This window comes from Cydia amplana, chromosome 20, assembly GCF_948474715.1.
Source record: "Cydia amplana chromosome 20, ilCydAmpl1.1, whole genome shotgun sequence".
Taxonomy (NCBI): domain Eukaryota; kingdom Metazoa; phylum Arthropoda; class Insecta; order Lepidoptera; family Tortricidae; genus Cydia; species Cydia amplana.
Window position 1 is genome coordinate 2,271,694 of NC_086088.1, and position 138,195 is coordinate 2,409,888.

A 138,195-nucleotide genomic window follows, 5' to 3' on the forward strand; every position below is an offset into this window, starting at 1 on the left:
AGTTTCAATACTTTGTGTCATTTGATCGTTCGGCTGAATTGACGTAACCTCAATGGTCCGCAATGTAACTAAAATCGTATACGAGTTCGCGCGCCGTCTATATGAGCCATGTGTCGTTTTTTAAGGTCAATGTAGCTAATTCCGTCATAGGGATTATTCCGTCCACGAGCATAAGCATTTCTTTGATTTTCAATCGTTGGAAAAAACAATCGCTGCTTTGTCGATGAAATTATCAATTTTATTCGTTGTTCGAGAAAACGCTACGGAATAGTCCCTATGACGGAATTATCCACATTTACCTTATTTCATTTTTACGAGCTTTAACTAGCGCCATAGACCCTGGCACTTATAATATGACCTTTAACCTTTAAGCCAATTTTAATATTTTCCAAAAACGAATCATTCTGTACTGTATCCCCTGAGTCCCCCTTGTCATTATTGCAGTTTTGAATTTGGAACCTTCTTGTATTCCATTTTAATTCATAATTCGATTTGAATTAATTCCTTTATAAAGGATTCCCTGAAGAAGGAAGTCCCTGAGACTCAGGAGGGTATAGATCATCACCACCCATCTATTACTGTATAGATCATCACCATCCTATGCAGATGAAGTCGCTGGCAGAAGCTAATAGTCTAGTCTTTTGTTTGTACCTTAATTGTACCTTAATTTATAATTGAAATTACGTTACTGGTAATGTTGTGCATGGTTATTTTATACATACGAGTATTACCTATATTAGGATAAGTATAAGTATGTACATATATTTAAAATTTTAAAACACATGACACGATTTATTTTTCTTATAAGACCTAGGTCACATGTACACTGGCTAGTTTTAGACGATAAACTCAGTAAAATAGGAATATCAGCCATGAAAATCCAGTCTAGACACATTCGTTGCGTTTAAAAGACCTACGAAGCATAAGGTCATTTAAACCTAGACAATTTGTTACATTTTCCTATGAAAACGAACCTTCTTGCCGATGGCGCTTACGTCGCATTTGTAATTTTGTACTATGATTATCAAGTACAAATGCGATAAGATAGTGAAAGAATAATGGCGTAAGCGACATTTACAATACGGTCCATTTCAGAGATAACGGCACTTATACGTTTTACTGCTTTTAAAACTTTATAAGACAGCGGTTTCTGTGAATATATGGTAAAACTTATACAAGTGGATTGGATGTGCTTAGTCTTGCTTCTAGTTTACTAGGTGCATTACTGGTACTGGACCTTTGTAGTGGAAATAAGTGGTTTAAAGTAGGAAGTAATGGAAAAATATGGGAAAGGATTTAGAAGATACAACTTTTTATCTCAGCCTATTTGTGTGTCCCACTGCTGGGCAAAGGCCTCTCCCCTAGTTCTCCACGACTCCCGATTCAGAATAGAAGATACAACTATTTTATAAAAATAAATGAAAATAGTTTATTTGCCAGAAGAAATACAAATGGTTTACTTAACCTATGACCGCCACACTAGGCTAGGCCTGCCTGTCTCGTGGAGTCAGTTTACACAATTCCAATTTTCAATATTTTAAATATCATCCTACGCCAGGCGTGTCTTACTCCGCAATTTCGTCGCTTTGCTACAGGTAGCTAAAAGTACATCCGTTCGGCCCCAATTTTGGGGAAAGCCATAAGCCGCGCGTGGCGCTGTCGCCACCTAGCGGCCATATCTGTGCTGATCGTAACAGACGCGTTTTGTTAGAGAGTGAGTCTTCTGTGCTTAGTACTATTATCGAACGAGCGAGCGAAGCGAAGCGAAGTTCTTATCGAACGAGCGAGCGAAGCGAAGCGAAGTTCTTACATTCGACTTTGAACACGCGGCTGGCTAGCGGCACGTCTCGGCATTTCGATGTTTTTAAGCTGAACTGTCAGAAGATAGTTTGATACTCAATAACTTAAGTAAATTTGTTCTAATTTTAATGAAATTGGGTAAACGTGTAGTCGAGGGCATTATATTTTAGTCATTAAATTATGAGCAGGCCCGATCAAGAGGTTATTGAGCTAGAAGAGCTTAGAAGGCCAAAAAGCTGTTTGTGAGAGGTCTTGCTATTCCGGTCATTTTTTTGCAAGAAACATGGTCGAGTTTAGTATCAAATGAAAGTGCTCGACTTACACTTTTATAATATCGTTTTTAAATTTACCATTTTGAAATAATTAGCAACATAAAAATAAAATAGAATAAACATAATATATGTATTTGACATTTGACAGGAAATATTTCGGCTTAGCACAGATACAGTTTATTTTAATCTCTATGGTGGTGACTTAAATCCAGGGGAGGGGCAGCCGTATACGAAGCCCTCTATTCGAAAAAATAGCGCCATCTATATTACTTAACGCTAAACTTGTAAATGGCGCTTCAAAATTGATCCAAAAAAGCAAATCTTGTCAGTAGAAAAAGGCGCGAAACTCATATTTTCTATGAGAGCATATCCCTTCGCGCCTACATTTTTTCTACTGACAAGATCTGCTTGGCCAACTATATTATACATACTACTCTTTGCTTAAATCAATCAGTTAAAGGCTCCACAGACCTTGCAATAAATCCATCTTTGATCTATTGCCGCCTATAGAGCGACATAAAATAGTAGAAATTAAATAAAATAGAACTCAAAAATGTCCATACTAAATTGTTGCCATGTGTAATAGGGTGGGGCGTCGTTGTATGGGAAAAAAATAAAAAATTGATTATCAATGTGGAACCGGTACGAAAAGTTGCAGTTTGTGATGTAGATTATAGTGATTATATCAAGTTTCAAAATAAACACTACTTTTAGCCCTCTATCCAGCCGCTAAAGAAATTAATAAAGGTACATTTTCATCAATTATTTAAATATACTAATTTCACTAATATGTGTACATTTTATTGAAATTATATAATACTTAATAAGCGTATAATAAGTGATTACCAAAATGTTTGTGCCTTTTTCAATATTTATGAAATAATAAAATTTCAAACTTTCATATTAAACAGCAATTTCATGCAAAACAAGGAAAATGCTACAGTGTAAAAAATATATATGAGTTATTTTTTTTAGACGTTCTTGTGGCAAAGTAACGGTGTTATTGATTACGAAAAGTATCATTTTACTGCAAAAATGGGTTATTTATATGTTTAAATGAGCGTTAAATTTTGCCCTTCGGCGTCGCTTACGCCCTTTTTGGGTCATGTTCACACGTATGTTAGGCATATATTTACTTTTACTAGTAGTATTTTTATTATCTTATCACGTTCAAAATAGTTTTCACGGTTCTGTAATTAGTTGTAAACTTCAATTTGTGCACAGTATCCGGGTTAAAGGGCCTTTTCCATAAAACCTCGATTTACGTGGTTTTACCGTGTCATAAAAATATACGTTATAAACAAAAATAAGTATAGGAATCGAGTATATCTGTAACAAAAAGATGTTATTTAATGAATGATATTGTTATAAAAAAAATAAGCATAAATTAAATTAATTAAAAATATGCATATATTGCTATACATATATAATCGAATAGTAGAGGGCTAAAAGTATATACCAATATTTTTTTTATTTTTTTTCCCTTAAATAATAAAAAATTAGACATCCTTTTAGAGGGGTTCCATTGCTATATTCAAGAATTTTGGATTTCGCTCCACCCTAATGTGTAAGCATTTTACGTCACAAATGTGACAGTCACGTAGAAAATGGCGCCCTCATTTATTTTCTATTATTTTATGTCGCACTATACGAGTACCTAAGTAGGTGCAACAAAGTCAATAGCTATATAATTTTTGGTTAACCGCGAGTTCTCAGTTCGGGGCGAACTACTAGTTTATTCTGTGCCTACGCTGAAGTTATAGTTAAATATCGCCTCGAGTGTGTAATGACCAATGTAGCACACTACTTGTATAACGATGTATTATTGTAGTAACTTTTATAGAACTATAGTTCGTTTTTTTTTAGCATTAGAAAAAAGGTAAACAATCTTGATGTGTCTTTTAATTGAAAAACATGTTTTAAAAATAAGTCACGGCAAATATGTAACAATTATGAATCTAATACGATCATTTATATTCTTCTGCTTTCATAAGTATAAGTTACTGATTTTTAAAAAGCGTTTTTCAATTAAAAGACATGTCAAGATCGCTTATCTTCTTTCTAATGCTAAAAAAAACGAACTATAGCGAACGAATTATAAACCGATTCTGACATTAATTGACATTTGACCTTCAATATTAGTAAAAAGAAAGCTTTATACCAACTTTCACAGAATTGTCTAAACGATTGTATACCTTATTGCGACGATATATGCCCTAAGGATAGTTAGTTGTGTTGTTCATTTTACTTAACGTTCTTAAGAGTCACACTAACCTGCAAAAAAGCCGCTCCAATCGAAGTTTAAAATGATTTAATTAACAGTGATCGTTAATATTCCAGCAATTTTGGTGCAGCATAGTAAAAATAAAGGATTATCTTAATTTTTTTTTCTAGGGAGAGGATTGGTTAAGGTTAATATTTACTGTTATTAACCCTAATTATCTATTCCACCTAGAGTAGGGCATACAGATGCTTTTAACCAAAAATGCTGCACCAAAATTGCTGGAAAATTAACGATCACTGTTAATTAAACATGAAACTTGACATGAAGATTTACGTAACATATATCCATGTTTGGTATTATTAGTTTTCATTGCTGGAAACACTGATACAAATAAATTATTACACAGAAGTTTCATGTTAATGTGTTCAAAATTAACACTTAACTTTTTTAGGGTTCCGAACCCAAAGGGTAAAAACGGGACCCTATTACTAAGACTCCGCTGTCCGTCTGTCCGTCCGTCCGTCCGTTTGTCTGTCCCCAGGCACTCATAAACCGCGATAGCTAGACAATTGAAATTTTCACAAATGATATATTTCTGTTGCCGCTATAACAGCAAAATACTAAAAACGTGATTTTTTTGCCGTTTTTTGCGTACTGGTACGGAACCCTTCGTGCGCGAGTCCGACTCGCACTTGGCCGGTTTTATTTATTAAAACATTGAAGTTTGCTCATTAGAGCATACTAACTGCTCTTAAAATATGCGGTGATATCAAAAATAGGTAATACGACGCTTTATGACGGCGGCTACGTTTAAGTGACACTTAATAATTCATGGTACCTATTTGAATGTAACCTTGACCCTGAGTACTCTATTGAGTATGGGACATTTATACGCAATTAGTCAGTCAAGGACGGCCTTGGGGTAAAAATAACCCACTGATTACTTATTAATGAACATCGTTGTAAGGAATATTTTTGTAATGCGTAATTTTCAATAATGGGTTATGATAAGACAAGCAAGGCGAAGGGGGAGGGGGGAAAGGGGGTATTTCATGATAATAAATACGCTTCAAAAAATAAAAATATATGGTCCAATATTTGTATTTAGAGTACCTCATACCTCAAAAGGAAAAACGGAACCCTTATAGGACTACTCGTGCGTCTGTCTGTTACCTCTTCACGCTTAAAGTAAACCGCTGAACCGATTTAGTTCAAATTTGGTATGGAGATAGTTTGAGGCCCGGGGATCCTTCCCCTAGCTAGTATGTAATAAAATTGCAACGCAGGCTTCGTCCGGTGGCTACAAATGCAAATCCGCAACAATGCAAAATGTTTCAAAAACATTAATCTACTAGGTTTTGCCCGCGTCTTCGTCTGCGTGAAGTTAGTAATTTGGGTAGCTTATTTTTACCCAATCTGCTTTTCTACTTCCACCCCCCTTTCCACCCCCTTAAAGGGTGATTTCTGGGATAAAAACTACCCTATGTCCTTCCCCGGGACTCAAACTATCTCCATACCAAATTACAACTAAATCGGTTCAGCGGTCTAAGCGTTAAGAGGTAACAGACAGACAGACAGACAGACACACTTTCGCATTTATAATATTAATTAGTATGGATTTAAAACGAGCTACTTCAAAAAGGCAAAGATTGTTCCAGTTCAGTTTCTTTTATCGTGACTTTATCTTTACCTCATTTTATTCCAACTAGCATCACATAAGACCATAATTTATTATCTAAACCTCTTCTAAACTTTCACGTAAAAACTTTCGCCCTCGCCATTATCCCCGAAATTTCTTATCCAGCAGAAAACGCGCAGAATGCATCCCGTTGAGTGCGTGAAACAATTTCTAGATAACACCACCTGGGTTGCGACATATATAGTTTGAGTGGTCCAAGTCAGTAGGAAAAGACGAGGAAGTACTGTTCAAAATACGACGACATTTTACTGATTGGGTAAGACTTAATACCCCATGGGTACGTTGCTCTATCATGGCTCCTCTACACGATGGGCCAGCGCCGGCCACTCCAAGGGACGCATTTATGCGTTAGAGGGAGCAAGTGATATTGCTATCTCATTCTGCCGTATGGCTGCGTCCCTTGGAGTGGCCGGCGCTGGCCCACTAAGATGGGCCAGTATGTAGATGTAGTAGTGTAGGTAGTGGGGTTGGAGCCATCCAAAGCCATAAGCCATTATGGCGCGGCGGGAAGATGATGGGATGGCCGCGGTGTCGGTTTTTCGTCCGCACATCAAAGGTAGTGGGCCAGCGATGGCGCGTACGCATCTACACGTGGTTCATTCCATAGTATGTGCTCTCAACCATCGCATGGCCATCTCGCTGGTCCAGCGCTGGGCCATCGTGTAAAGAAGCCATCAGACATAAAGGCAGACATTTCCGCTACCTCCTCTCTCTTAATACGACCTAAACGTTACACAACACAGGTGACTGCCGCAAATAATTTATGTGGCCAATATCCGACAGCTATCCCTTTCTCGCTGATGGCTATGCAAGAATATCCGACAGCTATCTCTTTCTCGCTGAAGGTCGCGCCAAAAAGCGTAGTTTATTTAGGAAAGGCTTTATTTACGACATTTTTTGGGTAACTATAGGGGTATGGGTAACTACTGTAGCGAGCCAAATCACTATGGGTACAGTCCACTATGGATTGGGTCAAAATATATTTACCCTTAAATATTAAGGATGACTCACGCTAGACCGGGCCGGAGCTTCCGGCGCCTCGTTTTCTATACACCGTGTTTTTATTGAATTCCGTTAACTTCGGGGTATGGTTAAGTACGTTTAAGATAACTATAGGTGAACCAGGATCTATTGAGGGTGCGCCATGTTGCGGAATTTCACTGGAACTAATTTTTTCATACTACACTGAATTGTCACCCTATACATGAGAATAACAGCGCCCTCTTGACAATTATCATATATTACTGGTCAGGCTATAAATGACATAGTTAATTTTCAAAAAAATATTTTTTTTTTCTTTTTTTACAAAAAAAAATTAAATTTAAAAACTAATTAAATGTAGCATATAGCGTTGTTGTAACACGGGCATTACATTTAACTCAACCAAACAATTGAAATCTGTGACATATCAATGTCATTTCGAACATCGATCGACCGAGATTGTACCTAAGTTTAGTAGCAAATGTATGAACTCATTCTAAACACTAATGAATATGTAAACCTGCCCTAAGGCAAGTGTACACGCTTGTAGAGGCCTTATAGGAAAAAAATAAATTATTGATTATCTCCGAAATGGAGTTAATTACAATATCGGTGTCTTTGAGAAAGCTACTTGATTTAAGCTCAGGAATGCACCCTTGAAATTCACGGAAATAAAAAAAAACACGGTGTATAGAAAGCACCGATCACCGATCAGCCGTCATAGAAAATGACATGTCGGACGCCTCGGTCCGGTCCCGGCCCGGTCTAGCGTGAGGACCTAAATCTACGTATGACCCTTAAACACACATTTTACCTTAAACCTGGGCATGACAGCAGTAAACAAGGACTATCGCACACAGCATAATCGCCGTAATATATACCCACCAGATTAAGTATATCCCGTTTACTAAAATACACACAAGCTGAAACCTAAAACAGGACAGTAAACAAACGGTGGATAAGCCCTTTTTAGGGTTCCGTAGCCAAATGGCAAAAAACGGAACCCTTATAGATTCGTCATGTCTGTCTGTTTGTCTGTCTGTCCGTCTGTCCGTCTGTCTGTCCGTCCGTATGTCACAGCCACTTTTCTCCGAAACTATAAGAACTATACTGTTGAAACTTGGTAAGTAGATGTATTCTGTGAACCGCATTAAGATTTTCACACAAAAATAGAAAAAAAAACAATAAATTTTTGGGATTCCCCATACTTCGAACTGAAACTCAAATTTTTTTTTTCATCAAACCCATACGTGTGGGGTATCTATGGATAGGTCTTCAAAAATGATATTGAGGTATCTAATATCATTTTTTTCTAAACTGAATAGTTTGCGCGAGAGACACTTCCAAAGTGGTAAAATGTGTGTCCCCCCCCCCCCTGTAACTTCTAAAATAAGAGAATGATAAAACTAAAAAAATATATGATGTACATTACCATGTAAACTTCCACCGAAAATTGGTTTGAACGAGATCTAGCAAGTAGTTTTTTTTTTATACGTCATAAATCGCCTAAATACGGAACCCTTCATGGGCGAGTCCGACTCGCACTTGGCCGCTTTTAGAGTTTTTCGAAACAATTGGCAATGATTAATGATACATACGCCACTTGATGGTCGGCCCGGGCCTACATATACATAGGGTAGGTAGGTTAGGTCGTGCAAGGCATAAGCAACCAGCGATTATAGTTTGTCGATTTCTAACAGGCCCCGAACGGCTTATCCTTTGTCTATTGTTAAGTTAAACCGCACGTGCTTCTACCTGCCTAAAAAAAGCGGCCAAGTGCGAGTCGGACTCGCCCATGAAGGGTTCCGTATTTAGGCGATTTATGACGTATAAAAAAAAACTACTTACTAGATCTCGTTCAAACCAATTTTCGGTGGAAGTTTACATGGTAATGTACATCATATATTTTTTTTTGTTTTATCATTCTCTTATTTTAGAAGTTACGGGGGGGGGGACACACATTTTACCACTTTGGAAGTGTCTCTCGCGCAAACTATTCAGTTTAGAAAAAAATGATATTAGAAACCTCAATATCATTTTTGAAGACCTATCCATAGATACCCCACACGTATGGGTTTGATGAAAAAAAATTTTGAGTTTCAGTTCGAAGTATGGGGAACCCCAAAAATTTATTGTTTTTTTTCTATTTTTGTGTGAAAATCTTAATGCGGTTCACAGAATACATCTACTTACCAAGTTTCAACAGTATAGTTCTTATAGTTTCGGAGAAAAGTGGCTGTGACATACGGACGGACAGACAGACGGACAGACAGACAGACATGACGAATCTATAAGGGTTCCGTTTTTTGCCATTTGGCTACGGAACCCTAAAAATGGTTGGGCCGTTTTTACCGGTTATTGAATTACCACTCTATGGAGATTGCAATAAGGTTCAAAATGAACTAATGGAAAAATATTTTTCTAGGCTGTGTGTGGTCCATTTGACTCGCCGCAGTAACTGTAGTACTGAGTGCCGGCGAATCTAACGTTACAGAACCAGTCTAAAATGTGTCATCGAGATGCGTAACAAAGGCACGTTATCGGAGAGCGCACCTACACTGTTTATTGAGCGTTGGACTAGCCCGCGCTCAGGCGTCAATTAGAATAAATAAGACCCTTTTTTGCAGGTAAGTAGCACGTGCGGTTTACCTTAACAATAGACAAAGGATTCGCCGTCGGGGCTTGTTAGAAATCGACAAACTATACTTATTGTCTAAACTCTTCTGTAGTCTAACTCGGGATTAAACACGAATGGGTGGGTATTGGTCTGAAGCACAGAACAAGTTAGAATATGGCGATGCGGGCAGGGTACGTGTCGCCGCCGGTTTTGAGCAAACGCTCGCATGCTACTCGCCCGCGCTGACCGAAAAACGAAGTAAACATGCATTTTGCGCCACAATAACCTTCAGATTAGGAAGCCAGACATCAAATATGTCTAAAGTAGGCGTATCCATTCACCACGCACACAAGTTTTTACTACCGTTGCGCGAGTGTTAGTAAATGTGGAGAGGAACGAGCGGTGACACCGGTTCCGATACTAACTGCGCGCGACAGCCATTCTAACCTCTTTAATAATATGTTCTGTGGTCTGAAGGTTGTGGCAAGCATACATACATATTCCATAGGAGAGCAATACTTACTTGGCGGAGCACTTCACGTATGTATAATTTTATTCTTAGACCGCAATGAGGCAGAAATATGAGCAGAGATACTATAGAAGTCATTTAAATACTTATGAAGAACCTATGATGGTATAATAACTACATTATGATTCATAATTACGGCTCATTTAGACGGTGCGGTGCGAGAATTCACACGCGAGTTTCATTACATTGCGACATTTGATCGGTCGGCTGAATCGATGTAACCTCAATGGTCCGCAATGTAACTAAAATCGTATACGAATTCACGCGCCTTCTAAATGAGCCCTTAATCATTGGTTTGCACCACCGCCTGATGCTCCCAGGCCGCCATTCCCAATTTGCATCTAATCCTTCCAATAGTTTCGGCCGTAGTCCTATTACAAACTATTATTATTTAGTAGGTACCTATAACATTATAAATTACGTACAGCCGCCATCATATATGTCGGAGCGGCCAAGGTGCTCAAAAATATCTGAACACACACTCTAATGTCTTTTGATAATAGAAGCGTGTTCAGATATTTGTGAACATCTTGGCCACTCCGATATATCTGATGGTGACTGTGCCGAAAGGCCATCCGATAGTCCAAAAGCTCCCAGCTATGGTCCATTAATCGTGAATGTTATTTAAAAAAAAACGTTTGAAATAAAAGAGGGGTTGTATAAATATTTCCTATTCACCTATATCTGCGTAATTTTTTGTAGGGTTTCTGCATAATTATATATTATCTGTAAATATCTTACCAGAACTAGTTATATTTAAAAAGTCAGATTATTATAACGTAATGTTTTCCGCAACCGTATCTTTATTGGGCTGTTATTCATTTGATTAGTTTATTATTTATATAGGCCCTTTAGCCATGGCTCGTGATAGGAATTATCCCTAAAAGGAATCGCCTTCCGGACAATCCGCAATAATAGGAAAATAAATACTTAATGTAAAATGTAACGACCCGGGATAAGTTGCCCATCAATATTAGATATCTAAATTGCGTCCACTATCCCAAAACCGATGAGTTATTATTAATAGAAGAGATATGAAAACTCAGAAAAATTCCTCGATTCTCGCAACTGTAGATGTGGCTATAATGCCGCGTGACAGTGGTAAATCAGGCCCCGTAGACAACATGCCAATAGCTAATTAACGCTACACAGCGAACGAAACGCAACTGTCACTGTCGCACTAATATGGAAGAGTGATAGATAGAGTTAGACCAAGAAAAGTCTGCAGCGATTTTGATAGCCCACGCAGTGCAAGTGTTATTTACACGTCATAAATTCATAGAAGTTTGACGTTTAAAATGACACTTGCACTGCGTGGGCTATCAAAATCGCTGCAGACTTTTCTCGGTCTGACTCTAGACACAAAGGGATTCAATGGCGAAGCGCAACCGACCGTCACCTTGGCTAGTCCGGCGGGTCAGGCGGCCTAGCCAAGGTGACAATCGCTATCGCTTCGCCATCGAATCGCTTTGTGTCTCTCTATCACTCTTCCATGTTAGTGTGACAGTTGCGTATTCGTTCGCTACGGAGCGTTAGCGATTGGCATGTTGTCTACGGGGCCTGAAGTATTTATCTAGTGATCGACTGAAGTTTCGTTTGGCAAAAAAACGGTTTTGGTCGGACACTATATAGTCAAAAGTTGATGTCTGAAAATTCAATTATAGTACGATGTAAATTGCAAATAATAAAACAATGCAATTAACAATTAAATTCATTACTTCGTCATCTCGCACTTTTATAAGGACCACCATGATTTATACAACAGCAACTATAATAATTTATGTAATTATCATTATTAAATGCATTATTTTTAGTCTTTCCACGGACCACCATGATTTATACAACAGCAACTATAATCATTTATATAACTATCATTATTAAATGCATTATTCTTAGTCTTTCTGTTATAATATTATTTTTTTACCTCAATACTAACACTTTATTAGTATAGGAACCAACACTAGGCATATTTCTTTCATAATAATACAATTTTTCATTTTTCGTTTTATATTGTTTACGTGGTTTTCTGTCTTCTTTATCATTATCTTCTTTACTTAGTTTCCTTTCTTTTCCTGGCTGGATTATGCTTTCTTCTTTTCTTACATTTTCTTTTATTTCTGCAATCGTGTCTGTAGTTTCTGACGTCGTAGTTACTTCCTGATATTTATGATAAAAGTCATTAATATTGTTATTCGATGATATAATTGATTTGACCACGTTGCTTTCATAAAGTATGTTGTTTGAGTAAGTTTTGAATATATTTGATTGCTGCAATGGTTTCATTTTGTACAAATTTATCAATACGTTGAATCTATCCTGGACTGCTCTTTTACTTCTCACTTCATTGTTTTCTACCTGAAATATAATAATATGTTTTATATAAATTAAGTGAAAACAGTAGACAGTAGATAATTTTTTTATGATAATTTGATAAACAATTACAATAGGTACCAGTTTACCTTACAAACTGTTATGTCTAATTATATTTTTTATTTTCCCTCATAAGTAATTTCTGTATCTCAGTTTCTACAAATTATACTTTAACTAAGTATATTATTGTCTACAATAAAGTGATTATTATTACAACTACTACTTACTATTACCTCAACATTATTTTACTTTAAACTACCTACTACCTGATCCTATTAAAGTCATTGCAAGACACAACTCTTAGCCTTTGGCCAGCTATTTGGTATAGAACTATTTATTGATTGTACCGATCAACTTTTATTATGTGACCAAAGTTTGGTCACATAATAAAAGTTGACCCGAGAGTTGGTCACCAAACCCTAAATAGCAAAAAAAATATTGGCTCTCCTATAAAAGCAGCATTTTTTGTGATTTCGGGGTTGATGCTATTGTTAAAAACACCTTATACAGGATGTTGCCTGTAACACGAACAAATATTTGTAACATATACTATACTCCTCAAACTATAAAACTTTTGTTAAACAACTTTTAAAAATTATGAATCCTTTAGACTTCCTCTTTTTCATACAAAATAAATATTGCCTTCAATGTACGCTGATATCAGTGTAATTGACGTTGCTTGTCACGCTTTAAACATAACAAAATTTGCAATACATTGCGTCTTACAATAAACTTTAAAGTGTAATAAAAATCAAAACATAAGTTATTTTTAAAAGTTACTGAACAAATGTTGGTCAGTTTGAGGTGTACAGCCCACAGTTTAATTTATTGCTCCTGTTACAGGAAACACCCTGTATACCATCACTCTATTTATAACAATGACTTTCATAGCGAAGCAAACGAGAAACGAGCGCCTGTAATTGACATAATTGTACTCGTTGAACAAAACTTTCAGCAATGTCGTGAACTGCATTTTCGTTTAGAAACTTGCAAACTTTGCACCAGCTGTTTCTCAACTCGGATCGTTTCGAGTTTTCTACGAAGCGTACGCTGCGTACGTAACTGTTGTTTTATGAAACTGTTTTGGAAAATGGTTTCAAAACAAGCCGTATTAACTGATTTGGCAAGCTACAGAGTGAGTACCAAATTCCCACGTAAATATGACGTTTTAGTGACACTTTTAAACTTTGTCACTGGAAAGTTGGCACAAATATAGCTTAGACGGGCTCTAATCCTAGATTAAGAGCTTTTTTAAATGCCTAATAGCCAATAGGTTTAAACCCGCATATTTAAACAAAAGTTGTTACGTACTCCTGTAGACAATAGTTATATTATTAGTTAATAGAAAAGTACTTAAAATACGTTTATTCAGGTGAACGTTCAATCGGAAAATTATTAGGCTTCATAGTCCGTAACTTTGGATATTCCAACCCACTTACCTAAATCTACCTAATGTGTTTTTGGAGGAATAGAAAATTACGAAATAATTCTTGATTTCAATAGTTCTACTGGTACAGGTAGAACCAAGAATTTAATATCGTTCTAGAAGTAGAACATTAAATTGGAAATTTATTATATTTCAAATAAACATAAAATGACAATTACATTAAATAAATAACTACTTATAAAATAAAACTAATTATACAACTAAACATAACTCAGAACTTTTGTCTTTTGAGAATAAATGTACTATAGTGTATAAAAGTCACTAAAACATGCAGAATTGCGCTTCCAGCTCTAGATAATAAAATAAATGGCTTTGCAGTTAACACCACATTACTCTCAGCATGTTTAGTACAGTCAGCATCAATAGTAGCGGTTAGGATACAATAGAGTAAGGTAAACGTACTTGTGCTCGACGCGGTCCCAGAACATGTCATCTTGAAACTTAAGTCATTTGTCAATAGAGGTGACAGCAGGGTGTCATCTATTAGGCAATAGCATGTCGAGCACTAGTATGTACCTTATATAAAGTTGAACTAAATTTACGATTTAACTCACGTATTTTCGTTAAACATATCGCGTGGGTTACTAAAAAAGTTTCAGAGGATTAAGATTTTAATTTCTTGTTGTGAAACTGTGGCACTCAATAACATAAATATCAATAACACAAATATTATAAAGTTAGCAGCAGACAGTCAATTTCTGTTCCAGAAATATCACTGTTGACAGCTGACAGATCATATTCATATCAAGACATTAAAATCTGAATCAGGCTCTCTTGGATAAAAAAAGAGAATGGTTGAGTTGGACCTAGCTCTCAACTCGGTACAAATAAAGACATAGCAGTGACAGAGCATGAAACATTTTACCATAAACTAACTTCATATTTCTATAGTGGCACTACCACATTTTATCGTTGCAATTTTTGTCGGTGCAAAGTTACGATTTTTATGATTTACCTATATTTAATTTTACATTGTTCACTTATAATTGTTACATTTAATTTAATTACCTATTACTTCCATGCAGTTTAAGTAAAACTCATTATTTCTATGCCTATTCAGGCAGAATGTGCTGAACAAAATTGTTTTATTTTACATATGACGGTCAGCAAAATATAATCAGTGCGTGTGGATAACCAACCCAGTTCCTCTAAATTACATGTACCACATTCAAAGAAATAAATGATTCATTGATTGATTGAGTAGACGGAAGCTTGATACTTTTGCCGTGTCCGTGTAGTCTCATCCGCTAATATTATTGCTGACTGTACCTGTACACTCACCTGGCTGATTCCAGCGAGGAATAAGAGCAAAGCCCAGCTCCGCTGAAGCATGGCGGCAAAGAGAGCAAAACTCGCTGTAATCTATGTTTACTGTTCGTTTGTGGGAAACAAACAAACCAGTTTTAGAGTTCCATTTCGAGTTGGTTTACATTTTTAGGGTTCCGTACCTCAAAAGGAAAAAACGGAACTCGTATAGGACGGCTGTATGTTGTATGTCTGTCAGTTCCCCCCCCCCCCCTTTATCTCCTAAACTACTGGGTCTAAAAAAAATACACAAAATAGTTCTTTACATATAGACGACAGGAAAACCTATAGTTGGAGGACTGTCTCATTTCAAACATAGCCACAGAGAATCATGCTATCTGTGTACCGAATTGTGTTTGGGGTTTTTAGAATTGCCTCCATGAGTATTAGTTGTCTGTGGAAAGAAAAGTAAAGCAAGTACAGGCAGCGATAAAAGCTTGTACCAAAAATGAAATTTTTGCCAAAAAAATATTTCATAAACGTTCTATTACATCACACTGAAATTTAAATCGAAAAGTTAGGAAACCGGGAGTCAGTCATCCGAGTCACCAAAACACACATGAACGATTGCAAACTGCTATTGTAAGCATACTTTAAATAACAAACAAAAATTCATTGGCTACCTACTGCTACAGTTTGTTCCTCTAATATTTGGAAAGTTTCGTTGTTTATACATTGAAATTTTGTCTGCATGGATAAAACTAGAGCGGATTTCGGAATCAAAATTCTGATGCCGTTAATGTCAGGTGAGAATACGTTTATGATACGACGATATACGCCTTACCATGATGTCCTTATTGCGATTCTGTTTAGGACCTAAACTGAATCGCTAAAGGACGGAGCCATACGTAATATATAGCTCCGTCCTTTAGCGATTCATGAGAGCGAAAAAAGCAAAAAACATTTTTTTAAAGACATTTAGGAATTATTGGACTTATTTATCATTACACAAAATCCTTGCAGACTTATCTTGATCTAATTTTTTTAAATTTTCAGCTTCATTTGACTCTAAAATCTGGCAAATCACTGAAATCAGCGTCATCGCCCTACTTAATGCTGTTTAATGCTATTTTATGTCAATTCTCTTTTACGGAGAACACATTAGACTAAAATGGCGTCGGTTAGGTAATCTGTTTGAAATCTCTGCGCATTGTCTTCGCAAACCAAATAACAGACATTTCAACTTTACGGCTAAGCTAAACACAGTAACTACAATGACCAGTGCTTTAACATTTTTAAATCCCTACACCTTATAAAACAAAGTCCCCCGCCGCGTCCGTCTGTTTGTGTTTGTATGTTCGAGATAAACTCAAATACTACTGAACGGATTTTCATGCGGTTTTCACTTATCAATGGAGTGATTCGCACGGGTAACCCTTAACAAAAGGTGTATAATTTGTTAAGGGTTACCCGTGCGAAGCCGGAGCGAGTCGCTAGTATATATACTGTAAGCATCACAATACCTAGTTAATGTCCTGTATGTGGCTTTACACTGATAATCATGTAGTAGGCACCCGGCTTTATACTTTTTGTTTATTGTATCTATGGTAATTTGCTAGAGAGAGAGAGAGAGAACTGTCAGATATGGCGGCGCGCGTTGCCCGAGGTTATGTTCGATTTGATATTATTGTAATCTTAAACTAATCCTGTATATCAATGTAATAAAAGAAATGTTGCTGAAAGCAGTGGTTTGAGTGCTGAACCCCTTTTGCCGAGCATTAAATCTGTGAATGATTACATCTCAGAAAGCGGGATTGTGAATTCAAATGCCCACATAGAAATTGGATGATTGTTTTCACCTGTATGGAGGTGCTATATTGAACCATCGCACTGGGAGACTTCGGCACAAGATCGGCCGAAGTGAAGGCATACAATGAATACAAAAGTGCAAGCCTTTGAAGAGCAGAGGCGAGTGGAACTACGCGAAGCGTGATGAGTTAAAGGCCCGACCACCTGCGGTCATCAACTACAATTTTGTCGGAGGGCTGCTGACCTGCGGTGAATGTGGACGTACATTCACTGCAAAGATAGGTTACGTTAGCCACCTGAGAGCTCACGATCGTCGCTCTCACTGATGACGAGAGGTACGTAGAAATGTAAGTTGCTTGGTCTTTTAAGAGTTCATTTCATAATGAAAGCAATAGAAAGTATATATATGATACAAGATAGATTTCATATTTTGTACGCTAAACAAAATGATTGACAATTGGTTTTGTTTGCTTACCATAAAAAGTGTTTTAAATTTGCAATGCACTGGATGTTTGCTATATATTGATCTAGTTATTAACCCGTGTTTTTGTCATTGTTTGTTTTTGGACTGTGAGATGACATGTTGGAATACAATGAGAATAGATCTCGACGAGAACGCAAGCAAAACAACCATCAGCTTCGTCACGGTGAGATTGGTGAGACACAGAGCTATCATTAAGAGCCAACAAGGTTACGAAGGAAGTCAAAAGGGTAAGGATGGCATTATGCAGTATTCAGGTACAATGCAGGTGCTCAGTGAAGTTAGTTATTAACACTGAGTTGTATAATGATGTTAGTTGAATATTTATTAGATATTATTACTATTCTTTTTTTTGGATAGTCTAATGACACTAAAAGGTATATTGTTTCTAATGATGCATGAGTATATAATGCCTATATATGGTAAGAGATAACAAAACAATGTTATGGATCAGTATCGCAGAGGTTATCGCCATGATAAAATGATGGGATAGCGAAAATGAGAGGAAGAAAATGATAGCGGGCTAGAATTGTAGGAGATTGGCCCATGACGGTTGTCAATGGAAAGCGTTAGAAGAGGCCTTTAGCAGGCACCACACTTATTTAGATATATATCTATCTCTATACTCCGGTCTCTAATTCAGAATAAAATAATATAATAGGTAAATGTGCATATAAATTATTTTGGACAAAAGACAGAAAAAAGTTTTTGATTTGACAACAAAAAAATAATTATTTATGAACATTTGTGTATGAAAAAGGGATTAAAAAAAATGATAATTGAAGATATTTAATGGTATATTCTACATAGGTAGGTACATGCATGTAGTTGCATATCATTGTTATACTGAAAATTATCAATCTGGATACTTAGAGAGGAGCATATAGAAACAATAATGATTGAATGGAATTACACACAGTATGAATTCTAAATTTGAAATGATGCTGGTAGTTTCACATCTATTTCATGCTATTGTTTCAAATGTCATGCATCTCAATAACCCAATTCATTAGTTCATGTAATTCATTCTTAAGCCTGAATTTTGTATATGAGCAAGGTTTATATAATTTAAAGATGAAAAACAGATGAGCAGAATTTTTCGAAATTTTAAATGTTATCGGTTACAGATTTGTCATACATTCTTTTATTATTATTATTTTCGATTGATTGGATGTATGGAAATTTTGCATATTGGACTATAGGGATAGTCCAGGCTTAATCCTCACACCTCACATACAAATCAAGGAAGTTTAAATTAATGATATTAACATTTCAGAATGTAAAAGAGACTTGCACCATTAATGGTGTCACAATTATTCTACATCAGTTTACAAAAGAAATAAGTTTGAAAATATAAGCAACAATTTCAAAGCATCATTATTAGCAACATGATGTCTGGTCGCATTGTAGATACTTTTACTGACATTGCATATGAAAACGAAAAAGAAAGTTTATTTTCTGTTAACGAGTACAGGTTCATTTACAATGGTTAAGATCTCCTAGTAGGTATTTAAAAAAAGAAAGTGAATAATTTCACTCTATTTGGAATTCTTGAATACCTACTTCATACCTTTGAATTGATGACAAGCGGTATTTATATTTAAACCTTATTGCACAAAATATACACCAATGTACAAATTTGTCTCTCTAAATTTATAAATTTAGTGCAAGTCCTGTCTGGTAAAAGAATTTGTTAAACGGGATTGGCTAAACAAGAACAGATTACTTTTTCCGTGCTGTTGACTCAATATTTGTCTAATAATATTGCATAGTATTCAGTTATATTTTTTAAAATTTTACTAGGTATTCAAAATTGAAATAAGTAATGCAGTTATACATGCGTAATGTGTGTGTGTGTGTGTAATGGATTGCGACTAATAAATGATTATGATTATGATTGCAATCCAGTAATAAACCAAAAATGAAACTATGAATTGTTGCTATGAAATACAATTTATTTGTGACTTTACGATTTCATTTGCTTATAGGGTGAATTAAGGTATTGGAATAACTTTTAATATAGGTGGTATAATAATAGGTGGGGTAATGACGATAGTATTTGCTACGGTATACTCCGTGTAGTATACAGTAGTACTTATTTGGAGTGTTTTCTTTGCGGGTGCATGTCACCCCAAGGTTTATTGCTGCGTTTTTGCCGATTCCTGTGGCTGAATCCCTATTACTTTACTATTGTGAAATATTGGACGAAGTTTAGGACGAAACATCAGGACCATCAGGTCATTGAATAATCTGTTTATATAAATAAATAAAAAAAAAACATATTTTAGATGTTATTTCTGAGTTGATGAATTGATGGAATATTTGTTATTTTAATTAATTAATGTTGATGATTTTTGATGAAGATAATGATTGATATCCATGACGACATTGACGTCTGATTACGATCTTAGTAACGATGAGTAGGTATCTAAGGAAAATCTAAGGTAATAGAGGTCCGATAACGATGATGATGTATATGACTGAACATGTCTACTACAGTGTCGATGTCGGCGACGATGTTTGCCCCATGACAGGGTCAATAACTGACCATATCGATGATGAAAACGGAGCTGGACGATTTAGATGACAATGTCGGCGATAATGCTTGACCGACCACTTTGATGACGTTATATGGATGATGTATATAGTAAGATTAATTGATGATGATAGTGATTGACTGAGTCGATGTGCATGATCAATGAATTAATTATTGACGAGGACTGAGACTAAAATGATCGTTGCTACTGCCAATAATTATAACATTTTTATTTTTTTATGTTTCAACGCTGGTAACCTGGCTGAACGGATGAAGTTGATGATAAGCGAGGGCTTCGCAGCAAGAGCTGACTGAAGCAAAGGAGGTTAAACTGTTAAGATGGTGCTGCCAGCAGTGGGCAGGGCCCAAGCTGCCGATGGTCAGGGCCACAGAGTGAGGAACCGACGTACATACGCGCCGTGTCCAAGATTACCACCTTCTGCATCTGAACCTTGATCCAGCGACCCAGCAAGAGTATCTCTAGGTGTTGTTCGAGACTCTTCGCTGACATGATTGCTAGTTATCATATTAATATTATGAATCTAGAATATAACTGTTGAGTTTTGGCAGACTGTCTAGTGCAGGCCGTAATGGCAGACTGTCTAGAGCAGGCCATGACTGTTTATTATGTTAGTTTATGTTTTGGCAAAGTTAGGTTATTGTAGGTATTGTATTGTAGGTATTGTTAGGCTTTGTTGTTCGATCCAAATTAAAATATATATATTAGTTTATACTTTGGCAAACTGACCAGCGCAGGCCTTGAAGGCAGACTGTCTGGGGTAGGCCGCGATTGTTTATGATGTTGATGATTTAAACTTTGGCTGACTGTCTAGAACAGGCTTTGATAGCAGCCTGTCTTCTAGAGCAGGCCGTGATGGCAGACTGTCTAGACTGGTCCAGTCTAGAGCAGGCCATACCAAATCAAATTATTAGATTGACTAGGTTGGATCTTGGCAGACTGTCTAGAACAGGCTTTGATAGCAGCCTGTCTTCTAGAGCAGGCCGTGATGGCAGACTGTCTAGACTGGTCCAGTCTAGAGCAGGCCATACCAAATCAAATTATTAGATTGTCTAGGTTGAATTTGGCAGACTGTCTAGAACAGGCTTTGATAGCAGCCTGTCTTCTAGAGCAGGCCGTAGTGGCAGACTGTCTAGACTAGTCAAGTCTAGAGCAGGCCATAACAATTTATACTTTGGGATTATGTCTAGAGCAGGCCTTAAGGGCAGACTGTGGTTGTTTATGATATATTATGCTTTGCCAAACTAATAGAGCAGGCCTTAAGGGCAGACTGTGGTTGTTTATGATGTATTATGCTTTGCCAAACTATTAGAGCAGGCCTTATGGGCAGACTGTGATTGTTTATGATGTATTATGCTTTGCCAAACTATTATAGCAGGCCTTATGGGCAGACTGTGTTTGTTTATGATGAATTATGCTTTGTAAACTATTTAGAGCAGGCCTTAATGGCAGACTGTGATTGTTTATGATGAATCATGCTTTGTAAACTATTTAGAGCAGGCCTAAATGCCAGACTGTGTTTGTTTATGATGAATTATGCTTTGTAAACTATTTAGAGCAGGCCTTAATGGCAGACTGTGATTGTTTATGATGAATTATGCTTTGTAACCTATTTAGAGCAGGCCTTGATGGCAGACTGTGATTGTTTATGATGAATTATGCTTTGTAACCTATTTAGAGCAGGCCTTAATGGCAGACTGTGATTGTTTATGATGAATTATGCTTTGTAACCTATTTAGAGCAGGCCTTAATGGCAGACTGTGATTGTTTATGATGAATTATGTTTTGCAAACTATATAAAGCAGGCCTTAATACTGTGATTGTTTATGATGAATTATGTTTTGCTAAACTATTTAGAGCAGAACTTAAGGGGAGACTGTCATTATTTATGACGTGTTATACTTTGCCATACTGTTTAGAGCAGGCCTTGAGGGCAGACTGTGATTGTTGATGTTGGTTTATACTTTGGCAGACTGTCTAGAGCAGACCATGACTGTAAATTAGTTTATATAAGTATATTGAAAGATTATCGAAAGAAGGTTGTTAATGCTACCAGGTGCTGGTCGTATTAAATTATTGTTTACATGATGTCAGGTTAAAGCATGTGAAGTGAGAAGATTGATTTCTCAATAAGGTTAGCTGGTTGTATTAAATTATTGTTTACATGATCTCAGGTTAAAGCATGTGAAATGAGAAGATTGATTTCTCAATAAGGTTAGCTGGTTATATTAAGTTATTGTTTACATGATCTCAGGTTAAAGCATGTGAAGTGAGAAGATTGATTTCTCAATAAGGTTAATATATGCAAATAGTCATTGGCTGTGATTGACTAATAAAGGTCTATAGTCAGACGTTTACAAAAACTATTCTTATGAATGTTTGTTTGATATCGATAAAATTGTTATGATATATTACTGCTGTTACAATTGTTTTTAGTGAGAGGACTCACTTTAAATAAAAGGACGGCCGAAGCTGTAAGCATCACAATACCTAGTTAATGTCCTGTATGTGGCTTTACACTGATAATCATGTAGTAGGCACCCGGCTTTATACTTTTTGTTTATTGTATCTATGGTAATTTGCTAGAGAGAGAGAGAGAGAGAACTGTCAGATATGGCGGCGCGCGTTGCCCGAGGTTATGTTCGATTTGATATTATTGTAATCTTAAACTAATCCTGTATATCAATTAGATATGAGCGCCGCGCCGGCGCGCCGCCGCCGCCGACAAAATTTTCGCGCCGCCGCCGCCGACGCTGCGCTATCGGCGTGGCATCGGCGTGACCTTGGTAGTTACTACTGCTTTCAGAATCAGATAATATATTTTTAATCCAGTTTAGATCATTAACGGCGCCACTTCGAATAGTTTATAGGCATTCAAAGGGTATTTTAGGCCCATATAATTCAAAAATATCGAAGGCAAATGCAAACTTATCTGTCTAGTAACCGCGCTACTAGTCTTGGGGAAACGAAATTATTTAATATCAATTTTAACATCAATATGCTTGTAACCCCCAATTTAGACTCTCGCGCGAGCCACGAGACGAGCCGCGAGCCGCGCCACGAGACGCGAGTCCACCGCTTACACTCGCGTTCGGCTTGTCATTCAGTTATAAACCTTATGCCGTGCCGTTAGTGTTTAAATTATATTAGCTCGACGAGCTTGCGAGCCACGAGACGAGCCGCGAGCCCACCGCTTACACTCGCGTCTCGTGGCGCGGCTCGCGGCTCGTCTCGTGGCTCGCGCGAGAGTCTAATCCGCCTAGAATAAACATACTGATTTCCTTCCATTTTTATTGTGGAACGTTCCACATTACAATTTATAGATTGTATATATACACTAGACATGTCAATCACAATGAAAAAATTTACTGTGATCAACTCTAGCTAACGTGAGACTCGAACCCACATCTTTGGATTACCGATCCAATGCATAACAAATTTTGCCAGCTAACCATCCGTCATTTACCGCGAATTTAACCATTGCAAGCATGGTTAAACGTTTTTAAAAGGTATAAAATGGGGTTAATTTTGAGATATTAAGCGTTTCCACGTCCAAATGTCCGGCCGTTGGCTTCGCATGGAAGGGCGTCGGAATCGGGTCGCAATTAAACTTGGCCACTGTTGAAATTTCAAGCTTTGCTCTCTCGCAGCTCAATCTTTGGCCTTGCACCGCTCGCATGGAATTAAGCCGCTATCTGAACCTGCAAGTTTTTGGCCCTGTTTGGAGCTCAACTTTCGGCCTGTTTTAAAACGCTTGAGCATTGGTCCTTATCCGATCTTAGCTCCATTTCAGCTCGGCCTTTGGCGTCGCACGAATGCGCCCGCAGGAAAGCTCCAGATCTTTAACACTATGGCTTCAGTCTTTATCGGCTTGCACCCTCGCTCTGCTCTCTTGCAGCTCGGCCTCGCACAGAAGCGCGCCGCAATCGGCGCTCCAGGCGTTCAGCCGTCAAAGCTTAGACTTGGCGTTCGATTCTTAGCTGTATGCTTACCTGCAGCTCATCCTCTGGCCTCGCATTGGGAGGCGTCGAAATCAAGTCTTCGGTGTTACATGGAGCTCGGCGTTGGGCCTCACTTTTTGACATAAATCGGTTTTGTTGGGTCGATATTGGTTAATGACGGAGCTCGTTTTTAGGGTTCCGTAGCCAAATGGCAAAAAACGGAACCCTTATAGATTCGTCATGTCTGTCTGTCTGTCCGTCTGTCTGTCCATCTGTCTGTCCGTCCGTATGTCACAGCCACTTTTCTCCGAAACTATAAGAACTATACTGTTGAAACTTGGTAAGTAGATGTATTCTGTGAACCGCATTAAGATTTTCACACAAAAATAGAAAAAAAAACAATTAATTTTTGGGGTTTCCCATACTTCGAACTGAAACTCAAAATTTTTTTTTTCATCAAACCCATACGTGTGGGGTATCTATGGATAGGTCTTCAAAAATGATATTGAGGTTCCTAATATCATTTTTTTCTAAACTGAATAGTTTGCGCGAGAGACACTTCCAAAGTGGTAAAATGTGTGTCCCCCCCCCCCCCCTAACTTCTAAAATAAGAGAATGATAAAACTAAAAAAAATATATGATGTACATTACCATGTAAACTTCCACCGAAAATTGGTTTGAAAGAGATCTAGCAAGTAGTTTTTTTTTAATACGTCATAAATCGCCTAAATACGGAACCCTTCATGGGCGAGTCCGACTCGCACTTGGCCGCTTTTTTTTTTGGACTGTCGACAAGACTTTTCCCTGATACAGTCAATCCGCAATTTATACCTTAGCACAAAAGATAAGGGCCTCGCTAAGATCTTCCTGCCAAAGCCTCGCCATGATTAAGACCGCCTCTGATGCCGCGCGATACCGCTTATCCACAGTTTATACGATATCAATTTTTTTCGTACCATTATTCAATAAATTATCCTTGAAAATAAAAAATGCATTTATTTCATAACTTCCTTAGAGCAAAAACATGTTTTTTCGGAAAAATTTTGGTTAAAATTCTTTTTTCATTAATCGAAGGTGTTTCAAGGCCACGCCGCCGATTCGCCGCCGCCGCCGACCAATTTTGACCGGCGCGCCGCCGCCGGCTATATGCCTATCGGCGCTCATATCTAATATCAATGTAATAAAAGAAATGTTGCGGAAAGCAGTGGTTTGAGTGCTGAACCCCTTTTGCCGAGCATTAAATCTGTGAATGATTACATCACATACAAAAGCTTGTACCTACATATAAAAGCTTGTATCAAAAATTAAATTTTTGACAATAATATATTTATCAATATACTAAGTTTATTATTTTATTCTTCCAGCGATAATAAATACCTAATTATTCTAGCATGTCTGTTAAAAAGACGTAGGTAATTAATACCGTTGTTATTATAACAATGCTACATAGAATTATATTTTCTGTTAAAAAAAAACCAGTACCTATCATATCATATCATAGTGAGCACTTCTTTGGCCGTACTTTTAAAGTCAAAATACTGATAAATCTTTTACTGTTACTAAAACGTTCTCTGCGACAAATTTCCATATCCATAGATTACTTTACCAAACTCGTAAGTCCCTGCACACATTCTTTAAACTCGACCTTATTCCTTCCATTTTAGGTGTAAATTCCATTAACATATAAAAACGACGTACGAGTTTATTCGAATTATACCTTCGTGAATTTAATCCAGTCCACACAAATTGTGTTGTGGCATTTTTCCCTTGAAACTGAAATGGTCCTGATTATCATACATAAGCTTGTCGCTTACGCGATTTTTTCTAGAAAAAAAGCGGCCAAGTGCGAGTCGGACTCGCCCATGAAGGGTTCCGTATTTAGGCGATTTATGACGTATTAAAAAAAACTACTTACTAGATCTCGTTCAAACCAATTTTCGGTGGAAGTTTACATGGTAATGTACATCGTATATTTTTTTTAGTTTTATCATTCTCTTATTTTAGAAGTTACAGGGGGGGGACACACATTTTACCACTTTGGAAGTGTCTCTCGCGCAAACTATTCAGTTTAGAAAAAAATTATATTAGAAACCTCAATATCATTTTTGAAGACCTATCCATAGATACCCCACACGTATGGGTTTGATGAAAAAAAAAATTTTGAGTTTCAATTCGAAGTATGGGGAACCCCAAAAAAATATTGTTTTTTTTCTATTTTTGTGTGAAAATCTTAATGCGGTTCACAGAATACATCTACTTACCAAGTTTCAACAGTATAGTTCTTATAGTTTCGGAGAAAAGTGGCTGTGACATACGGACGGACAGACAGACGGACAGACAGATAGACATGACGAATCTATAAGGGTTCCGGTTTTTGCCATTTGGCTACGGAACCCTAAAAAGGTCGCTTCAAATGAAGTGATGAAATTGTTTGACGGAAGATTTGCCTAACGAACCGCAGTTGGTATACTGCCACGCATCAGCCATATAAGCTATCTGAAATATTGAAAAAAATCATTAAATTTTACACCGTATTCTAGGGTAACAAATTCCAAATTCAAATGGTTTTTCAATGGCTGTTACGACTGTTGTCCATAACGGGAGTCTGTGTAAGGTACAGGGAGGCAATTTAGACTGCGGGGTAATTTAAACTAATCGAAATATCTTCCACGTTTTACATTATTAACTAGAGTCACGCACAACACAATTTTTTCGCTATCTGTAGGGCTAAGATGGCCGGCTCTTTATCATTTGTCACCATGGCTGTCACGTTCTAACAAATATGTAAGTGCGAAAGTGACGCATAGCATGACAAGTGATAAAAATGCGACCATGATACGCCGCCTGGACATATAGTTTGTCAAAGGACTGTCTCATTTCAAACATAGATAAAGAGAATCATACTATCTTTGTCTTACACTAGTACTAGCACCCAAAAGAAAAGGATGAGTCGTTTTTGTTCTTATTTACTGACAATTTGGTTTGACCAACTATATATGACACTCAAGTTTATAATGTAAAACATGGAAGATATTTCGATTAGTTTAAATTATCCTGCAGTCTAAATTGCCCCCTTGCAGGTGCAGGGGGGGCAATTTAGACTGCAGGATAATTTAAACTTACAACGCAACTTACGCAGTACAATAACTCGCATAAACTCCATAACATAGTAAGGTTACTATGTTATGGAGTTTATGCTAGTTATCGTACTGCGTTATCGAATTTATTTGCTTCAATAATATTGCTAAACAGGGAATATGAACGAATGAGGTTGCAACTGCACTGCAAAATTGGAATTTCTAGAATTCCACGCTTTGCTTGCATTTCTATGTGGTTGTGTGGTAACATGTTAAAGTGTAAATTGTTTTGCCATGTGGATATAGTGAGTGAATGATTTATTTGCTTCAACATGGTACATTACGTTGATATTATCACATTATCAGTAGGTATAAACAGTACGGCTACCATCAGTTTGGCACTGACATAAACGCCGTCGAGAACGTAATTAACTTTCTATACATCTCGCTCGTATTCGCATATTAGTGCGAACGAGATGTATAGAAAGTAAATTACGTTCTCGATGGCGTTTATGTCAGTTTTGACACTGTCAGTGACTCAGTGACAGTACGGACTCTGGCAGTATTACATGTAATGCAACGGAGAATTAAGTGTTCGCGGTAGGCTCTCAGCTATTTTCAGATGCGAGAAAGTGTGTGTGTCAGCTACAATTGCAAACCTCGTAACTTCATTTCAAGGACACTAGGGATTTCCAACTTTAGCCAGCAATACTTAAAGCTGCAAACTTCTAGACTCCTTTGGAGGAGATACGAGATTTCTGAATTAATCAGACGCGTTGTGTAGCTCATGTATCTTATGTGTGGGGGGTAAAGTTCAAAGTCGCTTAGCCTTAAAGACATTTTTTATTATGGAGTGTAATTTCTGGAATCGGCATAGGGATTAGGTTTTTACGTGTTTTACGTTTACTGCGTATGGTTTACGTGCTCTTGGAAAGTAGGGTTCTTCGGCATAAAGATAAGATGTAAGAACTTCCTTTGGGCAAAATTCTGATGCTTCGTTTATAGACACGCAATAATATATCGTCGCTATACTTACTCAACCTCATATCTGCAACAATTATTTGATGGAAATGTGGGTTTTCTTTCATTCGAAATACGGGTGTTTTTGTCATCAAATGAGTGTTGCAGAATACGAGGTTGAGTAAGTATAGCTGCGATATGTAATACAAAGTACATTGAAAATATTTTTTTTTACATATCAATTGTACACAAAAGTCACTTTACTTTAGAAGTGTAGAGTTAACCAAAGAGTTAACTTATTAAATACATGATGTACAGTCAGCAGCAGAAGTTGCTAAGCGGGCGAGTTCACAATTACCTTGACAGTTGACACACTCTTATTCTCTTTACTATAAAGTCGCGTCAAGATCATTCTGAACACCTCGCCCGATTCTGCTGCTACTGTAGAAGAGATATATAATAATAAATAATAATAATTCAGCCTATATACGTCCCACTGCTGGGCACAGGCCTCCTCTCATGCGCGAGAGGGCTCGGGCTATAGTCCCCACGCTAGCCCAATGCGGATTGGGGACTTCACATACACCTTTGAATTTCTTCGCAGATGTATGCAGGTTTCCTCACGATGTTTTCCTTCACCGAAAAGCGACTGGTAAATATCAAATGATATTTCGTACATAAGTTCCGAAAAACTCATTGGTACGAGCCAGGATTTGAACCCGCGACCTCCGGATTGAAAGTCGGACGTCATATCCACTCGGCCACCACCGCTTGAGTGAAGAAAGAAGAGATATAGTCTCAGAAAAAAAATCTGATTGACAGCTGAAGTAGATGTCGCTGTACGTCTCGTATAGGTAGGTACCTACTTTGTGTTTTTTAAAGGAAGTGAAATATCCCTTAATACTGAAAACGACAATGTGTCGTGAATTATCGTATGTAAAATGTCATAAGAGAACATTAAGATTGGAATTTACTAAGTAAGTAAATAAAACGAACATTTTGTAACAGTTCTATATTTTAAATAAATATCAAAAGCATTACAAAAAAATAAAAAGCTAATTATCAAACGATTCAGTACCAAATACCAAAGTGTATGTAAAAAAAAACCACATCTTTCAAATTTCGTCATATTAGGATCGAAACTTCACAAAAACTATCAATTTTCTTATATTTAGTCAAACTGCCAAACCACGCGTTGATACTGAAATAATAAAACTTGTTATACTGAAATAGTTATTTACGATATACAAGTGCGAATAATAGGAAATTCGCAACGAATTGAGAATTTTAAAATACGACCGAAGGGAGGACATTTAACAAATTGACACATATCAGTGAAAGAATAAGGATCAAAGTCAAATGGCGTTCTAACAGTTTTAATCTTCTGTCGAAAGATGGCAGTAAATGTGCAGTGGTAACATAATTTATCATGACAGTAACTATCTATACCTACACTTTATTCTCTTTGGTAATAACGACAATAACTAACCTCAAGTATATTGCAAGGCCAAAGCAGTAGCGTGTGCTATGACGGCCTCAGCAGCTTGCTTGATCTCGAGATGGGTCTTAGCGTCCTTGTAACACGTATCAGCGGCGACGCGAGAGGCGCCCTCTAGCGACGACGCAGAGTAAAGAGGCTCTTGTACTCCAACACATGAAAATAATGACAATAACTAACCTCAAGTATATTGCAAGGCCAACGCAGTAGCGTGTGCTATGACGGCCTCAGCAGCTTGCTTGATCTCGAGATGGGTCTTAGCGTCCTTGTACCACGGGTCAGCGGCGACGCGAGAGGCGCCCTCTAGCGACTCGACGCAAGGAGACTCTTGGAGTACATTAATTAGTAAAGAGGTTAATAATGACAATAACTAACCTCAAGTATATTGCAAGGCCAAGGCAGTAGCGTGTGCTATGACCGCCTCAGCAGCTTGCTTGATCTCGAGATGGGTCTTAGCGTCCTTGTACCACGTATCAGCGGCGACGCGAGAGGCGCCCTCTAGCGACTCGACGTAGCGAAGCGCTGGGGCTAGGTTTCCTTGCTCTATCCAATACCTGAGTAACAATAAAAATTTGTCACGTTTAATGGTGCACTGCTAATTTTTATAAGTTTTTAGGAAATGCAACATACTAACCTAATAATAAAAATACGGTTTGAGGGTCTCAGAATGTAGGTAAACTCTTAAATGCGTACGAGCCATCAAGGCAGCAATCATAATATGATTATGTATAACCTACCTGGCATAATTTAATCGGTCGAATGTATCCAACTCCTCAAGTTCTTTCTTGCATTTCATCGGATTGTCAATGTCCTTTTGCGGAATGCCAGATAGCTGGAAAAAATACATTATAAGTAATTAAAATACATCAGAATCTAACTAATATGTCATGTATATCTAATACAAAAAAGTTGGAACCAAAGTTTAAATTCGTTGCGTTTGAAATGATACAAAGAGAAGCCTCTTCTTTCTTCTCTGAGGAAAAACCACATAGTAATGTATTGGTTCCCTTATATTCCACCCCTTTTTTTCGCCCGGACCCCAATATGGCGTCGTTCTAGAGTGCAGTGGTCCTTCTATTCTTAGTTGTAAACATGGATTGAAGCCAAGAGGCGATGTAGACCGGCATCGGTCTTCTGTTCTTAGCTGGTCATCTTTGCTGGCAGCTATTCTCTTCTTAGTTGTAAGTAGCTAGCTAATGATATTATGGTTACCCTCATAAAGAGAAGCATAGATTGAATCCAGGAGACGATGTAGACCGGCATCGGGCTGCCTTCTAACTCCACCAGGGCCACATGTTTGGCCGTTTTCTCCATCTGAACACACGTAAAACTTGACTGGTGTTAGTTATTAGCCCCACACGTACAGTAAGCTGCAGAGATAATTGACCCCCTGCATAGACATTTGTTCGCAGGCGGGTTCAGTTATCTCTGCAGCTTATTGTACAGCGAAGAGTTGCGTATACGACCCACATGGGACAGAATAAGATTTTTTTTTACGATAAATAGGTAGCGAAACCCTTTAAAATAGTCAACCCTACGGCTGGTATAATATATATCACTTTTTTATTTTATGGTATTTGTTCCGTTTCCACCAAAACTAGTGATGTTTTGGTGGAAACGGAACAAAAACCACAACACGCGTCAAAAAACTAATAGGTACCTATCAGAGATGTATAAGCATTAAGGACCCTATTCTGATGGAAAGTCACATATTATGTTACATTAAGTAATGTTCATGCCACATAACAAGTAATTTCATCATGTCGATTGTATCCTCCTAAGGCCCAGCCATACAAACAAAACACCCAAAATTTGCCACTGAAATTTGAACCTAACTGGAACGAAATAGAGTTGGTTTTGAGTTGTTTGAAAATTGAACGAAACAAAACAAAAGCGACTCTGTTTTGAGCATGGTTTAAATTACATAGAACTGAATAGGTACTATAGGTAGGACCTTGGGCCTTAGGAGGATATGGCGGTTTGGAGATGGCTATTTCCTTTCCTGCTTGTCACAGTGACAAGAAGGAAATAAATATTAGGAGACATCTTACACAGATCAACCTAGCCCCAAACTAAGCAAAGCTTGTACTATGGGTACTAGGCGGCGATATACATACTTATATAGATAAATACATACTTATATACCTACATAGAAAACACCCATGACTCAGGAACAAATATTTGTGTTCATCACACCAATAAATGCCCTTACCGGGATTCAAACCTAGGACCATCGGCTTCACAGGCAGGGTCACTACCCACTAGGCCAGACCGGTCGCCAATTCAATGTTGATGAAAACAAACAGATATTTACCAGGTGGTATCGTTCCCGCAGTACACTCTCCGGCACCAGTCCTTCCTTGCGCACTTGCTCTGGTATGGATTTTAGTACAGTCAACACGAGTTTGTCGCCATCACCTGCAGGTAATACACCATACGGCTAAAGCTTTTAACCTTTTCGACGCCGTGTCAAACACAAAAACTGTCACGCTGACGCCACGTCACCGAAGTGTCAAAACTGAAATTGAACTTTATGCATGTGCACGTAGGTCTATGTTGCTCTGTGGTCTGTGACCGATTAATAGGTCTTTGGCGTTGAACCTACGGTGCGGATATATCGGTCATTGGCGTCCAAAAGGTTAAGTAAATGCGGAAGATACGGCTGAAATAACTAATATGGGTATTAGGCAATAATCTCATTGATATTTGACTAGCCCAAAACGGGTAGAAAATTGGGGAAATGGAAAGCCAAGCCAAGTCTCCCAGATAATGACCATTATACGCTGTTTACATACCAACAGCCGCTTCGATAGCTTTAATCTCCCTGGCCACACAAACGTGCGGGTCTCCTTTCTTAGTCTTAGCGAGTAAGGAAGCCCCGGCAGACCACAGCTGTTGAGAGCGCTTCGCTTCTCGCTCGGCTTTTAGACGCGCTGTAAGGTAATGAATGATTTTAGGTTCAACTACAGGAACAAATCAAAGGCGCTTAGCCTTTCAAATAACATACACCAGGGAATTTGGGACGGGTACCGCCGTGGCCGGGTGGTCTAGTGGTCAGGACGTTAGCCGCTTAAGCTGAAGCCTTGGCCACCGGTGGACTTAACGGATTACTATACTTGTTAACTACCGTATATAAAACCTCCCAACTATAGTCCAATAAGTACTGCACCTACATACGGTCCACAGTTAATTTTGGACTATTTTGGGAGTTTTGGACTATAGTTGGAAGGTTTTACGGTACCTATAGAAACGGATTTTTCATACGCCCTTGTTTAATTTTACAAACGAATCTGTTTATTAAGTTAGGTAGTATAATTATTTTGGTCCGTTCACTACATCAACGTCAAAATAAAAGACACCTTCTAGTTTATTCTCTGTAGCCTGAACTTTCAGTGACAAGTCTCTAAGCTCTCGAGCAAACTTAGCCTTCTGCGCTTCCACCGCTTCGTCCACCATTTTATTCAACTTTTTTGTAGCCTGGAATAAAATTACACTTTGCACAATGTTCAGTTAGCAGTTGGTCAGCAATGCTAACCGGCGGTGTGTTTAAAATGGTTTGCACACAACCTCGTTATAACACTAAACTCTCGCGTTTTGTACACATATTTAATTACACAAACGGGTCTACCGCGATATAGTTTCGTTGTTTAACGGGTAGCTGCAATTTCTTTGTCTACCCCGAACATTTTTATATACTAATTTCGGGTCATTTGACGTTTGCTGGGACGTCAGTCTTTCCGTGACCACAGCTAGTGCAACTCAGCTGAAACGTCGGAATTTAAGGTAAAAACAATGAAACTATATCGCGGCACAACCTCATTGTTAAGAGAATTAGCCCGTTTCCATGTCATTTTGAACACATCTAGCACTAAAAAATTCCTGTATATTTCTTTGTCGAGAAGTAGCGGTGGTTCCTAGTTTCAATGTATCCTTTTTGGACCAGCTATGTGTTCCCATCTGACCTTCCTACGCAAAGGAAACCAGGCCTTATTGGGATTTGGTTTGGTTCTTTAGAATGTGATTCAGAAACTCATTGGTAACGGTACGTTCTGCGGAAACTCGCACGAATTACTTTCAACAGCCTCCTATAGCCTAGTCGATGCAGAAAGGTCCAGGGTTCAAATCCTGGTAAAGGGCATTTATCTGTGTGGACTGTGTGTTCATCACAAACATTCGTTCCTAGATTACGGATGTTTTCTGTGTATTTAAATAATTATCTTTATCTATCTTACAAGCCTTATTGAGCTTACTGTGGGGACAGATCGATTTGCCTTTATAAGGTTGTTCCATAATATTTATTTAACACCCCAATGTTGTCTACATTGATCCCCATATATTTCATGGGAATAAAATAGAATTTAAAAATTTAATTGTACAGTCGACATCAGATATATCGGAGCGGCCAAGGTGTTCACAATATCTGAACACGCACTCTAACGCCCTGACAACAGAGGCGTGTTCAGATATTTGTGAGAGCCTTAGCCGCTCCGATATATCTGATGGCGACTGTATAGCAATGTGTACCTCCTCTTCCTTTTGTTTCAGATTGATAACCATTTGACGCTCGTGTCGTTCTTTTGATTCAGCCACCGCTTTTTTCAAAGCTTTGTCCACTTCACCTTTCTGCCAGTCTAGCTGTAATTAGAAATTAAATTATTTACGTTAGATACTTTATTGACAGAACGCGCGCGAACGCAAGCAAACAGTCTCTGTTTCAGCTTTGTTGCCGGTCCCATATTGGGATACCCTCCTCCAATTTAGGGGGATTTAAATCTTCTCGAGGCAGAAGTGTAGGGTTGGAGCCGGTGTAGCTTATTAGACGTTCATAAGCGCAAATGCGCCTACTTGAATAAACTATCTTTTATCTTTATCGGCTGGGGCAAAAATGCTTTTGTAACATTAATGCCAAAGATTACAAAATTAAAGATAGGCCCGTTCATAAAATGCCGAGCGAAAATTTGTACACAAACGCGATTTGCACAAATTGCACACCAACAAACTGGTCCGTAGTATATGTAGTTTGTAGCTTTCTAATAGACCCCGACGGCTAATCCTATTGTCTATTGTTAGTAAAACCGCTCGTGCCACGTGCCACAACCACCTGCATAAAAAATCGCTCGTTCACTTTACCCAGGTAATTGAATTACAACTCCTATGGAAACTGCAATAAGATTCAAAATGAACTATTGGATAAGTATTTTGTACCGATGTGTGTGGTCAGTACTTCGGTTACTGAGTGCCGGCGAGTCGAACGCTACAGAACCAGTCTAAAATGTGTCATTGAGATGCGTAACAAAGGCGCGTTATCGGAGAGCGCACCTACACTGGTTTTTTGAGCGTTGGACTAGCCTGCGCTCAGGTGCAAATTAGAATAAAAAAGACCCTTTTTTGCAGGTAAGTAGCAAGTGCGGTTTTACTGAACAATAGACAATAGGATAAGCCTTCGGGCTCTACTAGAAAGCTACAAACTATAACATAATAAATATAAGTAGTCAATGATGTATGCTCGAATTTTCTCTTCTATCTCATTCCTCAACCAATTCTCGTGAAATTTTGTGAGCAGGTTCGATAATTATAAAAAAATGACCGAAATGACGGTATCATCTTGGGTCGTCCCATTCGTTTTTCGTCAAGTTCTTAAATTTCGTCACTCATTCTACATTCGTCACAATCGTCGGTGGCTTTCAATGTAGAATGAGTGACGAAAGCAGAATAGGACTAATTTAAGAACTTGGCGAAAAACGAATGGGACGACCCAAGACGATACCGAAATGACGAAGCCGTGAGTGTTCGCAGACTCACAGAGTATAAATATTCAAGTATATATATTGTGTTCCTTATATGAATAAACATGTGATGCGGAGGGATGAAAGTCATGTGACGAGAAAGGTATTACGAATTAATGTGGAGGGATGTACGAGGAAAGGAGAACCGATGAAAAGGTGGATGGACTGTGCGAGAGATAATATGAAACGAACGCGAGTGAATGATGAGATGACGGGCGACAGAGAGGTATGGAAGAGAAAGACATGATGCGCCGACCCCAAGTGAATGAGACAAGGGAAAAAGAATGATGATATAAATAAACTGTTTTCTATTGTATTCCAAATACCTTCATTTTATACCATTGATCCAATTCCCCCTGTTTTTTCCTATACGCATTTAGTATGAGCGCTTCACGAGCTTTCACAGCATTTGCATCTTGTGGCAACGCTGAAAATTGACAATTTTAATTAAATCTCTGGGCCTATCTGTTTTATGTTTTCACGCTAAATCTGTTAGATATATATTAATAAAGGAATAATTAAAAATTCACCACTCCGCAGAATTCGAACTAGTAACCTTTCGGAACACCAGTCTGAGGGGCTACCGCGAAAACCGAACTAGTCAAATATATAACTCACTTGCCACGCCTCGTCCCGCTCTTTCGGAGGCAGCTTGGGAATCCGCTTTCAACACAGCTTCTAACATATTTTTCTGAAATGCACTCCAATGTAGTTAAAGTTAGAATGTACAAGAATACGAAAAGTACCTACAGTTACTTTTTTAACAATAAAAAGCGGCCAAGTGCGAGTCGGACTCGCCCATGAAGGGTTCCGTATTTAGGGGATCTATGACGTATTAAAAAAAAACTACTTACTAGATCTCGTTCAAACCAATTTTCGGTGGAAGTTTGCATGGTAATGTACATCATATATTTTTTTTAGTTTTATCATTCTCTTCGACTCGTATGGGTTTGATGAAAAAAACAATTTGAGTTTCAGTTCTAAGTATGGGGAACCCCCAAAATTTATTGTTTTTTTTTTCTATTACCCTAGGTTAAGAACCCGCCAAGAAGTGCAGTGTTCGCAAGTTTGACGCACTGTAGATGACAGCAAAGAAGTTTGTTTATAGAGCTGAAGAAAGTTTGAATATCAAATGCAATTTTTTGATTTACACCACAAGACTCGAACGCGCAAGGAAGCGTGCTTGGAGCAAAGCAGTTCCGTGCTTAAAGGGGCCCACTGATTTGTCCGCCGGACGATATCAGCCTGTCAGTTGTTCGGAACCACTGACAATCCAACCTCTAGACTGAGCTTAGGCCAATTCTTTCATGAAACCGATGCTGCCAAAAATACGGGGGTGCGGGGGGACGAGGTGAGCGAATCCCGTGCCGTGATTGGTCGGTTCAAAGACACGGACCAATCACGGCACGGGATTGACTCGAAGATGGAGTAACGCTACCGTATGTGTGGCAGAGGGGGTAGCGCGACTATGCTATGTCTAGAGGTTGGATTGTCTGTGTTCGGAACTGTCAACTTTTTGTTCTAACTGACAGGCTGATGTCGTCCGGCGCGGCGGTCTGATAATCAGTGGGCCCTTAACGACGTGAAGACTAAGTTTAGTGTCAATGTCAAGTTTAAGTTTCCGAATTAGACTACAAGGTGGCAGACGTTCCTATTTCCATTCTATGGCGTGTCCACTCTGTGTCTCAGACATACCTACAGTGGCGTAGGGCCTTCACCCCCGGCCTCACATTTAGGGGGGCCTCGCAAACCCTTTTTATTACCTTGGAAAACACACTGAAAAGGGCCTCGCAGATGTGGTTTTAGTTTTAGATTGGTTCTCGCTACGCCACGGAGATTAATAGAGTTATTCATAAACGGCTGCTAACTTAATCAGTTGATGATCGTCGTTTGTCCCTATCTGTCGTTATGCCACAGAGAGGGACAAACGACGATCATCAGCTGATTAACGTAGCAGACGATTATGAACAACGCCGTAAGGTTCAACAAAGAAGATAACATACATATTTGAGTGTATGTATCAACAGGAGGTCAGTGCCGCCAACGATGTTGGGTTTTTCGCTGTCGTAGGCTGTCCCTGGGAACATTACTTCGTTTTCTTTGATGTATTGATCCAACAGTTTTTCGACCTGAAACAAGCAAAATGTTTTAAAAACTTTAACCTCTCTATATATTTATTGGTATAGATAGAGTTATAGGCCATAGATGGTAGGATCCTAATAGATGTGGTATACGCGTGCATCCGTGAGGGACAAAACATAGGCAATGCGATTGGTCGAATTTACTTGTTGCCCACCATAATCCATACTAATAATTAATGGTGAAGAATAAATAAAAATGTGAGACTGTGACAAAGGACAAACAATAATAGCGTTTTCGCTGCTACTCCTACTGACTATTACATAAGACTATCCCGTTCGGTCATTTCACCCCCACCCCTCATGCCTGATCCAGTTAAAATACTAGATTCATGGTATAGACCCTTTCTGTTAGGAAATCTGTTAAAAATGTAGCCGAATCAAGTAAACAATTTTTTCTATCGAAGTTTGTTGATGTACGATTGTCATCTTGGCTAAACTCCCTGTTACACTGTAAAATGACGCAGTACATACATATTGCCACTTGGCGTCGGCGGCGAGCGCGCGGTCCTGCTCCCACACGTACTCGGTCTGCATCGCCTTCACCTGCGCCATGAACTGCTCCAGCATGGCGTTGGTGTTGTCCACGGCGTCCTTCGGCGCGCTCACGCCGCACTCCATTATGTACGATTGTCATCTTGGCTAAACTCCCTGTTACACTGTAAAATGACGCAGTACATACATATTGCCACTTGGCGTCGGCGGCGAGCGCGCGGTCCTGCTCCCACACGTACTCGGTCTGCATCGCCTTCACCTGCGCCATGAACTGCTTCAGCATGGCGTTGGTGTTGTCCACGGCGTCCTTCGGCGCGCTCACGCCGCACTCCATTATGTACGATTGTCATCTTGGCTAAACTCCCTGTTACACTGTAAAATGACGCAGTACATACATATTGCCACTTGGCGTCGGCGGCGAGCGCGCGGTCCTGCTCCCACACGTACTCGGTCTGCATCGCCTTCACCTGCGCCATGAACTGCTTCAGCATGGCGTTGGTGTTGTCCACGGCGTCCTTCGGCGCGCTCACGCCGCACTCCATTATGCGGCCCAGTTCCTCTGAAACATTGTTAAGTTAATAATAAATGTGCGGTAAAATTCGGATGTAGAGAACGTACCATGATCATGCGACCAGAATAGGGTATTTGACTGTATTTAAAATAAACTATTTAACACCATGCATGTAATAATGCACAAGAAGGTTAATAGACACAATTTCTATTTTAAAACCCGTTTAGAAGTATAGAATCAGAATCAGAATCATTTTTTCAGATAAATAGTAGGTACTTAATTTGGATTGTGACGTCACATGCTTGGGTTTTATATAAATTCCATAGTGTAGCAACAGCGTTATGACAGTTCGAAACAAGAAACTGATTTGACTAATTAAAAAGTAGCAAGATTGTAGACTCGTCCCGTTCAAATCAATCTAAGAACACGGGGACGACACTACAATGTTGCCACAAAATATGTGACACGCTCTTATGGCTCTACAAATAAGATCGTGTCACATATTTTGAGGCCCTCGAAGAGTAACATATATCGCAGATCGTCTATTATGAATTTATGACGGCTGAGTTTGATGGAATTTTAATATCGCATCGTTTTAGCTGTGCCGTTCATTGATTATCTTTAAGAGCCAACAGGAGCTAAGATTTAAATATTTTAGGTAAATATACCCGTCTCGCTAACGGAAGCGGCTCCTAAAACTAGTGCGATAAGGACAAGGCGAAAAATCCTGCGTAAAAATATCAAAAATCGAGGTTTCGTACTCGACTGTTTCCTCCTCCAAAACTTAACCAATCGTAACCAAATTTGGAAATCTAAATGATTATGACATTATCTGTGTCGGACCGTTTTGTTTTTTTGACTAATTGATGTCAGTTTTGAATAGCACGCCTCTCATTGCGGCATACTCAATTAGGCCACTTTGGCCATTTTTGAAGGGCTCTAGCGCCTTAAAAAACAAAAATATCAAAAAAAGCAAAACGGTCCGACACAGATATTGACAATATTAATCTGTGTTGAAAAAATCATTGCTCTAGCTTCAAAACCCACGGAGGAAACAGTCGAGTACGTTTGTATGGAGAAATGACCACTCCTGTTGGCTCTTAATTTACGTTATCCTTTATCTTTTCTCGTTATCAGAAGTGGGAATTACAGGTGACTACACCAAAATGCAATTCTGAATACTGCAGGTGAATGTACCAATACTCACCTAAAGTGTGCAGATGTTTTGTAGCAGCACACGCGTGTTCGTTCAGCAACCTGAACCGTTCCAGCATCGCCGGTCGAAGGGCCTTCAGCCGGTCCAACGTGAAGTTCGTCAGGTGGTCTTCTACCAACTAGAAAACACGCCAAAACATGCGTTTTTAAAGTAACATGTCATTTACACTATAAATATAGTGTGTCAAAGGACTGTTCCATTTCAAACATAGACAGAGAGATTCATACTATCTTTTTCTACTCCAGCACTTAAATGTGTCAATTAAATGACTGACAGTGATATCTAAAGCAATGTCATTTGAATGCTTTGTCTATAGGCTCATAAGATGACTGCTAGCAGTCATCTTATGAGTATAATACAACTGCTTTATTTTTTTTAAAGATACAAGTTCCGATCATCTTGATTGAAAGAGGTATGTTTTCATTTACAATAATAACTCTTTTTTTTTAAATAATAACTCAATTTTTTTTAAATAATAACTCTTTTTTTTTAATAATAACTCTTTTTTTTTAATAATAACTCTTTTTTTTTAATAATAACTCTTTTTTTTTTTTTTTTGCTGCAGCTGTCATAGAAAAAGTAATGTATGCAACAGCTCATAATTGGTTCTTAAAATTCTCGGGTCTTTTTTTACAAAACTCGACTACGTCTCGTTTTGTAACTTCGACCCTTGAATTTTAAGAACCCTTATTATATCACTGTTGCATAAACTACTATTGTCTTACACTAGTACTAGCACCCAAAAGAAAAGGATGAGTACAGTTTTTTTGGTTCCTATTTACTGACAAGATTTGGTTGACCATCTATATGTATGTACTATTGAATACTAAATATCGAGAACTAATTATAAAAAAAACCGGACAAGTGCGAGTCAGATTCGCCCACTGAGGGTTCCGTACTTTTTAACATTTTTATTTATTTATTTATTGTTCAGAATACATACAGTCATAAATGAAAATATAGATAAAACGACAAAAATTGGTTATATAAAAAAAGACCTGGAGGTTCATATATAATGTTCAACATGTAAACATCAAATGATACAAAAGCGTTGTTGCGAAAAGAAACTAAGTAAAACATAGATAATAATACTAACTAATATACTAGGTACTACTTAAACTGATAATTTATGTTATCAACAGTTTGGATCTCGTATGTTCTTTTAAAACAGGAAGAGAGTGCATAAATGCATAAATGTGTGCTGTTATAGCGGCAACAGAAATACATCATCTGTGAAATTTTCAACTGTCTAGCTATCACGGTTCATGAGATACAGCCTGGTGACAGACAGACAGACGGACAGAGGAGTCTTAGTAATAGGGTCCCGTTTTTACCCTTTGGGTACGGAACCCTAAAAACTGACGTTTATCAAACAACTCACTTCATTGTACACTCTGCAGGCCTCTTTCGCCGTCCAGTAGTTATTGAGGCACTCTTCCCCAGTGCTGAGCAGGCACTTCTCAATGTCGCATATGGTCTTCAGGGACGCAGGCTTCATTGCTACGGGACATTTCTTGGGATCCAGTGGTCCTGAAAATTTGTTTTACAGTATTTACATTATGACACCAGGGCCCGTTTCTCAAAAGCTTGTAACTTGTAATACAAGTGGAAGTCCCTTTCTAACAAAGGCTGTCAAAAAGTAACATCCGTTTGTGTTACAAGTTACAAGCGTTTGAGAAACGGGCCCCAGGTGCGAAAATAAGCACATTAACTACGTAACTACGTTGAAAATTCCCTAAGTTAAAATGTATAGCCTAAACATTTGAAGGTAGGACCTTAATATTTGAATAATAGTTATTTTGGGATCCAATGGTTCTGTAATAGTAGTTTATGTGACTATGCTACATAATGAAAGGCATTAAAATACTAATAGAACGAAGTAGGCGAAAAATAAGAAATTCGCAACGAATGGTGAATGTGAAAACACGACCAATATGTGTTTTAAATCGACACGGGTTGCGAATTACCTATTCGCACGCGTATCGTACAACGTTTTACAGTACACATGGCACTTTACGTAGTTACATGTGTTTATTATAGCACCGGGTGTCGTAATGTAGCACAAGATGTACTGTAAATAGGAAAAAAATGAAAAAATATATCTCTAAATATTTATTAGGGAATTACAAAAAAAAATTAAAATCGACACCCCTAGTGGTATTTTTAACGAGCATGTCTACAATTTTTCAATTTTTTTTTTCAATATTTTTTTTTTCCTCGAGTAGTCAGGTCCATCTTCTGGTGCCAGCTTATCGTTGAATTTTGTGACACGTTGTAGGTATATAAATAAATAAATATACAAGAATTGCTCGTTTAAAGGTATTAGATATATAGGTATAGTGTGTCAAAGGTCTGTTTGATTTCAAACATAGACAGAGAGAATCATACTATCTTTGTCTAACACTAGTACTAGCACTCAAAAGAAAAGGATGAGTACTTATAGTTTTTTTTTGTTCCTATTTACTGAGAAGATTTGGTTGACCCAGTATAGATAGATAGATATAAAATGCAGTTACCTTCATCCTCTGGTTTTTTAGGGCACACTATATCTATGGCTTCTTTCTTCTTTTCTTTTGGCGCTGTAATAGAAACCAAGATAATGTTATAAAATGTCATTGAATGGAATCGTTAAGAGGGCATCAACGTGCACACTAGCGCCACTGCTAAATAATCGTGATTATTTAAATTTAAAGATTAAAGATTAAAGATAACGAAATATATTTAGAAAAGGGGGCCGCTACGTATCTTGTATTGAAGTACCTTTTGAATACATCAAAACTAGTTTCTATGTTGCTGGATTCGTCATGCAATCTATGCGTCCAAAGTTAAAACGGACGTTTTTGTTTTGAGTTTATAGATTGACGAATCCAGCAACATAGAAACTAGTTTGATGTATTGCGGCCAAGTGCGAGTCATACTGGCGTTCCAAGGGTTCCGTATATTAAGTCCGACTCAAGCTTAACTGCACATTTTTAATAGGTTTTCCTGTCATCTGTAGGTAAAGAACTACTTTGATTAACATAGCCGAGTTTCTGACTTATTCGTACTCCTTCGCAAAATCATTGGCATATTCTACGTATGTCTTGTTCTCCTCGTACGCCATGACTATCCTAACCCCCTAAAAAGCCAAGAAGTGTTCTAAGTTACTCACGTTGTATGATAGGCTTCCCCGCCGAATCACATAGGCGAGGAGGCTCTGGCCTATTCATATACTCCTGGATAGCCTTCACGAAGTCTTTGGCACGTTCCCCTTAAGTCTTGTTCTCCTGGTACGCCATGACTATCCTAACCCCCTAAAAAGCCAAGTGTTCTAAGTTACTCACGTTGTTTGATAGGCTTCCCCGCCGAATCACATAGTCGAGGAGGCTCTGACCTATTCATATACTCCTGTATAGCCTTCACGAAGTCTTTGGCATGTTCCCCGTAAGTCTTGTTCTCCTGGTACGCCATGACTATTCATACCCCCTAAAAATCCAAGTGTTGTTTTAAGTTACGCACGTTGCTTGATAGGTTTCCCCGCCGAATCACATAGTCGCGGAGGCTCTGGCCTATTCATATACTCCTGGATAGCCTTCACGAAGTCTTTGGCATGTTCCCCGTAAGTCTTGTTCTCCTGGTAGGCGATGGCGATGAGGTCGTCGAACCATGCCGCGTTTATGCTGAGCCAGTCGCGGGCTTCTGGCGTGTGCCTATGCAGAATAAAAGAAGATCCAATATGTCTAATATCTGGGAGACCGAGCAAAGCTTGGAAAATATATAAAAACTCGAAAATGCGCGTTTTTTACAGATAAGACCAAGCTAGATCGATTTTTCGCCCCCGAAAACCCCCATATAGCAAAAATGGAAATCTGTAGAACCGATTCCGAGATCCCCGAAATAAATAAATATACAAGAATTACTCGTTTAAAGGTATAAGATAAGATACACATGCGAAAACTATTTTTGTGTCAGAAGTACCAGACTTTTAATAGTAGGTACGAGTATATTACATTTACATACCTACCTAGACCTACTACAAGTTTAGTGTTTATACCTACTTGTAGTTTTTTCAAAGAACCCCCTCGCTTTATGCGTCTACCCCCGTAATCCTATATTAGACGCACTTGTAGAAATTCGTCCCACATGACCCACAAAGCCTAAAAAGTTTGGTCTAAAAGCTTTATTAGCCGGAGGCCTATACTTTCTTCGTGAGTACTCAGAAGAGGCAATGACTATATTGTCAATTTCGTTTATATCCTTCCTAGCATTGTAAGAGAAAAACACTATGTACAAAAAATATAACTCAGAAGAAATGTTCTTGCTTTTTCCCAGCACATAAAACCTTATAAGCTTTGAAATAGAGTCGAAAATTGACAAACCCCTGGTTTCCTCCATGATAACAGCTAGGGATAATAAAGACTGATAGCACACTCAAGTAGAACTCATAATAATAACCATAGGTCGGAGTTTTTGGGGTAAGTTAGTATATGACGTGAAAAGGCCAGTGGCCACATTATTTTACACGTGACTGAGTGTACGGGGCCCTTGAAATATAAAAAGCGGGCATGAAGACATTTATAGCCATCACATCTTTGAAAAGAGCTTTTACGATACCTACTTAGAGATTTCTGCTATTTTATAAACTGAAATAGATATCATACAGTCATACATCAAAGAAAAACCGGCCAAGTGCGAGTCGGAGTCGCGCACGGAGGGTTCCGCACCAAAAACAAAAAATAGGGCAAAACAAGCAAAAATAACAAGCAAAAAAACGGTCACCCATCCAAGTACTGACCCCGCCCGACGTTGCTTAACTCGGTCAAAAATCACGTTTGTTGTATGGGAGCCCCACTTAAATCTTTATTTTAAGTATTCTGTTTTTAGTATTTGTTGTTATAGCGGCAACAGAAATACATCATCTGTGAAAATTTCAACTGTTTCAAATTCTGTGGTGTATGCATCTTATAGAAAGGTTAGTCGCCTTTGACCAACTCTAAGGGCAAGCAGTGTGTGCTTGCACCTCCACGGAACTCGTATGCAAAGTTATGCTATATGCGTTCAAAAACTTACTTGCAATATACACCGAAGCAGCCCATGGTAAAGAGGATGGCCATAGCGCCCCAAAAAGCCCGGTCGTCCTTTGGCGGTGGCGGGCAGGGGTCAGGTTGCTTACAGGGGTCCCTTACTTGAACCTACGTGTTAGAATAATGGGTTACAAATGTACCTCTACCTACCAACTATGACATTAACACCGAGGTCGACTTAGGGTCGGTTGCACCAAACTGTCTGTCATCGTTAAAGAGTTCGCTAAACTTTATTGTTATGGAAAGTTTCATAGTAAACCGCCGGGGCGCGCCGGGTAACGTTGATCAGTCTGTCAATTGTTAATGGTGCAACTGGCATGTAGTGTGTCCTGAGGGGCTACCGCGAAAACCGAATTTCGCAAATTGCGGGGATCTTTCTCTTTTACTCCAATGAAGATAGTAGATCTAGGTACCTAATTAGAGTGACGGAGAAAAATGCCCGCAATTTGTGAAATTCGGTTTTCGCGGTAGCCCCTCTGATGGTATATTCCAGTAACAGATTTTCATGACTAATAAGGTCCACTGGGTGCCAAGCCAAGATGACAATCGCTAGTGCTGCGATAACGAAACACTGTGTCTTTCTATCACTCTTGGATATTAGTGCGACAGCGACAGTTGCGTTTCGTTCGCTACAGATTGGCAATTGGCTACGCGCCGGAAAAAATAGTTCGACGAATTGTCGACATCGGATACATTTTATTTGCAGAAAAGTGCATTTCTACCTATTCGTAAAAAAATCAAATAATAAGTGTACGGTGTCGTATTTTAAAATACCTGTTGGATTACCGAGATTAGGTGGTCAGATTTTAGGCATTCGAACTGTCATTTAACTAGCATAGGTTTTAACTTTAACAGAGCTAGGTACTGACGAAAATGGAACCCTAAACCTTTGCCTCACCTGCGAATAAGTAGTTTTCTGTGGCCGAGTGTTGTTCTGGTAAAAGTAGGCCACGCGGTTGACGCGCGGGTCTACATGCTTACACATGTGCTGAAAGGTATTGAAACATTCAATAAAAAAATAGAAAAAAGACGCGGCCTGCGAGCCTGCATATTTCGCCCGCAAAAATGCCGAATTTCATATAACCCGGCTCGTGAAAAGTAAGCGGAGGCCTGACAGCGGCCTTCGGATATAAAATTTGGTGACCTACCCTAGGGGCACGTTCTGCACGACATATCATACCATCTTTAAGGGTTCTTGCGGTGTCTGCAAGGCTGAAGGTACAATATTACTACTGTTGTAACCATTACAATGTGTAATGTGAAAACATTCGGTTTCAAAACAACAGGTTCTTAATTCCAAAATAGACCCAGGCAAAATGCAGAGTTGTTGGAACTCTGAAGCATATGAGACCATTGAGGCGCCCCTACTGACTTGTAAGAATGTATTTCCCTGGACCTAAAGAAACGTTTACTTACCAATTTAACTATATACGGTATGGCCTTAAACATATCGGGCTGAAATATTATTTTTGTATTACAGAAACATTGATATAATAAAGACGTGACACATATTTGAAATATTCTGTGACGTAAGTGGCATACCTACTTACTGTCAAAACGCTAACAGAAAATTACACGCCAGCTATTACGGGAATGAAACAGAGGAATAGACGAGGAATATAGAACTCTATGCTTTACGCAGTGCAAGTGTTATTTTAAACGTCAAACTTCTATGAAATATTGACGTATAAATAACACTTGCACTGCGTGTGCTATCATATCATATATACAACTCTTTGGTGCTATCACAATCGTTGCAGACTTATCTCGGTATAACTCTACAACTCTTTTGTTATCAGTTTATCACTTATCACTGCGATTCCACACTTGTTCCACAAGTTCCACACCGTCTGCGTCTTTTTACACGACTGCCCCAAAAAAAGAGTGTATTGTTTTTTACACGACTGCCCCAAAAAAAGAGTGTATTGTTTTCAGGGTTCATGTTTGTATGTGGGTATGTAAGTTTCTTTGTTACACCGTAACAGCTAAGTGCCTGAACCGATTTAGGTGTTTGAGATATCATTGGAATCCTTACGTCATCCCGAGTAACATAGGCTATGTGACGTCATCACAAAACCAATAGGTATGGCGGATTATGCACTGCAAATTGTGCAACCGAAACAAAAATAAAACTTATAAACCTATCGAGTTGGGTATTAAAATAAAGGATTTTGAAAGACGATTCTAAAACTGTACACAAAATATGGTTTAAACTATTCATTTGGTAGGACAGGATTTTACAAAATATAAGTGTACCTGTGAATGGGAAAAATTCAATATATCAAGGTCCCCGACTGCAATCGAAATAAAATATACAGGTACAGTCACGATCCTAAATGAGCCTAAACTTTTCCGTTTGCTGTCTACGACCCTGACCACTTATATATTATATTTTACATTCATTAAGTTGAGTACCTAACATAACTAAAAATTATTTTTACCTTTTCAGTTCGCTTTTAAACTGCAGTCGTGTTTTTTAATTTTTAATTAATTTATTTTATTAGCAGCGGTGTGGCCGAACCTTTATTTGACTTACCTATTTCCCTTTGAATAGGAGTATCCATAATTTCAAAATGTATCGAATTTTCAAAATGAGCGTTTTTTTTTATACCACATCGGTGGCAAACAAGCATACGGGCCGCCTGATGGTAAGCAGTCACCATAGCCTATGGACGCCTGCAACTCCAGAGGTGTTACATGCGCGTTGCCGACCTTTTATCCGAGCCTTGGTTATTGTGGTGGAAGAGTCGGACCAAGGTAACTCTGCATTGCATTTGCAAAGATTCCCATGCATTTTCCATGAAAATATGACGTTTATAACTTGGAGGATATAACCAAACGGAGACGCCTTGTCTGTAATTTTCTGTACAAAACACAAAACAGTCTTGCGGGGGGAGGGCCATGTCAAATATAGTGTGTCAAAGGTCTGTTTGATTTCAAACATAGACAGAGAGAATCATACTATCTTTGTCTAACAATAGTACTATAGCACCCAAAAGAAAAGGATGAGTATGGTTTTTTTTTGTTCCTATTTACTGACAAGATTTGGTTGACCCAGTATATGTATATACGACGTACTCGTAACGAAAAAATAGTCATGTCAGATAAACGTCAGTCGATACATTGTGTATGACAGGTGTATGACGTGTATGACCATTTGCCACCTATTTTCGACAGAGGGGAACGCCTGTTAATAGCTACTCCATTTGGTTATATCCTCTAAGGTTTATAATGACACCCTCTCACTTTGTTCTATTCAAGTAGGTGCAACGCAGGGTTATTTCCGCGATTCGCCGGATTCGGATTGTGACGCCATGTCACGTCCTAAAGTAAATGCGGCGAATCGGCCACTAACCAACTTCGGATTTTTTGAGTTTGTATGAAAAAATAGTTAATAAATAAAACAAAGAAAGGAAATAAAAATCATTGTTTAATTTAAATTTAACAATATCTTCATATTTACATAAATTACTAATTTTAACTCCGTTCTACGACTGTACGGTGCGATATAGTTAAGTGCCATTTGACTAAAGAGTCCATTGCTCCAGACATAAGCATCTGTCTCTTTCTAACAGACGTTTGAACGGCAGATGCTTGGCAGTCGCTATAAATGCAAATTATACTATTGAAAAAAATTGGCAGCTTACTGAAAATTCTCAAAATGTCATGTCAACCAAGAAACAGTTTTGCAAAGTGGAATCTTTAAAACGAGCGTGAACCTTATTTTCTGAGCAACAGAGTCGGTTTCAGATTGTTATGAGAAATTTGTTCGAGCTATTTTTGCTGCCGACTTTATCGCCTTTCGTATTCAGATGCGGGTTTCATTACATTGCGGATTTTGATCGGTCGGATGAATTGGACGTAACCAATAGTCCGCAATGTAACTGAAATCGCATGCGAGTTCGCGCGCCGTCTAAATCAGCCCTTATGCAATGAACTGTATTAACCTTTTAACCGCCAGCAATTTTTGATCGAGCGTGTTCGTGTCGCCACCGACAGTAATTGTACCACGCAGAGTAAGGTTGGCATTAGTTACGGGAGTTATAAATGTGCTGTAAAAACCAAATCAGATATTTGTCTTATTTATCAGACTGTGGCGAAATGAGCTGGATATGTAATGTCTTATATATCAGACTCTGGCGGTTAAAGGGTTAAACATGGTACAATTTTCTGATTGTTTGTCCTACATTTTATTCTCATGACAAATTATCTATTTCACAGTTAGTAGCCATAATTTAAATTTAGGACAAAACAGTTTTGGACTCAGGAACTAGTTTATTAGTTATTAGTGTTATTACAATACAAAATAAATAAATTCATACCCTTCGATCTTTATTTCAACCAAGATTCCACATAATTTCTTACATTTTTATTGTTTACTTGTAGGTACAGTCACCACACGAGACTATTACGCCATTTAGGGTCCTAGCTAAATTGGTTCTTCCATACTTACGCTATGGAATGTCCAATTTAGCTAGAGCCCAAAATGGCGTAACAATCACGGAGCGTGACTGTACATTTGCCATATCGGCACTACTTTGAAAAAACTCGTATCTCACACTGATACTCAAAGTTTGAAAGGCAGTAACTCTGTATATGTATCCCATACATAGATACCACATATCTTTCTTAATTATTTTAATTGACAGAACAAGATACGAGTTTTCTTTTCAAAGTGCCGATATTTCACAAATATGTATATGCCTAAAGAGTGCATTTTTAGATATTTTTGAGCACCCTTATAAATTCCGTACACGGCGGGAATAAGTATAACTCGCGGGAAAAATGGAAGAAATTTGAACCTTATGCAATTTAATTTTAAGTTCAAATTTCTTCAATAGCTCGAGTTATCAACTTTTTCCCGCCGTGTACCGTAAAATATTTTTGACTGCGACAATACATGAAAAATAACAGACTCGACAACAGTGTGACCTACAATGTTTTTCACAAAGCTTGGTTACTATGACAGCTGTCATTTCAATTTTGCGTTTTAAGGTTATAAATAAAGTTATGACAGCTGTGTGACAGTATGTGTGTAGCCAAGCTATGTGGAAAATATTATAACGATATTTACTGCTGTCCATCGCTTAAAAGTAAATTGTAAGACTTTTTAATATATTTTCTGTCAAAAACTGTTACTTTCTAACATGAAACAGGTCTCCATTTACTTCTAAGCGAAAACAGCATAAGGATGCAAAAAAAATACATAAGTACACGTTTAACAAACAGAAACACCAAAGTACAATGTTTTATAAGTAAAAAATATTTGAATTCACAAAACATAAAATATTACCGTTTTTTTGTACTACTCTCGTCATCGCCTGTGTTGATTTTTAGACGTATTTTATAGAAATAAAGTTTACAATAAAATAATGCCTACATCGGTCTTAGACAATGGGTGTCATTAATTCCCTAACAACGTTTGTCCTAAAGTCACTTGCCCTAACTGGTTTGTCCTAATGGGCACATGCCCTAACGATCAATTGTCATAACGATTATTTTCTATAATGTAAGGTTTTGAAAAATGGTTAGGTTTTAGAACTTGCTGCCACAAAAGTGGGTTAGGTTAGGGTTAGAACTGCGACCCTCGCTAAAAAGAAAATATGCTTAATAACATTAGGATAAGTAATTAATAATTAGGAAAACCAAAATTAGGGTTTTCAGTGTTAGGACAACTGATCATTATGACAAACAATATTAGGGAATGCAAAGATAGGAGAAAAAACTTTAGGGATTCAGATATAGACAATAATATGCTTCAGTACGCAAATAACATTCAATTCATATATAATTCAATCGTAATTCTTAACAATGCAAATTGATATTTATTGCTATTACATTAGAGTCGATGTCTGTATGCGTATTTAAAAAGGTTTACTATGGTTTGAATTTGTATATACCAGAATCAGTGTAATGTTACCAAGTTTACCATTTTCCTCTTTTTATGGAACGTCCATGTTGTACGTCGATCCTGCTAGGTTGAGATCCAAGCCGTATAGTCTGTAATAAACAAACATTTGCTATTAACTTGGTGATATTAAACATTGTGACTTAATTGGGTCAAAGCAAGTCTTTTTAATGGTTGAACTTTTTTCTGTGAAAATTAGAACGTTGCTTCTGTAAAATATTTCTATTTCTTGCGCCATTTTTGAGAAAAGCCCTATATATGACTCGGCTGGAAGGCTACTTGCTGGCTTCGGATTCAATTAAACGGACTCCCAAGGTCGTCCGTTTAAAACGAATCCTCAGCCAGCAAGTAGCTACTTCCGAGCCTCGACAATAATGTAATATTAGTAAATATATTAAAAAACGGGTCACTCACGTATTTTAAGTCGAAAAACGCTCGACATGTGACCCGATGTGTGAGTGACCCGTTTTTAATATATTTACTATGTCTTTGTCTCACGGAAGTTTTGTTATTAAAATGTAATATTACCTAGTCACGCTGTAATGGTCCCTACAAGTAGAGCAGGCCGGATACGGATGCGTGCGCCATGACGGCCTCAGCGGCCTGCTTGATCTCCAGGTGCGCGCGCGCAGCCTCCAGCCACGGGATGGCCGCGGCGCGAGGCGCGCCCTGTAGTAGGTTAATATAACTTCCGAGCCTCGACAATAATGTAATATTACCTAGTCACGCTGTAATGGTCCCTACAAGTAGAGCAGGCCGGATACGGATGCGTGCGCCATGACAGCCTCAGCGGCCTGCTTGATCTCCAGGTGCGCGCGCGCAGACTCCAGCCACGGGATGGCCGCGGCGCGAGGCGCGCCCTGTAGTAGGTTAATATAACGCAAGGCAGCGGACAGGTTCCCGTGGTCCATGTAGTACCTGAGAATAAATAAATAAATAAATATTATAGGACATTATTACACAAATTGACTAAGCCCCACGGTAAGCTCAAGAAAGCTTGTGTTGTGGGTACTCAGACAACGATATATATAATATACAAATACTTAAATACATAGAAAACAACCATGACTCAGGAACAAATATCTGTGCTCATCACACAAATAAATGCCCTTACTGGGATTCGAACCCAGGACCGCGGCTTCACAGGCAGGGTCACTACCCACTAGGCCAGACCGGTCGTCAATATTCCATTACTATTATAACTAGTGTTGAGTCGCTCACTCGTGAGGCACCTCATTTGTACCACTCATTTTGTTAATTTGTCGCAGTACTTCGTACCGCAAAAATGTCTTGCTTCACTCCTCTATTCATTTTACTTGATTCTAAAATTATCTTTCTCCTAAAAGTTCTATTCTTAACCTCCAGTATTGCACTCCAATTAAATGTTACTATTTATTTATTTATAAAGGAAGTGATGAATACATAAATATGTATATACATTAAATATTTTTGTCGCCGTTGGAATTAATGGAATAGTCGACGCTGAAAATATGCTAGTACCTCAGCTCATTTGAAGTAAGACATTGTAACACCTCATTTTAGTAAATGAGGTACTCGTACAAACTCATTTTAGATTGATGTCCTACCCATCACTAATTATAACTAGTGGCTCAGTGAGCTGTAGACCTCGCGAGCAGAGCTTAAAACTGAATAAATGTATGGCAAAAATATTTATTAAAATATAGGTATAGTACATGTAATATAAACAAAAAATTTAAAACTACATAAGGATACTAACAAAAATTAAACGAATACGCTTAACCCGCGCTTGATAAATAAAAAATACGAAATTTTTCATTTTTTCAAAATAAAAAAATGAAATAAAAAAACAACTATACGAATATAAGTATAAAAAAAATACAAAAAGTTATGTAGCAGTATACAATTACTGGGGATGGAACCAGGGACCTGCCGATCCAACCAAAAAAAGCGAACGTTTGCAAAATACGCCAATATAGTTCTTACTAAAGCTGACGAAATTTAGCTACTCATTCTCAAGTAAAAACTAAATATCTAAATACCGCCAAAACCAGCGATACAAATTATTTGAATTTTTGGCCATTTAATCTATAAACATATCTCAAAAAGAAAAAACTCTTATGATACCGATACGACTATTTGTTTAGGCGGGAGCTATCACGACTCCGCCATTTTGAAAATTTTCCAAAAACCGGATCGACAAAAAAAAATTTAGTCATAGAATTCGGTCACAAAATTTCACGAAAATCGGTTAAGAATTGCGACCTGTAGAGGAGAACATCCGGACATACAAAAGCAAAATGCCCGAGTCAAAACGTAGACCTTCGCTACGCTTCGGTCAATAAAATTATCAACATGTTGGGAAAAATTGGGTATAAACTGAAAAGTTTATGTAACACAGTGAAACTACGAAAATATACGATCCACAGAAAAAAAAATGCTAGTAACAAAAGTCGAAACCTCATTAACAACAACTATTAAATTTATAAACTTGAAAACCACTCATGCCTACGTCATTTTGGAAAAGAGTTGATGAGTATCAACTCTTTTCCAAAATGACTGGATCAATTTTTATCAAACATAGCTAAGAACCACCGCAAAGAAACTCGCTATCACATAAAAAAAACGCAACGTAATCGGTCCGTACGTTTGTTAGCTACAATGCCTCAGACATATATTGGCGTCAAACTTATAACACCCTCTTTTTACGCCGGGAGTTAAAAATAAGGAAAATTTGTGTAATTCAACTTTAAGGGTTTCAAAATTTAAAGAGCATTAAGAGAGAGATTTTAACATTATTGAAAAACTCGGTGATGTAACTTTACCTTGCCCTCTGGATGATGTCAAACGTGTCTAACTGCGTAAAATCTGTAGGTAGGTTGTCTAGCTCGTCTTGCGGTATTTCAGCTAGCTGCAATAAATAAATTATACCTATACAATAAATATTATAGATACCTATTTAGGAGACAATCTTACACGGATGGACCTAGGCCCAAACCAAAGAGAATAGAGTGAATAGAGAGTTAGCCACCATACATTTACTGCCATCTTTCGACAGAAGATTAAAACTGTTAGAACGCCATTTGACTTTGACACTTATTCTTTCACTGACACAATTTATGAATATTGAAATTAACGCCATCTACTCGACAGTAGGCCAAACGTTATGGCGCCATCGCTCGAAAAGATTGCACCATACGTTCCTAGTCTAGAGTGGCGTTAATTTTAATATTCAAACATTCACATGTCACTCAATGTCAGTGAAAGAATAAGGATCAAAGTTAAATGGCGTTCGGTCATCCGGTTAAAGTGACCGAATCTTTATAAAATTAATATCTATAATAGGGATGTTGACAATTTTTTGAAACTGGTTTCATTTTGTAGATAGACACGTAATAATTACAGAAAAAAATATTAAAAAGCTATATTCATTAATTTTGAATAAAAAAACATGTATAATAAGTTTCGTGTTTAAATTTCGCGCCTAAACGCTCCAAACTGTCACGTGACCTTGATGACGTAACGGCGTTTTAAACAAACTGCTGTCAGTCATTTTTTTAAATTCTTTATATGGCAACTGACAAATTTTTTTTAAAGCCTTAACACACTACCGCATCGGACAGCGACCTTCTTTCTCGCTCTAACTTATTGCTGCGTCCTTAACGCACCACCTTACACACTATCGATTCGTGCGCCGCACCGCACCAAGACCGCGTTTCGGTACGATAATCTGTAGACACTTAGGCAGGTTTTATAACTTGTCTTTGGTGATTCCACTGTGATTACGTCACGCGCTCCGATTGGCGTTTGCAGTCACGTGATACTGGGGATTATTTTAAATACTTTTGATTATTTTTAATTAATTTATTACGCATATTTAAACTTGCTAAATATGATTTTCCGCGTTCTAATATTCCCTGCTATGGTAAAAACATAACATGTTATATATTCGCGATTCATGTCAACATCCCTATTATCTATTATCTTTATAATATTTTTTTTTCTTATCTTTATATTTATCTTTATCTTTATTTGTTTTTTATCTTTTCAGGTAAGTAGCACGTGCGGTGTTACTTGTAACAGACAATGAGTTAGCCTTAACCTTTTCCACGCCGTGTCAAACACAAAAGCTGTCACTCAAACGCCACATCACTGAAGTGTCAAAACTAAAGTTGAACTTTATGTATATGCACGTAGGTCGATGTTGTTCTGTGATCTGTGACCGATTAATCGGTCTTTGGCGTTGAACCTACGGTGCGGATATATCGGTCATTGGCGTTGAAAACTAAAGACTATACCTTAGGGAAGAGTAGTTTCGACTGCAGCCACGAGAGAAAGTAGATAGGTAGCGAAGCGCCATTTCTACCGACGAGCGCCACTTTCACTGCGTTCTGCTCCATCTATATAAACACACATCAATTTTGTATATTAATTAAAAAGAAAAAAAAAACATAATAACAAGCTTGAGGTAACAAAAACTTTCATAGTACATCAGTATCGAGGCCGGGAAAATAAGGGTTTGCAGGCCAAGTAGATATAGGGTTTTTTTATGGTTGAATGTCAAGACGTTGTACAGTCAGCAGCAGAAGTTGCTAAGCGGGTGAGGTGTTCTAAATTACCTTGACACACTGTTATTCTAACATAATAACACATAATAAACAATAACAAACTTCAGGTAACAAAAACTTTCATAGTACATCACTACCGAGGCCGGGAAAATAAGGGTTGCAGGCCAAGTAGATATAGGGTTTTTTTATGGTTGAATGTCAAGACGTTGTACAGTCAGCAGCAGAAGTTGCTAAGCGGGTGAGGTGTTCTAAATTACCTTGACACACTGTTATTCTAACATAATAACACATAATAAACAATAACAAACTTCAGGTAACAAAAACTTTCATAGTACATCACTACCGAGGCCGGGAAAATAAGGGTTGCAGGCCAAGTAGATATAGGGTTTTTTTATGGTTGAATGTCAAGACGTTGTACAGTCAGCAGCAGAAGTTGCTAAGCGGGTGAGGTGTTCTAAATTACCTTGACACACTGTTATTCTAACATAATAACACATAATAAACATAATAACAAACTTCAGGTAACAAAAACTTTCATAGTACATCACTATCGAGGCCGGGAAAATAAGGGTTGCAGGCCAAGTAGATATAGGGTTTTTTTATGGTTGAATGTCAAGACGTTGTACAGTCAGCAGCAGAAGTTGCTAAGCGGGTGAGGTGTTCTAAATTACCTTGACACACTGTTATTCTCTTAACAAAAAAGTCGCGTCAAGATCATTTAGAACACCTGACCCGCTTAGCAATTTCTGCTGCTGACTGTATTACAATATTCAAAATTTGACGTTTAAAAACAAAAGAAGTAGGTATGTAAGGCTGTATGAAATTCCTTTATATAATTATCATCTTCACTCATCGCACCGGATACGTATTGTATCCGGAGATAATTTGAAGTCACCTCAACATTTAGTAGTAGTAGTAGTAAACTCTTTATTGTACAAAAAGACATTAAAAATAACATACAATTAGTAAGAAGTACAAAGGCGAACTTATCCCTTTGAGGGATCTCTTCCATTTCATTGCAAGTTTGAGAAAAAAAATCTACAGATCGCATTTCTCCACCGATTCACGTGAAATTTGGTGAGCAGGTTCAATATATGTACGATCAGCAGCAGAAGTTGCTAAGCGGGCGAGGTGCTCAAAATTACCTTGACACGCTCTTATTCTCTTAACAATAAAGTCGCGTCAAGATGATTTTGAACACCTCGCCCGCTTAGCAACTTCTGCTGCACTGTATGTGAATATTTTGTCAATTTTGTTAGGAAAACCTATTAGAAATGTGCAGTCAAGCGTGAGTCGGACTTTATTAGGTACTTAGTTTTTGATCCGACCCCTACGGGTCTTTTAACCTTTTAACCGCCAGCAATTTTTGATCGAGCGTGGTCGTGTCGCCACCGACAGTAATTGTACCACGCAAAGTAAGGTTGGCATAGTTACGGGAGTTATAAATGTGCTGTAAAAACCAAATCAGATCTTTGTCTTATTTATCAGACTGTGGCGAAATGAGCTGGATATGTAATGTCTTATATATCACTCTGGCGGTTAAAGGGTTAAAGACATTTTATTCACGTTCCACATAAAAAAATACATTATAAAAATTGGGTAATGTACGGCACCCTTGGAACGCGAGTCCGACTCGCACTTGACCCGATTTTTATTTCAAAATGGTTGCCTCACCATGTCAAACCTGTCCCGCAGCGTTTTCTCTGTGACAATACCCTTGTTGCGCGCGTCCTTCGGGATGCCTTTCAAGACGGTCTCGACCAGCTTATCATTTTTACCTGGGAAAATTTATTATTAATTATTAATTAAGGACTATTCTAGCTTGACAGGCGTGAAGGGGAGAGGAGATACAAGTTAACCCTGATAAAATATCTTGACCGATTTTATTTAAATAAATGGGTTATATGAATAAATAAAGCTCAGATATGCGTAAGTATGTGAATATAATATAACAATATATGTATATTATTATTATTTTTTACTGTGTTTGATTCCTATTAAAAATACAATTAAGCGTTTTTATTTGCATTTACATTCACTCACTCATTTCATTCATTCACTTTTTCTGCAATCAGTACTTCATGTATTCTAGCTTGACAGGCGTGAAGGGGAGAGGAGATACAAGTTAACCCTTTACCAGGTCGAGGGAGATATATTTCCCGCGTACGGCACTTCAAACTTGTGGACATTCCATTGTCATTTTTGGTCAGCCTGATAAAGGGTTAACGAATTGTTCAAGTCGCGGGCAGCGTAAGTAGTTGAATTTTACACTCGGCGAGACCAATCCGCCGACGTGCACGCAGGTTTTTAATTGCAAATAAATAAAGGCCAAAAGTAAGGCTGTAATTTCGAGACATTTATAGTACATTACTGCAGACGCCGGGAAACAAGGGCTTGCCGGGTGAGTAGGTATAGACGGCCGACCGTAGGGAGGCCGGAGAGTGATACGAAGTCGGCAAGACCTTTTCACGGCCAGGCATGTATAGTGCTTTTGTCAAACATATGCAATGAAATAAAAAAAATCACCACTCAAAAAAACAAATTATAAATATCAACCACCAATAGCTACACGATTTTTACGGAAGTCGTCCGTATTTCGCGTGTGTAGTATTCGAATAGACCCTATTAGGGCCATTATACACAACCTGATAATAAGAATCTCAATTTCAATAAATAAAATAAATGCAGTGGATTTGAAATATTGTCTATGGTCTCTGGTGACTTACGTATAGACAAGATTTTAAATTTATTCATCAACACATTGAATCATACAGATTCGTATTCTTAATATCAGTACGTTCGTGTATAACAGGCGTTAACACGGATATTTTGATCCGATAACCATTCATTCACTAAAAATATTAAAAAAAAAATATAATTCGGCTGTTTAGCCTGTTCATGGACACAGACCCCATGTTTACATTAGAATTAAAAAAAAATTACTTCCCGGCCTAGGCCTTCAATTTCGTATGAAATTCCTTTACAGTTCTCTGGAGTTGCTCCGCCCTAAACGTGATACTTCGAAGCCTGATATAACGCCCGGAGCGACGACATTTCATTGCATGTTGGAGAAAATAAAATTTACTTACCAGCCTTCTCTAGCGCCTGCAGCTCCTTGTCCACAGTGACTTGTATGGCGGCGCGGCGCGTGGCGGCGAGCAGCGCCTCGGCGGCCGCCCATAGGGATCGGAGTTCATAGCCAGTCACGGTCGAGAGAGAGAGAGAGGAACAGTATACTGTAGCTCACCAGCCTTCTCTAGCGCCTGCAGCTCCTTGTCCACAGTGACTTGTATGGCGGCGCGGCGCGTGGCGGCGAGCAGCGCCTCGGCGGCCGCCCATAGGGATCGGAGTTCATAGCCAGTCACGGTCGAGAGAGAGAGAGAGGAACAGTATACTGTAGCTCACCAGCCTTCTCTAGCGCCTGCAGCTCCTTGTCCACAGTGACTTGTATGGCGGCGCGGCGCGTGGCGGCGAGCAGCGCCTCGGCGGCCGCCCATAGGGATCGGAGTTCATAGCCAGTCACGGTCGAGAGAGAGAGAGAGGAACAGTATACTGTAGCTCACCAGCCTTCTCTAGCGCCTGCAGCTCCTTGTCCACAGTGACTTGTATGGCGGCGCGGCGCGTGGCGGCGAGCAGCGCCTCGGCGGCCGCCCATAGGGATCGGAGTTCATAGCCAGTCACGGTCGAGAGAGAGAGAGAGGAACAGTATACTGTAGCTCACCAGCCTTCTCTAGCGCCTGCAGCTCCTTGTCCACAGTGACTTGTATGGCGGCGCGGCGCGTGGCGGCGAGCAGCGCCTCGGCGGCCGCCCATAGGGATCGGAGTTCATAGCCAGTCACGGTCGAGAGAGAGAGAGAGGAACAGTATACTGTAGCTCACCAGCCTTCTCTAGCGCCTGCAGCTCCTTGTCCACAGTGACTTGTATGGCGGCGCGGCGCGTGGCGGCGAGCAGCGCCTCGGCGGCCGCCCATAGGGATCGGAGTTCATAGCCAGTCACGGTCGAGAGAGAGAGAGAGGAACAGTATACTGTAGCTCACCAGCCTTCTCTAGCGCCTGCAGCTCCTTGTCCACAGTGACTTGTATGGCGGCGCGGCGCGTGGCGGCGAGCAGCGCCTCGGCGGCCGCCCATAGGGATCGGAGTTCATAGCCAGTCACGGTCGAGAGAGAGAGAGAGGAACAGTATACTGTAGCTCACCAGCCTTCTCTAGCGCCTGCAGCTCCTTGTCCACAGTGACTTGTATGGCGGCGCGGCGCGTGGCGGCGAGCAGCGCCTCGGCGGCCGCCCATAGGGATCGGAGTTCATAGCCAGTCACGGTCGAGAGAGAGAGAGAGAGGAACAGTATACTGTAGCTCACCAGCCTTCTCTAGCGCCTGCAGCTCCTTGTCCACAGTGACTTGTATGGCGGCGCGGCGCGTGGCGGCGAGCAGCGCCTCGGCGGCCGCCCATAGGGATCGGAGTTCATAGCCAGTCACGGTCGAGAGAGAGAGAGAGGAACAGTATACTGTAGCTCACCAGCCTTCTCTAGCGCCTGCAGCTCCTTGTCCACAGTGACTTGTATGGCGGCGCGGCGCGTGGCGGCGAGCAGCGCCTCGGCGGCCGCCCATAGGGATCGGAGTTCATAGCCAGTCACGGTCGAGAGAGAGAGAGAGGAACAGTATACTGTAGCTCACCAGCCTTCTCTAGCGCCTGCAGCTCCTTGTCCACAGTGACTTGTATGGCGGCGCGGCGCGTGGCGGCGAGCAGCGCCTCGGCGGCCGCCCATAGGGATCGGAGTTCATAGCCAGTCACGGTCGAGAGAGAGAGAGAGGAACAGTATACTGTAGCTCACCAGCCTTCTCTAGCGCCTGCAGCTCCTTGTCCACAGTGACTTGTATGGCGGCGCGGCGCGTGGCGGCGAGCAGCGCCTCGGCGGCCGCCCATAGGGATCGGAGTTCATAGCCAGTCACGGTCGAGAGAGAGAGAGAGGAACAGTATACTGTAGCTCACCAGCCTTCTCTAGCGCCTGCAGCTCCTTGTCCACAGTGACTTGTATGGCGGCGCGGCGCGTGGCGGCGAGCAGCGCCTCGGCGGCCGCCCATAGGGATCGGAGTTCATAGCCAGTCACGGTCGAGAGAGAGAGAGAGGAACAGTATACTGTAGCTCACCAGCCTTCTCTAGCGCCTGCAGCTCCTTGTCCACAGTGACTTGTATGGCGGCGCGGCGCGTGGCGGCGAGCAGCGCCTCGGCGGCCGCCCATAGGGATCGGAGTTCATAGCCAGTCACGGTCGAGAGAGAGAGAGAGGAACAGTATACTGTAGCTCACCAGCCTTCTCTAGCGCCTGCAGCTCCTTGTCCACAGTGACTTGTATGGCGGCGCGGCGCGTGGCGGCGAGCAGCGCCTCGGCGGCCGCCCATAGGGATCGGAGTTCATAGCCAGTCACGGTCGAGAGAGAGAGAGAGGAACAGTATACTGTAGCTCACCAGCCTTCTCTAGCGCCTGCAGCTCCTTGTCCACAGTGACTTGTATGGCGGCGCGGCGCGTGGCGGCGAGCAGCGCCTCGGCGGCCGCCCATAGGGATCGGAGTTCATAGCCAGTCACGGTCGAGAGAGAGAGAGAGGAACAGTATACTGTAGCTCACCAGCCTTCTCTAGCGCCTGCAGCTCCTTGTCCACAGTGACTTGTATGGCGGCGCGGCGCGTGGCGGCGAGCAGCGCCTCGGCGGCCGCCCATAGGGATCGGAGTTCATAGCCAGTCACGGTCGAGAGAGAGAGAGAGGAACAGTATACTGTAGCTCACCAGCCTTCTCTAGCGCCTGCAGCTCCTTGTCCACAGTGACTTGTATGGCGGCGCGGCGCGTGGCGGCGAGCAGCGCCTCGGCGGCCGCCCATAGGGATCGGAGTTCATAGCCAGTCACGGTCGAGAGAGAGAGAGAGGAACAGTATACTGTAGCTCACCAGCCTTCTCTAGCGCCTGCAGCTCCTTGTCCACAGTGACTTGTATGGCGGCGCGGCGCGTGGCGGCGAGCAGCGCCTCGGCGGCCGCCCATAGGGATCGGAGTTCATAGCCAGTCACGGTCGAGAGAGAGAGAGAGGAACAGTATACTGTAGCTCACCAGCCTTCTCTAGCGCCTGCAGCTCCTTGTCCACAGTGACTTGTATGGCGGCGCGGCGCGTGGCGGCGAGCAGCGCCTCGGCGGCCGCCCATAGGGATCGGAGTTCATAGCCAGTCACGGTCGAGAGAGAGAGAGAGGAACAGTATACTGTAGCTCACCAGCCTTCTCTAGCGCCTGCAGCTCCTTGTCCACAGTGACTTGTATGGCGGCGCGGCGCGTGGCGGCGAGCAGCGCCTCGGCGGCCGCCCATAGGGATCGGAGTTCATAGCCAGTCACGGTCGAGAGAGAGAGAGAGGAACAGTATACTGTAGCTCACCAGCCTTCTCTAGCGCCTGCAGCTCCTTGTCCACAGTGACTTGTATGGCGGCGCGGCGCGTGGCGGCGAGCAGCGCCTCGGCGGCCGCCCATAGGGATCGGAGTTCATAGCCAGTCACGGTCGAGAGAGAGAGAGAGGAACAGTATACTGTAGCTCACCAGCCTTCTCTAGCGCCTGCAGCTCCTTGTCCACAGTGACTTGTATGGCGGCGCGGCGCGTGGCGGCGAGCAGCGCCTCGGCGGCCGCCCATAGGGATCGGAGTTCATAGCCAGTCACGGTCGAGAGAGAGAGAGAGGAACAGTATACTGTAGCTCACCAGCCTTCTCTAGCGCCTGCAGCTCCTTGTCCACAGTGACTTGTATGGCGGCGCGGCGCGTGGCGGCGAGCAGCGCCTCGGCGGCCGCCCATAGGGATCGGAGTTCATAGCCAGTCACGGTCGAGAGAGAGAGAGAGGAACAGTATACTGTAGCTCACCAGCCTTCTCTAGCGCCTGCAGCTCCTTGTCCACAGTGACTTGTATGGCGGCGCGGCGCGTGGCGGCGAGCAGCGCCTCGGCGGCCGCCCATAGGGATCGGAGTTCATAGCCAGTCACGGTCGAGAGAGAGAGAGAGGAACAGTATACTGTAGCTCACCAGCCTTCTCTAGCGCCTGCAGCTCCTTGTCCACAGTGACTTGTATGGCGGCGCGGCGCGTGGCGGCGAGCAGCGCCTCGGCGGCCGCCCATAGGGATCGGAGTTCATAGCCAGTCACGGTCGAGAGAGAGAGAGAGGAACAGTATACTGTAGCTCACCAGCCTTCTCTAGCGCCTGCAGCTCCTTGTCCACAGTGACTTGTATGGCGGCGCGGCGCGTGGCGGCGAGCAGCGCCTCGGCGGCCGCCCATAGGGATCGGAGTTCATAGCCAGTCACGGTCGAGAGAGAGAGAGAGGAACAGTATACTGTAGCTCACCAGCCTTCTCTAGCGCCTGCAGCTCCTTGTCCACAGTGACTTGTATGGCGGCGCGGCGCGTGGCGGCGAGCAGCGCCTCGGCGGCCGCCCATAGGGATCGGAGTTCATAGCCAGTCACGGTCGAGAGAGAGAGAGAGGAACAGTATACTGTAGCTCACCAGCCTTCTCTAGCGCCTGCAGCTCCTTGTCCACAGTGACTTGTATGGCGGCGCGGCGCGTGGCGGCGAGCAGCGCCTCGGCGGCCGCCCATAGGGATCGGAGTTCATAGCCAGTCACGGTCGAGAGAGAGAGAGAGGAACAGTATACTGTAGCTCACCAGCCTTCTCTAGCGCCTGCAGCTCCTTGTCCACAGTGACTTGTATGGCGGCGCGGCGCGTGGCGGCGAGCAGCGCCTCGGCGGCCGCCCATAGGGATCGGAGTTCATAGCCAGTCACGGTCGAGAGAGAGAGAGAGGAACAGTATACTGTAGCTCACCAGCCTTCTCTAGCGCCTGCAGCTCCTTGTCCACAGTGACTTGTATGGCGGCGCGGCGCGTGGCGGCGAGCAGCGCCTCGGCGGCCGCCCATAGGGATCGGAGTTCATAGCCAGTCACGGTCGAGAGAGAGAGAGAGGAACAGTATACTGTAGCTCACCAGCCTTCTCTAGCGCCTGCAGCTCCTTGTCCACAGTGACTTGTATGGCGGCGCGGCGCGTGGCGGCGAGCAGCGCCTCGGCGGCCGCCCATAGGGATCGGAGTTCATAGCCAGTCACGGTCGAGAGAGAGAGAGAGGAACAGTATACTGTAGCTCACCAGCCTTCTCTAGCGCCTGCAGCTCCTTGTCCACAGTGACTTGTATGGCGGCGCGGCGCGTGGCGGCGAGCAGCGCCTCGGCGGCCGCCCATAGGGATCGGAGTTCATAGCCAGTCACGGTCGAGAGAGAGAGAGAGGAACAGTATACTGTAGCTCACCAGCCTTCTCTAGCGCCTGCAGCTCCTTGTCCACAGTGACTTGTATGGCGGCGCGGCGCGTGGCGGCGAGCAGCGCCTCGGCGGCCGCCCATAGGGATCGGAGTTCATAGCCAGTCACGGTCGAGAGAGAGAGAGAGGAACAGTATACTGTAGCTCACCAGCCTTCTCTAGCGCCTGCAGCTCCTTGTCCACAGTGACTTGTATGGCGGCGCGGCGCGTGGCGGCGAGCAGCGCCTCGGCGGCCGCCCATAGGGATCGGAGTTCATAGCCAGTCACGGTCGAGAGAGAGAGAGAGGAACAGTATACTGTAGCTCACCAGCCTTCTCTAGCGCCTGCAGCTCCTTGTCCACAGTGACTTGTATGGCGGCGCGGCGCGTGGCGGCGAGCAGCGCCTCGGCGGCCGCCCATAGGGATCGGAGTTCATAGCCAGTCACGGTCGAGAGAGAGAGAGAGGAACAGTATACTGTAGCTCACCAGCCTTCTCTAGCGCCTGCAGCTCCTTGTCCACAGTGACTTGTATGGCGGCGCGGCGCGTGGCGGCGAGCAGCGCCTCGGCGGCCGCCCATAGGGATCGGAGTTCATAGCCAGTCACGGTCGAGAGAGAGAGAGAGGAACAGTATACTGTAGCTCACCAGCCTTCTCTAGCGCCTGCAGCTCCTTGTCCACAGTGACTTGTATGGCGGCGCGGCGCGTGGCGGCGAGCAGCGCCTCGGCGGCCGCCCATAGGGATCGGAGTTCATAGCCAGTCACGGTCGAGAGAGAGAGAGAGGAACAGTATACTGTAGCTCACCAGCCTTCTCTAGCGCCTGCAGCTCCTTGTCCACAGTGACTTGTATGGCGGCGCGGCGCGTGGCGGCGAGCAGCGCCTCGGCGGCCGCCCATAGGGATCGGAGTTCATAGCCAGTCACGGTCGAGAGAGAGAGAGAGGAACAGTATACTGTAGCTCACCAGCCTTCTCTAGCGCCTGCAGCTCCTTGTCCACAGTGACTTGTATGGCGGCGCGGCGCGTGGCGGCGAGCAGCGCCTCGGCGGCCGCCCATAGGGATCGGAGTTCATAGCCAGTCACGGTCGAGAGAGAGAGAGAGGAACAGTATACTGTAGCTCACCAGCCTTCTCTAGCGCCTGCAGCTCCTTGTCCACAGTGACTTGTATGGCGGCGCGGCGCGTGGCGGCGAGCAGCGCCTCGGCGGCCGCCCATAGGGATCGGAGTTCATAGCCAGTCACGGTCGAGAGAGAGAGAGAGGAACAGTATACTGTAGCTCACCAGCCTTCTCTAGCGCCTGCAGCTCCTTGTCCACAGTGACTTGTATGGCGGCGCGGCGCGTGGCGGCGAGCAGCGCCTCGGCGGCCGCCCATAGGGATCGGAGTTCATAGCCAGTCACGGTCGAGAGAGAGAGAGAGGAACAGTATACTGTAGCTCACCAGCCTTCTCTAGCGCCTGCAGCTCCTTGTCCACAGTGACTTGTATGGCGGCGCGGCGCGTGGCGGCGAGCAGCGCCTCGGCGGCCGCCCATAGGGATCGGAGTTCATAGCCAGTCACGGTCGAGAGAGAGAGAGAGGAACAGTATACTGTAGCTCACCAGCCTTCTCTAGCGCCTGCAGCTCCTTGTCCACAGTGACTTGTATGGCGGCGCGGCGCGTGGCGGCGAGCAGCGCCTCGGCGGCCGCCCATAGCGACTGCGAGCGCCGCGCCTCTTCCTCGGCCTTCGCGCGCTCTGTGGAACAAAAAAAAACAAATATATACATAGTAGGGATGTACCGGGGTGGATCAACTATTTCTTGTTGTTATTCTGTCCGGTCAGCCAAGAGACAATAGTAGCATAGTTTGTAAGAAGACATTGTACACCACCTTCTTCTGACACGCTTGGTAGACGACCCTCAATGGAAAGGGTTTATAAGTATCACAAAAAAGCGTGTTTGGTGAATTTAAATGCCTAAAAATCAGGTTTAAAAGAGTGACCCAGGAGAACGTAACCATGGCAACCAGTGACAAGAAAAAGTTGATTCACCCACCGACTAGTCGGGAAAGCAGACTATCCGGCCACATTTGTAGTCGGCGACTAGTCGTCAAAAAAAGCTGATTGGTCGGCCTATTATTAATTACAGAAAGTAGGACGTAAATAAAATAAAAAGCCAATATTAATCAAATGTTACATACCCATTCTACTCAATTACGTATTTAGGGTACAAAATGTGCTTGTGTTCATATTAAATTCATGTAAAGGTAAATATGTAGGTGTATCGCCGCAGTAGCACGGAACATCTTTCAGTTGATATTGAAATCGCGACGACGCAATCGCAAACAAAATTTTTCTCTAATGCATCCGAACTTGAATAAAGCTACTACAATTGCCATACGAATGTAATCTTTATTGGGAAGTAACCATTATGAGCTTAAAGCAACACGGAAGGGTATTCGCACTATTTCCCCTCTGCCGAGGTACAAGATCAAGTGATCTAGCGCGGGTAATAAAACTAGTTGCACTTGGATTTTAAACTAGACCGAATCCAGTCGCGCGAGTGAACACTGCTACACAAAAATGCCTATTTGCTCGGTTTTTTTTGTAAAAATAGGTCGAATACATCAAATTTACAAAAAGATGGTGTTACATTTCACATGTAATATTTTTTTTTACATATCATACGTTTAATTACATTTAAACACAATTATTACATTTTGGTTTCATGTAATTGTTGGATTTATCGATTTTTCTCGCCCAGTACAAATTGCGGATCGGTCGAGCGACAAATCCGACTTCTGATCTCTTGACGAAAATGTGTTAGTGTGCGTGTTGTGACACTTGTGACTCCTCCGTACACAAAAACAGATCGAGGTGTGCAAGATTTGTCTGTGTAGGGTGTCATTTTCTATGTATTTGTGTCGTCATTACAGATTGGATTTTGTACGTAAGTGTGTGAGAAGTGGCGAAAGCCCCCGCGAAAAATGGCAGAATGATTTGTACGGTAAGATATCGCTTGGGCCTATCCCTTCCGACGTGTCGGAAGCCCGTGTTGATCGAAGATTATGAGCTTGGCCAACTAGCCGACTAGTCGGCCGACTAATCGGCAATCCGAGCGCCGATTAGTTGGCTAGTCGGCCAAAACTATAGTCGGTACATCACTAATACATAGTCCTCCTCATCGTTTTCGATGACAGCGACCCCAAATAAATATTATCGATCTAATCTAGCGTGAGCCCTAATGTCGCTAGCCGGGCTGAACTCGGTCTTAAAAAAACAAATGCATAGTGTGTCAAGCTATTTTAATGTTGAATCCAAAAAAAACGAAATGTTTGAAATTCTCTTTGGTTAATGGTTCTAATCAAAATTTAGTTTCTAACATCAAACTTAATGGTCAGTCTGTTGACTTTGTAGAATCAACGATGTTTTTAGGAATAACACTTGACTCAAAACTGCAGTGGGGAGCCCATGTAACTACACTAGCCAGTAGGTTGAGTTCAGCTGCTTTTGCAGTCAGAAAAATGAGACAGATAACTAATGTAGAGACGGCACGATTGGTTTACTTCGCCTACTTTAATAGCCTAATGTCATACGGTATTGTACTGTGGGGTTCTGCTGCCGATATAGAAACAATATTTGTACTGCAAAAACGAGCAATAAGAGCAATATATAACTTAAGGGCGCGGGAGTCACTGAGAGATTTTTTTAAGAAAATTGACATTTTAACGCTGCCGTCCCTATATATCTTTGAGGTAATAATGTATGTCAGAAGAAATTTGTACAATTTTCCAACAAACGCTGATAAACCAAAGGTTACCAGAAATTCGGGTAAGCTTAAAGTTTCTTCCTATAGACTTGTAAAAACAAAAAAGACCTTCTTGGGAAATTGTACAAAGTTCTACAACAAAATACCTTTAGAAATTTGTGAGCTCACGGATGCAAAATTTAAAACCGTTGTAAAACGAGCACTCATTGCTAGGGCATATTATAAAGTTACGGACTACATCACAGATCGAGATGTATGGAAAATGTACTTAAGTGACAAATCAAGTAAGGGTTAAATAATTGGCTTTTTTAATGGCTATGTACTTAATGTATGTTGTTGTTAAATAATTGAAATTGATTTTATTTATAATTATTTATTTTGTAAGTACAATGTATACCAATAACGTTATGTGTTCCTAATGGCTATGTATTTAATGTATGTTGTGATTTTTTGTAATGTTTAAATTGAATTCTGTACAACTGTACTTTTTTGACATTCATAAGTGCATTATATTAATGCCTAAATTGAAAAATAAAGAATTGAAATTGAAATTGAAATTTTCGTCAGTAGAAAAAAGTGACAAGCATTTTGGTATCGTTGGGGTGTGTGGTGCTTATAAGATTTTATCGGTATCTGCCGATATATTATCGCTCCGTCTCTGTCGGGCTTTATTGGCTACGTTCGTAAAGCGTAGCTCACGCTGGTACTGAATGTGTTAACGATTCTAACGCGAAATTTATTCAATTACCTTTATATACCGACGTTTCGACACAGGTTTCACTGGTCATGGTCGCGGCCAACTAAAGTCTCAGCAAAATGTCAAAACAGAGATTTGTGCAACTACCCGACGAAAAGTGTATGAAAAAGTTTGGGGTAGACATCACATTTTCAAACCACCCACTACAGATAATGTTAATTATTGTCAATAGTCCGACACGCAACACTCACAATATCCACGCACACGTCCGAAGATAGATCCTAGAGGCTTTAACTTCTGTATCACTGGTTCCCAAGTTGGCGATAAGTTGAATCCATCCTCCCTATTAAAATTCCTGGGGTGTTTCTTGATTTCAATTGCTTCTCGCACAACTCGAGGATAATAATGGCGTTCATTGTGAGTGTTGCGTGTCGGACTATTGACAATAATTAACATTATGTGTGGTGGTTTGAAAATGTGATGTCTACCCCAAACTTTTTCATACACTTTTCGTCGGGTAGTTGCACAAATCTCTGTTTTGACATTTTGCTGAGACTTTAGTTGGCCGCGACCATGACCAGTGAAACCTGTGTCGAAACGTCGGTATATAAAGGTAATTGAATAAATTTCGCGTTAGACCCGTCTATAAATGTGAGTTAATATGTGTTCAAAACGCGAAGGTTTTAAATATTATATTGTGTTAACGATTGTCAATTAACACAACTGGTACTTACGTTTGAGGGTCTGCTCGATGGCCTGCAGTTTACCAGCCATGGCGGCTAACTCACGCTTGAAAATTACACGCTGTTTTTCCACTTGTTCTGATACTTGGCGGCTGAATTTGGACATCACCTAAAACAATTATTCAATTTGGACATTTTGGCTTTACTGCTATCTAAGAATTATGTTCTGACAAAGTTATCATTATCACACACTATATAATATATCGTCGTCAAAAGTCTATTTTTTAATTCGGTAGACTGAAATGACAGTTGATAGTATGAACATAAAATGTCATTTCATACTATGAAATGTCATTTTAGTCTACCGAATTAAAAAATAGACTTTAGTACCCACAACGCAAGCCTTATTGAGCTTAGGTACTGTGGGACTAGGTCGATCTGTGTCAAATAGTACTATAATATTTATTTATAACATATTTATAAATCCAAAGTGTTAAACATTGTTTTCTTGGATCATCAATTGATTGAAAAGAACCCTTTAGCGAATTGCCGTTGTTTGGAAGAGAACGTGCAAAAACCCACCACTTTGAAACCAGTCCAAAATCATTGGGTAAACCCCTATACCCTCTGCGTCACAAAGTGTTGATAATAATTGAATAGAATAGAATAGTTTTTTATTCGTAAACACACAGACGATACACATAATTACACAAAAAGAACATAACTAGTGAAAATAAAGTGTCACAAAATGGCCCCATCTCAGCATGTTGCTGGCGATTTCCAGCGCTGATCTTCCGATGAGACCATCAAGTGAGAAATAATCACGGACGGTAACAGACAAAAATAAAGAAAAAAACCGGCCAAGTGCGAGTCGGACTCGCGCACGGAGGGTTCCGCGCCATCAACAAAAAATAGAGCAAAACAAGCAAAAAAACGGTCACCCATCCAAGTACTGACCCCGCCCGACGTTGCTTAACTTCGGTCAAAAATCACGTTTGTTGTATGGGAGCCCCACTTAAGTCTTTATTTTATTCTGTTTTTAGTATTTGTTGTTATAGCGGCAACAGAAATACATCACCTGTGAAAATTTCAACTGTCTAGCTATCACGGTTCGTGAGATACAGCCTGGTGACAGACGGACGGACGGACGGACGGACGGACGGACGGACGGACGGACGGACGGACGGACGGACGGACGGACGGACGGACGGACGGACGGACGGACGGACGGACGGATGGACGGACGGACGGACGGACAGACGGATGGACGGACGGACGGACGGACGGACGGACGGACGGACGGATGGACGGACGGACGGACAGACGGACGGATGGACGGACGGATGGACGGACGGACGGACGGACGGACGGATGGACGGGCGGACGGACGGACGGACGGACGGATGGACGGACGGACGGACGGACGGACGGACGGATGGACGGACGGACGGACGGACGGACGGACGGACGGACGGACGGACAGCGGAGTCTTAGTAATAGGGTCCCGTTTTTACCCTTTGGGCACGGAACCCTAAAAATTGAGTGTACCTCTTGTTCCTTTCTCGCTAGCGCGGCCTGCATGACCTCCTGTTGGACTTCCATCTGTTTCTTGAGCTGTTCCTTCATCTGCCGCGCAGCCTCCGCATGCACCTCCAGGATCTGACGTCACAAGTTACATTAGAACAGAGTCACAGACAATCCAACCTCTAGACATAGCATAGTCGCGCTACCCCCTCTGCCACACATACGGTAGCGTTACTCCATCTTCGAGTCAATCCCGTGCCGTGATTGGTCCGTGTATTTGAACGGACCAATCACGGCACGGGATTCGCTCACCTCGTCCCCCCGCACCCCCGTATTTTTGGCAGCATCGGTTTCATTAAAGAATTGGCCTAAGCTCAGTCTAGAGGTTGGATTGTCAGTGAACAGAGTGAAGCGATGTATTACCAGAATATTGCTTCAGGATTTTGATATTAAGAATTATTCCATTTTCAACAGATAGGTTTAACCAACTCGGTTTGGTGGTAACTACTGGGAAAATATTCCCAGTAGCACAGAATAAGTAATAGTATTTTCGGGTTGTCTAATATGTTCTCACTGCTGAGGTGAAAAGTTTTGTGAACTACACGAGATCAAAGTTATTTACATCTCGTGCGCTTTTGAGTCCCTTACTACGCTCAAGATTCTAAATTAGATTCACTCGCTACGCTCGTGAATCTATTATTCGCTAGGTGCACGACTGGTGCTGCCCTCATTTTGGCAGACTTTCTACGTTAAATCTTATGGAGTAAAATTAGTTCAAGCGGCTGCCGCTAGTACTAATGGCGGACATTCCATAAGATTACCTGTGTTTGTGACGATCAGCGCCACTTCCCCCTCCACCGACTTCGCACCTTGCCAATAGAATCTTTCGCTTGCACGGGACTCAAAATAAGCACTCGAAGAAATATCAAACTTTGATCTCTTGTTGTACAAATAACTATATCATACAGAACGGACACGCACCGCCCCGCCCCGACTCGAATTACCTCGCCCGCGACAGGCCGCGACATGAATGTGTGCGTAAGTCGCTCTACTGAGATTCCGTCAGGATTCCGTCAGAAACTCAATGACGCGTGTACAGACGTGCCGCGCACACATATAAACGCAAATCATTTTTGATGTATGGCGTGTCCGCCCTGTGCCAGTAGTTACAAGTGGTAAAAAGTGGGAAAAAATACCCAGTAGTTATCAGTGGTAACAGCTTGGTGGTAACTAGTGGGAATAACCAGAGTTGTTTTAGAGAAGTCCATCTGATAAAGGAATAAGCAAGACTGTAACAATAGTAAAAATAAATTCAAAAGTGGATAAATTACTGTCTTGCGTGAATAGCATCGTTGGCAGAGGTTTCTGCTTGTAAATTAATGTAATAATAGTGTTGAATGGTGTGGACATATGAGTAAAATGTTATTATTTTCTCAATATTATTGACAGACTGCCACCCAACAGTGTGAATTAGAATAATATATAGCAAACATTTTAAAGGTGACAAACGGTTTGGTCCGACCGAAACCGACCCTTAATTTTGTATATTCCCTTATACTCTTATACATTAACCTTTTATCGGGCTGGGGGAGATATATTTCCAACATACGGCACTTCAAACTTGTGTTCTATTTCCAATGAGTAAGACTGACATTCAATTGTCATTTTTGAACTGTCAGCCTGATAAACGGTTAATGGAGACCTGCAACCTCATACAATAGACGATAAACTAGGTCCGAGCATGTTTGTGTTAATAAGTAATACCTTTTTATTGAATTCCTTGTCTTTCTCTAATTGTTCCTTTTTAATCATGTCCTCCACTTTAGCTTCGATTAACTTTTTCTCGTCGTGACCTGTTCAAAAGAAAAAAAACACATTAATAATAAATCATTTTTGGTACCTCCTAAGGCCCAGCCATACAAATGAAAAATCCAAAATTCGCCACTGAAATTTGAACCTAAAGTGTAAGAAATAGAGTTGATTTTGCGTTGTTGGAAATTTTAACGAAACAAAGCAAAAGCGACTCTGTTCCAATTGAATAGGATTTCATCGAACTGAAGCGGTACTATAGGTAGGACCTTGGGCCTTAGGAGGTTATAGACACATTATTAAACGATTTTTAGCGTAAGTTTTTGAGAACCGCTATTAAAAAAGCGGCCAAGTGCGAGTCGGACTCGCCCATGAAGGGTTCCGTAGCAGCAAGTAACATAATATAAAAGTTTAGGATTTATCACGTATTAAAAAAAACTACTTATCTCGTTCAATCAAACCAATTTTCGGTGGAAGTTTACATGGTAATGTAAATCATATATTTTGTTTAGTTTTATCATTCTCTTATTTTAGAACTTACAGGGGGGGGGACACATTTTAACACTTTGGAAGTGTCTCTCGCGCAAACTATTCAGTTTAGAAAAAAATGATATTAGAAACCTCAATATCATTTTTGAAGACCTATCCATAATGCGGTTTACAGAATACATCTACTCTACTTACCAAGTTTCAACAGTATAGTTCTTATAGTTTCGGAAAAAAGTGGCTGTGACATACGGACGGACGGACGGACAGACAGACAGACAGACATGACAAATCCATAAGGGTTCCGTTTTTTTCCATTTGGCTACGGAACCCTAAAAATACTGTCTACATCTGTACATGTATGTAGTGCATAATTGTTTTCCATCGTATTTTCTCGTCTTGCTACTTCAGTCAACCTCAGTACTTTGTGTACCGAGACTGACTGAAACAGCAAGATACGTTCGTACGTTTTCGTGAAAATACGATGGAAAATAATTCATGCACTACATCTGTAGTATACTTACATTCGATAGCTCGGTTCATTTTGAGTTCCCTGACTGTCTGCAGTTCGGCGATTTCATTTTGAAGATACGCCACCTGAAAAGAAGCTTCGATTTTGAACTCTAATTCAATACAGTTAAGGCGAAAGTGGAGGACCCGCGCGAAATCGACTTATCATTCAAACATAGTCCTCATTATTCTCTCTAGATATTAACATCAGGGATGTTACGGAGCTCCGTTTCCGTTAAGTCGGAACTTCCGTTTGGTATTACACATCCGTTTCTGTTCCGGTTCCGTTACTTTTGAAACGGAAGTTATATCGGATGACGACCGGTCTGGCCTAGTGGGTAGTGACCCTGCCTATGAAGCCGATGGTCCCGGGTTCGAATCCTGGTAAGGGCATTTATTTGTATGATGATACAGATATTTGTTCCTGAGTCATGGTTGTTTTCTATGTATATAAGTATTTATATATATTATATATATCGTTGTCTGAGTACCCACAATACAAGCCTTCTTGAGCTTACCGTGGGGCTTAGTCAATTTGTGTAAGAATGTCCCTATAATATTTATTTATTTATTTATTTATTTATGTCAATGCTTAGCGCGGCAGCGGGACATGAGCGGTGTACATCAAAAACAAACAGGTTTATACCAGTCATTCGCTCATAGCCCCGCTTGCCACGTGCTGCAGTAATTAGATGTTCTGGTATATCCGTGTTTTTGAATTTAAAGTACCTATTCGTATGTGTTGTGTTGTGTAATGTATACCTACTGATAGTACTGACTCAGGCTCCGGTTCTGGTTCCGATTCCGTTTTCGGTTCCGATTCCGTTTCTGGTTCCGATAAACTAAATTTAAAACATCCGGTTCCGCTTTCGGTTCCGATAAAACCACATCCGTTACATCCCTGATTAACATTATTGAAAATATTTTGACACAATTGGTTGTTATGAACCATAGCTATGCCCCTACGTTTTGATTTATTAGAATTTTAATTATTATAAGAGTAAGGAGAAATTAAAAAATCTAATCTATAGGAGCGAATCGCTAAAATCGAAAGTCCAACGCAGCTAGGGGCATAGCTATAGTAAATGTACATCAAATTATGTATTTAAAAATATTTTCTATACCTAATGTCAATATCCAAACTTCGGGTTTGTAGGATGTGTCATTTCTGTACGGTAGTACTATTATTTTTATTTTCTTCTGTGGTTTTGACAGCCCTAAATAGCCGAAAGGGATAGTGCCATACATTAGCAAGGGACAACATAATTCGTCCCTGAATCGCTGTCAAACTTTGGTTTTGTAGGAAGTATATTTCTTCTGTTTGTATACTCGTACCATGAACCGAGTATTTTAACTGGACCAGGCATAAGGGGTGGGGAAATGACCGAACGGGATAGTCTTATGTATATTTCAGTAGGTGTAACAGCGAAAGCGCTATTATTGTTTGTCCTTGTCACAGTCTCACATATTTTTTATTCCCCACCATAAATTAGTATGGATTATGGTGGGCAACAAATAAATTCGACCAATCATAGCGTCGCATTGCGTATGTTTTGTCCCTCACGGAGGCACGCGTATACCACTTCTATAGGATCCTACCCCATAGACTAGGAATCCTCTAGACTGAGTTTAGAGCAATTATTTCATGAAACCGATGCTGCCAAAAATACGGGGGTGCGGGGGGACGAGGCGAGCGAGTCCCGTGCCGTGATTGGTCCGTTCAAAGACACGGACCAATCACGGCACGGGATTGACTTGAAGATGGAGTAAAACTACCGTATAAGTGGCAGAGGGGGTAGCGTTACTATGCTCAGTCTAGAGGATTCCTAGTCTATGTCCTACCCTCTATGACTCGTACTGACCTGTCGCAGCGTGTACAAGAGCAGCAGATCAGTGTCTCCGCGTACGTCCAACTTGCGCGCGCTCAGGTCCAAAGACACGGACCAATCACGGCACGGGATTGACTCGAAGATGGAGTAAAACTACCGTATAAGTGGCAGTAGCGTTACTATGCTCAGTCTAGAGGATTCCTAGTCTATGTCCTAACCTCTATGACTCGTACTGACCTGTCGCAGCGTGTACAAGAGCAGCAGATCGGTGTCACCGCGTACGTCCAACTTGCGCGCGCTCAGGTCCAAGCCGGGGAACAACGCTTGTAGCTCACGCTTGTACGTCTGCCGCGCGTGTTCTACCTGTAACCAGAATAACACCTTTAATATCATCCTATAATTACAAACAGCAACACTTAACTGTTCATCGGTGGACCTTATGCCTTTTGTAATAAGGTTTACGAACTGTCAGTGTCAGTGTAGACGATGGTACAATAGGGATGATGACAGTGTACCATGACACATGTTGAATTTTATAACAAAATCTAGTAAAATAGCAAACGAGCAATTTATCACAATAATGTGGATATTAAAATAAAGTATTGAAAAATTACATAAATACAGGACCTGACAGTTTCAAAATTTAAGTTTTTTTAACTTTCTTTTAACAAAAACGATAAAAGTAAGGGTACCATTCGATTCCTTACATTTCATCCAAAAAAATATTGTACAGCAACTATATACATAAACGCAATATTTCACCGACAAAAACGCAATTTTCTTGTTTTGTCCATACTACAAGATGGGCTCCCAGAGACCTTGACGTCACGTTCCCTTGCCGTTTTGTATAGGGCGTTTCGCGAGTGAAGTGCGACTGCCGGCCTTTAACTACAATTTCTAACTTTTGTGTTACTTTAATGCAATGGGTCCCATATAGACATTTGATCCCAAAAACAAACCCGATCGATTGATACCATAAATGAAATTTAGTCATGTAGCCTATTCACGCTGTCGAAAAAATGGTCCAAATCATTCAAAACTGTTATGTTAGCCATTATGATAACCGCTGTATGGTGGTACCTTTTCCCAGTACTTGTCGCTGAGTACCGCCTTCTCTTTCTCCTCGTTAAAATTGGCCTCGACGCGGGACAGATCTTCGCGGAACTGCTTCAGGTACCGCTTGGTGGACGCTATGGATTCCGGAGGCGCTTTCACCCCGGCTTTCAGCATACGGTCTATGGTCTCTGGAAATTTGGAACATCAATAATTCATAATTCTTTATTGCAACCATGGTACAGTACAGGGATGTTGCGAACATCCGCATCCGCAACCGCGGAACATCCGCATTATTTTCAACATCCGCATCCGCATCCGCATAAAATCGATGCGGAGCTTATGCGGATGCGGATGTTGAACAAGTCGGTACAGGAACGTCTTAGCGGCGGCGTAAGTGCTAGGTAATTTCGTCATTACCTATAACGAAATCGTCTAGATCCAGAAAAGTCGGCGAAGTTACTGTTTATTAAATATAACGCACCTATATTCTTGCTCAAATACTAAACGTTTGGTTTTTATAATAAAAAAATACTAAAAATGTAATATTTGACGTTTTCTAAGTACCTAATCTTGACATCCGCATCCGCATCCGCATCCGCGGATGTGAGTCTTTAAAAATCCGCATCCGCATCCGCATCCGCGGATGTCAAAAAATCTGCATCCGCAACAACCCTGGTACAGTATAGATGTCAGAATAAATGTACAATGTCTCACATGGACCCTGTAAGGGCACAGCATCATAGCTTACTTCTAACTAATGACATATTATTATAGTATTTTTTGTATTGTATGTAGCAAAATTATTACATTGTATCTAAAAAACAAGTTATGAAACAGTTCTTGTAATTATACACGAGATCACTAATAAATATACATATTAACATAAATTAATTAATGTACAATATTAATTAAAATAAAATTCAATCTTTATTTATAATTTAGGTAAGTATTTATAACTAAGCATAGAAGGTGTCTGTAACATTGTCATCGAAAAAATCCTTTAAGTCGTAGTAACATTTATTTATTAGAAAGTCTTTCAACATTTTATTAAATTTTTTGTCATATGTTTGAGCTTTGATGTCATCTTTAAGGTGATTATATATTTTAACTAATAGTCACAGACAATCCAACCTCTAGACATAGCATAGTCGCGCTACCCCCTCTGCCACACATACGGTAGCGTTACTCCATCTTCGAGTCAATCCCGTGCCGTGATTGGTCCGTGTCTTTGAACGGACCAATCACGGCACGGGATTCGCTCACCTCGTCCCCCCGCACCCCCGTATTTTTGGCAGCATCGGTTTCATGAAATAATTGGCCTAAGCTCAGTCTAGAGGTTGGATTGTCAGTGTCAATAGTACATTATTGTCGAGGTTCGGAAGTAGCTACTTGCTGGCTCAGGATTCGTTTTAAACGGACGACCTTAGGAGTCAGTTTCATTGAATCCGAAGCCAGCAAGTAGCCTTCCAGCCGAGTCATATATAGTGCTTTTCTCAAAAATGGTGCAAGAAATATAAATATTTTACAGAAGCAACGTTCTAATTTTCACAGAAAAAAGTAAAACCATTAAAAAGATTTGCTTTGTCGCCTTTAAAAAAAAAGAAGTGTATCTAGACTGCAATGTTTTTAACTTTTTAATTTTTTGACTGACCATAAACTACGCACTCGACCAATTTTTTAACCGGCAACGTCAACTTTGCCGTCCATTTTTGAGATAAGGACCAGGGACAGGAACAGGGATGACACATGTTGAATTTTATAACAAAATCTAGTAAAACACATAGAAAATGAGCAATTTATCACAATAATGTGGATAATAAAATAAAATACGGAAATTTTACAAAAATTACAGGACCTGAAAGTTTCAAAATTTAAGTTTTTTTTAAACTTCCAAAAACGATAAAAGAAAGGGTAAATTTTACAAAAATTACAGGACCTGAAAGTTTCAAAATTTAAGTTTTTTTTAAACTTCCAAAAACGATAAAAGAAAGGGTACCTACCATTCGATTCCTTATATTTTATCCAAAAAAATATTGTATAGGAACTATATACATAAACGCAATATTAAAGAGGTTAAAGAAGCTATGGTTATCTACCCTAGTAGCACGGTCGCATTTTTATCGTTTATCACCATGCCTGTCACGTTCTAACAAGTATGTAAGTGCGAAAGTGACGGGCATAGTGATAGTCGATAAAAACGACGGCCGTGCTGAGCCCGCTGATCTGACTGATTAATTTGTCTATATTTCTATTGTATAGTTGCTTTATATCTTTCTAATCCTTTCCAATTTTTAGGGTTCCGTACCCAAAGGGTAAAAACGGGACCCTATACTAAGACTCCGCTGTCCGTCCGTCCGTCCGTCTGTCACCAGGCTGTATCTCACGAACCGTGATAGCTAGACAGTTGAAATTTTCATAGATGATGTATTTCTGTTGCCGCTATAACAACAAATACTAAAAACAGAATAAAATAAAGATTTAAGTGGGGCTCCCATACAACAAACGTGATTTTTGACCGAAGTTAAGCAACGTCGGGCGGGGTCAGTACTTGGATGGGTGACCGTTTTTTGCTTGTTATTTTTTGTTGATGGTGCGGAACCCTCCGTGCGCGAGTCCAACTCGCACTTGGCCGATTTTTTTTTGTGTATTTTCCTCATTCCTTTTTGTGTAATATATGTATGTTTATCCTATAAATTTTGTATGTATTTATATCCTTTATCTTTCTGGTACCTTGTTGTACATTTTGCTGTATTTGTCACCCTCTTTTCACTTTCTCCCCTCATCTACTCAAAGGTTAACTGGAAGAGATCCCTCAAAGGGATAAGTTCGCCTTTGTACTTCTTACTAATTATATGTTATTTTTAATGTCTTTTTGTACAATAAAGAGTTTACTACTACTACTACTGAAAACATACACTCACCAATAGCACAGCGGGCCTTAGCGCAAGCGGTCTTAGCTGTAGTCTCAGTTGTCTTGAGATCGTTCTGCGCGGACTGCAGATTATTGAACAACGTGTTGCTCAAGTCCTCGATGGGGCTTTCCACGATCTGTAATAAAAACAACACTACTATATACATATAATCACGCCTATTTCCCGGAGGGATAGGCAGAGACCACGGATTTCCATTTGTTACCATCCTGACCACAGAACATATTAAAGAGGTTAGAATGGCTATCGCGCGCAGTTAGTATCGGAACCGGTGTCGCCGCTCGTCCCTCTCCACATTTACTAACACTCGCGCAACGGTAGTAAAAACTAGCTAGCGCCTTGTGTGCGTGGTGAATACCTTTAGACAGATTTGATGTCTGGCTTCTTAATCTGAACGTTATTGTGGCGCAAAAAGGCATGTTTACTTCGTTTTTCGGTCAGCGCGGGCGAGTAGCATGCGAGCGTTTGCTCAAAACCGCGGCAACACGTACCCTGCTCGCATCGCCATTCTAACCTTAATACTTGTTCAGCAGATGTTTTCGTGCATCTCTTGTTCAAGTTCTACGAGGTCCATATTGATTTCCTACCTTATGTCTTTGCGTTAAGATTCACAGTCAATTGACTTACCTTATACAACGCCTTGTTATATCTCTCAGCGTGTTTCACCGCTTGTTTATAGTTGTCTACAGCAATACGAGTGTTTTCGTGCATGTCTTGTTCAAGTTCTACGAGGTCCATGTTGATTTGCGACCTTATGTCTTTGCGTTAAGATTCACAGTCAATTGACTTACCTTATACAACGCCTTGTTATATCTCTCAGCGTGTTTCACCGCTTGTTTATAATTGTCTACAGCAATACGAGTGTTTTCGTGCATGTCTTGTTCAAGTTCTACGAGGTCCATGTTGATTTGCTACCTTATGTCTTTGCGTTAAGATTCACAGTCAATTGACTTACCTTATACAACGCCTTGTTATATCTCTCAGCGTGTTTCACCGCTTGTTTATAGTTGTCTACAGCAATACGAGTGTTTTCGTGCATGTCTTGTTCAAGTTCTACGAGGTCCTTGGTGATCTCGATCTTCAACGGTGGCTGTGGGTCGCCTTTGTCCGATTGGATGAGGATTGCTGGAGGAAAACACATATATTGTTATCGCAGTTGAAAAAAACCGGCCAACTGCGAGTCGGACTCGCGTTCCAAGGGTTCCGTCCAAGTCCGACTCACGCTTGACTGCACATTTCTAATAGGTTTTCCTGTCATCTATAGGTAAAGAACTATTTTGTGTATTTTTTTCAAAATTTTAGACCCAGTAGCTTCGGAGATAAAGGGGGGGATGGTTGGACAGACAGACAGACAGACGCACGAGTGATCCTATAAGGGTTTAGTTTTTTCCTTTTGAGGTACGGAACCTTAAAAACTAATTTAGGACGCGGCAAATTGACCGCCGAATATTGGGCAAAAATGTTATTTTTGTTACGGATACAAACAGGTTTTTTTTTATTATATGTATAGGTACATTGTCTAGAATTTTTTTTTTACATTGCCTCTTTTTATGAAGGATTATAGACAGATAATCTAATCATGAACCCATTTTATTAAGTAAACTATATATCTTGTAATTACTAGTCTTATATCGACCGGAATATGAACCGTGATTACCTTTACATTGTTTTCGAGCTCCCAATATAAAAATATCGAAATATCGAAGGTAATCACGGTTCATATCCCGGTCGATATACGAGTAAGTCTAGTGAAACTAACCGTGAATCATTTGAAAACTGTTATCATGTAATTAGTTAATGTCGTTTAAATGTCCAGTTTTAGACGTTTAAGGGCCACTTGCACAATCTCGCTGACCCGGGGTTAAGCGGTTAAACCATTAACCCAGTGTCAAACTGTACTGGTGACCATGGTAACTCCAGGTTTAACAGGTTAACCCTGGGTTAGAGGAATGGTGCAAGTGGCGCTTAGTGAACACTTACCTGGCTGGTTTACCTCGGGGGCGACTATTTTCGGTTCCTCGTAGTACAGGGGTTCGAACGCCGGCGGAGGCACTGTTAAGTTAGTAATGAATGATGTGCTATTTTACTATGTTCATGTAAAATTAATAAGAGTACAACCACACAAACACATTATGATCTCATGCATACACATTAATTTTCGTTTAAATATATTTACAGTACCCCTAGTGTAAATTTCATTGCGTTAAGTTTCCAAAACGTCCCGCTTGGCGCGCTGTTCAAAATCCTATACAAAAATAGACATGACGCGAACGCTCGTCACGCTATTGAATGAAATGTACACTAGAGGTTTAGTTTACGACTAAACCGTGTTTAATATTAAAGAGCACAAGACTTAGCTAAAACAGAAAATAAATGAGGGCGCCACTTTCTACGTAACTGTCACATTTTTGTCGTAAAATGCTTAAACATGGCAACAATAGGGAGTATTACTGCAATGTTTTGCCGCCAGAGAGCAGCACTAGCGACTTTAGTTTACCATAGAGTTACTTATACATACTGTACCTTAAACTGTTTTTGACAAGTTTTCACAGACAATCAAATATCACATTGATGCATCAAGGCGGTTTGTTTACAAAGGGCCTACCGGGAAACGCGAAATCGAAACTCGGCTATCTGCCTCTTTATCGCTCGAAAATGCAAGTGATAGAGAGGTTAGATAACAAAATTTCGACCTCTCGTTTGCGGTAGACCCTTAGATTGTGGGAGTGGCGCCCCCTACGCAGAGTTTTGCGTAATATTGCCTATTTAGTATGGATTTTTTTTTAGTTCCATTTTATTTGTTTTCTACTATTTTATATCGCACTATACTTTGCTGAATGTTTATATATCTCTCAAGAATGTTAGATATACGCACATGGATAATTTTTGGGACCGAGGTTTATCTTGGCTTCCGCCTCAAATTCCTTGTCGGTCTTCTTTCTGACCTCGATGGGGATCACGCCTTCCTGCAAAAACAAAATTAAATAAGGAAATGGGTTAATCAACTTTTTCATGTCACACGTTGCTATGGTTACGGTCTCCTGAGTCACTCTTAAAATTCTAGGTTTCTCGTATTTAAATGAACCAAACTTGCATTTTATGGTAGTTATAAGACCTTTCCATAATGGGACATCTACTGGGCATGTTAGTAGAACATGGTACAGCAGTTCTTCTAACAATCTATGCTATTATTGTCTCCTCGCTGATGGGACAGAATAACAATAAGAAATAGTTGATTGACCCAAATAAGCTTTGGTAAGCTAAGACAGCCCCATGTGCAGAGCGTGCATGGAAGAGGAAACGACAAAACACATTCTCGTAGACTGCAAACAGGTAGCAGGCAGACAAGACACACAGACACAGACCAGGGGTGTTGCGAATATCCGTATCCGCATCCGCAACCGCGGAACTTCCGCATTATTTTCAACATCCGCATCCGCATCCGCATCCGCATAAAATCGATGCAGATTTAATGCGGATGCGGATGTGGAACAGATCGGTACAGGAACGTCTTAGCATCGGCGTCAGTGCTAGACTGCTAGGTAATTTAGTCATTAACCAAAAAACCTATTAGAAATGAGCAGTCAAGCGTGAGTGGGACTTAATGTACGGAACCCTTGGAATGCGAGTCCGACTCGCACTTGGCCGGTTTTTTGAAATAAAAATTACTAAAATGTAATATTTGACGTTTTTTATGGTACTATCTTGACATCCGCATCCGCATCCGCATCCGCGGATGTGAGCCTTTAAAAATCCGCATCCGCATCCGCATCCGCGGATGTCAAAAAATCGGCATCCGCAACATCCCTGACACAGACAGACACAGACAGGCAGACAAGTAGGCAACAGTAGGGGAGACAGGTAGGCAAGTATGATCATCTTCCTCGCGTTGTCCCGGCATTTTGCCACGGCTCATGGGAGCCTGGGGTCCGCTTGGCAACTAATCCCAGTAATTGGCGTGGGCACTAGTTTTACGAAAGCGACTGCCATCTGACCTTCCAACCCAGAGGGTAAACTAGGCCCGTATTGGGATTAGTCCGGTTTCCTCACGATGTTTTCCTTCACCGAAAAGCGACTGGTAAATATCAAATGATATTTCGTACATAAGTTCCGAAAAACTCATTGGTACGAGCCGGGGTTTGAACCCGCGACCTCCGGATTGCAAGTCGCACGCTCTTACCGCTAGGCCACCAGCGCTTCCTACAGGTAGGCAAGTATACAGGAGCAAATACCTAGGGACTCCGTGCACACTAAAAGAGGCATTTAGGCTTAAAACTTTGCTAGACTTTGTGGAGGAGCTGGGGTGGTTAGAGTAGCGCTACCTCGTTTCACGCAAAATAGGCACAATGGTTGTTGATTTGCGGAAAAATTCCAGAAGCACTAACTAAGCTTTGGTTCTAATCTACTAGTAATTGTAATTACATATATTAATTTGATTTATCAGGGAAGCGCTGGTGGCCTAGCGGTAAGAGCGTGTGACTTTCAATCCGGAGGTCGCGGGCTCGAACCCCGGCTCGTACCAATGAGTTTTTCGAACTTATGTACGAAATATCAATTGATATTCACCAGTCGCTTTTCGGTGAAGGAATACATCGTGAGGAAACCGGACTAATCCCAACAAGGCCTAGTTTACCCTCTGGGTTGGAAGGTCAGATGGCAGTCGCTTTCGTAAAAACTAGTGCCTACGCCAATTACTGGGATTAGTTGCCAAGCGGACCCCAGGCTCCCATGAGCCGTGGCAAAATGCCGGGACAACGCGAGGAAGATGATATTAATTTGATTTATCAACTTTAACTTCAACTCGTCCTTTGACGTAGGCCTCCTCCATAGCTTTCCATTTGTTCCTTTCTTTTGCTGTTAGCATCCATTTACCTCCTATTCTTGTTAAATCATTCGACCATCAAAACTTTTGTGGGCCACTCTTTCTTTTATTATACGTATATCTAGGGCACCACTCTACAAGGTCTCTTGTCCACTTATCCCGGGTTTCTCTCATCTTACGGCCTGTCCAGCGCCATTTTTGTTCTTTTATTAGGGTTCCGTACCCAAAGGGTAAAAACGGGACCCTATTACTAAGACTCCGCTGTCCGTCCGTCCGTCCGTCTGTCACCAGGCTGTATCTCACGAACCGTGATAGCTAGACAGTTGAAATTTTCACAGATGATGTATTTCTGTTGCCGCTATAACAACAAATACTAAAAACAGAATAAAATAAAGATTTAAGTGGGGCTCCCATACAACAAACGTGATTTTAGACCGAAGTTAAGCAACGTCGGGCGGGGTCAGTACTTGGATGGGTGACCGTTTTTTTGCTTGTTTTGCTCTATTTTTTGTTGATGGTGCGGAACCCTCCGTGCGCGAGTCCGGCTCGCACTTGGCCGGTTTTTTATTAATTTAGTTATTGTTTTTGTTTTTGATTTTGCTTTGATTATGGACAATTTGATTTGAATCTACTAGTACTGCTACCTAACTATAAATACCCTGGCTCAGTAAAGAGGATGTTAGTTTCCATTGAACTATTATTACTAACGTATAGGGAGCGTGCGTAACTACAGGGGGCAGCACAGGAGCCGTCAGATTTTTGTCACGATGCGTAAATGTGAAGTTTATGCTTCCGATGTAGCTCACAAGATGGCAGAACCTTCTATGCACAAGAAAACGTACGAGAACGGTAGATGGCTGCACTTGCTTTGGCAATGTACTGTAAGTGTTTATGCTTCCGATTCAAGCCACAAGATAGCAGGCCCTCCAACGAGCATGGTCCCTATAGAACCGGCACAGAGAACCAGTATTTTGCCCCATGAGTTGATGTTGTTTTGACATCAAACCATAGAAGCGAAGCTCACGTGTTTTAATCACTCGCGCGACATCTAACATGTCGCGCGAGTGATTAAGACACGTGAGTTAAACCGTAAAATTAGCTTAACTAGCTACATAGTGTTTTTTTTCTTATATGCCACATTGGGCTTATACTTAGAACCCGTAGGGGCACCCTACAGGTAGTAGAGTGAATGTCTTACAAGTAGTTAAAGTATTTTTAGATTTACCTTCCCGAACATCAGGTGGCCGAGTGAGGTGCTGGCATTGTTGAAGGTATTAACAGCGCTCTTCCAATAGGTTGTATTTTCTTGGTACACTAGTGCGATAAAGTCGTTAGCTATAGGCATATTGCTTTCCAGCCAGTTGCGGGCTTCGGGGCTGCTCCTGAAAAGAAAACAACTGTTTAATAGTATAGCACACAGAAAAAGCGGCCAAGTGCGAGTCGGACTCGCCCATGAAGGGTTCCGTATTTAGGCGATTTATGACGTATTAAAAAAAACTACTTACTAGACCTCGTTCAAACCAATTTTCGGTGGAAGTTTACATGGTAATGTACATTATATATTTTTTTTTAGTTTTATTATTCTGTTATTTTAGAAGTTACAGGGGGGGGACACATATTTTACCACTTTGGAAGTGTCTCTCGCGCAAACTATTCAGTTTAGAAAAAAATGATATTAGAAACCTCAATATCATTTTTGAAGACCTATCCATAGATACCCCACCCGTATGGGTTTGATGAAAAAAAATTTTTGAGTTTCAGTTCTAAATATGGTTAACCCCAAAAATTTATTGTTTTTTTTTTCTATTTTTGTGTGAAAATCTTAATGCGGTTCACAGAATACATCTACTTACCAAGTTTCAACAGTATAGTTTCTATAGTTTCGGAGAAAAGTGACTGTGACATACGGACAGACAGACAGACAGACAGACATGACGAATCTATAAGGGTTCCGTTTTTTGCCATTTGGCTACGGAACCCTAAAAACCTCGAACAATATGGGAGAATGAACTCAAACTCACAGCGGGCCAGAAATGGAGAAGAGTGGCCCACGACAGACCCCAAAAGAGCTAGAGGAGGCCTTTGCCAAGCGGCACACTGAGCTTAGAGACATACTTTAACCCCTCGTTTCCCAGGACCTCTCAAATCCATGCAATTCCGACTCATATAGGAGCCACTGGGATCTGAGAGGTTAACTCAGAACAAAAGGGCTTAATAGAATAGAATAGAATAGAATAATAGAATGGTATAGTACAGCGAGCTGCAAATATTAATTGCATGAACACAATATTATGAATTTAGTGTCCATGCAATTTTGGGGCTGAATGTACGATCAATGCCCCAACTTAATTACGCACGTCGCCATACTAAATGTATAGAAAAGTGGATACTTATATGTTAGGGAACCGACTATAGTGGCCATCAAAAATATCGGAGGGGCCAAGGTGTTCAAAAATATCTGAACACGCACTTTAACTCCTTGACAATAGAGACGTGGTCAGATATTTGTGAGCACCTTGGCGGGTCCGATAAATCTGATGGCTGCTGGACATGTATGGAATAAACTTCGTGTAAATTATCCACTGTAGAATCTTATTTGCCTGTTTGGCTATATGCACTTCATCTACAGTGAGGACGCTAAGCAAAAACAAAATCGTACATTGACCCACCATTTCGATCTCTATCTCACGTGCATAAGTATATTGCTGTCCTGCTCGCACCGTAGAATAGAATTGACCGCTAGCATCATTACTTTGGCATACAGAGAGTGATCCATTCTTATTCTTCACACACACACACACAAACACATACATACACTACACTACACAAATACACTACAATACACTACACTAAAGGGGCCCACTGACTACCAGTCCGCCGGACGGTATCGGCCTGTCAGTTGTTCGGAACTGTCAAATTTTTGTTCTAACTGACAGGCCGATATCATCCGGCGGACTGGTAAATCAGTTGGCCCCTTAACACACTAACCGCAACTTAATACACTACATATGCCTCACTCTATTTAAAGTAACGGCGGACTGGTAAATCAGTTGGCCCCTTAACACACTAACACGCAACTTAAATTAAATACACTACATATGCTTCACTCTAGAGTAACCTACTTGGCATAGACAACGGCGCCCCCAGTGAGCAGAATAGCCCCAAGTGTGCCATACAGCAGCTTCCGACTCTTGGGCGGAGTGGTTGGCTGCGGGCAGTTCTCCGGGGGGTTGGTACCCTGTGACCGCCGCTGGCGCATGAGCACCAGGGCGGCGCAGGTGCCGTCCAGCTGCTTGCGTACCTGAAATTTGTCAATAATAAAGATTAACCGCAAATTGATTACTTGAACACAATACAATTTGCCAAGATCAGTTTTTTGTACTACTGTGTGGTTTGTGTGTTATGTCACAGAATAAATAATAGTACTAGGTACAGAAGATTCACTCTCTAAAAAAAAGCGTCTGTTACGATCAGCACAGATATGGCCGCTAGGTGGCGACAGCGCCACGCGCTTATGGCTAGCCACCAAAATTGGTGTGGAACGGATGTACTTTTAGCTACCTGTAGCAAAGCGACGAAATCGCGGAGTGAGCCACGCCTGGTTATGTGTGTGTGTTTTGTTTATTTATGTAATACCAATATAAAGAACATTTACTTAACTGGGGAAATGTGCCTAGTTGGAACACTCTTCAAACCCAATGAAGGATTTCAAAGATGGTAATTGGGTTTTTTATAGGTCAATAGGCGACCCACTAGGCAATTTCCTCACAAGGTGGTTTATTCTGTGTAGATCTGCCTAATTCTTAAGCTAATTTTATCTTATGTACCTAATATATCTTTTCATATTTTGTCCTGACTAGCATTTTACTTAATAAGGTACATCACTATTTATTCCTCATGCCCAAAAATCCTAGTGTAATTTTATCAGAATACTTAATTTCTGAAAACGGTTGCAACATAAATGAATAGTATAGTCGACATAAACCGCGCCAGTAATCAAACTTACCAACTTATTGGGTTGGTAAGCCGGTCAGGTCACCTGGCCAAGTGACATCACGAAGTTGGTGCCATTGCCATCAATTGCAGTGTTTAGGTTATTTACGAAAATGACGTTTACGGTTGTTATGTAAGCCAAAACAATATCCAAATTGGACTCTCCAAAGATATCATCAATAAGGAAGCTCAAGTTCTGGATAATGATGCCGATATCAATGTAAATCGTCAATGCGAACGCGAAAACATAGGCAAAACAAGGTTCCGTAAATCAATAAATTATGCCAATTTTATGAACTATAAAGAAGAGTTTAGGATTTTCTACATGATAAACAATAAAATACGCATAATTACATACCAATACCAACTTTGCGTTGGCTAAATGGTTCGTAAATTTGTACATTTTCGGCTTGAATCTCTTCCACTGCAGCTGTCAAAAATCAGAGACTAGAGAAAAGACACCATAGACTTGATAGACTAAGTAATATAGCTTCGAGGTGCATGGCCAAAATTTTCTAGCCTTGGTTTGAATCCTTTGTAATCGACTGATTATTTTCTGAAAACTGTAAAAATAGGTCATTATTGTATATCACCAAGTGCAAGTGGAAACTTAAATCGAAATACAAAAGGCACGAATGAACAATACGAAATCACAATAGGCTAAAAACCTCGTATTCTAAAATGACAGTTTGCTTTGCCGGATACAAATGTCAAATGTCAAATAATACATCTATGGTTTCGACCGACTACAGAATCGAGAATAATATTGGATGGACTAGTTAAATTTTGTAGAAAATCATGCTTCGTACTCTAATATCAGGTATGATTTAACTTACGTTTATTGCAATTTAGGTTAAAGACTGTAATGAGCTTTAAATCTTGTAAATAAGCCCTGTAAAAACTAATATTTTGTGTTACGTTTGACGGCTTTGAGGTTAATTTTGTCTTTTCAGCTGCTCGATGTATACGGCCTCTTGCGTTGCAACAATGCAAAGCTGCCAGGATTACGAGAGATGTGCGAAGTTTCACAACTCTTCACAGACAAGTTTACAATGTTCCAGCCTGCAAGTCTTTGACCAATAACAGTCAAATTCTCGAAATCGCCAACAATATATCCCCAATGCCCGTGCGTACTGTAACAAAATTCAGTCTTAAAAGGGGTAAGAGGAAAACTGTAAAGGCAGCTGTTAAGAGGTTCTTCAGACTGCACTGGGGTATTTGGATCAGGCCAATGATCGGTAGACATAAGAAGTTGTGGAAGAAATCACCACCACAGCGGAGACGTTTGCGCCAGCATGTCTTTACAAATGGTACACAAACTAAATTGCTGGACAAGATGGTTACCAAGTATTGGAAAAAGCCAAAGTACTATGTTGAGGATCCGTATACACCATACCATACAAGGGATGAATTTGATGCCACTAGAAGAAAGCCAGTAGTTAGAACTTGAATACTAAGTACTGATGTGCAAAATTATTTGTACTAGAAAACAATATTTCTTTAAAATACCTAGCTTTGTTTTAAAATAAAGAAAATTTAAATTCAATGAATGTTTTGAATAGTTTCTTTATTGCTGCTGCTTTTGTCCACCTATCAGGTATAGCATAGCTTCCTAGATCGTATAAACCCCAAATATCACTTATTACGTACCAACGCCGTCCGGTCTCTAGAACCGAACCAGAATAAGATACTAAGGGAAATTCGATAATAAATCGGAATGCTAAAAGTGAAAACAGCATAACACGTTCCGTTTTTAATTTAATTTACAAAAACTAGATTGACATTTGAAATGTTCACGTAGAACGGAATGTTCTGCAAGCTGTCATGAAAAGATCATTCAAATACTAATTTTAAATACCACAACTTGCACTAGATTATTATTACTTAAATAAAACTAAGTTTGGTTGCTATATATAATTTCGTGAAAAAAGGGAAATGCTTCATCTGAGTAATAATACTTATTCCAGTTTATGTAAAACATATCTAAAAAATTACCGAAATATATGTAAATGAGAAATAAAAATGTAAGCGCGTTCGAAAACCATAATCACGGAAGGGGCGCCGTAAAAAATAAAAACAACTCTGTTTATTAGTATTTTTTATCTTATTACTTTAATCTAAAGTAATCATAACTGTATTCAGCATCCAATTGAACAGTTATTTCACTCTGTACTTAACGGCTGGCGTCAACCGGCTGTTACGTAACAATTAAAAACCTTCATCCTAGTTAAAAACATAACCATTCTGTTTACGTAATTCCGTGAATAAATTGACCTTGGCCATGGCTGGAAATGCGTTGCTGGGCCGTAGTGCTACGTTGTTGTCGCGGACTGCGTTATCATCAATAAAAAGTCACTTTTTACCCAGAGAAACAGTCAATAGTGCTTCGGCAGCAACCGGCATCAGACATTTGTCAGTAACTCCCGCCACCAACATGAAACTCGTTCAGTTTTCGCAGAATTCCAATTCAGAAGTAAGGGTGGGGTTTTTGGAAGGAGATAATGTTGTGGATATAAATAAATTGAACTCCAGTTTATCCTCTACCCTCTTGGGTATTTTGCAGAGTGGTGATATTGAAAAAGTGAAACAGTAAGTATTGTATTTTTTCACTATTTTTATTATAAGTACAGTGTACAGACGAAAGTAAACCTTGTGTAGTTGCTATTAAAGTGTAGTTTTCAAGATAGCTTAATACTCTTTTAACAGGAAACAGTTCATTTACTTCAATAGTTTCATTACATGAACTTCAGTGCTTACTTAAATAAGCCTAAATGCATGAATTAAAGATTTATATTTTTATTTATTGTAAGATAATTTTATTTCAAAGAGTAAGGTAGTAAAACAGACACTGTGGCACTTTTGGTGCGAAAGAAACACACTAAAATATACATCTGTGTTTCTCTGGTTTCATCCCGGTTTTGGGCCTGCCCAGTGTAAATGTGTGTTTAGGTTTTACATGGATAATTTTACATCTACCATCAAGGCAATTCCTAAAAAATAATTATCTTTTGGACTTAAAATAGTTATCTGAGAGCTCCATGTAAACAAAAGCTATTTGTCCCAATCATGTTGGATGATGGCAGCTTTATCTTTGAAACAATTTTTTTGTATAAAGTAGATTTAATATTCTTCTGAAACCCTGCTCAAAGTACCTTAAAGTTTAGTGACTTGACAATTTAAATGAGTTAATCACTTTAATCAGTCAATCAGTCATTTAAATTTCTACCTTAACACATATAAAATAAAGTCATTATTTACAAAATTCCACCCAATTACATGATACTTGTAATATTAACCCTATTATCATTGCAATAAGGTAGGAAATCAAATAGATAAACAACATGTTATGCACTCAAACTAAAAATAATAGCATTATATCTATATTTATGTAGTATTCTTGTTATCTATGTCACTTTTATCAAGAAATATTTATCTACTCTATAAGCAAATGTTGATTTTATCAATGTTTCTGTAATATTGAGACATGTATTTTAGTTTTTATACTACATACATTTAAAACATTGTAAGACCCAGCCCGTGGGGTATTGGTGAGGGCTATCGACGGAAACGCTGATGCAGTGGTGAAGGTATTTATTTTCTTCGAGGACACAAAGAGTCGGTCTTACAAATTATGTCACCGTGTTTTCGTGACGGTGGTCAGGAGCAGAAGGAAGAGCAGTTCAGTTACAAAATTGGAGAAAATGGTGTCTAAGTTGGCAGCAGTGGATCGCGCGGCCAATCAGGGGTGGCTTCTGTAGGAAACCAGGCCCTGATTGGTCCCGCGAATCGAAGTTTGCACAGATAGGAACAAATTGCTTAGGTAATGGGTACAATTAGGTAATGACTTGAAATGAGATAAATAAATGAGATAAAAACTAAAAAGTGTGGCGCTGGCACAGTGGCGCCACAACATCTTTGTTACCTTGAAAGTTTAGTCCTGCAACTCCTACAATACTTAATGGAATTTGATCCTGTAATCACCAATACCATCAATCATAATGTGTTTTGTAGTTTTAATACCTCCTGAGACTCAGAAACAGTTGTTTTGTTTTTGAATTTGGAACTCTTTGTTATTCAACCAAAGTTCAAAATATGTAGATTGTGGAATTTGTACAAAAATGTATACATGTAAATAAATGTATGTGTGTGTGTGTGTAAATGTATGTATGTATGGTCTCAGGAGGTTAAAATATATCTTTTATAATATTATGTGTATGCTAGTTTTAATCCCTTTTAAGGTATTTATCTATGGGCCACTAGTTGCCTGAAATAAAGATTTTTTATATCATTTCATAGATTTTACATACCTACCTCATAATTTGGGCGGCAATGCAATATTATGGTACCATAGGCCCCGTGCATGAACTATAGGCGGCAGCACAGGAGCTGTCAGATTTTTTGGCGCGGGGCGTAAATGTGTCGTTTATGCTTCCGATGAAGCCCACAAGATGGCAGAACCTAATATGCACAAGGAAACGTACCGACGAGAACGGTAGATGGTAGCACTTGCTTTGGCAATGTACATGTGCACATATGTTTCCGATTCAAGCCACAAGGTGGCAGACCCTCCAACGCGCATGGTCCCTATATTAAGTAACCATAGGACTCTGTGATAAAAATGATAAAACTGTGACACCTCATTGTATTTTGGTTTGTTAGAATTGTCTTGATGAGTATTTGTTGACTGTTAAAAGAAAAGTACAGTCAGCGATAAAAGCTTGAAAGAAAAATATTTTTTTTGACATAAAACTTTTCAATTTCAGGCTAAAGTCAACAAAGGAAGCCTCAATTCCGTTGTCATCAGTTAACCTCGAGGCACCCATTACTGGCATGGACAAAGTTCTTTGCATAGGTATGTATCATACACAATACAACAGTACATCCCAACTGTCAAAAATATTGCCAGAAAACTATGTTGAATTGTGCCTTTAAACTTGTCTATCTAGTTCTAGATTGTCCTAATCGGTTAATTACTTTTTGAGGTAGATGACAAAATATTATACAAAAAATCTTTTTACTTTTCAAGGCCAAAAGTCACAATCATGATAACTTCAGTCACCTTATTTATCTTAGGTACCTGATTATATGAGATAGATCTTCAGAATATTGATAGAGCTGCCTTAAAAAAATTTTTAGATAACAGCAGGATAACAATAAAGATATATGTAGGTATCAAGTTATCAAAAAAACACTTGAGAAAAAAGATTACTAAGATACTTAAAGTACTGCCTAATATAATAGCTGCAAATTAGACAGCTGAATCAGATGGCCCTGTGTCAAAGGTTAATGGGGTTGGCCGGTCGAAGTATTTAGCAAATGGCGCCATCATAGCTTGCCCTGTCAATCCCTAGAATTATGACAGATTTTAGTTTTTTTAATGCCCTGGATGCCGGCCCTCATAGAAAAAGGGGCAAGTTGACTCAGTTGGAACCCCATTCCAATGACGTTTGACATCATTACGATTTTCTTCACGTTTTTTATTTTATTTATGATATCTGTAACAAAAAGGAAATTCTTTAGATCTAAATCAATGATGAGGCCTGGGGAGCGCGTGGATTTGTCTTTCTTTTTCTTTTATGGAGATTGTAGATGATCCATATTTACTAGACTCTAAAAATTATACTATACCTATTTATTTCTATTATTTATACCATTGGTTTGAACTAGGGCTTAATTATAAGGACCACTGCGAACAACACAAGCTGACCCCCCCTACCGTTCCCATGATGTTCTGCAAATTTTCCAGCTGTGTCATCGGCCCTAAAGACGCCTTGAAGATAAGATGCATTGCTGAGGTTATTTTCGCGTTGTTTACCTATATCAGTGGTCGGCAACCTTTAGCAGCCAAGGGCCACATAGTAGTTAACGAAGTAGACGTAGTAAGTAGTAAATAAATAAAAAATAAAATAAAAAGCCTTTTTATTCCAGCTCATACTTAACTAACTAAAGTTTACAAACTAAGGTTACTTCTGTTATCTATTTATACAATTTATACAATACAATTTATTCCTTATATTTTTACTATATTTTTATTTGAATGAGCGGACCTCCTCGTGAGTAAAGGCCTCTCCCAGTTTGCGCCAACTCTCTCTGTCTTGAGCCTTGGTGTGCCAGTTGCTAGAGACGTGGTTTGTTATGTCATCTATCCATCTTGCCTGTGGTCGCCCTTGTCTGCGTTTGCCTGGTGGTCCTTTCCAGAGCGTGGTTCGCTTCGTCCACCTTGTATAAGGTAGCCTTGCTACGTGTCCTGCCCATTTCCATTTCATGTTTATGCAGTGTTCCAGGGCATCTACGATCTTGGTTTTTTCTCTTATTTCTGAGCTTTTTATTTTATCTAACCGTTTTATTTTTAGTATACTTCGTTCCTGTGCTCTCTGGCAGGTTCTAATTTTTTGTTTAATGTCATTTGTGTATGTCCAGGTTTGGCACCCATAGCTTAGACATGGTAGTAAGCAGGAGTCTATGACTTTTTTTTTTCAGTGGCATTGGTATAGGACTTTTTAGAATGTCTTTTAGACTCCAGAATTTACACCATGTTTTTGTGATTCTTCTATCTAGTTCTTTCTCATTTCGGTCCTTTTCAAATGAAATTTGTTTTCCTAGGTAGATATAGTCTTTCACGTACTCGATTGCTTCATCTTGTATGTGTATTGGTCGTTCTTTTCCGTTTGTTATTATTTTTGTTTTGCTCAAGTTCATTTCCAGTCCGATTTCATGGCTAATTGAGTGCAAATTTGATATCATATTTTGCAGTTCCAGTGCGCTGTTCGATAAGATGGCAATGTCGTCAGCAAAACAAAGGTAACTGAGGTGTCTGCCGTTTATGCTTACGCCTTTTCTTTCCCACTTTAGATTTTTCATTATGCTGTGTAGTACGGCAATGAACAGTGTCGGAGAGAGTGGGTCTCCCTGCCTCACTCCTCTCTGTATTTTAATTGTTTTGCCTGTGCTCTCTAGTCTTATTTTGCTTGTTGAATTAAGGTAAATATTTTTGATGATGTCTATGTATGTTTTAGGTAGCTCATATTCATGTAAAGCTTTCCATATTGCATCATGTGAAATTGTATCAAAAGCTTTTTTGCAATCTATGAATGCTATGTATACTGTTTCATTAAATTCTGAGTGTTTTTCTATGACTTGCTCTATTGACTGAATATGGTCCATCGTAGAGAAACCTTTGCGGAAGCCGGCTTGTTCTACTGGCAGTTGGTTTTCTATAGCAGGGGAGATGCGTTTCTGAAGACAGGATGAGAAAAGCTTGTACAGGTTTGACATTAAGCTTATAGGCCGGTAATTGGAGATGTCAGCGGGGTTGCCTTTTTTGTACAGAATGGTAATTTCTGATGACGTCCATTGGTCAGGAACTGTTTTATGCCTGAGAATAAGATTGAAGAGGTGTGCTAGATAGGTGTGCATTTTTCTACCTGAAGCTTTTAGGTGTTCATTTGTTATCCCGTCGCTGCCTGGGCTTTTTTGTGCTTTTAGTTTTTTTAGTGCTATTAAAATCTCTATTTCATCGAACCATTTGATGTGTACAATTTCCTTGTTTTCAGTTTGATATGATGGCGCTGATATGTATGGGCTTTCCTTTTTTGAGTAAAGTTCTTTGTAGAAGTGATGTGTATTTGTATATACCTATACGTAGTTATAGGGCGGTTGCGCCGACTGCTTAACCAGTAATAAACTAGCTTGCGAACTAGACGGTTGTTTCACTCATACACCTCAGTGTCGAACGAGGATTCTGAAGTACCCGCGCTAAGTGAAAAAAAAAAAATGGCTTATTTTGGAAATTTAGCGAATTTCGATCACAAAACTGGTGAATGGCAGATATTTCACAGCAAATTAAAGCAATTTTTTGTGGTGAATAAAGTTGTGGATGAAGAGGACAAGCGCGCCCTTTTGTTCACTCTCATGACAGACGAAACCTACCGCTTGTTACGTAACTTGGCTCATCCAAAGGAATTAGAGGAGCTCGAGTTCAAAGAGCTAGTGAAATTACTCGACGGCCACTTCAAGAAAAAGCAGTGTACGTACGCTGATAAGGCCAAGTTTTATGCTGCGACGAGAGTACCAAGCGAGACTTTAGGGGACTGGGCGGCGCGATTAAGAGGATTAGCAACTTATTGCAATTTTGGCGCGGCCCTGGAAGCGAATTTAGCAGATCGTTTCATCCTAGGCTTGGGCTCGGGGCCCGAGCGTGATAAATTATTTGAAAAAACGGCTACCCTTTCGATGGCGGAGGCTCTGGAGATTGCAGAGAAAGCGGCGGTCGCTAGGGAAGCGAAGACGGAGATGGCGGCAACTGTCAAAGAAGAGCCCGTATTTTATGGGGCTAGTGGTAATGGGCACGGCCGAGGCGGCTGGAACAAAGGGCATCGCGGCCGTAGCAACAGCGGTGGCGGAAACCGGCCGGCCGGAGGCGACCAGGGGCAGCGAGATGATTTCCGTTGTGCCGTTTGTGGAATGAGAAACCATGATGTAGATAGTTGCCGTTACAAGAATTATCGATGCCAGAAATGTGGAGTTATAGGACATTTGAAAAAAGTATGTAAAAGCAAGATTTCGCGAGTGAACTGCATCGCCACTGAACGGGAGGAAAACGTGACCGAAGGAGCTGAGCAGTGTTGTAGGGAGTGCCAAAACTTTAATTTAAGGTACGTGCCTAATATTAAACCAATTATCTTCGATGTGATTTTAGATGGTAAAAATTTATCCATGGAACTAGATTGCGGTTCAGGAGTGTGCGTCATTTCAGACAGTTTGTATTACGAGATGTTTTCTGAGTACCAGTTACAAAAATGTGACCTTAAGATGTGTTTTTACACAGGCCATCAAATCTCGCCACTCGGCTGTTTTCAAATAGGGGCTACTTACAACAATAGAACCGAGAAAATTAATATATTTGTTGTTTTTAACGGTGGCCCGCCCTTGCTTGGTCGAGATTTTATGGCCGCCTTTGACTTGATTGTAACAACAAAGACAAACCTAAATAGTATTGGAAATGATAATGATGTACACCAATTGTTAGAACAATATCCTGACGTTTGGCGCGATGAGCTCGGTTCATTTAACAAGTTCAAGGTCACCTTGCGTCTCAAGGAAAATTCATACCCAAAATTTTTTAAACCACGGTCTGTTCCCTTTGCCTTAAAAGCCAAGGTAGAGGAAGAACTGGATAGGTTAGTAAAGTTAGGTATTTTAGTTCCCGTGAATTACTCAAATTACGCTACCCCTATAGTGCCTGTGCTTAAAGAAAATGGTAAAGTTAGGATAGCTGGCGATTTTTCCGTGACATTAAATAAGGATTTGGTAATTGACAAGTACCCCCTACCTCGAATAGAGGAGGTTTTCGCCAAGTTAGGCGGTGGCGAACATTACAGCAAAATAGACCTTAAAAATGCATATAACCAGTTTTTATTGGATGACTCATCACAGGAACTCACAACCATAAATACCTCGAGAGGATTATTTAAATATACACGATTAGTGTACGGCTTGGCTAATGCGCCGGCGATTTTCCAAAAATCTATGGAAACCCTTCTCACAGGTATTGAGGGTGTGAGTTGCTGGCTTGATGACATTTGTGTAACAGGGCCCAATAAAAAGGTGCATTTGGAAAGGTTAAATTTGGTTTTAAATAGATTAAACGATGCGGGGCTGCGTTTACAAAAAGAAAAATGCGATTTTTTCAAAACTAGTGTCACCTATTTAGGGTATGTTATTAATAAAGACGGCCTACAAACATGTTCCACTAAGGTTGACGCCATTTTAAAGGCACCAGAGCCAACAAACGTGACAGAGGTGCAGGCGTTTCTAGGTTTAGTTAATTACTACAGAAACTTTATTCCTAATGCTTCGGCGTTAATGAGTCCCTTACACGAGCTGTTACGTGCAGGAGCTGAATGGAAGTGGGGAGAGCGGCAGCGGGACGCCGTGCGCGCGGTGCGCCGCGAGCTGGCCTCGGAGCGCGTGCTGGCACACTTCGAGCCCAGCGCGCAGCTGGTTCTCAGCGCTGACGCCGGACCCGGGGGCCTGGGCGCTCTTTTGGCACAACGAGCCGCCGACGGACAGGAGAGACCGCTGGCGTTTGCATCCCGCTCCCTCACCTCCAGCGAACGTAACTATAGTCAGATCCAGAAAGAGGCGGCAGCCTTGATTTTCGCGGTAAAGCGTTTTCATCAATACCTATACGGCCGTAGCGAACCATTCGTTCTAAAAACCGACCACAGGCCGTTAGTTTCGATTTTCAATCCCCAAACTGGAATATCAGCCACGACAGCCTTACGTCTTCAGAGGTACGCTATTATATTGTCGGCATATAACTACACTGTGCAATATGTTTCTAGCAGTAATAACTTAGTAGCAGACTATTTTTCCCGCGCGCCCGTGGCGGACACGTACAGCGATAGTGATAAGGAATTCGATTCGTTATGTGCACTAAATTTTTTAGATTCGGTTTCATCGGCGGTAACCGCGCATGATATTAAAAGGGCTACCGGGGTCGATTCGACTCTTCAAACGGTAATTAAATATATGAACAAGGGTTGGCCGCGTAAAATCAATTGTAAATCGGTCCAGCCTTATTATAATTGCAGAACCGATTTACAATTTGAAAATGGATCCTTATTGCGAGGGCACAAAGTCGTAATTCCAGTATCACTCAGGGGTCGCATGTTAAGCGAACTGCATAGCACGCACTTAGGTATTGTTAAAATGAAATGCGCAGCGCGCAGTAGGATGTGGTGGCCGGGTATCGACCGGGACATCGAGCGCTGCGCGGGCGCATGCCAGGCTTGCGTGGCGCTGCGGCCGGCCCCGCCGCGGGAGCCGCCCGCGCCGTGGCCGCGCGCGCCCGGGCCCTGGCACCGGGTACACATCGATTATATGACGATAGGGCAAAGGGTATATTTGATTGTGGTCGATTCTTATAGTAAATGGGTGGAATGTCTACACATGCCAAATGGTACTAGCACACAATCATTAATAGCGAAATTAAAGTACATTTTCTCAGTATTCGGTATACCTAAAGTTTTAGTATCGGATAACGATGTAAAAATTCATTGCGCTGAATTTAGGTCATTTTGTTCTAACAATGGTATAAAATATATGAATTCGCCGGTGTATCACCCCAATAGTAACGGTCAGGCGGAAAATTCTGTTCGCACATGTAAAAAAATGTTAAAATATATTTTAAAACAAGATGTAATCTCACACGTAGTACATGAAAAATTGTTAAATTACTTGTTTGACTATAGGAACACTGTGCACTGTACTACCGGGGAAACTCCGGCCAAACTTATGTTTGGACGGGAGCTGAGAACTCGTCTTGATTTAATATTACCCTCAGACAGTACGGCGAGCGCGATTGATAACGACACAGCAACAGCTGTTTGCACGCATAAGCGAATATTTCAAATTGATGAAATAGTTTGGGCCCGGTGGTACAGTGCAAGGAAAGAAAGTTGGGAGTTAGGTCAAATTAAAGAAAAAATTGGAAATAAGATGTTTAAAATATATGTAAACAAATACGATACGATCTGTATAAGACATGTAGATCAACTTTTAAAATATAAAGGTCAAGCTATTGACAATTTATTTGAAGGGAAAAATGATGTATCTAACGATCCTATACCATTGCCCTCATTTCCTCCCCCGTCTATTTCAAGCGGTATGCCAATTTTACCTACCGATTCTGCGGTGGATAGTCCACCACCCGCTGAAATAGTGGTGGAGGAAAGGAGTGCAGATGAAGCTGGGAATGAAGTGTGGGAAGAGTGCGAGGGAGAGATAGGTGAGCACGGGCCGTCTGCGCACGAGTCCGCTGTCGCCGCGCCCGCGCCCCCGGCGTCGCCGGCGCAGTTGCCGAGCGCGGCCTCACCGCGCGAACTTGGTACGTCTGTCTTAGACGAGTGCCCAATGCGACATAATTTGCGACCCAGAAAAAAAGTAGATTATAAGCTTTAGTTAGTTAAAATAATATATGATGTATCAATTAGTTGTATACATATCTAGTTATAAATACTGATGTTACCTATCAATTTAGTTTTAAAATAGTGGTGAAGGGATGATGTGTATTTGTATATACCTATACGTAGTTATAGGGCGGTTGCGCCGACTGCTTAACCAGTAATAAACTAGCTTGCGAACTAGACGGTTGTTTCACTCATACACCTCAAGAAGTTTGTCGCAGTTTCCAGTATTTTACTTCTTATGTTGGTAGTTTTTCCATTTGATTCCAGTTTTGGTACCCATGTTTTTATTTTGTTGAGTTCCTTGAAAGCTTTTTTTGTACTTCCATTTGAAGCTAGGCAATTTTCTATTGTTTGTAATTTATGTTCTTTGTAGTCTTTTCTTATTGCTTTGTTTACTTGTTTATATAGTAGTAGTACTTTATTAATATTTATGACTTTATCAGACATTGTCGTTTGTCTCTCTGTGACTTGAGGCTCGCGGGCCGCAAGTCACAGATTCACGGGCCGCAGGTTGCCGATCGCTGACCTATATTGATATTACGGCACCATTCTGTTATTATAAATAAGGTCCTAATTACCAGTTAAGGTTACCTTTCCACTAAGGCGAGATGAGAGGAGACGTGCAGGAATTAACCAATAGCATCGGTTCTCTTCTTGGTTCAGCTGTATTACTGCCATTGACGTATATATCTCAGGACTGGCCTTACGTGCAATAAGAATGGGGCATGAATGTGACACCGCTACAACGCGATTGGTTGATGAGTTCGCATCACGCGCGCGATTGGTCGCAACTAGTTGCGTTAGACTGCACGATTGGCTCGAATTCATGAGTGACACCGCTGAACGAACCACCATTTTTAGTGCCCGTAAGGCCCGTCCTGAGATATACGTCAATGATTACTGCATGTCTCATCTAGCTCCGCTCATCTCATCATCGGAAAGGCGCTCAGGAAAGGCAGCCTAATAATGTTGCTGGTAGTATATAGAGAGCCAGTTTAGTTATGTGTTTAGTTGTACTTTGACAGTAGGTAGTGTTTCGGTAGTACCTACTTTAACCTCTTCCTATCCATCTAGGCAATTCGGGTCAGCAAAGAGAAGCAAAGTTCGTTTTTGTCTGGCAAATTTAGACCCATGGGAGTTGAGAGGTTAAATAATAACTTGAAGACGTAGTCTAGATGTATTACAGACAAACAGTAGGTACTTTATCACTTATCAGTATTAAAAATTACATTTCTCAGTATCTAGATGTTCTTATTTATAAATACGTTTTGTCGCTCCGATATCATTCCTCCACCGCGACTCTAAACCCCTATGCAAGAAAAATTGGTTTCGCCAGCTGCTTAATAATCGCCGTTACCGATCACGGCTTTGATAGCTATACTTTAAAAACTGAACTAGATGTCATATATTAAAGAAAAAGTGACGAAGCCCTCCAGTGGTAAAGGCCGGATTCGAACCGGCGTCTTTAGCAATCCGGGCTAACGCCTTGAACCCCTTGGCCACCCCGCCACGGTGGAACCCGTCCCAATTTCTCGACTATATGCCATCTTACTAAGACTAGGCGTCTTTGACCTACTCTAAGGCCAAGCAACTGACCCAAAAAGGATCTCGGCCTCTGACACAAGAGAGCGCCACTCTGCCCTATCTTGCACCACTTCACTCCAGTTGGGTATTCCGAGGGCGGACAGGTCTTTTAGGGCTTAATCGCTTGGATATAGCTATAGCCTTTCAAGTGGCATACGTAATTTTTGAGTTGTTCGAATTTCGATTTTATGTTAATTAAAATCAAATTTAAATGACTTAAGTAAATTGTCCGTGAGCCGGTTCCTGCCACTTCAATGGATATGTAATGGTAATATATTTGGCTCGTGTATCTCCGAAGGCCTGAACTATATGGACCACTGCAAGGAGCAAAACCTGACGCCCCCAGCGGTGCCGATGGTCTTCGGAAAGTTCCCGAGCTGCGTCGTCGGCCCCAAGGACGCGGTGCGACTGCGGAAGTCTACATCGGTTGGTATTACCACAATAAATTCTTCGTCACACAGGCGCGTTTTCCGGGCGCGGCGTGAGCGGGGCGCGCCGATTTTATATATAAAATGCTCACGCCACGCCCGGACAACGCGCCTGTATGACGAAGCCTTAAATGGGTTAATCAACTTTTTCTTACGTCCGTTACGGTCTCCTGAGTCACTCTTAAAATTCTAGGTTTTTCGTATTTAAATGAACCAAACTTGCATTTTATGGTAGTTATAAGACCTTTCCATAATGGGACATCTACTGACCATGTTAGTGGAACATGGTACAGCATTTCTTCTAACAATCTATGCTACTATTGTCTCCTCGCTGATGGGACAGAATAACAACAAGAAATAGTTGATTGACCCAAATAATAGAACTAGGTACAGAAGATTCCCTCTAACAAAACGCGTCTATCACGACAGATATGACCGCTAGGTGGCGCAAGCGCGAGCAGGCGTCGGTTCCGTAGTGGTGCGTGGTAATTACTATGGCTAGACACCTAAATTGGTGTGGGCCGCATGTAGTTGTTGGTACTTGTACTCTTGTAGCGCATAGACTAGGAATCCTCTAGACGGAGTTAAGAGCAATTATTTCATGAAACCGATGCTGCCAAAAATACTGGGGTGCGGGGGACGAGGTGAGCGAGTCCCGTGCCGTGATTGGTCCGTTCAAAGACACGGACGTCACACAAAGACACTTTGACTCGAAGATGCAGTAAAACTACTATTTGTGGCAGAGGGGGTAGCGCTACTATGCTCAGTCTAGAGCAGCGGTCGGCAACCTGCGGCCCGTGACGCTATCACTTGCGGCCCGCGAGCCTCCCTGGCTATTTTTACACGACTGCCCCAAAAAAAGAGTGTATTGTTTTCAGCGTTCATGTTTGTATGTGGGTATGTAAGTTTCTTTGTTACACCGTAACAGCTAAGTGCCTGAACCGATTTAGGTGTTTGAGATATCATTGGAATCCTTACGTCATCCCGAGTAACATAGGCTATGTGACGTCATCACAAAACCAATATGGCGGATTATGCACTGCAAATTGTGCAACCGAAACAAAAATAAAACTTATAAACCTATCGAGTTGGGTATTAAAATAAAGGATTTTGAAAGACGATTCTAAAACTGTACACAAAATATGGTTTAAACTATTCATTTGGTAGGACAAGATTTTACAAAATATAAGTATAACGCAAAGATAAATGAATTGTCTAAATCTATTGAATGGGGTATTAAAAGAAAGGATTTTTTAAGGCGATCATACGAATATATATAAGTTATATGTTTAATTGTATCGTTGGAGAGAAAATACGAAATGTTCTACATCGCGCTAATGACATTTCTCTTTGCAGCTATATACGACAACGTCATACGTGGCGCTTACGTTATTTTCAATTGCGAAAGTGTCAAATACGAAAGGAACGGTTTGAACGATTGACTAGGTAAGCATTTCTCAAAAAATTTGTACATTTCGATCACATCTTAGATTTCTATAAAATTGGTTTGCTGGTAAAGTACATGAAGCTGAACAATTTCCACTTCCCAAAATGTCCAAGAAAGTTTGTATGAAACATCCTTTTTTGTTACCAGATTTCCTTACACATTTGGTAACAAAAAAGGAATGTTTCATACAAACTTTCTTGGACATTTTGGGAAATATGGTAGAAATTGTTCAGCTTCATGTACTTTACCAGCATACCAATTTTTATAGAAATCTAAGATGTGATCGAAAAGTACAAATTATTTGAGAAATGCTCAGGTACTCTGAATAAACATATTGTGCTGTTTATTATAAGATTTAACTTGAGACTTTGAATAGAAGACACTATTATCATGACTGTAGAAGGCAGGTCTTTGATGATGATTTTAATTTTGCACGACAAATTTTGCAAATCCCGGAGCACACGTGCTACTGTTGTGAAACAATATTTTACGAGAAGCAAAGACTGGGAGCTTAAGATAGATGGGCGCTTCCTGCAACTTCCACGAGTATTTTAATAACGAAAGCCGAAGGCCGAACTCCGCATAGGGTCGACGCTCTGAAGCGTAAGGCAGGTGCGTGCTTCCTGTAAATTCCCCAAGTATCTTAATTGCGAAGGCCGAAGGCCGAGCTCCGCGTAGGGCCGAAGGCCCGAAGCGTAAGAAAGGTGCACGCTTTTTGCAGTTTCCCCAAGTTTCTTAATTGTAAATACCGAAGGCCGAGCTTCGCGTAGGGCCGAAGGCTCGGAGCGTAAGAGAGGTGCATGCTTTCTGCAGCTTCCCCAAGTATCTTAATTGCGAAGGCCGAAGGTTCGCGTAGGGCCGAAGGCCCGGAGCGTAAGAAAGGTGCACGTTTTTTGCAGCTTCCCCAAGAATCTTAATTGCGAAGGCCGAATGTCGAGCTTCGCATAGGGCCGAAGGCCCGGAGTGTAAGAAAGGTGCACGCTTTCTGCAGCTCGAAGTATCTTAATTGCGAAGGCCGAATGCCGAGCTTCGCATAGGGCCGAAGACCCGGAGTGTAAGAAAGGTGCACGCTTTCTGCAGCTCGAAGTATCTTAATTGCGAAGGCCGAATGCCGAGCTTCGCATAGGGCCGAAGACCCGGAGCGTAAGAAAGGTGCACGCTTTCTGCAGCTCGAAGTATCTTAATTGCGAAGGCCGAAGGCTGAGCTTCGCGTAGGGCCGAAGGCCCGGAGCATAAGAAAGGTGCACGCTTTCTGCAGCTTTTCCAAGTTTCTTAATTGCGAAGGCCGAAGGCCGACCTTCGCGTAGGGCAGAAGGCCCAGAGCGTAAGAAAGGTGCACGTTTTCTGTAGCTTCCTCAAGATTCTTAATTACAAAGGCCGGAGGCCGAGCTTCGCGTAGGGCCGAAGGCCCGGAACGTAAGAAAGGTGCATGCTTTCTGCAGCTTCCCTAAGTATCTTAATTGCGAAGGCCGAAAGCCAATTTATAATTATGTAGTTGCAGAGATATTAAGCCATAGCACTTTTCAATACGTCTGGTTTTTGGGTCCGACCTATTTAGGTTTTTAAGCACGTTTTATGCTAACATATCAAAATATCAACATGATGAAAGCTCCTTGAAGCAACTTAAGTGCCTTAAATCATATAAAAAATGTGGTTGGTTTGTATGGTCACTAAAATGTATAAAATAAAATAAATTAATTAAAAATTAAAAAACACGACTGCAATTCAAAAGCGAACTGAAAAGCTAAAAATAATTTTTAGTTATGTTAGGTACTCAACTTAATTAATGTAAAATATAATATATAGGGAAGTGTTCTGTCAGGGTCGTAAACAGCAAACGGAAAAGTTTAGGCTCATTTAGGATCGTGACTGTACCTGTATATTTTATTTCGATGCAGTCGGGGACCTGTGAATGGGAAAAATTCAATATATCAAGGTCCCCGACTGCAATCGAAATAAAATATACAGGTACAGTCACGATCCTAAATGAGCCTAAACTTTTCCGTTTGCTGTTTACGACCCTGACAGAACACTTCCATATATATTATATTTTACATTAATTAAGTTGAGTACCTAACATAACTAAAAATTATTTTTAGCTTTTCAGTTCGCTTTTGAATTGCAGTCGTGTTTTTTAATTTTTAATTAATTTATTTTATGTATGTAATATTGACAAACGACAATGTCTGATAAAGTCATAAATATATATTAACAATTAATTATATTCGTTAACTCTGCTATGCGGCCCTTGGCTGCTAAAAGGTTGCCGACCGCTGGTCTAGAGGATGTCTTGTCTGTGTTGTAGCGACGCGACGAAATTGAGGAGTGAGCCACGCCTGGTATTACTAATTTTAGATGTTAGATACAATCAACATCGGAGCGGCCAAGGTGCTCTAAATATCTGAACGCGTATAAGGTGACGTTCGGATGTGTGACATTTCCTGCCGCGATTGTGACGTTCATTCCGTCACTCATTTACGTCGCCGCAACAGTAATGCAGCTGCAGTTGACATCCGAAAGTTACCGTTAATAAACGCTTTGTTCAGATTTTTGTGAACACCTTGGCCGCTCCGATATATCTAAAGGCGGCAGCTATACAGACCCATATTATGTAGTTGTAGCTGTACTCGCATGTTTTGTAGTAAAACGTATGTAGTCTCAGTAGGTACATCTAGGTTAGAAGTTAGTGAAAGGCGAAAACCAAAAATATATATAGGTAAATAGTACAACCTACCTTAACTTACCTTACCTTACCTTACCTTCAACATACTTACTGTCTTTTCGTTCGGACAGAGATTCCTTGAAAATTGAGTTCTTACTTGTGTCAGATGCCCATTTGCCTAGGTATGTATGAATCACAGGTCCTCTCACGTCAAATTGGGGTCAATTATTGAAGCAAATTGAGCATGTAACTCATACCGCGTAGGTTGCAAGTAGGTAGGGGCTTGACACGAAACATAATCGTCCAGTTGAAATAGAAACAATGGGTGGGACAAACTACTCACAACTGCATTATTCAAGACAGACCCCTTTGCGTCGAGATCCTTTCTAATAGCACTTATATTTGAGCGTTTTAAAAAAAAATGTAAATTTCATTCATGTCATGGCGCCATATGCCGCCCCTAGCGGATTGCATTTTGTTTTTCTTCCTTGACTTCTGGGCGGCGAAACGTATTGGCCCGGGGCGCCAAATTTCAAAATACGCCCCTGCGTGAATGTACAAATGATTCTCAGTAAAATGAGCCCAAGAAGTCAATATTTTGAAGACATGAATGAAATGTACATTTTTTTTGGAAAATGCTCATTTAGTTGTTTGCAAGTATGCGTATGTATATTTATGGAATCAAGATGGCAATACAATAATTTAGATAATCGAGCTGATCTAGCCAGGGGGCGAATAGTGGTTTTAGCCTTTAGGGAGCTACTAGAAAGCCCCTCGAATTTTGGGCTCATTTGATTTGTTCTGACGAGTCTAATAAGTACTTAATGGACGCAAAAACACCGACCGTCAGTAGGTAATAGAAGCATATTTATATCAAAACTTTTTTTTGGCAGGAACAGGAATTATTATGTGACATACCTACTAATAAATTAACATATTCATTTACAATTTTACAGAAAGTGGACTGGGAGGTTGAACTAACCGTAGTCATTGGCAAGAAAGCGAGCGACGTAAAGGCAAAAGACGCTTTCGACTACATTGCTGGCTACACCGTGGCTCAAGATATCAGTGCCAGGGACTGGCAGAAGGAAAGGAATGCTGGTCAATTCCTGCTTGGCAAGGTAAGAAGTTTTCGACTACATTGCCGGTTACACCGTGGCTCAAGATATTAGTTCCAGAGATTGGCAGAAGGAGAGGAATGCTGGACAATTTTTGCTTGGCAAGGTAAAAAGCTTTCGACTACATTACTGGTTACACCGTGGCTCAAGATATCAGTGCCAGGGACTGGCAGAAGGAGAGGAATGCTGGACAATTCTTACTTGGCAAGGTAAGGAAGCTTTCGACTACATTGCCGGTTACACCGTGGCTCAAGATATAAGTGCCAGAGACTGGCAGAAGGAGAGGAATGCTGGACAATTCTTAGTGTAAGGCCTGAGTGGATGCTCGAAGCGGAGCGTTCGGCAGGGCGTGCAGCGTGGCGTCGGGCTTACAAGTGATTTGAGCAGCGTGCACTAAGGCCGCTCCTATACGTTTGCATTTGTTTAACATGCACGCCGCACACCCCGCCCCGCTGCACGCCCAACTCCAGCGTCCACTCAGGCCTCACACTTACTTGGCAAGGTAAGACGCTTTCGACTACATTGCCGGCTACACCGTGGCTCAAGATATAAGTGCCAGAGATTGGCAGAAGGAGAGGAATGCTTGACAATTCTTACTTGGCAAGGTAAGAAGCTTTCGACTACATTACCGGCTACACCGTGGCTCAAGATATTAGTGCCAGACATTGGCAGAAGGAGAGGAATGCTGGACAATTTTTGCTTGGCAAGGTAAAAAGCTTTCGACTACATTGCTGGTTACACCGTGGCTCAAGATATCAGTGCCAGTACGAAAGTACCTTCTCGCTAGCCTTAGGTACTATATCGACCTCGTTACCTTAATTTGTCCAATAGAAAGCAATAAATCTGTGAGGTCAGCCATTAGCGGGGTTAATTCAATTTTGCTTCGTGTTCTTTGTAATTGCTTCTAGTGTCTACATTGATACCACAATTTGAAATTTTCTAAATACCCTCTCTTTCTGTCTCACCCCTTTTGTATCTGTTTTTCTATGTTTATTCTGCTGTGTGAGTCTAAAACGCGACTTTTACTATACTTAGTCCGTTTTTTAGATTAGAAATTTTATAACCTCAAAAGTGGTGGTAACTTTCTTCCTCCAAAATTAAATCTGCGGGCGCAGCATAGCTAGTTCCATTTTTATCGCCTGTTACTATGCCCGTCACTTTCGCACTTACATTCTCGTTAGAACGTGACAGGAATGGTGACAAGCGATAAAAATGCGACCGTGCTAATACCGCCGCTGAGTAAGTATGCACAGAATTATAGTGTCGTTTACATATTATTGTATCGCAATATTAAATATCATATGAACCCTAGCTAACATTTCGGAAGAAAAAATTTAATTACCACTACTTTTGAGGTTAGAAAAGTTAAAAAAACGGAGTAAGTAAATAGTAAAAGCGGCCAAGTGCGAGTCGGACTCGCCCATGAAGGGTTCCGTATTTAGGCGATTTATGACGTATTAAAAAAAACTACTTACTAGATCTCGTTCAAACCAATTTTCGGTGGAAGTTTACATGGTAATGTACATCATATATTTTTTTTAGTTTTATCATTCTCTTATTTTAGAAGTTAGGGGGGGGGGGACACACATTTTATCACTTTGGAAGTGTCTCTCGCGCAAACTATTCAGTTTAGAAAAAAATGATATTAGAAACCTCAATATCATTTTTGAAGACCTATCCATAGATACCCCACACGTATGGGTTTGATGAAAAAAAAAAATTTGAGTTTCAGTTCGAAGTATGGGGAACCCCAAAAATTTTTTTTTTTTTTTTCTATTTTTGTGTGAAAATCTTAATGCGGTTCACAGAATACATCTACTTACCAAGTTTCAACAGTATAGTTCTTATAGTTTCGGAGAAAAGTGGCCGTGACATACGGACGGACAGACAGACGGACAGACGGACAGACGGACAGACAGACAGACATGACGAATCTATAAGGGTTCCGTTTTTTGCCATTTGGCTACGGAACCCTAAAAAATCGTCTTTTAGACCATTACGGCATTGTTACTTTTCAAGTTTGATCCGATCTGATGTCTGTGTGTCCGTCAGACTGTCAAAGAGTTGCATCTGTTTGTGATTGTACAGTCTCACTCCGTGATTGTTACGCCATTTAGGGTTCTAGCTAAATTGGACATTCCATAGCGTAAGTATGCAAAAACCAATGTAGCTAGGACTCTAAATGGCGTAACAGTCCCGTGTGGTGACTGTCAGAGATGTACAAAATGGTTTTAAAAAAGCATTTAAATACAAAATGCAAAATACTTTTCAGATTTACTATTTCAAATGCAAAATACCAAATAGTTTTGCGTTATGTATTTCAAATGCTAAATGCAAAATAGGTATTTTCAAAATACTTTTTCAAAATAAAATACCTTTTGACCAAATCTCAGATATTTTTATTTATTTTAGGTATTTGTCATGAGAAATAGAGACACAATGCAGAGCCGAACAAAAACGTCTAATAACATGGCACCTTATGCATGACATTTTGGTCATATTTATCAGTACGCGTATCAATAAATTCTGTTATTAATAATAATAATACTTCGTCTAATAGCGAAGAGTCTCGACCAACATCTTGAGAGACTCTCGCTAGGTGGTTGGATCAAGGGCCAGATGCAGAAGGCGGTGATCTTGGACACGGCGCGGATAGTCCGCCGGTTCCTCTCTCTGCAGCCCTGACCACCGGCAGCTTGGGCCTTGCCCCGCTGCTGGCGGCACCCTAGGTTAGGTTTTTTTAAAATATTTTTATATTGTTTTTGTAAGTGTTTTTATATTTTAATTTTATATCCATATTGTAATAAAACCTAATTTAAGACGAAAAATGAATAAAGAGTATTCTCACTTAAAATAATGTAAAAAACTAGACTAACGAAAAGAGAGCCATGGCTCCATTTTGTGACTTGTGTGGCCATTTATTTCGATTGATTCTATGTAGTTCTTATTTTGTTATTATTACACTTTTCTTTTATTAATAACAACTGGACTGGTATTGTTAAAAAGTGAAAAAAAAAAAACATCGTTTTTTATTTATTACGCTTTTTAACAATACCTGGCGCTGGCGCCAGGCGCTAGCAGGCGCCTCTATCGGTCAAATTCGGCAATACAAGCGTCATTCGTTCATTTCATTTTGTCTGACTGGTAATGTTGGTTAAACTTAATCACAAAGTATTTTGCATTTTGAAATGAATATAAAAATGCAAAATACATCTCGAAAAGTATTTCAAATAAAATACAAAATGTTTTTTACTAAAAGGCATTTAAATGCAAAATACAAAATAGGTATTTTGCATTTTGTATTTGCATTTTAAATAGAAGTATTTCAAATAAATCGCATCTCTGGTGACTGTACATTTAAATCTCAGAGTACGAGTTCGATTTACTCTTGGCCTGTTCTGGAAGCTATAGTTATAATAATAAAGACCAATGCACCCCCCAATAGGAATATTAGGAAGTAGGTAATAAAATAAAGCAACCACATTGATTTAGAGTTTTTTAATCTTTTACTTTTTTTTTCAGGCGATGGACACGTTCTGCCCCATAGGTCCGTGTATGACGACCAGCGACGAAATCGGGGACCCTCAGAAACTGAAGATCCAATGCTCAGTCAACGGCGTGGTCAAACAGACCAGCAAAACTGACCAGCTGGTGCATAAAATACAGGACGTCATTGAGAGACTGACATCGTAAGTACTCTCTCTGTCACACACTCTCATCTCTCTGAAGATCCAGTGCTCAGTGAACGGTTTGCTGAAACAGACCAGCAATACTGACCAGCTGGTACAAAAAATACAGGACGTCATTGAGAGACTGACCTCGTAAGTACTCTCTCTGTCACACACATACTCTCCCTCTCTCTGAAGATCCAATGCTCAGTCAACGGCGTGGTCAAACAGACCAGCAATACTGACCAGCTGTTTTTTTTTATTTATTGAGAAACAAACAGTCTTATAATTAACATAAGAGCAACTTAGCTAATAGCTACAAATTGATTTATTTATAGACCTATAGTTCCCTAATCTACAAATTGTATCGAGGTACAATTAAAAAAATAATAAAAAAGTGTAACCTATAGTTGTACATAACAAATGAGTGAACAAGAGAAGATACTCAAAAAACCAGTGCCTACTATGCTTACAACATTACACCCTTATTTTAATAGAGAATATACAGTCCTCTTAAAGAGATTTAATGAACTGCCAAACAATTCTGCGTCCATACATTTTTCATTGTACTGTTTACTGTTAGCTGATGCATAAAATACAGGACGTCATTGAGAGACTGACCTCGTAAGTGCTTGTCACACACATACTCTCATCTCTCTGAAGATCCAGTGCTCAGTCAACAGTTTGCTGAAACAGACCAGCAATACTGTTGGTAACAATACCGCCGCCGCATCAAGTAGGGAATGGACATATGTTGCGTCTAGTGCCTAGTTCGTAGTATTTAGATGAATCCAGGAGATCTAGACTGCTGAATAAAACGATAGCGGACTGTAAACACTATTTTTAATTACTGGTAGTTACAAAGATATTCTTATTATTTATAATTAATTTGGACGCGACGCGATATGTGTGCGTTCCGCGAGCCGTTATTTCGATTCTGCCCGTCCCCCCGCGGACCGGTCCCCGGGCCCGTCGCCGGCTAACCGGTCCGGTGACGTGACGTCATCGCTGTTGCTGTGGAGTCAATTTGATGCGGCGGCGGTATTGTTACCAACATATACTCCCGGCATTGAAGAGCTTGGGTCTTCAAGATCTTGGATGGGTAGAGGACAAATTGTGTTGAAGGCCCGACGAATGACTCCCTTTTTCGTCTTTATGTCGGCTACTCTTGCGATGCCATCTCTGCCAGGCAGTACTTGGACGATGCGGCCGAGCAGCCACATAAGCGGCGGTAGATTCTTGTCCTTGATTACTACCATGGTTCCGACGTCGAGTTTGCCCCTTGAGCTCTGCCATTTGGTTCTCTGTTGCAGGCCAGAAATATACTCAGTGGAGAACCTGTTCCAGAAGTGCTGTTTAAGGAACTCGATGCGCTGGTACCTTTGAAGTGAGGTAATCTTTAGGTTGGTGAGCTGAGGGTAAGGCAAAGACGTGAGAGGCCTTCCAATTAAGAAGTGAGATGGACTTAAAAAGGATAGATCAGATGGATCATTAGAAAGTGGCGTAAGAGGACGTGAGTTTAAAATCGCTTCGATCTTTACTAAGCACGTAGCCAATAATTCATAGGTGAGATATGTAAGACCTAGGGTTCGTCGCAGGTGGTACTTTACGGACTTCACGGCAGACTCCCAGATTCCTCCAAAGTGAGGTGTGTATGCTGGGATGAAGGAGAAATTGATTTGCGCGTCGGCCATATCTGCCGCAAAGTCTTGTTTTAAGAGATTTGAGAGCTCATTGAAGGTACCAACAAAGGTCGTGCCATTATCTGAGAAGATTACCCTTGGCTTGCCACGACGACCAATAAATCGGTTAAGAGCTGCCATAAAAGCTTCCTTGGTCAAATCCGAAACAAGCTCCAAATGAAGTGCCTTGGATGCTAAACACACAAATATGCAAATATAGGCCTTTACGAGCCTACACCCTCTACCTTTGCGGTCAGCTATAAGAATTGGACCGGCGTAATCGGTGCCTGTTTCAAGGAACGGATATTCAAGGTGCAACCTTTCTTTCGGCAAGTTACCCATTATTGGTTGCACTGTTTCACCTTTCAATCGAACACATTTGAGACAAGTATGGACAATCTTTTAACGACATCCAGTTAATAGGACCCAGGGTTCAGGACGACTTATTTTCCATTTTACTACGGTTTCGTCAACATAAATATGTAGTGTCAGCTGACATCGAGAAAATGTATCGGCAAATTCTTGTGGACGACGAACAACGTCAACTTCAGTTGATCTTATGGAGGGCAGACCCTTCAAAGCCGCTTAAAATTTATTCCCTTAATACCGTGACTTACGGGACGTCATCAGCTCCGTTTCTGAGTACACGGTGCCTCTTACAGCTATCACAAGAATCCAGTGACAAGCAAACGAAGGAAGCGATCGCCAGGGATTTTTATGTAGACGACTTCCTATCTGGCTCTCATTCTATAGATGATACTGTGGCACTATGTCGTAATGTAATAGATACGCTGGAAAATGCTCAATTCCACTTGCGTAAGTGGCAGTCTAATAATAAAGAAATTCTTAAAGCCGTTGGTGAGGATTCATGTCTGACAGAATGTGTGGATCTCAGCGAGAACGAGCTGTCTAAAACATTAGGCCTTAATTGGAGATGCGCTCAAGACAGTCTTACATTTCGCATAGACATCTCGTTACCAAAGGTAGTCACTAAAAGACACATTCTTTCAGTCATAGCCCAAATTTTTGACCCTTTAGGATTAGTAACGCCTTGTATCGTGCAGGCGAAAATAATCATGCAGAAACTTTGGGTAAACCAGTGTTCTTGGGATGATCCGCTTACAGGAGACATACTTACATCCTGGGAAGACTTTGTAAAAACTCTGCCTTATCTTAATAATATCCATATACCTCGCTGGGTCTTGTGCAATACTCCTACGGCTGTTGATTTCCACGTCTTCACTGATGCGTCGGAGAAAGCATACGGAGCTTGCCTGTACGTCCGCTCCGTGGCCGGGGATGGCTCAGTGAGTGTTCACCTACTGGCATCTAAAAGTAAAGTCGCGCCGATTAAAGTCACAACTATTCCGCGTCTCGAGCTTTGCGGGGCCTTATTAGGCGCAAGATTGTGTACAAAGGTTCTTGAGTCACTTACCCGGAAACCAGACCATTGCGTATTTTGGTGTGACTCGATGATAGTCATGGGTTGGCTATCATCTTCTCCTTGTTCATTACGTCCTTTTGTCAAAAACCGGATATCAGAGATCCAGGAAAGCTCCAGAGCCGCTTCTTGGCGCTACGTGCCTTCAAAGGAGAATCCTGCAGATCTGGTGTCTCGAGGTTTAGGTGCCGACCTCATAATGAACTCTTCCTTGTGGTGGTCGGGACCATCCTTCTTGAAACAGGACATGGCCTATTGGCCGACTGCACCAAAGTCTGGTAACCAGTCTCCACTGCCAGAGATGTTACCGGCCAAGGCATTTGTCGCATGTCCCGCCCCTAATAACGCTGATAACCAAATAGAACATTTAATTAAAAACAAATCATCTTATTCAAAATTGCAACGGGTAATAGCGTATATTCTTAGATTCATACACAATTGTAAAAAAGAAAATACTAAGACAACCGGTGGTCTTAACTTAGTTGAGCTAGAATCGGCTTCAGTTCTACTTCTTCGCAGGTCCCAACAAGACTCATTTCCTGACGAGTATGAGCTTCTTAAAACAGGAAAACCATTGCCAAAGAAAAGCCGGCTTAGTTCGCTATCGCCATTTTTTGATTCAGGGCTTATTAGAGTCGGGGGTCGACTGGTTAACTCATATTATGACTATGGCACAAAGCATCCTATAGTCATCTGTAGTAAGCATCATCTCGCAAGGTTGCTTTTTAAAATGTTCCACTTACGTCTACTTCACGCGCCTCCTCAATTACTTCTAGCGACTATAAAACTTAACTACTGGCCGCTCGGAGGAAGAAACTTAGCAAAACAGGTTGTCCATACTTGTCTCAAATGTGTTCGATTGAAAGGTGAAACAGTGCAACCAATAATGGGTAACTTGCCGAAAGAAAGGTTGCACCTTGAATATCCGTTCCTTGAAACAGGCACCGATTACGCCGGTCCAATTCTTATAGCTGACCGCAAAGGTAGAGGGTGTAGGCTCGTAAAGGCCTATATTTGCATATTTGTGTGTTTAGCATCCAAGGCACTTCATTTGGAGCTTGTTTCGGATTTGACCAAGGAAGCTTTTATGGCAGCTCTTAACCGATTTATTGGTCGTCGTGGCAAGCCAAGGGTAATCTTCTCAGATAATGGCACGACCTTTGTTGGTACCTTCAATGAGCTCTCAAATCTCTTAAAACAAGACTTTGCGGCAGATATGGCCGACGCGCAAATCAATTTCTCCTTCATCCCAGCATACACACCTCACTTTGGAGGAATCTGGGAGTCTGCCGTGAAGTCCGTAAAGTACCACCTGCGACGAACCCTAGGTCTTACACATCTCACCTATGAATTATTGGCTACGTGCTTAGTAAAGATCGAAGCGATTTTAAACTCACGTCCTCTTACGCCACTTTCTAATGATCCATCTGATCTATCCTTTTTAAGTCCATCTCACTTCTTAATTGGAAGGCCTCTCACGTCTTTGCCTTACCCTCAGCTCACCAACCTAAAGATTACCTCACTTCAAAGGTACCAGCGCATCGAGTTCCTTAAACAGCACTTCTGGAACAGGTTCTCCACTGAGTATATTTCTGGCCTGCAACAGAGAACCAAATGGCAGAGCTCAAGGGGCAAACTCGACGTCGGAACCATGGTAGTAATCAAGGACAAGAATCTACCGCCGCTTATGTGGCTGCTCGGCCGCATCGTCCAAGTACTGCCTGGCAGAGATGGCATCGCAAGAGTAGCCGACATAAAGACGAAAAAGGGAGTCATTCGTCGGGCCTTCAACACAATTTGTCCTCTACCCATCCAAGATCTTGAAGACCCAAGCTCTTCAATGCCGGGAGTATATGTTGGTAACAATACCGCCGCCGCATCAAATTGACTCCACAGCAACAGCGATGACGTCACGTCACCGGACCGGTTAGCCGGCGACGGGCCCGGGGACCGGTCCGCGGGGGGACGGGCAGAATCGAAATAACGGCTCGCGGAACGCACACATATCGCGTCGCGTCCAAATTAATTATAAATAATAAGAATATCTTTGTAACTACCAGTAATTAAAAATAGTGTTTACAGTCCGCTATCGTTTTATTCAGCAGTCTAGATCTCCTGGATTCATCTAAATACTACGAACTAGGCACTAGACGCAACAAATACTGACCAGCTGGTGCATAAAATACAGGACGCCATTGAGAGACTGACATCGTAAGTACTCTCTCTGTCACACACATACTCTCCCTCTCTGAAGATCCAGTGTTCAGTCAACGGCGTGCTGAAACAGACCAGCAATATTGACCAGCTGGTGCATAAAATACAGGACGTCATTGAGAGACTGACATCGTAGGTACTCTCTCTGTCACACACATACTCTCCCTCTCTGAAGATCCAGTGTTCAGTCAACGGCGTGCTGAAACAGACCAGCAATATTGACCAGCTGGTGCATAAAATACAGGACGTCATTGAGAGACTGACATCGTAAGTACTCTCTCTGTCACACACTCTCATCTCTCTGAAGATCCAGTGCTCAGTGAACGGTTTGCTGAAACAAACCAGCAATACTGACCAGCTGGTACAAAAAATACAGGACGTCATTGAGAGACTGACCTCGTAAGTACTCTCTCTGTCACACACATACTCTCCCTCTCTCTGAAGATCCAATGCTCAGTCAACGGCGTGGTCAAACAGACCAGCAATACTGACCAGCTGTTTTTTTTTATTTATTGAGAAACAAACAGTCTTATAATTAACATAAGAGCAACTTAGCTAATAGCTACAAATTGATTTATTTATAGACCTATAGTTCCCTAATCTACAAATTGTATCGAGGTACAATTAAAAAAATAATAAAAAAGTGTAACCTATAGTTGTACATAACAAATGAGTGAACAAGAGAAGATACTCAAAAAACCAGTGCCTACTATGCTTACAACATTACACCCTTATTTTAATAGAGAATATACAGTCCTCTTAAAGAGATTTAATGAACTGCCAAACAATTCTGCGTCCATACATTTTTCATTGTACTGTTTACTGTTAGCTGATGCATAAAATACAGGACGTCATTGAGAGACTGACCTCGTAAGTGCTTGTCACACACATACTCTCATCTCTCTGAAGATCCAGTGCTCAGTCAACAGTTTGCTGAAACAGACCAGCAATACTGACCAGCTGGTGCATAAAATACAGGACGCCATTGAGAGACTGACATCGTAAGTACTCTCTCTGTCACACACATACTCTCCCTCTCTGAAGATCCAGTGTTCAGTCAACGGCGTGCTGAAACAGACCAGCAATATTGACCAGCTGGTGCATAAAATACAGGACGTCATTGAGAGACTGACATCGTAGGTACTCTCTCTGTCACACACATACTCTCCCTCTCTGAAGATCCAGTGTTCAGTCAACGGCGTGCTGAAACAGACCAGCAATATCGACCAGCTGGTGCATAAATACAGGACGTCATTGAGAGACTGACATCGTAGGTACTCTCTCTGTCACACACATACTCTCCCTCTCTCTGAAGATCCAGTGCTCCAGCAATACTGGTCAGTATTGCTGGTCTGTTTCAGCTGTTTTTGATAAGTAGCTGGTGCCTAAAATACAAGATGTGATCGAGAGACTGACCTCATAAGTGTTCTCTATCCCTCTCTGTCTAGACATCTGTTTCTCTTTCTCTCTTGATCTGCAACACCTTGCCCTAAGGTACATGTATGACACCAGCGACGAAATCAGCGACCCACAGGGGCCCGTTTCTCAAAAGCTTGTAACTTGTAATACAAGTGGAAGTCCCTTTCTAACAAAAGCTGTCAAAAAGTGACATTTCTCTTGTATTACAAGTTACTTACGCTTGTTTTCCCAAGGGTCTATAGACTCTATAGTATAGGTTCTTCAAAAAAGCGGCCAAGTGCGACTCAAGTGTGAGTCAGACTCGCCCATGAAGGGTTCCGTATTTCGGGTATTTATGACGTAGTAAAAAAAACTACTTACTAGATCTCGTTCAAACCAATTTTCCGTGGATGTTTGCATGGTAATGTACATCATATTTTTTTTTTAGTTTTATCATTCTCTTATTTTAGAAGTTACAGGGGGGGGGGGGCACATTTTACCACTTTGGAAGTGTCTCTCGCGCAAACTATTCAGTTTAGAAAAAAAATATATTAGAAACCTCAATATCATTTTTGAAGACCTATCCATAGATACCCCACACGTATGGGTTTGATGGAAAAAAAATTTGAGTTTCAGTTCTAAGTATAGGGAACCCCCAAAATTTATTGTTTTTTTTTTTCTATTTTTGTGTGAAAATCTTAATGCGGTTCACAGAATACATCTACTTAACAAGTTTCAACAGTATAGTTCTTATAGTTTCGGATAAAAGTGGCTGTGACATACGGACGGACAGACAGACAGACAGACAGACAGACATGACAATCCATAAGGGTTCCGTTTTTTGCCATTTGGCTACGGAACCCTAAAAAGAAGTCCAGTCCAAATATAAGTTTCTTACATCGATATCTTCTTGGATTTCTTTTTTTTTTACTAATCGATGTATTTCGACATTTTTACATGCATAATATTGTAGTAGTAGGTACAGTCAACTGCAATAATATTTAACTCTTCGGAGGCCGCAAAAATACGTGACTCGCTCTTATGGCTCTACAAATAAGATCGTGTCAGATATTTTTGCGGCCTTCGAAGAGTAACATATTATTTATTTATTTATATATATTTAATTCAGATAACAAGATCCATACATTACAAATTAAATTAAACTAAAACTATTTCTTAAATAACTAAATTAGCCTAACAGCACCTCTATTATGGTCCATGTGCATATCGTTATTATTGCAGGTGACTGTACCTCTACCTCTATGCCTTTAAGAATTATTATTTTCAATGTTTTTTTTTACAGAGTGATGACATTATTGCCAGGGGACATTATCCTAACCGGGACCCCAGGGGGAGTTGGCATGTACCGCTCCCCCCCTGAATACCTCAAGGCCGGTGACGTCATCAAGAGCGAGATAGAGAATATCGGCGAACTCGTCACCAGAGTTGAGGCCTTCTAAGATTGCAATAAAAACGGGCCAGTTTGTATGAAACAGTTTCAGTGCTCCGTTTTCATCGTATGAGAAAAATTGTACATAAAATAGTTTATAATGTATAAATGTTTTATAATATTACAATACAACTGTTCAATGTTATATTTGTTTTATTACTATAGTCTGTCAAGCAGGATATGTCATTAGCAATGTAAAGCAAACTAAAGTATGGTCCCTAGGAAACGAACAAAAAGCAGCAATGTACATCGAACAACGATGAAATGTAAACAAAACAGTTCCACAGATAAGGTATAAATGACATGTGTTTTTCGAACAATTCAAACGTAGTGTTGCTAACCCGCGATTTTTCAAATTTGCCGCCTTTTTCTGCTGACAGGATTTGCTTGACCAAGTATATTTTATTTTATTGATAAAAGTGTTTTCACCACACCAGCTCGGAAAGGATTACTTTGCACTTCAAAAACTGATAGCAAAGTTGCATTTTATTTACATGTGAGGCAAAGTAATCAAATGCAAATTTTGAGTTGTTTTCTTATGTTTGCTGGTAGAATTGACTTTTAAATGATAATTTTGGATGATAAAATTTAATATCAATCATTTGGATTTGATTTGATTTGATTTTGTTTGATATTTTACATTTAATATTTGCTTCGGGTTGGTGTGGTGAAAATTTTTGTGTTTCACTCGGGGGCACTCGCTACGCTCGTGGTTCAATTTTGGAATCTTTCGCTTGCTCGGGTATCAATATTAGCACGAGCGGTTAAACAACAACTTTGCCCCCTTGTAAAACAATAGTTATTTGTTCATAATTTAAAAGTCAATTCTACCAGCAAACATAAGAAAACAACTCAAAATTTGCAATTGATTACTTTGCCTCACATGTGAATAAAATACAAATTTGCTATCAGTTTTTGAAGTGCAAAGTAAGCCTTTCAAAGCTGGTGTGTTAAACCAATGCGTCGTGAATAATTCAATCGAATGTTATGTCCATCTCTAAGGTAGAACAGTATGGTTCAACCTCCTACCCGAATCAACTCATGGCTTTACCTACTCAACGCCCAATATTTTAGGCATCCAAAATAACTTTCAAGAACCATCCACCTGACGCCATCAAAAAATTATGTCACCCAACATCTTCAAATAACGAACGTTAAACGTCGCTGATTGGCGAACAGGCGAGCCAATTGAACCAATGGCCGTCTTCCGTTCACCACAGGAAGAACTGTTTGCCGTACTCCCTTTCATAGTCCATTAAATATAATGCCAAGGGGACTTATGGACTTATTGAGTTAAGTGGCATACGGGCTTGCGCGTGACCTCCGAGGCCGTTTAAAGCGCGAGACAGGCGAGGCCGTATAAAATGGTGTCTAAAACTAGCAAAACGGGATGTGAATAGATTTGGAGCAATTTTGTCATTGAGATATATTGGTGTATTATGTTGTTGTAGGTTATTGAGGGTGACAACACGTGAGAGTGCGGCTTAATGCATTTTAATGTGTGCACAAAAGGACAATTTGTTGTATCTAAATTTGTACGAATGATAATTTTGAATAATAAGTTTTAGAAACGAAATTGATGTAAGTAAATTGTGAAGTAAATCCAATAAATAAATAACGTTCAGTTCAGTTGTAAACAAAAAATCCTTCATTATCCCATGTATATAGACTAGGTAAAACTGTAATATTCTAATATTATCATGAATACCTATAGGTATAAATAATTATAACTTATACGCTACGTCAGGCGTGGCTCACTCCGCGATTTCGTCGCTTTGCTACAGGTAGCTAAAAGTACATGCGTTCCGCCCCAATTTTGGGGAAAGCCATAAACCGCGCGTGGCGCTGTCGCCACCTAGCGGCCATATCTGTGCTGATCGTAACAGACGCCTTTTGTTAGAGAGTGAGTCTTCTGTACTTAGTACTATTATTTATTCTGTGGCTACGTATCAATGCTCGGCCTCTCTCTACAGTGCAATACCTATAAATAAGTCAATGTTACAAATAAGCAAACAAGTCTTATATTTTACCTTACTTAAAAATATATTTTTGAAAATAGTGAATTATATGTAGACATTAAAGTTAAAAATTAATTTATTTAAAAATGGATTTAGCAGGTTTACACTCTTACTTAACCAACGTAGCTGCCTCTTCTATCTTATAAGTCGTGAAATCTTGAGTTGCAGATCTTCAAATCTTTTCAATCTTGGTTCTTCCCTCTTGCATGATCCACATCTTCTATCTTTCTTCGTCTCAGTCTTGCTGTATCTTCCCTCTTGCTTATTCCAGATCTTCTTTCTCTGTCGAGCACTAAACACTCATTGATAAGCACTTAAGCAGCAGGAGATATCCAAACAACTCCTGCGGCACTAGTACTTAGGAACAAGATTTAGTTATTATCTTCTGTTCTGTTCTTCTTCTAGACTTCTCGATTCTTCCCCTGAATCAAAAGTACAAGTAACAAATAATGCTGTTAAAGAAAGTAGTACCTATAGCTGGTCAAGCAAATCTTGTCAGTAAAAAAACCGGCCAAGTGCGAGTCGGACTCGCACACGGAGGGTTTCGCACCATCAACAAAAAATAGAGCAAAAAAATCGTGTTTGTTGTATGGGAGCCCCCCCTTAAATATTTATTTTATTTTTAGTATTTGCTGTTATAGCGGCAACAGAGATACATCATTTGTGAAAATTGCAAATGTCGCTGTCGCGGTTCATGAGATACAGCCTGGTGACATACGGACGGACAGCGAAGTCTTATTAATAGGGTCCCGTTTTTTGCCCTTTGGGTACGGAACCCTAAAAAGGCGCGAAATTCAAATTTACTATGGGACGCGCGAAGGGATATTCGCGCCTACATTTTTCAAATTTGCCGCCTTTTTCTACTGACAAGATCTGCTTGACCAAGTATAGTTTGTTAACCAAGAGATGAAAGACAAATGCTTTAAGAAATAAAACAAATGCTTGTGGGTCTCAGGAGGGTATGGAATCGGGAGTATAATATAAATATGCTAATGGAATGGGAATTACCTATACTAGCTTGGACTACATAGCTAGCTAGCTTATTAGTTCAAGCTGGTGATGATTTCTCAAATTAATATACATCTCGTCAAGTAAGTACTCCAACGAACCGCCAACATAACGCAGTCATAAAGCTCAATTAAACTCGTCTGCAATCATAATCAAGTATTACCGACGACCACCATAATTTGACACCTGAAACACATGGCCAGCTTGTAAGATAGGGCTCAACGTGGTGTGGGCAGCGACCAGCGCCAAAGGGGGATTATTTTTATTATTCCAGGAATTTTAATGTTGGTGGTCTGATCAAAAGTATGATTAGGAGGGTGCAGGGGAATCGTTCATTTCTTTTGCTTAAATTTGGTGGCAGCGCGCTTGTAGCACTTAAGTAATAGCCGTAACCTAATATCTGGGCGACCGAGCTGTGCTCGGAAAACATATAAAATCTCAAAAATTTGCGTTTTCCCAGAGATAAGACCTAGCTAGATCGGCTAGTCGGACAAACAGACAGACAGACGCACAAGTTTAGTGATCCTATAAGGGGTCCGTTTTTTCCATAAGGGCACACGGGGCCCGTGCCCAGGGCCCCCATCCTCAGGGGGCCCCCAAAGAGAGACAGTAACAGTGTGGTAACAATATTATTTGATTACCCATAATAAATAGAAGAACATAGTAGAAAAATATTAGTTTAATTAGCTTTCTTTATTTTCCAAAAGGGCCCCAAATTCTTATGTGCCCAGGGGCCCCAGCATAGTTTAAGACGGCCCTGGCCCCCTGTTCCGATTTTGAAGCCTTTTAGGATAAGAAACTATTCAAATTGCCTTCAGTTTATTCAGTTCATAACATAAGAAGTGGCAAATTTTAATTCCTACTGACAATAATTCCGTACACGGCGGCGGGAAGAAGTTGATAAAACGCGGGAAAAAATGGAAGAAATTTGAACCTTATGTAATTTAATTTAAAGTTCTAATTTCTTTAATAAAATATCTCGAGTTATCGACTTCTTCCCGCCGTGTACCGAATTTATATCTTGCTACTGTATTACAATGTAACGAACGTAAAAACGCTTAGCTCCTTAAATTATCGCCAATATACATTGACCCCCGCTTTTGTAAACTTATAACAGTCACAGGATTCAAAATATACTGGACAATTTAATTGCTCAATTGGACGCGTCCGCCATAGAGCGAAGAATGGACAGAAGTGGCGGTGGGCGGAAAATCTCAATCAGGACAATTAGGCACTTGTATAATTCGATTGCAAGATCTGATTTAAATGGTGACGATCGATGAGTAAGGCTCAATTAGCACAGCTTAATGGCTTTAGGTTTCTACTTACTCACATTGCAAAAAATCGCATGCAATTTTTTATACATTATGGCAATTGACCTAATAATTGCATACGTTTAACATGGTTGAATTTACTTAGCCGGCAATGTGTCTAAAATCGCATGCGATTAGTTCAAGGTCTGGGGCCCTAGCCAACCTTCCAATCGTTTGCGCCGCAGCGAACGAAACGCTTATTTCTCTCGCACTTATACAGAAGAGTGTAAGAGTGACATTACTGTTTCGTTCGCTACGGCGCAAACGATTGGCATCTTGGCTAGGCCCTCTGTAGAGGCCTCAAGCTCTTGTGGTGAGATATGAACGCGGGTTTAAATAACGCTCCCTATTTCTAATTAACAAGCTTTTATTAGGTCGACCTGTATGTAACTATGTAATGGAATCTAAGGTAACTAATTTAACCATCTTCCAAGGATCGTAGCGTCATGAAAATTGGCAGCTGTATGTAGTCCTGATGACAGTACAATAATATGGTACTGTCGAACTGATCTGCTGATGGAGACAGGAGGTGGCCATAGGAACTCTGTGATGAAACAACGCAACCTAATTGTGTTAGGGGTTTTTAGAATTGTCTCGATGAGTATTAGTTGTCTGTCGTAAGAGAAGTACAGTCAGCGATAAAAGGTTGTACCAAAAATTAAATTTATGCCAAAAACTTATTTTACACTTAAAATTTCAAATACATATATGTATTTCAATTCATTCATTCAATTATTTATTTCAAGATACTTGATCCCATTGTGTTAGATAGTAGGTATTACATATTATAAGACTTAAAAAACCATGTTAATACTTAAAAGTTATATTAGACTTACTTCATTAATAATAAACTTATCATTATGGAACCACAAATGTGATCTCTGATCAGCAATCATCCTTAGTAATCATTCTAAGTTAGAATGCTGTTTTTGTAACGAGTAAGTATTACTTTATTTTGTGAGAGTTGAATTAAAGTAATTTCACATACATACGCAAAAGACCCTAAACCAAAAACTGCATTTATGATGCGGGTATACTTATCTGCTGCTGGCGGAAATCAATAGTTATGGCTGCTGACCCCTATTTCACTAAGTATATCACACAATAATAATTAATTGATGTTAACGAAATAGCTATAAATACTTTTTGTAATCGCAAGTCGACAAAAGCGGAAAGAAACCAAGCAAAGATCGTATCGCTGTATGCACAAATACAAGTAAACAAGGCGGACTTAGTGTTTTTAGTTATTCTCTACCAGTCGACCATCACTGGGCCAAACAAATCTATTGTATAGTCTAGTGTAAAAAATTGGCTGAAAACAACTGAATAGGTAGGTACTTAAAAAAATGCCCCATAGTTCTTAATACACTAGCTGACCTAAGAGCTATGGGATATATTTGTGAGTAAGATGACTGTGTGTACTGTGTACCGCGTATTTTTACACTTGCCTGTACTTAATATTTTCCTGTGTACCTATAAGACTTCGAGTAAGTACCTTACTCGGATCTTTCTCCTTATAAAATTTAGCATTATTTAACGTTGTTCATCAGTAAAGCCAGAGGCAACCCCTATCCAATGTGCTTGTTATTTTCATTGCACAAAAAAAGTTATATTTGTATTCTATTTTCTACTTCATTTTTTCGATCTGATAGAGGTATACCTACCTAGCATCCAGCTAACTTTGCGTTGAATTGGTGATCAACAGATCGTGACGACGTTTCTACTTTCTCAGTGCAAAGTCGGTACACAGTAAGCTCATACGAACTGTGGTCTAGACTCTAGATCTCTACACTATCGATCTAGCTAGTATGTTGACGCGTTTAAATTAGTGTAAACAACCGATAAACATTAATGTCGTCGGTATTAATTATAGCCATTAAGTAATTATTTATTTACACGGTTGTTTGGGTTAGCCTGAGTGCAATGTAGGTATTTAATATTTTAAATATATTAGGAATCCCCAAACGGTACCTATTGGTTTAAAAGTGCGCAGTATGGCCAAAATGGTGTAGGTGGGTATCGAGGTACCTCTTACGTATCTACTTTTAAATGATCAAGTAGGTAGACTTGACATTATCAATTTGTCAACCATTATACTTTTCTACTGTTTTTGCCGGATTTTACGTACCTACCTACACATAATACAATATAGATAATTAATAGAGTTTGACAGAATCACTCGTAATTAAGCTTAGCATAAATACATAGGGGCAGGATGTTGCTCTTTGGAGTATTATATATCATTCTTATTTTAAGTTATCCAAATACGAAATTGTTAAGAAAAAGGAAATGGTCATAGATCTTTAGGTTTGATTTTGGTGGTCATGTCAAATGTAGTTTTCTCATCTATTGTAAATAGTAATATAAAACATAATTAAAATACCTACAGCAATTTCGAAGGTAAAATCTCACTTTTATTCATTAATTATGCAGTCCACCGTTTCCATCTTTTTCATTTACCTACGTAAAAATATTAAATTTCAGTTTGCCAAAAAATATAAATTCTTAGTTTTACTAACTTGAGAAGTTATTCTTACTGAACACTATATTATACTTGTCTAAAGTTTCTCATAAGAGTTGCTTTCAAAACGTCTGGGTGTGGTCTGGGCTACCACGACAAAAAACAATTATGCAAATAATGCACGTGTCACTTCTATTTTATTACAAGCCATTTCATCCTACTACGGCAATTTAAATTGGACTCTACTGTCATTATGACTAGATTCAGAATCGCTTACATGATATGAATGAAATACGTGGTTACACATGTGCACGCGGGATGATCGTTCGGGAGCGCTCGTTGTTCGAAATTTAAAAACATTCGTTTTAATTGCTGTAAGTGGCCAGTATTTTTAACTGTAAACAAACATCGCTTTACGTGCTCGAAAGACCAAGAAAATTAAACTTTAATATCAATTTGAAAGGAGTAATTTTTGGATGATGTGCTTAATTGAGATGGGAAGTTGCGAAAGTTACATGATTAGCGAATATAGGTCGGATATAAATTTTATTGCAATGTGGAAACTTTTATGGGTTGTAGGTATGCTATATGCTACATATAAATTTACGAAGTAATAAGTAGCTAGTAAGTACTTCGTTTTATATGTATAATAGTTTAATGCTAATTTGCGGAGTGTAACACGTGTTTATTAGGTACTGCTTTATACTCCGAGGCTTTATAGGTATTAACACACATGTATGTAGGTACTATTGGACATTCCATAGCGTAAGCGTAATTAATACACAACCAATTTAGCTAGGACCCTAAATGGCTCATTAATCACGGAGCGTGATGTTACATATGAAATATGAATACGAACAGTTGCCATCAGATATATCGGAGCGACCAAGGTGTTCTTTATAAGTATTTGAACACGCACTCTAACGCCCTGACAATAGAGGCGTTCAGATATTTGTGAGAGCCTTAACCGCTCCAATATATCTGATGACGACTGTAGGTAATACATGATTAAACATCCCGACTGAGTTACTGAGCGAGTTAAATCCTCAGTGAGTTGAAGAGTGAGCGAGTTGAATCAAAAGATATAGCGCATTTAAGTCACTCACTCGTGAACGACACATATCTATATTCATGATAAACACACATTAAATGCCCTGACCGGGATTCGAACCCGGGACTTGCTTCATATCATAGGCAGTGTCACTATCAACTAGGCTAGAAGGGCGTTTAAATTATACTTTATAAATACTCATAAGTAGTAATAAGAGTCTAGTCTGAGACACGTCATAGACTAATTAATAGCACAGATAAATTACGCCAGACGAAGTGCTGATCAACAGGGCGTTGACCTCTGCATCAGGCGTGTCTACATTTTTCATACGTCTCTCACGTCTCTGAGGGTCTACCGCGGACACCAAAGACTCCAATTAAGGTGTAACTACAGGGATGTTGCGAACATCCGCATCCGCATCCGCAACCGCGGAACTTCCGCATTATTTACAACATCCGCATCCGCATAAAATCGATGCGGAGCTTATGCGGATGTCGAACAAGTCGGTACAACAGGAACGTCTTAGCGGCGGCGTAAGTGCTAGGTAGGTTCGTCATTACCTACAACGAAATCGTCTAGATCCAGAAAAGTCGGCCAAGTTACTGTTTATTAAATATAACGCACCTATATTCTTGCTCAAATACTAAACGTTTCGTTTTTTTTTAAATAAAAAAATACTAAAAATTTAATATTTGACGTTTTCTAAGTACCTAATCTTCTCTCTCCGCGGATGTGAACCTTTAAATATCCGCATCCGCATCCGCATCCGCGGATGTCAAAAAATCTGCATCCGCAACATCCCTGAACTAGAGTGACAAGAATTCCGCAATTTGCGAACTTCGGTGTTCGCGGTTGACCCTCTGTCATCATTATAAAAATCTGCTAGCTTTTTATTTAACGATAAGTAGTAGAAGGTTGGAACATAGCAACAAAGTCCAGAAAATAAAGGCTTTAAAGTCTGTTTGTTTTGCGATGTCCACAGAAGAGATGAATAACCTTAACTCATAAGAGTCATAAGTACTTACTTACTAAAATTTTTGAAGTGAAAACTTCTTTAGCGGCGCTGGGCACTTTTTGAGGTGGGGAAAAAATGATAAACTCGAGACAGCGTAAAGCGATCACGTGACCGTAAGGTTTAGATGCCCACTCATTTAGATGGCATTTAAATCAATGAAGAAAAACTCAATGACATAATTCAATAAAGCTACATCTTGATGAAGTCGCTAATAAAAGTGTACTGGTGAATAAAACTCAAAATATCATGACCAAATATATTTAGATGCGAGGTCTGCAAGGTAACTTTACAATTTTTATTCGAATTTTAAACAATTAACGCTACAAATTTGAATTTCGAATTTTAAACAAGCTCACTGACCAGCAATTTCGGAACTAAAGTTTTTCAATAGAAAGGAGGATGGGTCAATTATACATAGTGCTGCAAACATTTTGGACTAGTCATTGAGTTTTCACTTCTGTCGGCACTCCCGGAGTGCAACCCGTTGTTTTTTTGACCCATTTTCGCAAATGAAAAATAACATACGAAACGAACGAAACGACGAAATAAAATAACGACAAAAAATTATAGATTACCGACAAGGTTCTCGGCTATGCTATGTCAACATCTGTTAACATTGCCAACCATACAAATCAATATTATGTCTTTGCCAGGCGATGTTGGGCATGGTAGGCATATGTTGAGGATGTTAACGGTATAAGCGGGTATTGGCTACCGAGGATGGTCAACCCTGATCAACACTTTCAAAGCGGCTTCGGGTCAAAATGACCCAGTAATAATCACTCCCGTGGGGCTTGCTCACTTTTTAATATTATGAGATATATTTCAGTTTACTTAGCACTTTGTTACTGTAAGGTGAATACAATCATTTATTTACAAACAAGATATATACAGTGTATTACTAAAAGAAATTAAAAACTAGCTTAAATCTAAAATAGGCCCTTTAGGCATTGTACCAAGAATGCTGGCGACATTTCTTCGCTGTATCGCAATGCTGATATGTTGTGCGAGGTAGCCGCCAGCTCTTCGGTCACCAGTTACGTCAACCAGACGCTTCGCGATTTCTGCGAGCAACTTATGCGCGCTGGGACCCCATGGACCTAGAGTTTCAGTTGTTACTGTATAGTTTTATCTACTAGGAACAACATTTACCGATAGCAATTAATAAACTGGTGGCACTGTATTTCTTAATGGCTATCAATATCACCTTATCCTCGCATTCCACATTCAAAAATAACCGGGCTATTGTTAACGGACAAACAACTGAATGTGATAACGTCTGACCTGAGATAGGCGGATCAATGGGGTGGTAACGAGACACTTATGACCAATAATGGATCTTATCTCGTCTCAATAAAGTCTAAGAATGGTTAGTTATATCTATTGATGTTTCGCGCTACCGCTTTAAGTATATTTGCTGAAAACTCATTCAATTCTCCACCTTGTTTTATTCGAACAAGGTATAAAATTAAACTTAACTGCAGATATCTTAAGTGTGGTGAACTTGTAAGTAAACAGTGGGTGTATCTGTCATTGGCATAGATATATAAAGACGTATGTGTTATGAGGCGTCTGTTGCGATATGGGTCTTTGTTATTTTGAGGAAGTATCGGTCATGTGACACTTAATCATTAGTGGTGTCTAATAAGTCTTGTGGATTAAACATACTTGGAGACGATCGGACGGAATAATTCAAAACGTATTAAATTAATATATTATGATATGATTAGTAAATAAACAATAACCAGTTCCTCAAGTACCTATATCGGACTCAAACAAGCACATTTACGACTGATGCCATAACCACCTAAGCCACTCGGAGTAGGTACTCGGAACCATACATTTTGCGCCATTTTGAATAGAATAAAGTGAGGAATTGTCCTTATTATAAACTTCATACTTTCATATAAATTTGACTCAATGACGACATGCGACTTTGTCATTGCATATGCCCTAATTAATTTCATAATATCCAATTTATAAAGGTTTAATATAATGCATGTCCTAAATGTGCCAAAATCATTATGGCACTGCCGATTTTTTTCATGTTTTTGTTTATAATTTTTAAGTCAAAAAACCCCTTTAAAAGGAGGTTCATTCATTTTGAAGTCCCAAAATGCGTTCTCATACTAATTAAATAAATAATGAATAAATAAAACAAAGTAGCTGATTTGACTAGTTAGTAGGTGCAACCATGTACAACTGCCACCGAGTACCACTCTATTGGGATATGAGGACATTCACATATTTAAGCAACGGTAGGTACTGGACTTACCGAAGCAATCATTTGAACTCGGACCTCTCGCAGCTGGTTTAATTTCATCTGCCTGATTGTCACACTGATAATACGACGAGTGTCCTGACCCCCCAATAAGCTGGAGTTGCTATGTGCTTAGCAACTAAATTCATCGCAATAATGCTAGAGTCCGTCTAACCTACTTTGCACCAACTTGAACATAAAAAAGTTAAGTAAAGGAGGTTCATTATAAGCGTCATATTGTCGTAGAAATTTGACATTAATTATTACAAGCCACATTTAGTCTTCGCAAAATGGCCAAAATGTAGAGTTAGTTTAGCCCGACTCTACTGTATCTTTCCCTTTTGTTATACTCTATGCATTTAGAATAATAATATTTTTTGCACTTTTCATCCTTCTTCATTCAATTTGCTTCCTGCCTTTTTAACTGACTGAAAATGCATGTGTATGTGAATGCAAGTCTTGTTATTTGGCAGGGGTTGTGTTGTAGACCGATAAACCGAAAATCCTTCATTGTAGCCTGAAATTTGACTTGTTGTTCTGCCGTAGGGATTCTATCGTTCTAATTCTATACACCCCTTCTTTCTATATAACCCTTCTTTTGCGTTGCTGTAGTCGGGTAAAAATAAAAGTACATACTTTCACTGCAGCTAAGTATTAACTGTAGGTACATACTTTTACTGGGTAATATTGACCCCACACCGTTATGATAGGTTAGATAATCGGTTTACAAACTAATTTAAATAGGTTACCTAATGTTGTAAACTGTTGTATTTGGAATGTTGGGATGGGTCTAATTATACACATTTTCAAATATTTCAATAACTTGTTTGTTACTTCTAGCAAATAATAGTTATTTGTACAACAAGAGATCAAAGTTTGATATTTCTTCGAGTGCTTATTTTGAGTCCCGTGCAAGCGAAAGATTCTATAATAGATTCACGAGCGTAGCGAGTAGCCGATTCTAAATTAGAATCTTGAGCGTAGTAAGGGACTCAAAAGCGCACGAGATGTAAATAACTTTGATCTCGTGTAGTACACAACATTTTTCACCTCAGCAGTGAGAACATATTAGAGAACCCGAAAAATGTATTCCTTCTTCATCACTTACCTCTATTCACTCATGTTTTCTTAAGATATACCAACAATTAAATTTTCACCTCAGCAGCTCGAACAAGGGTACTTTGCTACTTAAAAACAGTGAGCAAAATCGGATTTTGCTCACTGAGTGAGCGAAATCGCATTTTGCTCATTTTGACCCACTCAGTGAGCAAAATGCGATTTTGCTCACTGTTTTTAAGTAGCAAAGTACCCTTGTTCGAGCTGCTGAGGTGAAAAATATCTTTTATCTGTCTATTTAGTTTTAGCAAAACGACTAAACCATTACCAAGGCGACTGCTAGTTGCCTTAAAATTGTAAGTCCCCAAACATGGGATTCGGCTCTACCACATACCACGATGGTGGCAAACAAGCTAACAACCCCCTGATAGTAAGCATGAACCTTATTAGCTAATGGACGCTTAAAACTCCATCAGTATCATGCAGGTTGCCGACCTTTTATAAGTGGACAAATTATTGCAATAGAGTCAGACCAAGCTAACTTGGCAACGATTTTGATAGCACAGACTATGCAAGTGTTATTTTAAACGACATAATATAATAGAAGTTTGACGTTTCAAATAACACTTGCACAGTCTGTGCTCGTTCGCTTCCGAGTGAGCTTCGTTTGATAGGCTGACACTATAAAATTAACCTTGCAATGATATTATTTAGAGTAAGTATAATTAAAATATTAGATAACCTACATTTTTGGTCCTTCGAGCCGGATAATACAATAGTCACATGAATAGTCTCTTCTTTGTTCTGTTCATTTGTGACAATTAATCTATGATTCACAGCGCGTCACCCGACATTAATGCGCTAAGAGTCAGCGACCAATTTGTTGATAATTATTTCAGACGTCTAATTTTAGATTAGCTCCTCTCAGGGGACGGGGTCAAAGGTCACGTTGATGAGAAGTATTTTGTGTATATTTTTGTGTATTACACTGAATTCTGTACGTTTTTTTAAAATGTTCTTGGCAGTTTTCAGAGTGCGTTACTTATTATGTGCGTGAGATGTCTTGGGTAGAATTTTTATAATGAGTTATTTATAGAGATTATTAGAGTGTATTGTATATAGTGTGTCAAAGGACTGTCTTATTTCAAACATAGACAGAGAGAGTCATACTATCTTTGTCTTACACTAGTACTAGCATTCAAAAGAAAAGGATGAGTACTTATAGTTTTTTTTGTTCCTATTTACTGACAAATTGGTTTGACCATCTATAGTATAAAAACTTTATTTAGATGAAACTTACATACTTAAATATAAATATTTTTGTTTGTGTATTATTGTTTGAAGAACGTTAATATAAATTTACGGAAGGAAAAGTTTAATTCGTAAGTATTTCTAAGTATTTAAGACATATTATTTTCCTTAAATCATTTATTTGTGCACGAATATAATAATTAATAACTTAATAAGCGTAAATATTTTTGAAAAATATTAAAGTTTTATTCAAACCTCTACTAATTTGATCTATTAACATGGACTCCAATGATGCCTAAACTTTCCAGTTTTCTACTGATTACATTTTTGTGATTTTATTGATTTTGTACGGAATATATCATCGCATGGCCATCTCGCTGGGCCATCGTGTAGTGGAGCCATTAGATGTAGACCAAAACACTCGTCCTTCTAAATTCCTCCCTCACTTACCGCCAAAATATAATCCGTTCAACTGTCACTGTTCAACGTCAAACAACACTTGAACGTCCGTCGCGTTCTTATTTCAAATTTGAACTGAAAAACAAAATGGCGGCGTGTGGCGTCTCCCGCGCATGATCCCGGACTGCGCGTTAACGAATGTTGATTAGGTTTAAATAGTGCCCACATTATTATCGTTGAATGGTTGCTGGCGGGGCGGGGTTTTTAAGGGAATATGGCACATTACCGGGATTCTAATTTAATTACAATTAAATTTCACTACGTGAAGCAAGTTTATCTCCTAAACTTAAACCTAGACGTAAAAACAACACAATTAATAAAGTACACAGTCATTAGTATCTACTCTCTCCTCTCTAAGCTACAGGACTCTATTTTCTGGTTTTCACAACACAAGCATGCATTGAAAAAGCCTACAAATAGCATTAATTAATAATGAATGCCTAAAGCATTAATTCGCTACGCACTTAGGCAGTTGAATATTAATATGTGAACAAATATTACAGGAAATTCTTACAAACACTGACTAAGCCCCACATTTCAGTAAGCTGAAGAAGGCTTGTGAAGTACAAGGGTCAATCAACTACCTATTTCTTGTTGTTATTCTGTCCCATCGGCGAGGAGACAATAGTAGCATAGATTGTTAGAAGAACTGCTGTACCATGTTCTATTAACATGCTCAGTAGATGTCCCATTATGGAAAGGTCTTATAACTACCATAAAATGCACCATACCATAAAATTTGGTTCATTTAAATACGAAAAACCTAGAATTTTAAGAGTGGCTCAGGAGACCGTGACCATAGCAACGTGTGACAAGAAAAAGTTGATTAACCCACTAAACTACATCACTGTTATAGAAAAATAACATGAAATATACCAAATATCTAACACCGGGTTCTTTTGACCCGATGATGCTTTTTAGGGTTCCGTAGCCAAATGGCAAAAAACGGAACCCTTATAGATTCGTCATGTCTGTCTGTCCGTCTGTCCGTCTGTCTGTCCGTCCGTATGTCACAGCCACTTTTCTCCGAAACTATAAGAACTATACTGTTGAAACTTGGTAAGTAGATGTATTCTGTGAACCGCATTAAGATTTTCACACAAAAATAAAAAAAAAAAAACAATAAATTTTTGGGGTTCCCCATACTTCGAACTGAAACTTAAAAAATTTTTTTTCATCAAACCCATACGTGTGGGGTATCTATGGATAGGTCTTCAAAAATGATATTGAGGTTTCTAATATCATTTTTTTCTAAACTGAATAGTTTGCGCGAGAGACACTTCCAAAGTAGTAAAATGTGTCCCCCCCCCCCCCCTGTAACTTCTAAAATAAGAGAATGATAAAACTAAAAAATATATATGATGTACATTACCATGTAAACTTCCACCGAAAATTGGTTTGAACGAGATCTAGTAAGTAGTTTTTTTTTTTATACTTCATAAATCGCCTAAATACGGAACCCTTCATGGGCGAGTCCGACTCGCACTTGGCCGCTTTTTATTATTTTGTTAGTTATTCTTAGCGACTGTCGGTAGTGTTTTTTAAGCAACAAGTGTAGAGAAGCAACATAGTTATGTCTTATTTTCCTAGACTTGATGGTGAAGACCTAAACTATGTTTTGGGATTTGGGATTATACTGAGCAAATTTTACTATGGGACCAACCCCGAAATCGCAAAAAAAAAATTTGGCTTTCATACATTTTGGCTGTGGTCCATTTTCTATGGAAGGGTAATTTTTTTTTCGCGATTTCGTGGTTGGTCCCATAGTAAAATTTGCTCAGTATAATCCCGCCAACACCTCCCTGGCAACGGGAATGCAGTTATTTTTTAGCCACCTTGTATGGGAACCCCGGAATTTCATAACAAAAGTTAAAAGTTAAAAAAATCATAACTCGAAAACTACATCGGCTAACATACATGGGGTATATTCTGATAGCCCACGACGTGAGGAATATAAAAAAATTTTTTCACCTCAGCAGCTCGAACAAGGGTACTTTGCTACTTAAAAACAGTGAGCAAAATCGCATTTTGCTCACTGAGTGAGACAAAATGAGCAAAATGCGATTTTGCTCACTGAGTGAGACAAAATGAGCAAAATGCGATTTTGCTCACTGTTTTTAAGTAGCAAAGTACCCTTGTTCGAGCTGCTGAGGTGAAAATTTAATTGTTGGTATATCTTAAGAAAACATGAGTGAATAGAGGTAAGTGATGAAGAAGGAATACATTTTTCGGGTTCTCTAATATGTTCTCACTGCTGAGGTGAAAAATGTTGTGTACTACACGAGATCAAAGTTATTTACATCTCGTGCGCTTTTGAGTCCCTTACTACGCTCAAGATTCTAAATTATAGAATCTTTCGCTTGCACGGGCCTCAAAATAAGCACTCGAAGAAATATCAAACTTTGATCTCTTGTTGTACAAATAACTATTGGACGTCAAGGTTTGGACCACCCTGTATAATGTGAGATATGTCGCCGCTACATATAGGTACCTATATGAAATAATATTTATTTGAAACGACTAGGAAAATAAGACTCTAAATAGCGTTACAAAGTAAACAATATTTCGATAGTCCAGCTGTTATGTTTGTTTTGTTAGTGCCCACCTATTACAGGCGTAAATATCATTAAGATATCAGTAATGAGTAATTTTTGTTTTTAAATTAGTTTCTTTACAATACGTTCTAATAGCATCACATTCAACTCACGATCGGTAGACCTTATGTGGAGGTAATAAGGTGTAAAATATACAGATTACTGTGTCAAGTGTCAACTTAGTGCCTATCGTTAGTCTGACTAGGTACGCTACTACATTCCCTAGAAATATTAACCCCTCGCTTGCCACAAACTCGATATGGGGTCAGCAAACAGAATCTAAATTATATAAATTTAAAACCTGCTTAGAATACATAATTATCTTGTTTAGGTAGAAAAACATTACCTATAAACATTATTTGCAACAATTGCAACAAATTTAATGTGATATCTTGAAATTAATATTAGTCACGCTGTTGACGAAATCAGACAGGATGCGCAGCATCAATAATAGGTAGCGTTTTTGTAAGCAGATGCGAGTTCATAATGTGCATAGACCCTAAACGTATATTAAAGCTCTTTATTAAGTTTGTATTATACGGGAACTGTATTAAGTGCAATTCGTAAGTAACCGATGATGATGATTAGACGACTGGTCTGGCCTAGTGGGTAGTGACCCTGCCTGTTAAGCCGCGGTCCTGGGTTCGAATCCTAGTAAGGGCATTTATTTGTGTGATTAACACAGATATTTGTTCCTGAGTCTTGGGTGTTTTCTATGTATTTATGTATTTGTATATTATATATATCGTTGTCTGAGTACCCACAACACAACACAAGCCTTCTTGAGCTTACTGTGGGACTTAGTCAATTTGTGTAAGAATGTCCTATAATATTTATTTATTATTTATTTATTTATTTTAGGATGCTTTGCATGGCCTATTACTTAAGTTAAGGGAAGGATGGACGATGGACGCATTATTTCAAGGAAGTAAGTAATATATCTTACTGGGTCTTGATTTGCATCAAAAAAGTCTCTACCGACCGATTTTGGTAGGTAGCCTTATTATTAGTATATTTATAAGTCTGTCCATTTCCTGTCTGAAATTGGGCCTCTTGCTACATAATATACACGTCAATTTCAGTAGGTACGAGTATGACAGTATTTGAATCGCCGCAGTGTCAATTCATAGGCTAATTCAATTAAATTCAATTTCTAAGAATAACGGGGGCCGTTTCCGCCGGAAGTAGTGTACCAACCTAATGAGGAAGTTCCGTTTTAATATATCCTTAAAATTTATTTATTTAAAGTGATTGTGACTAATTTAAATGCGAGTTAGTGCTTTAAAAAAGCACTTTCAAATTGTAGGCCATGTGTGCTATACAGCTTACTGTAGCGAAGGTGATAGAGTAAAATTAACACGATATTTTATTAAATAATGTCGACATTTCAATATTAAATTAGTAGATTTTATTTCATCGACATAAGGTTAAAATTACCCGGTGCAATTTTATGAACGAGAGTAATTAATAAAACATAGACTGACTAAATATTTTATGTAAGTTGGTAGGTACATATAATAAAAAAACTGCCAAAACTTGAACTTAATTTGCCTACCGTATTCGATTAAAAAATTATTTAACAAAAAATAATTTCTTACTCTGTTTAGGAATACATACATCATCATTATCAAACATTTTGGTGGCATTGGATCGAAATAAACCAGTATGATTTTATCTGGTCAAAAACATTTTTAATCACGATGTATAAATGAAGTATTAGTAAATTTTCCATACAATGTAAGTAATTTTGGTATTGAACGATCGTATCGGCCTGTCATTTAGAACAAAAATTTGATAGTTCCGAACAACTGACAGGCTAATATCGTCCGACAGACTGGTAATCAGTGGGCCCCTTAAGAGTATTTAACGGTGGTGGTTCAACTATTACATATATATAATGTAGGTACTTACAAAATATACCTACATATAATAATGACAGAGCAATATTACAGTATAATATAAGGTCATGAGTAGGTACCTATATCATTAAAAACGTACCAGATATATATATTTATTTTATACATTTTTTATTCCATAAAATATTCATTGTCAACAAATAACAATATAAAACCGATATTAAGGGGCCCACTGATTAACAGTCCGCCGGACAGTATCGCCCTGTCAGTTAGAACAAAAAGTTGACAGTTCCGAACAACTGACAAGCCGATACCGTCGGCGGACTGTTAATCAGTGGGCCCCTTTAGAATGATATGGAAACACAAAATACGATAAAATTAAATAGGCAGGTACGCAGGTACTTACCTAAATTCCAAATATAGGTAACTAAAGTAAGTAATAGAGCGTAGAAAGGCGTAAAGAGAAGAAAAAAACCGGCCAAGTGCGAGTCGGACTCGCGCACGGAGGGTTCCGCACCATCAACAAAACATAGAGCAAAACAAGCATAAAAACGGTCACCCATCCAAGTACTGACCCCGCCCGACATTGCTTAACTTCGGTCAAAAATCACGTTTGTTGTATGGGAGCCCCACTTAAATCTTTATTTTATTCTGTTTTTAGTATTTGTTGTTATAGCGGCAACAGAAATACATTATCTGTGAAAATTTCAACTGTCTAGCTATCACGGTTCGTGAGATACAGCCTGGTGACAGACGGACGGACGGACGGACGGACGGACGGACGGACGGACAGCGGAGTCTTAGTAATAGGGTCCCGTTTTTACCCTTTGGGTACGGAACCCTAAAAAAGGGATGCAGAAAGTTTATCATCGTGAATCCAGGTGCTTACGGTAGGTAACTTTTATTTACCACTCATTCCACTGTTCATAATTCTGAAGACCTAGCCAACCGACAATAGTTTATGGATATAGATTATAGTCAATCAAAACTTAATGTATGAAAATGATGAAGTGACTTTTCGTCGCCTCTGTCAAATCCCAATACATTTTTACTCATTTTTAGGGTTCCGTAGCCAAATGGCAAAAAACGGAACCCTTATAGATTCGTCATTCCTGTCTGTCTGTCTGTCTGTCTGTCTGTCCGTACGTATGTCACAGCCACTTTTCTCTGAAACTATAAGAACTATACTGTTGAAACTTGGTAAGTAGATGTATTCTGTGAACCGCATTAAGATTTCCACACAAAAATAG

General features: G+C 40.2%; 5 protein-coding genes across 5 annotated transcripts; 3 read left to right on the forward strand and 2 right to left on the reverse strand.

Moving 5' to 3' along the window:
- Window positions 1–29,179: 29,179 nt before the first annotated feature.
- LOC134657698 (MICOS complex subunit Mic60-like) lies at window positions 29,180–46,226 on the reverse strand. Its single transcript, XM_063513261.1, has 20 exons — window positions 46,131–46,226; window positions 45,613–45,702; window positions 44,701–44,822; window positions 43,150–43,340; window positions 42,975–43,103; window positions 42,168–42,230; window positions 41,033–41,181; window positions 39,643–39,769; window positions 38,320–38,483; window positions 37,295–37,420; window positions 35,910–35,982; window positions 35,618–35,718; window positions 34,030–34,140; window positions 32,865–32,982; window positions 32,301–32,438; window positions 31,820–31,923; window positions 30,718–30,819; window positions 30,243–30,337; window positions 29,881–30,059; window positions 29,180–29,208 (listed from the first exon to the last, which is right to left on the reverse strand). Exons 1-19 carry the CDS (start codon window positions 46,161–46,163, stop codon window positions 29,882–29,884), a joined length of 2,214 nt encoding a protein of 737 aa, XP_063369331.1. The 5' UTR covers window positions 46,164–46,226; the 3' UTR covers window positions 29,180–29,208; window position 29,881.
- A 5,121-nt stretch (window positions 46,227–51,347) lies between these two features.
- LOC134657545 (MICOS complex subunit Mic60-like) lies at window positions 51,348–88,486 on the reverse strand. Its single transcript, XM_063513121.1, has 19 exons — window positions 88,376–88,486; window positions 87,898–88,095; window positions 86,669–86,847; window positions 84,772–84,928; window positions 81,600–81,690; window positions 80,705–80,776; window positions 79,680–79,849; window positions 78,716–78,842; window positions 75,819–75,982; window positions 74,976–75,101; window positions 72,924–72,996; window positions 71,869–71,957; window positions 70,129–70,239; window positions 68,632–68,749; window positions 65,055–65,189; window positions 56,844–56,947; window positions 54,900–55,001; window positions 53,427–53,512; window positions 51,348–51,540 (listed from the first exon to the last, which is right to left on the reverse strand). The coding sequence occupies exons 2-19, from the start codon at window positions 87,940–87,942 to the stop codon at window positions 51,363–51,365; spliced, it is 2,127 nt and encodes a 708-aa protein (XP_063369191.1). The 5' UTR covers window positions 87,943–88,095; window positions 88,376–88,486; the 3' UTR covers window positions 51,348–51,362.
- Window positions 88,287–89,016, forward strand: LOC134657518 (large ribosomal subunit protein bL35m). The gene is made up of 2 exons (XM_063513093.1): window positions 88,287–88,359; window positions 88,493–89,016. Exons 1-2 carry the CDS (start codon window positions 88,338–88,340, stop codon window positions 88,987–88,989), a joined length of 519 nt encoding a protein of 172 aa, XP_063369163.1. The 5' UTR covers window positions 88,287–88,337; the 3' UTR covers window positions 88,990–89,016.
- A 613-nt stretch (window positions 89,017–89,629) lies between these two features.
- On the forward strand, window positions 89,630–118,744 carry LOC134657575 (fumarylacetoacetate hydrolase domain-containing protein 2). The gene is made up of 6 exons (XM_063513152.1): window positions 89,630–90,128; window positions 92,303–92,391; window positions 101,394–101,521; window positions 106,589–106,753; window positions 110,273–110,439; window positions 118,457–118,744. The coding sequence occupies exons 1-6, from the start codon at window positions 89,821–89,823 to the stop codon at window positions 118,611–118,613; spliced, it is 1,014 nt and encodes a 337-aa protein (XP_063369222.1). The 5' UTR covers window positions 89,630–89,820; the 3' UTR covers window positions 118,614–118,744.
- On the forward strand, window positions 95,159–99,506 carry LOC134657503 (uncharacterized). The gene is made up of 2 exons (XM_063513077.1): window positions 95,159–96,193; window positions 97,435–99,506. The coding sequence occupies exons 1-2, from the start codon at window positions 95,313–95,315 to the stop codon at window positions 97,439–97,441; spliced, it is 888 nt and encodes a 295-aa protein (XP_063369147.1). The 5' UTR covers window positions 95,159–95,312; the 3' UTR covers window positions 97,442–99,506.
- Window positions 118,745–138,195: the final 19,451 nt, after the last annotated feature.

Bases quoted from the DNA above. Each gene is read 5' to 3' on its own strand.
- LOC134657545 (XM_063513121.1), bottom strand. From the start codon at position 87,942: ATGTACAAATTTACGAACCATTTAGCCAACGCAAAGTTGGTATTG. The intron at 75,983-78,715 runs GTGAGTGTATGT...CCAAATTTCCAG, and splicing joins TAAGGCCCGCTGTGCTATTG to AGACCATAGACCGTATGCTG. The intron at 53,513-54,899 runs GTATAGTCTTTA...TATTTATTGCAG, and splicing joins CGAAACTACTCTTCCCTAAG to CTAGCTGAAATACCGCAAGA.
- LOC134657518 (XM_063513093.1), top strand. From the start codon at position 88,338: ATGCTTCGTACTCTAATATCAG. The intron at 88,360-88,492 runs GTATGATTTAAC...TTGTCTTTTCAG, and splicing joins GCTTCGTACTCTAATATCAG to CTGCTCGATGTATACGGCCT.
- LOC134657575 (XM_063513152.1), top strand. From the start codon at position 89,821: ATGGCTGGAAATGCGTTGCTGGGCCGTAGTGCTACGTTGTTGTCGCGG. The intron at 101,522-106,588 runs GTTGGTATTACC...ACAATTTTACAG, and splicing joins GACTGCGGAAGTCTACATCG to AAAGTGGACTGGGAGGTTGA. The intron at 110,440-118,456 runs GTAAGTACTCTC...TTTTTTTTACAG, and splicing joins GTCATTGAGAGACTGACATC to AGTGATGACATTATTGCCAG.
- LOC134657698 (XM_063513261.1), bottom strand. From the start codon at position 46,163: ATGTTTAAGGCCATACCGTATATAGTTAAATTG. The intron at 38,484-39,642 runs GTGAGTATTGGT...ACAATGTTTCAG, and splicing joins AAAACATCTGCACACTTTAG to AGGAACTGGGCCGCATAATG. The intron at 35,983-37,294 runs GTATGTTATCTT...AGTGCATTTCAG, and splicing joins TGATACATACACTCAAATAT to AAAAATATGTTAGAAGCTGT.
- LOC134657503 (XM_063513077.1), top strand. From the start codon at position 95,313: ATGGCTTATTTTGGAAATTTAGCGAATTTCGATCACAAAACTGGTGAA.